This window comes from Telopea speciosissima, chromosome 3 (genome assembly GCF_018873765.1).
Source record: "Telopea speciosissima isolate NSW1024214 ecotype Mountain lineage chromosome 3, Tspe_v1, whole genome shotgun sequence".
NCBI lineage: Eukaryota > Viridiplantae > Streptophyta > Magnoliopsida > Proteales > Proteaceae > Telopea > Telopea speciosissima.
In genome coordinates this window covers 37,348,472-37,492,650 of record NC_057918.1, presented here as the reverse complement: position 1 = coordinate 37,492,650, position 144,179 = coordinate 37,348,472, and the positions used below count along the sequence as shown (strand labels likewise).

The following is a 144,179-nucleotide window of genomic DNA, read 5'->3' as shown; positions in this document are numbered from 1 at the left end:
CTAGTGGCATCAACATCCTTTAGAGCCTCAGAGTATGTCATCGGATCATCATCCGATTCAACCGATACCATGTGGAACTCTTCCACAGTTTCCTCTTCGGTTAGAAGAGTAAGCTTGGTGGGTGGTCTAATAGTCCTTCCACTGCATCGAGGTTCTTCAGGTGTTTGTATTTCATAAGGTATGCCAATTGGTCTCACTTTAGGAAGTGACATTTCTGAGCTATCTGATAGCTTTTTAATGACTACTGGTTCGGACCTCTGGGTCATCATTTCTTCCTCCAAAAATGTGACGTGTTTACATACAATGACCTTTTGGTCAACTGGGTCATAGAAATAATAGCCTATCATGCCTTTGGGGTAGCCTATGAAATGGCATCTTGAAGTCTGAGATTCTAACTTGTCTGTCAGTTGCTTTCGCACATGTGCTATGCAACCCCATACCCTAAGGTGTTGAATACTGGGCTTACGCCCTTTCCACAATTTAAAGGGTGTCTTGGCTACAGACTTGGATGGAACCCTATTCAAGATGTAAATTGCCATTTTTAAAGCATACCCCTAGAAAGAGAGAGGCAGCTCACTATAAGTGAGCATCATCCGGACCATATCCAATAGGGTCCTATTGCGTCGTTTGGATACACCATTTTGTTGTGGTGTGCCTGGATTAGTTAGCTGACTAACTATCCCTTGGGATATGAGATGATCTTTAAACTCATCCGATAGATACTCTCCTCCACGATCTGATCGTAAGGACTTGATGCGTTTATCGAGCTATCTTTCGACCTCGGCTTGGAATTCTTTGAATTTATCAAAGGCTTCCGATTTCCTACGAATCAAGTATATGTAACAATATCTAGAGTAATCATTGGTGAATGTGATAAAGTACTCATACCCATATCTCACTTGTATGTTTATGGGTCCACACACATCAGTGTGTATTAACACTAACAGATCTGTGGCTCTAGTACCTTTATTGCTAAAGGGTTTCTTGGTCATTTTGCCCTGAAGGCATGACTCACAGGTTGGGAATGGTTCCACCCTCAGACTCTCTAAGGGTCCATCCCTCACCAACCTACTGATTCGGTCCACATTAATGTGACCTAATCTTAGATGCCATAGATATGTTGAGTTCACTGGAGCTACTTTCCGTTTCAAATCAACATTTGAAACAACATTCATTCTAATAGGGCAATCTAGAAAATACAAACCACTTTGCATATATCCGGATGCCATAAAGGAATTATTAAAATAAATAATTAACTTAGAATTAAAGAAAAAACTATATCCGTCCAAAACAAGTTTTGAAACTGAAATTATCTTTCTCTTGAAAGAAGGTACATAATAGCAATCCTTTAAAACTAAACAAGCAGAACTAAAATTTAAAATAAAAGTTCCCACAGCCATCGCCATGGTCTCAGCTCTAGTGCCCATCCGAAGACGCACCTCATTTCTTTCCAGGTTCCTTGTCTCCTTGAACCCCTGCAAATCATTGCAAATGTGAACAGTAGAACCACTATCCACCAACCAATAATTGGTCGGTTCAAAAGACAAATTAGACTCATAAAGAGTGTGAACATCACATGTACCTTCTTTAGTAGCCTCTGTTTCATCCGGCTTCTTGTCTTTCATAGTATCCAGGTAAGCACGATAGTTTCTTTTCCAGTGACCCTCCTTCTTGCAATAGAAGCACTTGCCTTTGCCTTTATTGCCAGACTTCCCACCCTTGGGTTTCAGGGTCTTACCCTTACTTCCCTTTTTCTTCTTCTTTCCACTTGAAGAAGGCTTTGCCTCAGTTGCATTGACCTCAGCCTTATCCTTTTTCAAGGACGCTTCAGCCTCTACCAGTGCATTAGCAAGCTCGGTGAGCTCCATCTCCTTATTGGACATCTTATAGGACATCTTAAAGGGTGCATAGGCAAAAGTGAGTGACACTAAGATCACATCGATCTTGTATCACATGTTGAAATCAGTCTCCATGGATTCCAATTTTTCAAACAGATTGATCATTTTCATTATATGATTCATCACTGGAGTCCCCTGGGACATCTTGGTGTTGTGGATTTGACTCTCCACATCAGAATGGGCGTGTGTCAACTGCCTGTTGAACAATTCAGCAAGCTTATCCATCTTACCACCAGCAGTGCGTATATCCTTGACCGAGTCTAGAACTAACTTTTCCAACGATCCTAGGATATAAAGTGATGCCTTGGAATCCCTCATGAGGAACTTCTGCATCTCTTCATTTGCCTCAAAATCGTTCGGGTCGGGTTGAGGAGGAACTTGTTCATCAAGAACTGTGTATAGTCCTTCAGCAGTCAGGAGCAATTTAATGCTCCGGTACCAATCGACATAGTTTGTATCGTTAAGTTTGTATTCACTAATGAGTGCTAACAGGTTGGAATTAACGACAGTCATTGTATAATTATCTACACATGCACAAGTGAATAACCACATGCTAATTAATAATCATTGAAAATAATAAATTGAGCACACACACATCAATGGTCTTTCATTATTTGGGTTTCTCTCATAGCCCAAAAGATGAATTGGATACCTACAACCCTTGCATGAATAACTTATCCTATCGGGAGTCATTATACACACCGTGGTAGTGTGGACTAGGCTGTCCGCCTCATGGGCTTCCAATATTTTCGGCCACCTGGGTGCCATGTCCAGATCCTATCGGCTGACATACACCTAAGTCATGTACTTACCTATTGCATTAGTTAGAATCATGGAATCATGAAAAATGGCCCACTGTCGTAGTGCCCTCTCACTATCCATACCCTAACGTATCTAGATAGAGGTAAATATAGATAAGTATGTGACAGTGGTCCTGGCAATTTCCTGTCGGCGTATGCAGGGCATATCACACAATCTCTACATTTATCTTCAATAGGAGGCCATGGTCATGTCTACCGATTAAGACTAGTCCATATCATACATGTATCATGATTAAAGAGGGATTAAGCAACTCTCACATAAATGGATAGATTTAAATAACATAATTAATCAACATTAATTAAAAGTGATTATGGGATGACGACATTTTTATCAGGAGCAATTAAATAACCCTCCCAATAAAAATAAAACTAATAACTTTGGGTGCATTTATCATGCCATAGATGCCACGCCTCGATCATCTCCTCCGCCCGATCACGTCTTCAAAGTAGGTGACTTACATCTCCATAAGCTTTGAGTGCCACATGTGGATCACCATCTACATACCCTGGGAGTCCTAACTCCTCTAAAATTACAATGAAAACCTAGGAAAAATTCTATACACTTTCCTTTCCATAATAATAAAGAAACCGCGCATGGAGAAACCAACCCACCATTTGGGCTGCCCATGGGGTGGAGTACATTTGTTTATAAAAAGATAGGGGGAGAGAGAGAAAGAGAGAGAAGCATCACATCCACCCATAACCTCATGTATCACATACATAAATAATCCATCCATTTATTAGAATGTCATTCCCATAATCACATCATAATATAATTTTATGCATGAGCATTAAAGCAAGTAAACTAATAAAAATTACATGGATTCCTTCAATCATTGAACCACCACATCACATGTGATAACATGTATCCAAGCCCATAAAATTAAAATCTTAATTTTACTATTAAGTGGGTGGAGGGAAGGATCCCTTCACCCATCTTCTTCCTCCCAAAAACAAAACAAATTTAAAAAAATTCTGTTTTTTTTTTAATGTTAAACTGGAGGGAAAACAAGGGGGGTGCATGCAGCCCATTTACGCAGGCTGCAGGCACTCCCTACGCAGCCCATAGGCACTAGGCCCACGGACAGCAGCCTTGGGCTGCAGGCTGTAGACCTGCTGCCCATAGGCTAAAGCCCACGGATAGCAGCATGCAGGCCCGTAGCCCGCAAGCTTACTGCCCGCAGGCAGCAGCCCGCAAGGGGATGCGCACAAGGGTAGGTTCATGGGGGAGGACGTGCGTAGAGGCTTGACAGCATGCGCTCCCCCCCCCCCACATATAGAACATGATTAAAAAATTTTAAAATAAAAAATTAGTAATCACAACCTAATTGGATACATGCTTCAATAATTGGAATAAATAAAACAAACCAAATCCATCATCACATGGGTAGGTTGTTACACTAACAACCTTGTAACTACCCATATGCACATGGGAAGGTTGTTACAACAACCATAATTTTAACCACCCATGTGCAACTTGCATCCCACTCATGACAATCATATTAATCCATTAATTATTCAATATTCATGGGTGGGAAAGGTGGCTCTAATACCACACTATAGCCAAACTACGGTCCAGGGATCAAGCCATGGTTCCTTAGGGAAACCAATATACTACAAAATTAGGGTTTTGCATGCCCTGGGTTATCCCATGGTGTCCCATGGGTGCCCCATTAAATTTTAGGGTTTCCCATGGTCGCCCATGGGAACCCTGGTGCATCCCTATTAGGGTTTCTCCTTCCCTATTGCGTCCCATAAAATTAATTATCACAATAGGGACGGAGAAATTCATCTCTAGTCCATCACATGGCAAGAGGGATCCATCCCATACTCGAATGCGCAGTGGAATTAAATCGATTCAAGTTTCTTTCGCATCCCATAAATATTAATAATCAATAAACTAAAGGAATTAATAAAGAACTGCTAACCTGGTGAGCCTCAAGTGTTGCTCTTCCAATAGACAGTGGTTCTTCCTCTAGTGAACGCTCCAAGCAAACAGATCTAAACCTCCAATAGTGCTACCAAGGTTCTTCAAGCCAATCCCAGATGCTCTCAAATTCTTCAGCACAGATCTAGGGTTTCACAAACCCTAACTCTCAAACACAGATGAGAGAAACTAGAAGAAGAAGAAGAGATCTCAAAGAGAGAGAGAGAGACCAAAACGTAGAAGAGGGGGCTAGGCAAAAACGTGGAGCACTGCCCCCCTCCTGCATTTTCTGATCCTTTTATAGATCTAGGGTTTTAATTAAACCCTGGATGGATTACTTTAATCCCAGTGAGAGTCTCTCTCTCTCTCTCTCTCTCTCTCTCTCTCTCTCACAGTTTGGCAGTTCTGTTTAAACTCAAAGTGCTTCTAAAAGGGGAAGAAGCAGAATCTAATAGGGAAAGTATTAATTAGCTACTTTATTTAATTATTAATGGATAATTACAATTAGCACCAATTCCATTAATTAAATAAAGAGCCAATTAAATTAGTAAATTCTAAATAACTCCCTATATGATAACTATTATCATATACAATCCCCCACTAATCAACACCATCATTATGGCATCTAGGGCACGTACACATGTACTGCCAAACCCCAATCCATAGTACAAGTCCATATATGAGCGCTTGTGCATCTGATCGAGTCTCGCAAAACTCGACAAAATACTTTGTTCAAATAATTATAAATAATGTATCATTTTGTGTAAAATAGATTTTTGCAAAACCATTTCCAAAAAGGCACTGGATCCAGATTCTGACCCGACCATGCACAGACAGTCTCTATCTTGGTGTTCCCCAATCGAGCAGTGGTGACCGTGTTGGATAACTCCTTCACTCACAAAGTGTTCACGTATTCCCAGAACACCGGCTTTGACTTGCTTGAGTCTCAGTCATTGATGAACCAAAGAATGCGATCACACTTTGCGTGACAGGGTTCCCTCAGTATGTGAGGTGTCGGTGACACATATCTATCCCTTCCTACATCCGGCAGTATACATGAGGGAATCAACAAAGTAGATTCTTCGCCAATGCACACATCAAACATGTGAGCACTCGCATTCGTACCCTGACATCACATGTCTAGGCATACCCAATGCGAAGACCATATAATAAGGGTGCCTAGCCCACACCCTAGTCGCGACTACCATTTTAAGTATAATTTACGGACACATAATGCTCAAAAAGTTTATATCGCATGTGACAATATTAAACAAAAATGTATAAATAATCAATACAAAGGTGAACTGGGTTGAACCGGACCGAGCCAAGTTTGATGGACACACACTTGTCCAACAGGGATGTGGAAGGGAGAGGGGCTGGGGAGAGCTGATAGAGATCGACTAGTAGTCGTGTGCGAGGAGGGGGAGTGGGGAGGCCGATTGGGAGGAGGGCTATGGTGAGAGAGGAAGGGTAAGCGAAGACACTCATTTTTTTATAAAAAAAACTGTAATCAGGAGGGTGTTGATGAACTAGTTGGTAGGGGGAGAGATTGTGAGGGACACATGAGAGGGCATCCAGTTAATAAAGTACACGAGTCTCTAAAGCAAAGTGTCAGTAGTGTTGGGCACATAACTATAAGCAAGGAGGGAGAGCCAGTTTTGACAATGTGTCTGTTGTGGCGCTCAATAGAGCCCTGTTGCTCATGGGTGTGAGGACCACATAGGTGGTGGGAGATGCCAAGTTTGGTGAAGAAGGGGTTAAGGGAGCAATACTCCCCACCCCAGCCAGTCTGATTGACTTAAGTTGGTAGGAGAATTGTCATTCAACAAGTGATTTAAATTAGATGAAAATATTAAAAACATCATATTTATTTTTAAGCGGGTAGTAACACAAAAATTTAGTAAAGTCATCAAGAAAGACAACAAAGTATCTATAACCATTAATAGGAGAAAACAGGGGCTGGACCCCAAACGTTACTAAAAACTAAATCTAAGGGAAAAACAAGGCCTGGACCCCAAACGTTACAAAGAGAACTCAATTTAAAAGAAGAATGGTGCAAGGCCTGCTGATGAAGAATCTGATGGCGAACGAGTGCATGGGGATGTTCCAAATGATGATATCAATTATTAGTGGTAGTGCATTCAACCAGGGAGACAGATAGAGCAGATGGTGGACAAGCAAGAAGATTGTAGAAACTATTGCTACTCGGCCTGGACATAAGTGTTTTCTTAGTTGTCAGATCCTTAACAAGAAAAAAAGATGGACAAAACTCAAAAAACACATTATTATCAAAAGCAAAATTTTGAACAGAGAGTAACGATTTAGAAATAGATGGAACATGTAATATAATAATGATGAAAATTAGAGGAAGGAGAACACGGAGTAGAAGAGAAAATGTGGGTGATAAGGAGACCCTTACCACTACCAATGTGAAGTTGACCATCACTTGTGTAGGGCATATACTGAGAGAAGGAGGAAAGACCTGGTGTAACGTGGTGGGCGGCACCCGTATCCAAGAACCAAGTATTGTAGGGGTAAGTGGGAGTAGTGGGAGAAGTGTTGGTTTGGAATTGAGATGGGGAAGGAGAGGGAATGTTGAAGTGAGTATCTGGGGGGTAAGATGGTTGATATAAGGTAGGGAGAAGGGGAGGTTGGGGAGATTGGTTAGGTTGGTGGTAATAGCATTGAGCAACAATATGGTTCATGCAGTGACAAATAGAATACCATACGCCTATCTGTGAAGAGGATCGACCTCCATGTTTTGAGCCAAAAGACCCACGACCACGAGGGTCGTAACCACGTGAGTTGCCGCTAGCAAGACCTGGTGGGCACAGATGCTGAGGCATCTGTAGCATTGAGATTGATATGTGAGAGAGTATTTCCTGTTATCTATGTGTTGAGCAACATATTTGCAACACATGTATTGTAATTGGTGTCAACATTACATTGCCAAAATGTTTGCATTAAACTGGTACATTAAATTGAGGACCAAATGTATTGGTTCAATTTGGTTCAATTTCTAAGTGGCTCAGTTCGAACCAAACCAGTACTGTCTTTGGTTCAAGGACATTTTATATGCTTGAGTAGATTTATGATGTCAGCCCACTACCATGTTCTCTTATGAAACATAATTTCAAAAACTTAGTGGATTGGTGATAGGCAGCCCATATCTCCTTTGGTCTCGGTCAAGTAGAGGAGTTAAGTTTTATAAGGCCTCTTGACACATGGTGGACAGCATGGGATCATGACATTAGCAAGGTAATGGGGTCTTCAAATAGGTTCAAGAAAGTTTTACTTAATTAGCAAAGGTGGCAGGCTTATAAATATAGTGGCTGCTGCCTCTTGGATGTCGATGCAAGGTAAAATAAGTTTTGGACAGCAACTCCTTGAATATTCGTGATATGGCTTTATTTGTGTGCAGTCAAAATCTGAGATTCTATTTTAGAAGGCAGCCGAGTAGAAGATCTTTGTTACATGTGATCACTGCCTTAATAGGAATCCAAATCAGATTCGAAAAGGCCCAATATGAAGCTTCTATATGTGAACGATGGGTTGATGTATTTTTAGAAAGTGAATTTCAGTCAACCACATTCGTTTGAAATAAGGAAAGCTTAAGTTATAAGAAATTCCTTTTAGGAATTCTCTCCCTTGAATATGGATTGCTTGCTGCCGACCTTCCTTGATAAAAAAAAGGGGACCTCTCTATTGACATAGCATGGAACTTTCTACAGTTGTAGAATTAAGAATCAAGAGAAAAAAGTGAGAGAATCTGTGGTGCTTGGTGTTTTGACTGTAGAACCGTGTGGAGAAAAGAAGAGAAACAGAGAAGAGAGAGAGTAAGAAAATATCATTCTGATATGGTGTATTGAAGAAGAAGGATGTTTCCCAGTTGCTTGTTGATTTGATTGGTGGAATATGAAGGCAACGTGCAGGCAGAATATGAGCTCTCTTAATTGCAGCAGATTTATGAGTTGAAAGGCTCTTTATTTGAGTATCTGAAAAGTAAGAGAGAATGAGTTCGGAACCATAGGTATGATGAATTTCTGATATGCTCTTATGTTGCTGTTGTGGTTATGAAAGCACTCTTATGATTTAAAGTTACCTGGATTCAAATGCTTGCTTGTCACATCCATTTGTTGCTGATCTAAGCTTCAAGTAGTGCTACTGCTATCATGATTTGCTTATAAAAATCAAATACTGCTGCAATGGTGTTGATCTAATACTGCTACTCGAGCATGTGCCATAACTATTAATGTTGGAGTCATACAAAGGTATTGGCTGATCATTTCTGTCTCTGCATCACTTGTCTGAGTTTCCTATAACTGCTACTATATAGGATGGTGTTGTGCACATGATCTGAAACCGTGGATTGATATTCACATTATACAATGTGTTATTAATATGATCATGCTGCTATTCTGAAAGACACTACTGGTTATTTAGTGTTAATCACGGGCATGATTTTGTTGCTACTGTTATGAGCTATTGGGGTTGCCTCATTCAAGTTTAAGGGCTCTTTATTTGTTGATGTTGGTGCTGCCCATATCTGAAGTTATGATCATGATGGTTATAATCTTGTTATATGCTGCTATCTATTGAAGTTGTGATTACTCTACTGCTGCCATATTGCTCCGGTTATTTTCACACCTTGTCTGTGAAAGTGGTGGTTGGCTGAAGACATAAAAATCAGAGAGGGTGCCATATTATTGTAATTCTGATTTTTATCTTTCTACATGTATGTTTACTTTGGGCCTTGAGTAGACATCATGTATAAGGGGTTTTCATTGTAAACCTTTATTTATTGGTGATTGGTTGTAAATACTATTACGTGGGTGCGTAACTAGTGTCTTTGGGGTTGTAACTCCAAACATAGTGGGTGCTCCTCACTGGTGGGTGCTAGTGGAATTATTCTGTATCGTGCTTGTACATATAGGCCATTTTTTGAGTCAGTGCTCGAGTGGTCATTGCACCGTGGACATAGCCTTCGGGTGAACCACATAATTCTCTATGTGCCTTGTGGATTGTGTTTGTGCTTTCAGGTATTTGTTGACAAGAGTGGCACGTGAGAAAATGTTTTTAGACATCACTGATTCACCCCCCTCTCAGTGATCCATTGGGTATAACATTTCCAATCAAAAGCTCATGAATCAATAGCAGCCCAAGTAGTTCAAAATAGGGAAGAGGGTCAGGGTAAGCCGAGAAGAGGTATGATTGACTGAAAATCCTTGTGAAAACCACAGAAAGTATGAATATTAAAATCTTCCATAGAGAGAGGGCGGGCGGTAACAGTGAGTTCATTTGTAATAGTCTTGGCACGTTTCTGAGAAGTGGAAATTGATTCATCAGTGTAGACGCTGATTTTTGTCACCCCCTAATTGGCGATGATGACAACGGAACATGGACGATGGATGACGCACCCCCCTCTTTTCAGACCCAAAGATACCTGGCTCATAAGACCAAGAACCATGCTGAGCACAAAATGGCCCATTTTAGGCCCAAAAACAAGGAAAAATGGCACTGCGCGCCCACGGCGCCGTGGACGCCTTCCCACGGCACTGTGGGGAGGTGTACCAGATTTCCACGGTGCCATGAGGGGGTGTGACATCAGCCTGCTGACGTCACCCACGACGCCGTGGAAAAGTCCCCCACAGCGCCGTGGACATCTCCACGGTGCTATGGAGGACTTTTTTGGCCAGGAGAGACAAAAGGTCCCTCCCTATAAATAGGAGGGTCCCCTCCCACATTTCCCAAGGAATTTTGGGTAGAGAGACCCTCCCCAAGTGATTCCTAGTATCTTTGTCTCCCTTTTCACCTTCATTTCTCCTCCTTCTCTCATGAGTATGTGAGTATTTGAAGTTTTCTTGAGGTGGACAGATCCTTCGATTGTCCCTCTGAGTATAGAGCGCTTTGGCTCCTTAGCTTTGGTATCCCGTCTGCGCACGGATAACCATCGAAACTCCCTTGTTACAGACGTTATTCTGTCTGTTTACTCTTTTCCAAATCACTCAAAAGAGCCGTTACTCTGCCAAGAAAGAAGTAGCGTCGGCCCATTTGTCCATCTCCCCTGAGCCAGGGGCATACAACCATACAGGTATAATTATTGCATTTTTGTTGATTCAATGTAGTCCTTTCATATTTTACCGTTTTAGTCCGCATTTTTCACATATATAATGTAGTTTATTATACTTTAGTTCAATTCATAGCATCTGAATGTAGTTCATAATATCCCCCATCCCCGTAATAAGAGAGAAACAACATTCGTCCTTATGTAGCATCTAACACAGAGAGACCGGCTTCGGCTGGGCGAGGTGGGTGCCTAACACCTTCCCACAATCATAACCTGACCCCTTACCTGAACCTTTGGTCAGACCATATGGAGTCACGTAGCCCGATTCCGCTCACCACGGGTAGGGCTACACTTGATGGGTCCTAGGCCCTATCCCTAGGTGGCAACTTCTCATTATGTTAACATTTTTAATGCATGATCCCAATCCCCTATTCATCATACATTGACAATGATATACATATCCATACACACACACACATGTATCTCCCAAAACCCTATGTCACTAATACACCTACAAAAAGGGCTGAGGAAACCTTCGTCCCGAAGGACCGCGGTACTTACAGTGGCGACTTCACTGGGGAGATGGTGGACAAATGTCCACCCGAGGTCAAACTCTCTAAATAGGTGCTATCAATAAATGACAGAATGTTCTCTCTAAACTTTTATAAACAAAAAATAATAATAATAAAAGAATATAAAAAAAAATATACAAAACAAAATACAAAAAAAAAATAAATAAACAAATACGATAATATATTTGTCTGGCTAACCCTTGTGTGTACTCCACATGTCGTGCCTTTACCCTCGGGGAGGTGAGGCACGTCATGCTAAGTACTCTGAGATCGGATGATAGCCGCTTCCTGTACCACTTTCTTGCACACATACACTGCATGGAAACTCATCTTACCCCCGTAGTTAGTCGTTGGACCCCCTGAGTAGTCATGGGTAATTCGCGGCGAAGCTACAACCCTTGATATTTACTGTACGAGTTTAGAATCACCAGCGAGGGTATTCACTAGTGTGCTGTGGAGTGCTCTGCCGCTCAAAAAAGGCACTAGCTCGATTACTCTGAGTTTGTGTGACCTATTCTCCAGGTATGTCAAAAGAACCATGTGCCTACAATTCGCGACCATGAGTGATAGGTATATCGGTTCTGTCAAGGGTGACATTGTTCTGTCCTATGGAAGCCTACCCATTACATGCATCATGTAGGAAAATAGACCACATATGATTAGGGTACGACACAAACTAACATTTGTTAGCTGTAAGAAAGACCGAGTTTAGGGTCATTTGACGATTAACCTGGTTTTGATATGAGATACTATCAAAGATATGGAATTCCATAGTCCCACAATAGTCCCTCAAAGAAAAATGGAAGTCTACTTCCATATAATGGAACCTTACATGTCCCTCGAAAAAAAAAAAGAGAAGGCGTCTCATCTTGACTCCAGACATAATCATCAATGACCCGGTAACTAGGATCTTTCTTTTGTTTATTTTTTGTTGTTGTGTTCGCAAATGCTTGGGCAATGACGGCATTCGAAGTCTGGCCTCAGAAGGAGTCTGCTGAAACTCTGATGATCACTCCGATTACTTGAGTCGAATAAAATAATAAAATGAAACAAATGTTATAAAATACCAAAAAAAAATCAAAAAAAAAAACTCAAAAGGAAAAAAAAAAATAGATAAATAAAATAAAATTCTTCTTTAGCCTTCTTAGGGTCTAAACTAGGTATTCTTCTCTCTTTCGTAGAAGCACGATTCCGTCCTTATCCATCTGGGTCTGATGCGACGGAAGGTTGATTCGAGCCAACCCACCATTCTCCTCAAGATCCCTGATTCCTTCTCAGTCTTCTAGTTCATCTTCTGAGATATCACTTGTGAGTAACATTAATCCTCCGGAGGATCACTTGTCTGAAAGTCACGTCGAAGATCGAGTGGATAGGTTACAAGTAGACATGGCCAAAATGCGCCAACTCATGGCACAACTAGTTCAGTCAGTCAATGAACTATCTAGGGGCGGATCCATAGCTGGACCAGCAGAGCAAGAAGTCTGAAAAACTAACCTCGCAACCCTCAAGACTCCAATCATCATACCAATAGAAGAAGGGGAAGATAGCCACCCTATGGACCCTCCTGAGACTGAAAGGGAGAAGAAAATGAGAGAAAAAGTAGCCGAGTTGGGAGTGGTTGTCAAGGGCAAAGTCAAAGAAAAAGATGAAGAAGACCTGGTGTTCTTTCCCGAAGGGAAAATCCCCGAAGATTTCAAATGGAAATTGGATAAGTTCGACGGATTGGGAGATCCTAGGGCTCATCTCAAGATTTTTGCCACCATTGCCAGATCATGGGGACTTTCCGAAAACCAAATGGGACAGGCATTCTTATATTCTTTGACCGGATCTGCTCTGAGGTGGTTAACCTAGCTTGATCACACCCAAACCCAGTCATGGGCCTCTGTGGTTAAAGCCTTCACTAAGCAATATTCATACAACACTGAGATGGATATTACTCGAAGAGAATTGAAAACCTTGAGGCAAGAACCAAGTGAAGAGTTCTCAAACTACATCATGCGGTTCAGGGAGAAGGCCGCAAAAATGTGGAACTGCCCTATTGAGGAGGAGCAGGTCGAGATATTGTTAGAAAATCTGTATGGGGAGTACCGTGAGAAGATATACTACCAGCACATCAAAACATTTGATGCTCTTATGACAATCGGGAAGAAGATTGAAGATAAGATCTTTAAAGAAAGGCGAATCGGGTATGACCCGTGAAGCATCGGAAGCTATTCGGCAAGGAAAAGCCCAAGAGCCAAAGGAGGAAATGTGTAGGGACAAGCAGCCAGGCGGAAGTCCGTGGTAGCCACAGGATCCACCCCTCTCGTGATCCAAACTGAATCTGAAGCACCCAGGAGGAATTTCAACTTTAAAGGAATGATGCCCTTGTTGTTATTCACCAAGCTCAAGAAACAGGGAATGATAAATTCCGTTCCTCCTAAGCCTGTGGATTTGAACAATCCACCTACCTGGTATAAGCCCAATCTGTACTGTCATTACCACGACCAACAAGGCCATCATACGGATAGATGCCTAGCTCTTAAGCATGGGATCCAGGACTTGATTGACGAGGGTAAAATTGAACTTCAGAAGAAGCAGCCGCCAAATGTCACCACAAATCCTCTACCTAACCATGGAGTAAATACGCTTTAAGAGGATGCCGAGCAAGTAGATCCTACCACCTTAATTCATCCAGTCAGGAAGAGGAAGCTAATGAAGGCACACATCTATATAGCAATGTTGACCAAGAAACTTAAGGAGGAAAAAGAACCACAGATTCGACAAGAGGTGTCTCTGGAAGTGGATCGGCCCGATTCCCCTTTCTATCATCCAAAGTCAGAAGGTGCCACGTGGGTAGAATACCAGATATCTGCATGGAAAATCTCACAACCACTGGTAAAGGGGACCTATTCCCCAGAGTCGTCTACAGGATCAGTGAACATGCTGCAGGAAGAGACACCATTCCAAGATCCTACCACATTGATCCAGCCCATCCCGTGGTATTCAGGAAGAGATGAGCAGTCACGGCAAGCACGGGCAGAAAGGATGCAGATTTGCGTTTATTGGGCCCGAACCAACTGTGACGGGAATATCCGAACAGGCGGGCAACCATGTGACCAAGGTAGAGGTATAGCATCCATCAACCGGCTTCGAAAGATGGATTTCTTGGAGTATGGATTAGAGGGTCTCGAGATAATGACACCATTGTGCAAGTATGGTTTCTCATCATTCGAAATATCTCACCTGGTTCCTAAAGAAGAAGGAGGGACTGAAATCACTAGAGTCACACCTCAGCTCCTTAAAGCAGTCTCAGCACTAGCTATTGGACAAGCTCTGACCAAAGAAGTCTCTCTTGCCCATGAAAGGGGAGATATTGACAACAGCTCAGATGAGGAAGATGATCAAGATATCCACGAGGGATGGATAGAGTATGCTGAGCAAAGTCCAACGATGGAGGACGAAGGAGTGGAAGCGATGGATTGGGTAAATAACATCGGAAGCGATGATAATAATGACCCTACCAGCCTTATTCAACCCATATCATTAGATGAGTATAAAAGTAGAGATGATGAGGAGATATCATCTCCAGAGGTTCCCAGAGGCAATTGGACGGTGTCCAAAGAAGATTTTGAGCGTTGGAACATGAGCGCCTTCTATCAAGTCGCAGATATACTCGATGTTTCCACCCATACTCAAGAGATCCTGTACAAGGCTACTTCTCTATTTCCAGATGTGGTGTGTAGTAACTTCGCAGCACGTTGTGAGAGCTTGGTGATGCCAAATGAGAGCGATGAACTCACTCGAACCCTCCATGAGCTGAAAAATATGACTTGGTTAGTCAATGCTTTGGCCTGTGATCTGTTCGGAACTCCTCCAGAAGACCTGGTCTTGTATTCAGATTCATTCTCCTATCCAGATCCACCCCGAAGAAGTGAAACCTGGGACGCATGGATCAATGATATCAGCCTCAGGGAATTTCAGATTGACCCCACCAGAGGTATCTTTCCTATGGACATCGATGATGAAGGGGAAGAGCCGTTGGAAGAAGAACAATCATCTGAAGAAGATGAAAGTGAGCAAGAATCTGCATCAGAGGAATCCAATGATGAAGTGTCCGAAGGGGAAGAAGAAACAGAGGATAAGGAACCTTGGCAACCAAGGACACGTCTGGAGAAGTATGAGAACATTTGTGGACCCGCACCATGGGAATTATCATTTCGGGTGAACAAGATCCACCGGGATATAGATAAAATCCAGGAAACACTCATGAAGACGGTGATCTTGGATGATAAGTACCAGGAGGAGCTTCAACAGCTGGAATCTGTTAAAGAACAGTGGGCACTCCCTCAAGCAATTCGTCATTTGGAAAACTCTGTAAAGTTAACTTTGGCCTTGACACAAGACCTATGTGGGACTCCTCCCCCGTCTCCGTATCAGGGTGACAGAGAATACCGCGCATGGGCAAGAGCACATGATGATTTCTATATGTGTCATGTCAATGAGGGAGAAACGGTAAATGACCCAACAGGGAATATCCACCCAGTTATTTCAACCCCAGAAAAGAGGTCCAAAATTTCAGTTTCCCAAGGAGAAAAGAAGGATCACAGCTTCTATAAGTCATTGGCAGAAGCAAGGAAGATGTACCAAGCGGCTTCGGAAGCTTTTCATGCCATTGGCCAATTGATACCAGAAGAACCCCATACAGTCCAACAGGTTGCTAAAAAGCAAGAAACCCTGTCAGGAATCCTAAATTAAGCCCGGAAGTCTATCGTGGCCTTGTCTGATGAAGGAGGTAAAACCCGAATTTGTCCCAAGGGTCCTCTTATCATCACTGATAGTGACGAAGAAGATGGGGACTTTTGCCCAGTCTGGTTGATCGTTAAAGAAAGAGAGTCAGAGGTGGCAGAAACCAGGAGTGGCCAAAACTTCAAGAATAAAGAGTTGACAGTGGAAAAATATCGGTCTAGCCAATCCACGGCAGTTGTTGAGCCAGAAAACCGAGTACTAGACCAATTGAAGAAAGCCCAAGCCAACATCTCAATCTGGGGTTTATTAATGGCATCACCAACCCACCAAGAAGCTGTTCTGAAAGCTCTTACCAAGGTTCAAGTGCCCATAGAAATGGGGCCTGAGGAATTATCTCACATAGTGGGGGCCACTTATGCCATTCAGTCACTCTTTTTCTCAGAAGAGGATTTACCCCCAGGAGGAAAGAATCACAACTGGGCACTTTACATTACGGTGGAATGTAACAAGAATCAGGTCCCCCAGGTTCTGATAGACAATGGGTCCGCCCTCAATGTGATGCCCCTCAAAGCAGCCAGATGCATGGGTTTATCTCTAGACAAAATGAAGTCGTCTAGTCAAACCATCAGGGCATACGACAATTCCAGAAGGGAGGTGATTGGGATTCTTACCACCAGTGTCAAGATTGGACCAGCCTGCTTTACCATAGACTTCCAAGTCATCGACATTCAAGCATCCTTCAATATGTTGCTTGGAAGACCATGGTTACATTCAACGGGAGCCCTAGCATCAAGTCTTCATCAAAAGCTGAAGTTCATATATGATCAGAAAGTGATTACCATTTTTGGAGACCCGAAAATGGTACACACTTTGGCCAACATTGAAGTAGGCGGTTCACCCTCGCAAGAAGTGCAACTGGGTGGGTTTGAAATCGGCCACATTTGTACTACCTCTACAAGTGAAGAAGACAAGAGTCTAGGGAAATTCCTGACAATGTGGAGCGAAGCCTCTGTAAAGATTATGAGAAAGATGAAATATTTTCCTGGATTAGGATTGGGTAAAAACCAACAGGGGGTACCGACGTTCCCGGAGATACCAGCCAATGCCAACCGTTGTGGATTAGGGTTTAACCTGAAGAACCCAAGGAAGAAAGTCACAGGACAGACGAATAGTATGGCAAATGGTGAGCCATATTTCAAGACCCTGAACAGGTACTTCGTGAAAGAGGGAGAAGACTTCCCTTACTGTGGAAATCCAGAACCATGGTTCGATCAAGAACAGGGCGAACGTCTACCAGGACTTGAAATATTCTTTAAGAACAAAGTAGACTGGATAGCCATGGAATTGGATCAAGCCAGCAAGAAGGAAGTCACAGGGGATCAAGGGATCGGCAAACTGTTCGAAGTAGCAGTGATCATTGAAGAAGAAGAAGGAGGACCGGCACCACATCTTCTCATACAACCTCTCCAAGGATCCATAGCGAATTGGGCAAGAATGATGGAAGATTTCCATATTAATGAATCTAAAGTTGTAACCAGCTCTAGTATAATCCTGTCTAAGTCCGTCTCTGAGTCTATATCTGAGTCCGGTGGAAATGTCCAGTCCATTGGGTCTGTCTGTACTCTTCCCCTTATCATGAATTAAATTACTGATTCCGAGTATGTTTCTTCTTCTTCTTCCTATTCTTCTGATGATGATAATGTCTTAGAACATCGTAATCTGTTAGAACAATTGGAGCAAAGAAGAGCTCAACCCGTCCGAGAGGATACGTACCCCGTAAATATAGGGACCGATCAATGCCCTCGAATAATCAAAATTGGTGATTCTCTCAATAATAACGAAACATCCCAAATGATCTCTCTCCTCAAGGAATTTGAGGAAGTCTTCGCCTGGTCCTACAAGGATATGCTCGGCATCGATCCAAAGATTGTGCAACATGAATTACCAACACATCCGGAGGCTCGCCCAGTCAAGCAGAAGTTAAGAAGGATGCGGCCGAAATGGAGTGAGAAGATCAGGAAAGAAGTAATCAAGCAATGGAATGCAGGATTTCTTTAAGTAACTCAGTACCCTCAATGGTTGTCCAATATTGTCCCAGTCCCTAAGAAAGATGGGAAGGTCAGAATGTGTGTGGATTTTCGTGACCTAAACAGGGTCAGCCCGAAGGATGATTTTTCGTTACCCCACATTGACATTTTGGTAGACAACATTGCAGGCCATGCTCTACTGTCCTTCATGGATGGTTTCTCAGGATATAACCAAATTAGTATGTGCCCAGAGGACAGGGAGAAAACTGCCTTCACCACAACCTGGGGCACGTTTTGTTACAAAGTAATGCCTTTTGGGTTAAAAAATGCTGGGGCAACATATCAAAGAGCGGCCACGGCTATCCTACACGACATGATACACAAAGAAGTAGAGGTATATGTCAATGATATGATAGTCAAATCTATTGACCGACAAGGCCATGTTGCAGCTCTCAGAAAGTTCTTTGAAAGAATCAAAGAATACAAGCTAAGGCTGAATCCTCAGAAGTGTGTGTTTGGGGCCAAAGCAGAAAAATTACTGGGATTTCTTGTCAGCGAAAGAGGGATAGAAGTGGACCCTGACAAGATAAAAGCCATCACGGAAATGCCACCACCCTGGACAGAAAAAGAGGTACGAGGATTTTTGGGCCGCATCCAGTACATCAGCAGATTCATATCTCGGTTGACACCCACTTGTGAACCTATCTTCAAACTCCTAAGGAAGAAAGAGCCGAAAGAATGGAACGAGAAATGTCAAGATGCCTTTATGAAAATCAAAGAGTATCTACTTTCTCCTCCTATACTTGTCCCTCCAGGTGTTCGGTGAACCTTTGCTCCTATATTTGTCGAGTAGGAGAAACAATGGTCGGATCAATAATGGCCCAAGTTGGCAAGGCGGATGGAGAAGAGCATGCAATCTACTATGTGAGCAGAAAATTCATCGAGTATGAAACTCGATATGCCCCAGTAGAAAAGACATGTACATCTCTGGTTTGGGTAACTAAGCGCATGAGGCACTACATGGTGTCACATCCCATCAGGTTGATCTCTCGTATGGATCTAATTAAGTACCTCTTCGAGAAACCAGCATTGACAGGAAGGATGGCTAGGTGGTTGTTGCTATTATCAGAATTCGACATAACTTATGTCAGTCAAAAGTCTGTGAAAGGGCGAGCAATCTCTGACCATCTAGCAGCATTTCCCTCAGAGCATGATTCCCGAGCAACAGATGACCTCTTCCCAGATGAAGATTTGTACTCCGTAGAAGCCAGACCAACAAGGGGGTGGCAACTGTACTTTGATGGAGCCGCCAATCAAAAAGGATTTGGCGCAGGAGTGTTATTGATAACCCCAGAAGACTTTTACTTGCCGATGGCCTTCAGATTGGAATTTAGTTGTACCAATAACATAGCAGAATATGAAGCTTGTGCTATTGGGTTAGAAATGGCTCTGTCTGTAGGAGTTGACAAAATTAAAGTTTACAGGGATTCCTCTGTGGTAATCTGTCAAACACAAGGAAAGTGGAAGACTAAGGATGAGAAGTTGAAGCCCTACCAAATCTATCTGGAACAACTGATGCAATGCTTCAAGGAAGTTTCTTTTGAGTATCTGCCCAGGGATAGCAATCGGTTCGCCGATGCTTTAGCCACTTTGGCGTCCATGGTAGAATGTGATACTCGAGACAAGATCCAGCCCTTCCTAATAGAAAGAAGGACTTGCCCAGCATATGGAGAACCACTCAATGCGCTCACCAAGGATGTAAGACCTTGGTATGCTCCAGTGGTCGACTACATCAAGAAAAGGAGATATCCTGAAGAGTTTTCAGAAAGAGAGAAGAGGCATTTACGAAAATATGCCACTCAGTTCCTCCTCCAAGGAAACTTGTTGTATAAGAGGTCTTATGATGGTATCCAACTATTATGTGTGGATGAGGATCAGGCTCAAATCATTATGGAAGAAATCCATCAAGGAATATGTGGACCACACATGAATGCAAGGATGCTGGCCAAGAAAATTCTCAGGATGGAATACTATTGGGCCACTATGGAAGCTGAATGTGCTAACTTCGTAAGGCGATGTCATAAATGCCAGATATTTGCCAACATCATTCATATTCCTCCGACAGAGTTGCACTCATTAAATGCCCCTTGGCCATTTTCTACTTGGGGAATTGATGTGGTTGGAAAAATAACTCCAAAGGCTTCAAATGGACATCAATTCGTGTTAGTCGCCATCGACTATTTCACAAAATGGGTAGAGGCTCAATCTTATGCAGTCCTAACTTCCGCCAAGGTGGCAAAGTTCATAAAAGAGAATCTCAACTGCAGATACGGGGTGCCGCAACAGTTGATTTCAGATCAAGGTCTGCATTTCGGGGGGAAAGTGGAAGAACTCTGTAACCAATTTGGCATTAAGAGGCATAAGTCTACTACTTACCGACCACAGACTAATGGAGCAGTAGAAGCAGCCAACAAGAATATGAAGGTCATATTGCAAACGATGGCAGATACACACAATGACTGGGCAGAGAAACTTCCACTAGCTTTATGGGCATATCGGACATCTATCCGAACCTCTACCGGAGCTACCCTGTATTCTCTGGTATATGGGATGGAAGCCGTATTACCGGTAGAAATTCAGGTCCCTTCTCTTTGAGTCTTACTCGATAGTCAATTGCCAGAAGGAGAATGGGTAAGGGCCAGGTACGAAGAGCTCAATCTCCTGGATGAGAAAAGGATGAAGGCCATGGATAATCTCAAGAAATATCAGCAAAGAATGGCTAGGGCATTCAATAAAGGTGTCCGCACTCGGAGCATTGAGGAAGGAGATTTGGTCCTTAGAGAGCAGCGAGCTCCAATCCACGACCCAAGAGGAAAATTCCGACCCAATTGGAGTGGACCCTACAAAGTCAAGACCATATTGCTAGGACAGGCGGTCCAACTCTCTGTTCTTGACGGAGAAGATCTTCGGGGTCTGGTCAATATGGACCAACTAAAGAAGTATTTTGTTTGAGACATGTGAAGCAATTTGAACTACGTTCGACCTGATTCCTCCAAAGGGATACGTAGGCAACTCGATGTATTCGGGTACGGTCTCAAAAAAAAAAAAAGAAAAAAAAAAAAGAAAAAAGAAGAAGGTATTGTATCGGTTTCCTCCCATAAATTCCGCCAGTCGGCGTCCCTTGTACATATGGGTAAATCTCGCCATTTGGCCTTCCATCCTTGACCTAGCTTAGAAGTAAAAGTCATCTAGAGCTGGTTATTAACAAAGGTTTTATTCATTCTGTGTCGCAAAATGCTAACCCAATCCTTGATACAGGTAGCATGAGAGGACCAAAGAAAGAAGGACTCGACGAGCAGTTGCGTCAGTGGACTCTCCGGATGAATGTGGACGAGCCTACACTCCTAGAGGATCACCATCTGATAGTATTGGGAAGGATCGGTTGCTTCAAGCTCCATCATGATTTACTAAGGGAAGTGTCGAAGTGCTGGAACCCCCAATTGCATGCGTTCCACTTCGGAAAAGTCTGGCTGGCTCCGACCATTGAAGAATTCCGGACTTGCATGATGTCACCCCCTCAAGGAAAGTCGTTCCTCCCAACTATGAAGAAAGAACAGCTCTTCAAAAATTTGGGAGATTTCTTTGCCATGAATAAGAAGGAGTTAAAGCAAGTTCTCAATTATGACAAGGTGGATGCGTTGAAAGTTGTGAAGATCTTCAACAACAATGGATTTGAAGAAGAAAGACAGATCCGACGCAAAAGGTGGGCATACTTATTCTGTATGATTGGGAGGTACTTATTAGCATCTCCAGGAAAAGGCATGTCCCCAATAATTACGGAAGTGGTGAGGCAAATTGAAGAAGGATGCGACATCGCTCCTACCGTTTTAGCAGAAACGTTCAAAGGGTTTGATACCATGAGTCAGTCTCAGAAATATGGTACAGATTTCCTTCATGGATCTCCGACGGTATTCCAAATGTGGTTGATGGAAAAACTAAAACTGGTCACACCAATTCCGTGTCCTCACCTCCGGCCTATGCATTATCAAATACAAAGGGAAAAGTCAGAATTCCACAAGGTCCAAGACTGGAAGAAATATTTGGAGGAGAGAGATGTCCAAGAAATCCAATAGAACAGCCCTTGGATGAAGGCCGAGAGAGAAAAATCAAAAACATCAGGGAACAATTATGTGAGATTCATGGGTTTAACTCACATCAGTTTTTATATCACTTCCTTAGTATCTCCGAGGCAGGAACAACCTAAGATGGAAAATTTCAGAACCTCAGAGATGTGATACAAGAAGTGGTGATGCTATTATCCGAAAAATGTTACAAATAAGTGATATCAATTGGATGTTCCTATCTTTACTTGTTTGTCTTTCTTTTCTCAATTTCTCTGTCCTTGCTCATGTAATGGAACCATTTACCAATGGAATTTGTGCTTCTAAGGAAAGGGATGGAGTCTCATGTGCATTTCAAAGAAAGAAATATCCAATGAATTCATAGACAATTCGTTTGTGTACCAAAAAAAAAAGAGAAGAAAAGTGTACATAAAAATTGCACTAGTATCCATACCAAAGTGTATAAACAAAAAAGAGAAGGGAAGGAAAATAAATGCACATAAGTGTAACGATATTTCCAAATAAAAAAAATATATAAAAAAAAAAAAGAGGAGCGGTCATGACTCAGGGGAGTAATCGTCAACATCCAAGCCTCCCCCCTCTCCGCTTTGGGACACTATCAAGGCATCCCTCTCGACCTCAGCCCGCGTAAGGTTGAACTGCAGCTGATCATTTGCAAGCCTGAGTCTCTCAATCTCTCTCCGACAATGGTCGAGCTCAACCCTATAAAAAAGGAGAGAGAAAGAGAGAGAGAGGAAAATCAAAAGATAAGCAAGAAATAACAATAATAAAAATTGAAATAAAAAAAAAAGAAGAAAAAAAAAGAAAGAAGAAGAAAGGGGGGGGGGGAAGAGACAAAGTATTACCATACTATGGCCCGCGTCCACACGCGAGATGATCATCTCATCCATGCTCGCCATCATGCGCCTCATATCGGTGTATCGGCTCGCATCCACCTAAACATGATAACCACCCAAGATGTCAAGAGTTTGAAAAATAATGGATGAAGTTAGGAAAGTCGGATGTGCTTACCCCGTCATAAGGAAGAGGGAGGCCTAGGTCCGTATCCGCAGCCCGAGGGGGTGGTAAGATGACCTCAACCATCCCAGGCTCGTGGTGGCGAATGAACCACGAACGATACCCTGGGATGTGGTCGTCTGGACCAGCAATCCGCAGGGCTGGAACCTCTCCAGAAGGCCCAACACCTGACTCCACCTCCCCTACTCGGGAGGCGCGAGAAGAACTCCCACCACCATAGACCCCTGGAATCATGGGGCGACCTGGAAACTGTCAAGAGGAGAAACACATCAAAATAAAAGCTAGATTAACAATCTGAGGAGAAGAGGGGAAAATGGAGAAGATCTTACCTGAGGACCCTCGCGGGTGAGGGGGACGCAGACTATCTCTCGGAGAAGGAAGTCGGTGTAGTCCGTCTCGGCTAGCACCAACCCAATCGCGGGCTCACCAACCCTCCAGTGCCTGATCTCATCCCGATCCATCAAGGCTGGCTGATGGACCCGAGCAGGAGGAGGGCAGGGCACCAAGCGAGCCTCAGACCACTGCAAGGACACTCACTCTCCCAAGTAAAAAGCAAACCCCCATGGGCCCTCAAAAAGGACCCTGCGAGTGGAGAGAGCTGAGGCCCTGTCAAACATGTCCGGCTCTAAAATCACCTCCCCCAAATAAGGACGGAGAGAAGCCTGTCAAGAGAGACACCAGATCAATGCAAAAATAAAAAGGAAGAGGAGAAAAGAGAAAATAAGAAAAAAAATCACTTTAAATTTACCTCGGTCGGCTGCAGCTCGTTCAGGAGGCCACAAATGGACCCAAGGTCCTTATGGCGACCACTCCTGAGCAAGTGGGACTTACACCATCGCGTAGTCCGAGGAAAGGTGGTTTTGGGGTCATCCCTAGGTCTGAAAGTGGGGACCCGAAACCGAAGGATCTCATAGCTCCACGTCTGCAATAGGCAATCATAAATGAGCTCAAAAAAGTAAGAATAAAATAAAAACAAAAAAAAAAAGAGGGAAAAGAGAAAAAGGCAAAGTTGAGAGAACTCACCCATAAGACATAGCAGCATCCGATCAGGTTCGGTGACCCCACAACCAGATAATCTAACATATCCAGGAAGTAAGCGTACGCCGAGCCCCCCAATCGTAGCCCGCGGCCACGTCAAAATGCTCAAAAAAGCGAACATATGCGGCGTCGGCTGTCACTGTACCCGTCATATCGCTGAAGATCACCTCCGCCAGCAAGAATAGGAGGAAGCATCGAGCTTGCGATCTGAAGGACGGACGGCGCCGGTGCCGTAACAACCCTCTCATCCCGGCTACCCCTCGGGATGACGCGGATTTCTCTCCCTGTAACGGCAATCCCAACTGCTGCCTGTAGTACTCCAGGCGCTCTGATGGCTATGCCGAGGCTATAATCCTCTCCTCCAGAGTCAGTGTCACGGGTAATCCACCAAAGGGGAGTCTCGTGATCATGTAGAAATCTAAGGGGGTGACCGTCGCCTCACCAAAGGGAAGGTGAAATGTATGGGTGCTCGGCCACCACCTCTCTATCAGAGCCCTCACAGTCGGACTGTCCAACTAGCGAGCCAGGGATGAGGCGATGTGCCCCAGCCCGGTCCGAACAACCCGCGACTGTACCGCTGGGCAAAGTGTGCGGTACCACTCTGAAACTGCCTCCAACCCACAATATTTCTTGGGCGAAGGAAGGGAGCTGCCCTGCAAAGAAAAATAAGGCAAATGGTTAGCCGAGATAGTGAGGACAACAATTAAACAATTAAATAAAATAAAATTTAAAAAAAAAAAAAAAAAAGAGAGAGAAAGAGGGAGAGGTTGTAAAAGGGGGCGTCACCCAGATTTACGTACCAAAGGACACTTAGGGTAGTGTCTGATGGCCTCACTTTAATTTGCGTGCCACTGAGTGCCTAAGAGGGTATCTAGAGGCGTTACCTAGATTTGCGCGATAAAGGACACTTAAGGTGGTGTCTGATGGCCTCACTTTGATTTGCGTGCCACTAGGTGCTTAGGAGGGTATCTAGAGGTGTTACCTTGATTTGCATGCCAAAGGACACTTAAGGTGGTGTCTGATGGCCTTGCTTTGATTTGCGTGCCATTGGGTGCCTAAGAGGGTATCTAGAGGCGTTATCTTGATTTGCATGCCAAAGGACACTTAGGGTAGTGTCTGATGGCCTCTCTTTGATTTGCGTGCCACTGGGTACCTAGGAGAGTATCTAGAGGCATTACCTTGATTTGCGTGCCAAAGGACCCTTAGGGTAGTGTCTGACGGCCTCGCTGTGATTTGTGTGCTACTAGGTGCCTAGGATGATATCTAGGGGCATTACTTGGATTTGCGCGCCATTAGGAGCTTGGGGCAGAGTCTAGGGACCTTACCTCTAATCTATGAGGTAAGGTATGAAGCTAATATAAATGAATGCGTAAATTGAAAGGAAAAGAGTAAGAATACTGACCTGGCCCCATATGGAGCGGTAACCATGGCGGGCCGTGTCGGCCAGGGTGACCCCTGAAAGATACCATGCAGCCCGTGCATCGCGAGCAGTGGTACCAAGTAGTGGCTCCCGGTGAGACTGGCGTCCTCCTCAGCTGAAAGACATGGTGTGAGCAAATAAAAAGGGTTTGAAGTCAAAAATCAAAAACAGCAGAGCTTCGCAGCAGAAATGGGAGTGAAGGAATGAGGGAGGGAACCCTTTATTTATAAATTCTCTATCGCGCCCACAGCGCCGTGGAATTCTCCACGGTCCAGTGGAACAGCGGCCCACGGCGCAGTGGAGGATGGCCCACGGAGCCATGAAGTCTGGCACGGAGCCGTGCACACGGGGCCGTGCAAGCACGGTGCTGCTCATACACGGGGCCGTGCGGACCCGCACACGGTGCCGTGGACCATAAAAAAAAATAAATAAATAAAAAATAAATAATAAATAATAAATAATAAATAAATAAATAATATATATATATATATATATATATATATAAGATCTCCCCAGTGAAATCTCTCAATACTAACTTTCGGTCGAGTGGAACCTTATAAACCATCCAAGTTTGACTTTTGGTTGAGTGGTGCCTTATCACCCTTAAATTGGATCTTCGGGCCGAGTGGTGCCTTATCTAGATCTTCGGTCAAGTGGTGCCTTGTCACCCTCCAAACTTGATGGTTTCGGTCGAGTGGAACCTTATAAACCATCCAAGTTTGACTTTTGGTCGAGTGGTGCCTTATCACCCTCAAATTGGATCTTCGGTCGAGTGGTGCCTTGTCACCCTCCAAACTTGATGGTTTCGATCGAGTGGAACCTTATAAACCATTCAAGTTTGACTTTTGGTCGAGTGGTGCCTTATCACCCTCAAATTGGATCTTCGGGCTGAGTGATGCCATATCTAGATCTTCGGTCTAGTGGTACCTTATCACCCTCCAAACTTGATGGTTTCGATCGAGTGGAACCTTATAACCATCCAAGTTTGACTTTTGGTCGAGTGGTGCCTTATCACCCTCAAATTGGATCTTCGGGCCGAGTGGTGCCTTATCTAGATCTTCGGTCGAGTGGAGCCTTATCACCCTCCAAACTTGATGGTTTCGGTCGAGTGGAACCTTGTAGCCATCCAAGTTTGACTTTTGGTCGAGTGGTGCCTTATCACCCTCAAAAATTGTTTGAGCAATGCTCACAAGATAAAGATTTGGTTCTTCCGAGTTTTTCTTTTGAGGATTATCGAAAGATTTCATCGCGATTAACCGCCTGTTTTTAGCAACTTTGCCGCCTTTGAGCAAAGCGTCAGCAATACATGCTCTTGGTGACAAAATTAGTTGGTCTTTTGTCTTTACCCTTTGGCTGTTGGCACAGGCCTCGGCCAAAGAGGGGCAAACTATAGACGCTGATTTTTGTCACCCCCTAATTAGCGATGATGACAACGGGACATGGACGATGGATGACGCACCCCCCCTCTTTTCAGACCCAAAGATACCTGGCCCATAAGACCAAGAACCATGCTGAGCACAAAATGGCCCATTTTAGGCCCAAAAACAAGGAAAAATGGCACTGCGCGCCCACGGCGCCGTGGACGCCTTCCCACGGCACCGTGGGTACCTTCCCACGGCACTGTGGGGAGGTGTACCAGATTTCCACGGTGCCATGAGGGGGTGTGACATCAGCCTGCTGACGTCACCCATGACGCCGTGGAAAAGTCCCCCACGGCGCCGTGGACATCTCCACGGCACTGTGGAGGACTTTTTTGGCCAGGAGAGAGAAAAGGTCCCTCCCTATAAATAGGAGGGTCCCCTCCCACATTTCCCAAGGAATTTTGGGTAGAGAGACCCTCCCCAAGTGATTCCTAGTATCTTTGTCTCCCTTTTCACCCTCATTTCTCCTCCTTCTCTCATGAGTATGTGAGTATTTGAAGTTTTCTTGAGGTGGACAGATCCTTCGATTGTCCCTCTGAGTATAGAGCGCTTTGGCTCCTTAGCTTTGGTATCCCGTCTGCGCACGAATAACCATCGAAACTCCATTGTTACAGACGTTATTCTGTCTGTTTACTCTTTTCCAAATCACTCAAAAGAGCCGTTACTCTGCCAAGAAAGAAGTAGCGTTGGCCCATTTGTCCATCTCCCCTGAGCCAGGGGCATACAACCATACAGGTATAATTATTGCATTTTTGTTGATTCAATGTAGTCCTTTCATATTTTACCGTTTTAGTCTGCATTTTTCACATATATAATGTAGTTTATTATACTTTAGTTCAATTCATAGCATCTGGATGTAGTTCATAATAACCCCCATCCCCGTAATAAGAGAGAAACAACATTCGTCCTTATGTAGCATCTAACACAGAGAGACCGGCTTCGGCCGGGCGAGGTGGGTGCCTAACACCTTCCCACACTCGTAACTTGACCCCTTACCCCTTACCCGAACCTTTGGTCAGACCATATGGAGTCACGTAGCCCGATTCCGCTCACCACGGGTAGGGCTACACTTAATGGGTCCTAGGCCCTAACCCTAGGTGGTGACTTCTCATTATGTTAATATTTTTAATGCATGATCCCAATCCCCTATTCATCATACATTGACAATGATATACACATCCATACACACACACATGTATCTCCCAAAACCCTATGTCACTAATACACCTACAAAAAGGGCTGAGGAAACCTTCATCCCGAAGGACCGCGGTACTTACAATCAGATTTCTGAGACAAGGCTTGAAGATCCATAAGGAGAGACATAATGCGAGTCATGGAGGGAGAAGCAAAGGCGGATTTGAGAGAATCCCAGACAACCTTGCTTGTTGTCTTGCCAATTGCTGTAGGAATCACATCTTTAGAGAGGGAATTAATAAAGAGACTCTTGATCATGGAATCTTATTGCTTCCAGAGATGGGCAACATCAACCTTGGTAGGGCAAGGAGTAGTAGCATCAACATAGCCGAAGAGGTTGAGACCTTCAAGGAACGGAGCAACTTGTGTTTTCGAGAGAACAAGTTCTTCTGGGTAAGTTTAATAGAGTTATAGTGGATAGAATGAGAGAGTGATGGGGAGAAAGAAGATGAAGCCCCAATGGTTGTAGCGGAGGAGGGGATAAAGGGATTGACCATTGGAGAAAGCTCGTTAGAGCAGAAAAAAATATCAGAGAGAAAGGGGAGAGGCGGTGAACCTTATGTCTCTAGATACCATAAAGGATTAATTGGTGTTAAGGCCCGAGAGGAGCGTTGCATCCATGTGATATTGTCCGCTTTGGGCTGAGGCCCGTACAGTTTTAAAACGCATCTACATGGAAAGGTTTGGCCCCTACTTTTAAGCCACAAGTTCTCTCGATACCCAAACGATGTGGGACTATCTTTTAGTCATCCCCTCCTTATTTCTACCACAGCATAGGTCCCCTGTCAAGGGAGCTTGTTGTGTACGGCCTGGGGTTCCCACAGACGGTGTCAATGTTAAGGCTAGAGAGGAGCGTTACATCCATGTGATATTGTCCGCTTTGGACTGAGGCCCACATGGTTTTAAAATGTGACTACATGGATGGGTTTGGACCCTACTCATAAGCCACAAGCTCTCTTGATACCCAAACGATGTGGGACTATCTTTTAGTCGTTCCTTCCTTATTTCTACTATAACAATTGGAAAACCATATTCATTATCATATGTGAGAGAGTATATACAGGGACTAGAGTCTAGTTTAAATAGAATGAAAATAAGACAAGAGATCATGGAGTGTCCACGGTTTATGTGAGATGATAAAGGAGAAGTTGAGATAACTTAGAAGAGAAGTAGAGATAACAGAGAAGAGAGAAAATAGGATTCGTTCCTTTTTGTACAGTAGATAAGAGATAAGGTAAGATAGAGATAATGCATAATCGGTGAAGAGAAATCATAATCCATACGTAAATAACATGGGACATGAACATAAAGGAACGAAACTATGAAAGTGATGTATGCAATTCTTTTGCATTCTCGAAGAAAGATTAGGCTATGGTCAGTTTTTGTTGGGATTCTAGTAGATTTCACTCTTAAAATCTAGTCGTTAAAAAGATGGTGCACAAGTCCTTATAAGCCCTTGTTGGTTTTAAATATATTTAAAAGAGGAGATGGTTCTCTGCTTGACAGCATGGTCCCTGCACCAATGAAGGGGCCAATCACAGCATTCACGTGAGCATCAACAGGGTTAAGATTTTAGTATTTCACGAGGGGTGCAACGATCATTTTGCCCTAGGCAGGCACACTGTCGAGCAATGTTCTATTTCCCAATTAAAATAAAATAAAATTTAAAATACCTATCTTTTCTTTTTAAAAAAATGTTTTGGTTCTCTCGTGACTTTGAACCCATGACTTCTCCGAAGTTGCTTTTAAGCAAACCGTGTAGGAGAACTTTAGTCCCACATTGAAAATGGAAGAAAAAGAAGTGAGGTTTATATATTAAAATTAGAACTACAAGGGTAGGATTTCATAAAAGGAAGACTCACTATGCTCTCTTGTCTTAGAGGGAGGAGGGTTTAAGGTTTATTTTCACACACACGTAGATCAAGTTGAGTCGGGTTGTGGTGAGGCCTAGTGTGTGTGATTTCTTTTTGTTGGAGGCCGGACAAGACTTGTATCCGGATTTTTTTTTCTTCTAACGTTGGTTGTCATTTTGACGACGTCGGTTGGACAATTTCTTGTAAATCGGTTAAACAAACTTGTGGAATAGACTCCACCATGGAAGTTGAATTTGTGGCATTGGAAAAAGTTGGATCCGAAGTCGAATGACTAAGGAATTTAGTAGTGGATATACCGTAATGGCCTAAGCTAGTATCTTCTATATATTTATATTGTGATAGCCAAAGAGCAATTACATAGGCTAAGAGCCAGGTGTATAAAGGTAAGAAGACGCACATATACTTTAGAAATAACTTGATGAAGGAATATGGATAGATGTTAAACCTGTGATTCATGAGTCGAATTCATGGATACCCAACCTATATGATAGGAGATCCTTGGCATTGGGTTCAAAGGGTAAAACGAAATCATTTATCATGTTGGGCCTATTCTGATTAGATGGGAAGACTCACCGCAATGAAAGGAGAATGAGTTACAAACTCTTAATTAGCCATGGTTCATACTAGATATGGGTATGTTAACTACGGTGCATACTAGTTGGCTAACCTAAGTGAATCTAGGGGGTGAGGCTGCCTCCGATGAGAGTTTCATGGGTGAATTCTCTAAACATTGTCCAAGAGGAGGACAAGGCTAAAATGTCCAAACATACTCAAAGGATTTTCTACAAGGTTGGATAATAGGATATAGGTAGTGAGTCTGTCGGCTATACCAATGAGGAAAAATTCAAAAAGTCTAACTTCACCTGTACTTTATAGAATGGCTTATCAGTCCTAGTGTAGATTCAAGTCTGGAAGACATCTACAACTATGTGTCCTACCATTTTTGTGTGCTCAACTTATTTTGTTTTGTCAATGGTTTGTTGTAATATATTGAAAAATTATTGGTTTTAAATGCATTTAAAAGAAATAAAGTTTTAAAATATCTTTCTTTTCTCTTTGAAAAAAAAGGGTTTTGGTTGCTATGTCTCTCATAAGGCTTGAGCCCATGACCTCTCCAAAATTGCTTTTAATCAAAGCATGTGTGGGAGAATTTTAGTTCCACATTGGAAATAAAAGAGAAAGAAATGAAGTTTATATATTGAAATGGGAACTACAAGGGTAGGGTTCTATGAAAGGAAAGCTTACACATGCATATAGGCCAAGTTGTGGCAGGCTATGTATGTATGATTTCTTTTTGCTGGCAGTCAGACAGGACTTGTATCCAAATTTCTTTTTTTTGGTGTCGGATAAGGTTTTTTCTAACTTCGCTTGTTGTTTTTCAAATGCTAGATTTTGATCATTAAATGTCGGACTAAATGCATTTTTATTCGGAGTTTGTCAGAGACATTTCTAAGATATATTTTCTTTGTCCAAGGTTGAATGAGGTCTTACCAACATTAGATGAGCGTCTTTTGACGTGTTGCCGGCGTCAGTGATCTTACGTTTCTCACGGTCCAAAATGTTTTGGATGCCATCAACGGCTAGTTTTCTGTGTCTTCTCTCTTAGAGAGACACATCCTTCGAGATTTTGGAAAGGTGTTTCCAAGGGGCATTTTTCCTCTATAAATAGAAGGCATCCCTAAAACTCTAAATTATTATTCTGTGTCATTCTCCCTCTCTCTTGTATGTTTCTACATCCAAAGAAAACACACCTTTGTTTTACTGACTATTCTTTGAAGGTTTTCTTTGAGTCTAAGCACAACTTTGTAGAACTCGAAGGGGCGTAATAGGAGAGTGCACTATTACTCACGGATTTCTTGTATGTGGCGAGGTGAGGCCTTGTATGTGTGATTTCTTTTTGTTGGCGGCCGGACAGGGCTTGAATCCGGATTTCTTTTTTTTGGCGTCAGATAAGGTTTTTTCTAACTTCACTTGTTGTTTTCCCAACATCAGATTTTGATCATTAAATGTCAGACTAAATGCATTTTTAGTCGGAGTTTGACTAAATGCATTTTTAGTCAGAGTTTGTCAGGGACATTTCTAAGATATATTTTTCTTTGTCTGACATTGAATGAGGTCTTACCAACATTGGATGAGCATCATACGTGTCGCCGGCGTCAGTGATCTTACGTTTCTCACGGTCCAAAATGATTTGGATGCCATCAACGGCTAGTTTTCTATGTCTTTTCTCTTAGAGAGACACATCCTTCTGGATATTTTGGAAAGGTGTTTCCAAGGGGCATTTTTCCTCTATAAATAGAAGGCATCCCTAAAACTCTAGATTATTATTCTAAGTGTCATTCTCCCTTTCTCTTGTATGTTTCTACATCCAAAGAAAAAACACATTTGTTTTACTGACTATTCTTTGAAGGTTTTCTTTGAGTCTAAGCACAACTTTGTAGGACTCGAAGGGCGTAATAGGAGAGTGCACTACTACTTGCGGATTTCTTGTATGTGGTGAGGTGAGGCCTTGTATTTGTGATTTCTTTTGCTGGCGGTTGGACAGGACTTGTATCCGGATTTCTTTTTTTTGGCGTCGGATGAGGTTTTTTCTAACTTCACTTGTTGTTTTCCAAACGTTAGATTTTGATCATTAAATGTCAGACTAAATGCATTTTTAGTCGGAGTTTGTCAGGGACATTTCTAAGATACATTTTTCTGTGTCCGACGTTGAATGAGGTCTTACCAACATTGGATGAGCGTCTTCTAACGTGTCACCGACGTCAGTGATCTTACGTTTCTCATGGCCCAAAATGTTTTGGATCCCATCAACGGCTAGTTTTCTGTGTCTTCTCTCTTAGAGAGATACATCCTTTAGGATCTTTTGGAAAGGTGTTTCCAAGAGGCATTTTTCCTCTATAAATAGAAGGCATCCCTAGAACTCTAGATTATTATTCTAAGTGTCATTCTCCCTCTCTCTTGTATGTTTCTACATCCAAAGAACAGACACCTTTGTTTTACTGACTATTCTTTGAAGGTCTTCTTTGAGTCTAAGCACAAGTTTGTAGAATTCGAAGGGGCGTAATAGGAGAGTGCACTACTACTCGCGAAATCCAATGATTGTTTTATTTTGGAGACCAATTCACACATCTTCGATTGCACTATTGGGGGTGTCTATGGTCTATAAGAAAACATCGTGACATGACTCAGCTCACATCCATAATTGACTGATAAACATATACTACACCATCAAGTTCACAGTTACATGACTGCTACTAAGCCTGGGAGTGTTTGTTTGGAATACATTTCAGATAAGTTATCGATTCTCTCTTTAATTATTATCATCATTATTTACAATAGCCTTCACATTGGGTTATTGACATCCAATATGTTGCTTTCCCGTGGAACCTGACAATCTCTCCTTCTATCAAGGAGTACACGTGTGAACTAAGATCTTTCCCGAGAGATTTTCTCCATCCTCAAAAATACACTAGAATTGTTATATCCTGACTATGATTCCACTTACTGGGACTTGGGTAGAACTCACCTTTAAACACTAGCCATTAAGGAAAATTTAATCCCACGTGGGAGAATAGTTTCATTTTTCATTTTTATTAGTTCCTAAAATTTGCGATATCACATAATAATGCAACTTCCCAACTGCTTTGCCACGCAAACAAACATTAGGGGTGAACTTATAATTGCTGATCTGTAGGATGTTGTACTTGTTAATTAGGAACTTTATTTGCAATCCATCTTGTCAAAAAGGATAAAAAGACAAAGTTAGGAAAGGATTAAGGAAGCTACACTAGATTGTAATACCAACAAAAGGAACTAGTGGCTTAATCAATTGGTCCAAGGAAAGCCACTAGTGTTTCTATGTTGCAATTATGGGGGATATTTATTTCTTAAAAATGTATTTAGTCTTCAATCTTTGCCAACTTATCTTTTATTTTGTTAATGCACTCGGTCTTAGTCCATAGCATTCCTACTTAGTCATTTTCTGTCAATCTTTATCTTAATAGAATGGTATTTTTATTAAGAAAATAAGTTTAGGACTCATTCCATTAGGAATAAAAGGGGTAAAAACCAAAAAGAATGGAGTTTTACTTCGTTAAAAGTAAATACAAAATTATGTAAGAATTAGGAAAAAAATATCATGATTGTATAACCTACTAAAATCTATTAGCGTGGTCTAGTGGGAGAGATCACCTCTGTGTCTCCTATAGAAAGTTTTTCTTCAAATCTTTGTTTCCTTCTATTATCACATACGATAATAGAAACCAAATCAATGTAATCTTCCTATTATCACATGTGATAATATAAAGCAGTTTAGAATCCTTTATTTCCTCTTTTGTAATCGTGCTATTTAAGTAGCACTTCTCTTGTAATTCAATCAAGCTATTGAAATCATTCAATTCCAAATTTAACAGGTCCTGCCTTCTGAGAGGAGGGTTTAGTGGAACATTTCCTTCTTCATTCAGAAGCCACTTAATGATGGCATCATCGTGGCGGGACATCGAATTGAACAGTGCTGATTTGATATTTCGTATCTCCCGGTCGAGTCCATCGAACTTGTCCTTCACATACAAGAACTGCTCTTGCATACGGTTGGCAAGGTTGTTTACGTAGTAGATAATATATTGCATTCCGACCAGGATAAATGCGTTTTGGAAAGCCAATGTGTTAGGGATTAGGTTTACTTGTTGGGAGACTCCCCTCAAGTACAGAGATAGTAAATCGAAGTCTGTGAAAGGCCCTGGTGGAGGAGGTGGAGGAGGAGGAGGCGAACCAGGAGGCACACGAGGAGGCGAACCAGGAGGCCGACGAGAAGGCGAACTAGGAGGAGGCAAACCAAGAGGAGGAGGCAAACCAGGAGGCCCACGAGGAGGCCAACCATAAGAAGGAGGAGGTCAAAGAGGAGGCCAAAAAGGAGGCCAAAGAGGAGGCAAACCATAATGAAGAGGAGGAGGCGGCCAACGAAGAGGACTACGAGGAGGAGGCCAACGAAGAGGCCAACCACAAGGACGAGGATGAGGAGGCCAACCACGAGGAGAAGGAGGAGGAGGATCATCGCGAGGATCCATAGCCCAAGCTTAATTCGTAGATAAAAAAAAAATTAAAATGAGTACTTGTGGAAGGAACCGAAACACAGGTAAAAACGTACAACTCCTGCAAGCATCGATGCTTGAACCGATGCCCTGAGCCTATGTGATGCACAGAACGGCGATGGTGGAGCGGGGTTCTGTAGGAGAGAAAATAGTCTTGGAAAAAGTGAGAGAAAAGAGGGATTTGTTTGTCTAAAAACTTTTCATGTATCTTCCAAGTTGCAACTGGCAGACATTTTCACAAAGGTTCTTGGGCGTGATCAGTTCCTTTTTCTCCTTTCCAAGTTGGGCGTTCGTAACCTACACGCTCCACCTTGAGGGGGAGTATTAGCGTGATCTAGTGGGAGAGATCACCTCTGTCTCCTATAGAAAGTTTTTCTTCAAATCTTTGTTTCCTTCTATTATCACATGCGATAATAGAAACCAAATCAATGTAATCTTCCTATTTCCTCTAGTGGGATAGTATCACATGTGATAATAGAAAGCATTCTAGAATCCTTTATTTCCTCTTTTGTAATCGTGCTATTTAAGTTGCACTTCTCTTATAATTCAATCAAGCTATTGAAATCATTCAATTCCAAATTTAACAAAATCTTATCATATTTGACAATTATATTTTTTAAATGTAATACTTACTTCTCTTTTTTTTCTTCAAACCAAAAGGTTGATTGCAAAGTTAAATAAAATTTAATGATCATATTTGAAATGTTTTGGAATTAATTACTCAATCATCTTAATTAATGATTATAAAAAATTTCCTTATTAAAATTGATTTGATTTCACTTCCCTCCCCTTTATTTCCCTTGCAACGAGAACCAATATTTATAATATCTACCATCTTTGACTATGGAGATAAATTATTAAATCAGAGCATAAACTAAAACTAAGACAGTGTTTGGTATGCATTCTTGGAATGTTCTAAGTCAATCTAAGACAGTGTTTGGTATGCATTCTTGGAATGTTCTAAGTCAATTTTGCATTCTCCAATGACAAAAGTAGTTGTTTTTAGGAAAAATTACATACCCCTTCCCTGTACTTTGGCCTAATTATACCTTCCTTCCCTATATTTTCCCCAATTACCCTAGACCCCCTTTGGCTGACGGTGTTAACCTGCTGTTAATTATAGTTTGGAAAAGACTGTTTTACCCTTGTTCTAAAACACCACAAATGGAATTACAATGATACCATTTTCATCATTTTCAACCTAAAACACCTATTTCTTTCCTCCACCGCCAGCATCAGCACCACCGCTACTACCTCTGTTCTGTATGTTTATAATGTTGTTCAAACGAAAATCAGAGGAGATCAGAGAGACATTACAGAGAACAAATAAGAAGAGGTCAGAGGAGAAAGAAGGGGATCGATTGGTTTTAGATCTTGTGCAACTGTGCTGCCAGTTTCAGTCTCTGATGCAGGCAATGGAACTGTCCCTCCCTCGCGCAATAAGTTTCAGATGGGTCTTCTCCTTTCACTCCAACTACTGCATGCTTTAGCAAGTATGGGATATAATTTATGCGGGGAACTCCAAAGGGGAAATAATCATAATTGACTACAAGAACATCCAAATACATGGAATTGTTCCCATTTCTGGAACAGCTATGATTAAAAAAAGTGTATTCAGTAGGAATGGGGGCTGTATCTTCTAACAAATTCAAATGATCGCACAATCAGGGTCTATGAGAACCGTTTGCCCTTGAAAGATGGAGCTAGTGTTGTTGATGACATGTGCAAGAGCATGGATGATGAGCTGCAGGGTATTGAAAAGTTGAAGGCAGTTGGGTCAGAGTGCTTAGTACTTTTCCGAGAGTTTCAGGATTAAATCACTAGGATTCAATGGAAAGCACCCTGCTTCAGTGGTGACGGTGAGTGGGTGGTTGGTGCTTCTGGTCGCAAAGGAGAGCAAAAGATCTGTATATGGGATAGAGCTGGGCATCTGGTAAAGATCCTTGAAGGTCCTAAAGAAGCCTCGACAGATCTGGCATCGCATCCTGTGCATCCCGTTGTGGTCTCAGTTTCCTTTTCCGGCTTGGTTTATATTTGGGCTAAAGATTTTACTGAGAACTGGAGTGCATTTGCTCCAGATTTCAAGGAGCTGGAAGAAATGAAGAATATATTGAAAGAGAAGATGAAATTGATTTTATGCCAGAATCTGAAAAAGTAAAAGAATCGGATGTTAATGAAGATGACGAAGTTGATATCATGACAGTGGAGAAGGATTCAGCATTCAGTGATTCAGATTTGTCACAGGAGGAACTCTGTTTCTTGCCAGCAGATCCATGTGCAGATGCTGAGCAACAAGACAAGTGCGTTGGAAGTTCATCAAAGTTGGTGGATAACAATCATTGTGGATCCCCTCCTTCGGAAAGGGCAGGACAGAATGGTCAAGCAATGCAGCCTGTATCAAGTCCAGCAGAAGCCATTGATAATTCTGTTGCAGAGGGTACAGGTGTGGCACATATGAAAAGAAAGCGTAGACCTTCAGAGAAGGGGTTGGAGTTGCAGGCCAAAAAGGGCAGAAAGGCCCTTACAAAGATCAAAGCTTCTAGTAAGTCATCAAAAGTTAAGAATAAGAAGAAGAAGAAGAAGAAGGGTTGGGGTGGAGTTGCAGGAAAGGGGTTGGAGGAGGAAGAAGAAGAAGAAGGGTAAAAGGGTCTATTTACATGGACCCAGGGTTAGTTTGGAGATTATGAAAAATCCTACTATGCCATGTCAGCACTTAACAGATGGACGTTAACTGCAGGGGTGTAATAGTAATTGTTTTTAAAGCAGACAGGAGGGATATGTAATTAGGGAAAATATAGGGGAGAAAGATGTAATTAGGCCAAAGTACAGGGAGGCATATGTAATTTTTGCTTGTTTTTATCGCCCGAGAATGCGAAATCGACCTAGAATGCATACCAAACACAGCCTAAGATTCTGAACTTCTCTGCTTATGTGATACTTTGGAGAGGGAAGAGGCCTAAAGGTTAGAATTTTACGTGCAAGGAGGAAAACCTGTTATTTTTCATCCTCAGATTAAACTGTTAAACATGGATAAGAGCATATATGAGCAGCATACATACAATAATAATTCCCTTTAGTAATTGTGAAGCATTATTTTAATATTATTTTCTGCACTGAGAATGTTTATTAAAAAAAAAAATCATATAATTTCACTGTTGGAGTACAACATATTCAGGATAATTTTCCAAATACTGTGCAGGACTCCAGTTTGAGAACTCCTCTGAAGTTGGGGTATTCTCCAAGTTGAGCAATGCATACTGTTTGGTTTCAATTGGATGATTGGTGACATTCTTTGAGGTTTTAAATTTGATTCCTATCTCTCCATTCTATCGAGAAAAGAAGTTTTCTAAATCTTCTGTAGTACATTTGAAGCTGAACTAGCAGATGTTGGTACGGGTAGTTCTGAGGTACTTTAGGAATCAGGCTAAGAATGAAGAAGATTCTGACCAATTTCCTTTATATTATTTTGTCTTAACATTATTGCTTGCTTTTCATGGCAGGAAATAAGAATGGCCTTCTCTTACCATATACTACCACAGAGCAAGGTACATATGGGATTGGTTAATCTTGTTGCAGTTGGATTTATTCTGTAATTTACTCTTAATTATCTAGGAATGTGAATGATGGAGGGTTATGTTAAAATAGACTGCTTCCACATTGGAGAATCTCTTGTTGGTTTCATTACAGGTGGCCAGTCTGAATTTCCAGGAAGGAGGAGGTGGTCCCAAAGGTCCTTATACATGCCTTAATTTCTCCATGGATGAGATGATGTAATGGACATTTGGTATCAGTGATTTATTGTATTAAGCTTTCTCTATGGAAGTGGATCAGTTGGACAAGGAACTAACTGCAGGTGAGCCCCAAAGACATAGCAGATAATGGATTGTTTTGTTCACGAGGTCTTCACTAATGTAGTTTTAGAAGCATTAGTTTGCAGGCATAAACATTTCCTAACCCTAATGGTTTGTGGGAAGTCAAATGTTTGTGAATGTTTTGGTGTCTCATAAGTAAAATCTTATTTTCCTGACTTAAATTTGGCTATTATGATTTGATTAATAGCAAGGTAAAGTATATAAGATTAGTCTGTCCTGTAACTTTTGGACTAGTATAACTTTAGCCATCTATTGATACATGTATCTCATCTAATGTAAAATTGTTGATTGTTTTCATTTTCATTCTAGAGCTTCAGCACTTGAGAAACACTTACCTGATCAAGTTGTTGTTCAACCCATTAAAGAGGGGCTATCTGCTCTAGGGAGTTGCATTGCTTGCAACGACCATGTTGTTCTTGCTCATACTGATCTTGATAGGATAAATTTTTTTTGGTGGCTACATAAGGTAAACATTTACATAATTTATTTAAGTTTGAAGCTTCCATTGCATGATTTGGTTTATACATGTTTGTATTTAGATTTATCTTTTAAATGTCCAGGAAATGTTTGCAGAAGAAAGAAATAAAAAAAATAAAAAAAAAACAATTATTGCCTGTTCCAACTGAAACTGTACTGCATATTAAAGTTTTCAGCATTAGTTGGCTCTTCAGGATAGGATGAAGGTTATACTTGGGCTCAGTTGTTCCATAGATTTACTTAAAACTTTTGGCAATACCGAAGCTCTTGTTAGGGCATTGGAACTTTTCCCACATGTAGTTCAGATTAAGTTGCCTCTTAAACATCCAATTTAATGTCTAAAATTGTTGGGGAGGGCAATAATCCAAAACTTTGAAACAGAATTCAAGTTGAAGCATCAGAACACACACACACACACACACAACATACACACAATTTGGCAACTTGAAACATGAATTATAGATTAAAATTTTAGTCTACATGTTTACATGTTCATGAATAAAAATGCTATTGATCAAAAGAATAAATAATTATATTTCATACAAAATAAATATTGGATATTCAATTTTTAGTAATGCTATATATTAGTACTAGCTTATAATATGATATATGAATTTTGTTCTCCAATGGTTCTATACTTCTACCCATGTTCTACTCTTTGAATCTACTCCACTAAATGATCTGATTGCTGCAGGTTTATGTTACTTCAATAGGATGGGCATCATCTGTATATGACACATTATGGATTCCAACTCTGACTTCCATGATAAAGGAGGGACACAGAAAGGGAAAGAGAGTACTGCATAAAAAGTTCAGTTACAGTGCAGAACCTCTCACAATGACATGAGTTATCTGTGCACATACACATATAAAATTACTTGATCTCTTTAATAACACTTATAGGATTATTAGTATCATGTATAATAATTTTGAAATATTTAAAATTTTAATATAAAAAAAAACATTAACAAATTTGAAAAATACTGCATACTACCTGAGTCCAAAAATCCTAATTTTTGGGTTTTTCTGAGTCCAACACTTTGTGTGCCAGATTCTATCAACTACACCCTATCCATGTAAGTTTAGGGCAGAGGTAGGGTGTGTGGTTTCCTATCTTACTTCCGTTCCAATGCAAATACCTCTCAGATAAGATATAACTTCATCCAACATGTTCATACTGGAGTCATTTATCATTCAATTTTTGTAAGGAAACGAAGTAGATAATTTCAGATGTTCTTGGAGTGGAAGTCTTCAGGCAGGCAATTTCCTTCTCTAACAAAGGTAGATAGGTAGGAAGCTGAGCATTTTTGTTTATACGAGTTCCTCCATCCCCCACCCCCCCACCCCCAAATGGAAGGGTACGAATCCTTTTCATTCAATAAAACCAGCACGGTTTTGGTGGTCTGGTTCTAACCTCTTCTTTGATGCAAGTTTGCCACCATTTTTAGAAACAAGACTTCTGAGGTTCGCTATCCAGAAGAAATGAAAACATTTTGATGCTGCAGAATAGTAGACGTGTAAAGAAACTTTGCAAAACAAATTTTGAATTTTGACAGATAGAAAGGAATTGCAAATGAAGAACCTGACAAAAATCATGGAGTCTTAAAAACTCATGAATGCCAAAAACTCAACTGAGTAGCATCTCAAGGAATGTGAAGCACAATCAGCATATCTTGAAGATGATTAGCATATCCACTTATCAGCACTCGAGAATGTTAACTGGTAGATGTATTGGATACAGGATGGTGCATCTTATGCAACTGTAAGGTTCGGAGGTTCAGACCTATTAGCGTTCTATTTGGCCATTGGAGAATGCAAAAACTGATTTTATTTCATGACAGGGTCATGTAAGAATTTAAGGATTTTGAGCCACCTATCCGACTAGAAAGCAATAGTTATTATTACGAAAATTAACCCTTGACAGAAGACAAGATTTTTTTTGATGCTCGGAAACCAAGGTTTAACAACTTGGAATCGGTTATTAGATTTGACATCCATCAATTTTGATTTGGATTGGATCGGAATTGGTTAGGATTCGAACAGAATCTGCCAAAATCCTAGAATATGGAAGTGGGGAGAAAAGACAGGTTTTGTACATATCTTTGGTTTTTGGAGTTTTTTATTCAGAAGACTTCTAGATCTAACTACAAAAGGGTGTTTCATTGATCTTCTATAATTTTAGTAACTAAAAGAAGGAGAAAATGGACCTAAATAGAGACCACTGTGCATCCATGCCTGATCCAAAATAAAGTTTTAAGAATCAGGCAGTCTCCGATCCAATTTTTTTAAACCATGTTGGAAACTTGATCTGAGCACTGAAGAATCTTAGGAAGGAGAACACCTAGTTTCTCTAGAACCTTAATAAAACTTGATTGAGAAAAATAATAGAAAGCATGAACAATCAGATCATGATTGGGTTAAATCAGAACTTTGACAGTATGACATCTTCCTAGATGAACCTAATTGGAGTCTTCCTGGGAAGTCAGATTATTACCACAGCTAGCTACATAGAACTGTGAGGGAGATACAGAAAAACAGCCATTGTATATCAGGTATTATATGAGGAGAAAAGTTATGCCTTGTAAACGACCATTGGACTACGTTCTTGAAATGAGGAAGAAAAATTCAATGTAATAAGTGTGTAAACTACCAAAAGTTCTTAGTCGGGTAAAAAAAAGTTTTCAAAATAATTTGATAATTACCATATGTCATTTTCAAGAGCCCTCATTCTCTCACACTCAATACAATTGTGAAGTGAAAATTTTACTCTAAATAAAAAAAGAAGTGTGTTAAACTAAGAGAGAAAAAAAAATAAGATGACATTTTTTTACACGTTAAGGGGTGTCAATACGAAAATCCCAAAGTGAATTATCTAAAGCAACTATTACAAGACTACAGTAAAGGTTGAAAATGAAGAAGATAATAAGGCTGAAGGCAGCAGAAACCAGGCTGGATGCACTTACAGACAAACACAACACTGCTCATCACTTGTGACAAATTCCAACCCACAACACTGCCCATCACTTGTGAGAAATTCCAACCCACTCAATCAATAACGCTTTCCAAGTTCTTGGTACAGAGAATTGGCCGTGGATTGGAAAAAGAGAACTTGATGCGGTATGACAGGCAGGATAATATCATGGGGTTCCTAATCAATAATATTCTCCTGAAATACAAGCATGCATCAGTAGTGAGAAAACTCACCTCACAGAATCGATAATGCTTTTCATTTTCTGATGACAAAACTGTTGTGGAGTAGAAACAGAGAACTGCACCATTGTGTACCTAATCAGTAATCTTCTCTTAGAAGTCATGGGACAAGGATCATGCAATTGAACACCATATCCAAATACAGATATTTTCGAAGAGTAAAAATGAATATTCAAATCAATGAAGGGTGCCTAGACAGTGGTGGTGGTCAATCAGTTAACAGGTGGAGCAGCAGCCTCAAAAGGCCTCGTTAGCTTGCAGTGTCCAATTGCTTGGACTGAATAAATTGAAGAACAAGTGCTCAACAACCCATGACGGCACAGTTATAGACGAACACTCCAACATGCTCCTTCACACCGAGCACCTTCCACTCCAAGGTCCCATCTTTGACCCTGGACTTTGGACACCAAGAGTTCAACACTATACCCTCACCTTCAGGGCCTCTCTGCCCACCTACAACTAGCAGTTCCTTCCCACATGCCTTGAAAGCCAAGCCCCAACCATTCGAAGAATCAGCTCTGACAGGGAGCCTTCCCAAGACGGACCAGGTGTTCTTCTCCTTATCGTACTTCTTCACCATGTTGGTTGAATGCTCAACGGCATAGAGCTGGTTATCCACTACTGCCACAAGGGGGGGTGCCTGAGCCACCTTATTAACATTTGGGTACATTCCTTCAATTTTCGTCCATTTCCTCGTCTTAAGATTATATTCCTCCCCACAAGTTAATGAGACCATAGGACTTGACATCCCGCCTATCACATAGAACTTCCCATCCATGAAAAAACCAGAGCACAACTTCCGTGGGGAGTGCATATTAGGTAACAGTTCCCATCTTCCTGTCTCCGAATTGTAGAGCTCAGCAGATTCCAATATCTTCCCATTCTTATCACTACCTCCCGCGACAATGGCAATTGAACCAAAGCTACTCGAACCGAACAGGCAGCGAGGGAGGTTTATCCCCTGACACTTGATCCAATTCCGACTAACCAAACTGTACTTCCAGGTGGCGAAATCCAATAACTCCCGACCAAAGACCAGTAATTCACTACCCACAGCTAAGGACTCCTTGTCTGCATGATTGAAGCATTCATCACAAGGGATCTTGGGTAGTGTCATCCATTTCTGTCTCATGAGGTCGAAAGCTTCCCACCCGCGAGGGTCACATACCAAGTAGACCCAGTGCTCGGCAATGCCCATCTGCTTCCGCAATCCATAGAGAAAGCCGCTCGCTATCAAAGAATTGAATTTCCTGTTGACGCAAGCGAGCGACGCATAATCTGATCGAGGTGCCCAGGCAAGGCAGGTCAGAGCAATGTCATCATGTAGACCAGGAAGAAGAGAATCGCATGACTCGGCAGCACCACGGCGATGTTGGCAGCGACCACCATCATAATCTGCTACCTCAGATCCCATCTCCAAAACTATGTCTTTTGCTATCTCCGACAAAATCAGAGCAAAATTTGTCCGGCGTCAAGCACGGAAGATTAAGATCCAATAGTCTCTTCGACTCATCAGCTCCAAGAAGCATATCGGCAAATCCGCAGGGTCCTGGCAGCGAACATCTGGCAAGACTTTCGGATGCATAGCTGATCAATGACACGGTAGCTATTGGCTCCTATTGATGCTGAGAACCATAAATTAAAGCCCGAGTTGCAAGGCACCATAATTCAGCATCTGTGAATATTCAATCTCTCCGCCATCACACTTCTGCGTCAGATCGAAAGGATTGATTTCCTCATGTCAAACGATCACTTGTGACCAAAATCAATCAGATCTCCCATGAGAGTTAATACCAGATTTCAGCTCTTTTAGCAGAACATCCAGATCTTCTGCCGAAATGGGGCTTGTTCTCCAAAGGTGCTGTCGACTGGACTATCCAGAGAAACCAAATACATGGATCCATCGGAAAGAATTACAAAACTGATATAAATAAAATGATTCCAAACAGGAAGCCATCGAATTCCCGATCAAAACTGCAGAATTTTCCCACGAAATCAGGTCAGGGGTCGATTAAAAGATAATGAAAAAACGAATCCAAATCGGACAATAGAAAACAGGATCACTGATTCTCCGATCAAATCTGGCCAGAAAACTATGATTCGAATAGAAACGGAGAAATTAAATAAATAAATAAATAAATAAAACAAAGAAATCTCGAACAGGAATAGAGATATACATACCGAACGAAGGTGCCGTCAGCTTGAAATCAGACACCTTCGGATCGCGAACAGCAGATGACGCCTTTGCCGGAGAAAAATTACCGCCGGTTCACGAACAACAGAAGAGAGAATTGAATTGATAAGATAAGGAAGAGATGAAGGGAAAGAAATTAAAAAAACAAAAAAAAAATTTAGGAGTAACAATCAAGAAATCCAGAGAGACAAGATGAAAGAAAATCTATAGGGAAAGGGAGAGAGAGAGAGAAAGACATTTTCGTTTACTTATTCGCACCCTGGAGCTTAATAGCTCTCCTTCTCTCTCTTCCATTTTTCCTTTTCCTTTTATCTTCCACCATTTTTTTAATCTGTTGACCGTGTTACGAGGACCTGGTGCTTAGTGCTTAGATAACAAAAACCAAACGGTACTCTATAAGTCTGGATCCGAGTCCATGAAGGCGTGCAGCACCAGGGTTTATAAACATGAATCGGGTCTGGACGATTCCGGTCCACTTGGAGCTTAACAGAAAATCTTAATCGGATCTGTTAAAACGGCCGATTCTAATCCTAATTGTTCGATTCAAGTTAGGGTTTTCCCTTAACCGTCGATTTTAACGAGGATGAAGAAATTGTCAAATTTGGAGAAACAAAAGAAGTCTCCATTGGGTGGGTCCGGGTTTGGGGCACCGCCGCACCGGTAATAGTAGGGAAGGGATAGAAGAATCGCATTTACTGAGTCAAAGAGTCAACTGTTTTCGAGAGAGTCAACTGTTAAACTGTTAAGCCGGCGGTTGTTAAATTCCTTTGTTCTACTTTTAAGTCTACTACTTTCCTACCTGGGGACTTGGGTCGTTGATTGTTATTTTATTATAGTTTCAACTAGGTGTAGGATTGGAATCCAATGTGTTGCATCAAGAAATCGTCGAGCAGTCCTGCGAGTGTCGTCACCTGCAAAAGAATCAGGGGGTTATCAGAGAGAACCGATGTGGTTCCGGCCTAGAACTCTTCGATGCCAAAGTGAGATCTCTTGAGCAAACAGATGAATAGAAATTATTTAAGATGGGTTGAGGGTGTGAGATACCTCCTCTTTTATAGCGGTACATGGTGGAGTAGAGAGTCCCTAGTTGATGTGGAGTCTTCTTCGTAGATGGAAGAGTGAACCACGGAATGGATAGAGTCCCTGAGTAGCAGGGCTCCTCCCTGGTTGGTTGTCTTCCCGTGAGACTTAGTGTCCCAGTAGGGTTGTCCTTCTTGACGGATAGATCCTTCTACGTGGTAGATAGGGTCCCTGGTGTTTGAGTCCATCTAGGTTACGCAAGTGGTAGGTGAGGGCCCGGAGCCTTCGTGGTGGTGTATATCTTGTTGGCGACGTGGTGGTCATGTAGTCCAGCTCGTACTTGTACCCTGTCGAGGTCCCAACTCTTCAGTGGATAAGGCTTGAGGGGGAAGGATGTACAAGTCAACATTGGCCCAAGGGGGATGACGCCCAAGTGTGGGTGACCCCCCAGTGGATCTCATGCTGTCGGTGTCCGGGTGATCTCCCGCTGTTCCAGGACACGTGATATCTTCTGATAGGTTGGGATGATTTGTGGTTCATCACAATGCTTTAAAAGAAAACTTGGGCCCGAAAGAGATGTCTACTTGGTCACATGGTCTCTACCTACACAAGTGTTTGGGTCAATGGGTGAGCATGTCTGAGTATCTACCTAGGGGGCAGAGGCGTCATCTCATAGTGTCCTATGAGAGGGCATAGGAAATTCCATTCAGTGGAGATCTTTTTCCTATAAAATATATATATACTTTTTTTCAGATCGCTATTTGGGTCTCTAGAGCCTGCACACGTGCGCTAGCTAATGGGAGTGTACATACAAGCATCACCCTAAGCGGGATTTTTGCTTTTCCATAGGGGTAGCATGGTACTTTCGTGTGTTTTCGCATCCAAGCGCAAGAGCCATATGGATCATGCGACCAAGTGGTGTTCTTTTCCCCATTATTTTTTCAAATGCCATGAGGCATGCATATTCTAAACTGGTTGTGTCCATTCTCACCGTTGGATAGAGATAGGTAAGGCATGGTCTATATAGTCATGTTAAATTTTGAGTCTAATTCAATCAAGGGTGGATCATTGTCAAGCTGCATGACCCTTGTATGAGCATGAGGGCCAATAGCATGTGGAAGCATCCAACAGGGGTGGGATTTTTAAATTGACAAGAGGGGCGGTGGTCATGTTTTTTACTTCCTATGTTGGGGGCATGCACTACATAGCGTGCATCCCATGTATGTTCAAACATTTATACCAGTACTATAGACAATATTGTGCACTCTCTTGATCCAGAGCACACCGAGCAGGGACATATAATATAGGTATACAATCGTAAAATTGGATGTGGAGAGTGTAGGCCAAAACTATAAACCATGGGATCAGGACGGTTCACCTAGGCAAACCGATTATAAACCAGTTAGGGTTTTACACTCATGGAAAATCAATATACTGAAAATTAGGGTTTTGCACCCTGGGGCTAATCCATGGGAAGCCATGGGTGCCCCTATTTAAATTTTTAGGGTTTTACATGGTTGCCCATGAAACCCTGGTGCATCCTAAATTCATTATTTCATATTCCCCATAATTATGGGATCCGAACAAAAATAAAACAAACATCTCTGTTCCATCACATGGAGGGAGGGATCCATCCCATGCCCGAATGCGCAGCGAAAATAAATTGATTCGGGTTTCTTTCGCATCCCATTAATATTAAAAATTAATAACAATCAAAAGAAATTAACAGAATATTGCTAACCTAGTAAGCCTCAAGTGTTGCTCCTCCAATAGACAGTGGTTCTTCCTCCAAGACGCACTCCAAGCAAGCAGATCTGAACCTCCAGTGGTGCTACCAAGGTTCTTCAAGCCAATCCAAATGTATCTCCAACCAAACCTGGGTTTCTAAAACCCTAGCTCTCAAAACTAGAGAGCAAGAAGAAGAGATCACAAGAGAGAGAGAGGGAGAGCCAAAAACGTGGGAGGGGGTGGCAATGAAAAATGTGGAAGCCTGCCCCCCCTCCTGCGTTTTGGCTTCTATTTATAGATGGGTTTCCAAAACCCTGATGGGAAGAATCCCTGTGAAAGTCTGACACTTTCTCTCCTGATTGGCTTTATCTGTTTATTTGAGATAGGCTTTATCTGTTTATCTCAAAGTCCTTTACTTGGTGAAGAAGCAGAATCTAATAGGGAAAGTATTAATTAGTTACTTTATTTAATATTTATGAATAATTACAATTAGCATCATATCCAATAATTAAATAAAGAAACAATTAAAATAGCAAATTCCAAATAACTCCCTATATGATAACAATTTATCATATACAACCCCCCACTAATCAACACCATCATTATGGAATCTAGGGCATGTACATATGTACTGCCAAACCCCAATCCATAGTACATGTCTATATAAGAGCGTCTATGCATCTGATCGGGTCCCACAAAACTCGATAAAACACTTTCTTCAAATAATTATAAATAATCTATTATTTTATGTAAAATAGATTTTTGCAAAACCATTTCCAAAACGGCACTGGATCCAAATTCCGATCCAACCATACACAGACAATCTCTATCTTGGTGTTCCCCAATCGGGCAGTGGTAACCATGTTGAGTAACTCCTTCACTCACAAAGTGTTCACGCATTCCCAGAACACTGGCTTTGACTCGCTTGAGTCTCAGTCATAGATGAACTAAAGAATGCGGTCACACTTTGCAGTGACAGGGTTCCCTCAGGCAAAAGGGTGTTGGTGACACATGTCTATCCCTTCCTACATCTGGCAGTGATACATGAGGGAATCGACAAAGCAGATTCTTCACCAATACACACATCAATATGTGAGTACTCGCATTCGTACCCTGACATCACATGTCTAGGCATACCCAATGCGACGACCATATGATAAGGGTGCCCAGCCCAAACCCTAGTCGTGACTACCATTTTAAGTATAACTTACGGACACATAATGCTCAAAAGTTTATATCGCATGTGATGATATTAAACTAAAATGTATAAAAGTTCAATACAAAGGTAAATCGGGTTGAACCGAACCGAACCGAACCGGGTTTGATGGACACACATATCCAACAGAGAGAGGGTGCCTTATGGCACAAGTGTGAAACAAGAGAGTCAATTAGAAACTCTACTAGCAAGTCACCGACCAACTGAACAAGCATGGACATAGCTTATCCTACATCTATAGCTAAACCATCGATATGTTGCATCAGGTCCACTTTTTATTCTTATTAAAAACTGGTATTAGACTACCTGTCACAAACTCATGGCTACTTTCGGGGGGTGTCAATCGGACGCTTCAGTCTAGCTTCAATTGGGCTGATTCGGTTTCAGTCTAGTTACTAGGCCAAGCCGAAGCCAAACCAGTAAGGTAAAGTTTGGTTTCAATTTCAGGCTCCGATTCCCAGTCATCGATGTTCCCCCTCCTTTAAATGTCCACTTTTTATTCTTATTAAAAACTGGTATTAGACTACCTGTCACAAACTCATGGCTACTTTCGGGGGGTGTCAATCGGACGCTTCAGTCTAGCTTCAATTGGGCTGATTCGGTTTCAGTCTAGTTACTAGGCCAAGCCGAAGCCAAACCAGTAAGGTAAAGTTTGGTTTCAATTTCAGGCTCCGATTCCCAGTCATCGATGTTCCCCCTCCTTTAAATGACTAAGGTTGTCCCTATGATGGTTATTGAGATCAAATATTTCAACCATCTACGTTGCCAATTGATGATGTATGCTCGTAGATTTACTTTACTCCACCCAAGTCCTTATTGGATTTGTGCCCTAGGTGATCGTAGACCATTGGTGCATGTTAGTGATCTATAATGAAACTTTTGTTGTTGTTGATCTATGACCACTCTCTCCTGGTGATCGAACTGATTTACAACCACCCTTAAGAGTTAGTTTGATTGGTGGCTTTGAAATTCACCTTGAGGTGGAAAAAAGGATTGGTGGATCGCCTCTTAGAAAGGGAGGGACACAAGGTCACCATGCGAGAGAGACGAAGGAACTTAGTAGGGAAGCCGGGAGAGAGAAGAACTTGAGAAAAATAGAATTAGAAATGAAATTCCAAGTTGAAGTTCCAACTGTTGTCCAATCTCCATATAGTATCATATATACCATTTATAATTTTAATGAAAATTTTATTCTAAGATGAGATAAGATAATGATTTAAACTCAAAAACTATATCATCTAATGATATTGTGTGACAAATATAATAGTAGTAGTACTATCATATTCTTAATGATATTTGTTATAGTCAATCACTTGATAATTTTATTTTATTATATCATTTTTTAATCTATTGAGCACTGAATTATGTATGTAATCCACATTAGTCAGGATTTGATGGCTATAATTATCTTACAACTTCTAGCATTTGGAGTATCTAAAGTTTCAATCTAAAAATATTCAAACATGCGGCACAAAAGAATTTCATTTAAAAAAAGGTATAAAAAAAAAGTTCAACAATGATTTTGATGCTAATAAATAATAATATTACCCTCAAGTAGTCAATGCATATAGTGTTCAAAACTTCAAATGACTAAGTTAGGCTATGAAATTTGATATATGATTAATCTAATTTATTCAAAGATTGAAATTAGTAATATCGAAAATGGTGTCATCACTCTTGTTTTTGTGAACCTTTTATCATCCCACAACTTATGAGATAGATGGATCGGTGATTTGTAGTCTTGGTCAAGTTATTGATCATATTGTCGATCTGGTAGTTTATTTCAACCATATGGTTTTCAACTTATATAATAAATATGAGGTAAACAAATTGAGATGTGGCAACCATACTAGATGTGATGGAGTGATCTCGGATACGGGAGTGATGGCCAAAAAAAAAATCTTCTCCAAATCATGTAACTGGATGGGTACACGTACAATGATAGAAGATAGTTGGATAAGCACTTAGTCTAGCATTTGTTTTTTAATTTTTGTGGACAAGTAAATCTCAAGATCACTCACATGTAAAGTTTTAAATCAAATGAAATTAACCACGTGGTCAAACAATGCATAAAAACCCAATATTATGGAGAAGGTGAGAGTTGTATGGTGCCAATGGCATAGTGTGTGTGAACAACCGCTAGCTCAGTTGGTTGGAGACTTGCCGATTGAAGTGCTTGCCTCTCAGGAGGTCATGGGTTCAACTCTCCTGTTCACATTTATGCCTTATTAATGCACCATTTCTCTTCCCCCTCTCCCTTGGTAGTTGTAAATCTGTTGGTTTGTCTTAGCCTTCCCTCCCCTCTTAGCTGGAGTTGGGCCCTTAATTAGGATAGTCCCAAAAAAAAAAAAATGGCATATAGCGTGCTCTACCATAAAACTATGTGGAGCTACAGGTGGGAATGGGGCAGGTTAGAGTGGATATTGCCCTATTCCACCCCTAACAGATAAAGATTGGATATGGTATAGCCCTTAATTTGTTTAGGGTCCATTATGGAATTTGAAAACCAAAGGGTACCCGCCCCTCACGCAGTGTCTCACCCCTTTTACCTTGTATTTTATTTAGGGAATCTCATGCATGTTTTGCCGAAGAACAACAAATGTAAGTTTGTAATACTAAAAAGTTTTCCTTTACCGTGGATGAAGGAAATCAATGGTCAAATAAGTCGGTCCTCTTATTGTGCAAGTTGTTGGTATTCTGGAGAGTTTGATTCAACGACAATTAAGATAGGAATCCCTTCACCATGGGTGAAAGGAAACTGGATCCTTTTACAATATTTTAAGCATATGCAAATATGGTATTAGTGAAGCCGATAAAAAATTGGCTCCATTGCCATTCCTAGGGGAAACCCCCAAAATATCATCATCACAATGACTTATGAAATGTTTTATATTTAATTATAATTTTAGAATTACTACACCATAATATCATTTTGCCACCATCATTATTGAACTATGTTTATTATTATTAGCCTTTTGTTTTCATGCACGATTGTGTGTGTGCACTCCATTAAATGCGGTCAGATTCGCATAAATAACCATCTGAAATGATACAAAAATCCCTACACCCCTTGTTTGATGGAGCTAATGGGAGAATCTTCCATATACGAATACCTTCCCCTAGGCCTTTTATTGTCATTTTATTTATTATGTTTTTTTGTTTTTTTTGTTTTTTTTCTGATAGCGTCTATTTCTAAACTACAATATATAGAATATTACTATATAAGGACATTATTGTTCATGTTGCTATCAATGTTATGATTGGTGAGAATTTTCTCTCTCTATTTTTTTTTTATTCATAATAATAACAATTAAAATAATCCTGTCTTAGGTTCCTTAGCTGTTAAGTCTAGTATCACCTCCAAGTATTCTACTATATATTACCAAAAAAATAAAGAGTTTTAAATAAAGGAACAATTTGATGTCTTCAAAATGGTGAATTAATAAGTTAAAACTTCTTTTGATTCTCCATTGTCTTATTTCAAAAGTTATTTAATGAGGTAAAAAAATTTCAAAAAGTTGAAAGTCATTTAATATAACACTTAATGCAGATTTTTATGTGAAATGACAGATTTTCTCTTATTGGAAGGAAAAGTGTGTCGTACTAAAAGGACAAAAAAATAAAGTTACAATCTCATTGTAACTAACCTAACGAAGACGACAAGATTTTTCCTTTAAATTATGTTTTGTTTTGGAGGAGATGGCCAAAGAAGTTCCTTTTCCTTTTTCGAGAATGAGGGAATAGGAAATATTGGAATTAGGGAGAAAGGGGAATGGGTAACTTAGGCCGATGAAGATGGGATTTCAGAGCAAAGTTTTTAGTTATCAGTATCAGTCTCAGCTGATACCAAGACATATCATTGAACCATTCCATATCGGTTCGATAAATAATTGATCTAAACCACTCTTTGGGATTAACCACAAGCCGAAAAATAATAATAACTATAAAAAATGAAGAAACAAAAGTCCAGAAATTTTTATAAATAAAAAAAATGATTATTGACTGATATGTTCAATACGATATTGATACGATGACCGATATAATCAACCGTTACTCCGACAAAGCTATATTCTATACTCCAAAATCATCCAAAGAAGAATATTTTTTAGAAATTGAAGAAGCTAACAGAGTTGTTGATGATCAAGTGAAAGAGGAATGGAAAAATAAAATAGTTCAGGCTTTCTATGGAAGCTTAGATCGAATTATAGGTATCAATTAGGTATCAGTATTGACTACGGATACTTAAATTCATGCTTTGAGGGGTAACAAAATGAATTTTACCGGAAAGGAGTGAGTTGGCAAGGGATAGGGTTCTTCACTTCTCCATTAATAAAGCATCTCCTCAACTTGTAGATCTTAATATTTATCATGAATGTACGTGATATAGACTAGAGAATGAGAATCCCCCAAGTGGCAAAACTGAGGGAAAATGGAGTTTAAAACCTCTCAACAAAGTGATGAACCATGGTTGAAGGTATCAGTATCAGATTGATTGTATCGACCGATATGTATCACAATATTGTCAATACATGATAGATATCTTTCCGAGATCATGGTTGGAAATTTTGACCGAAATGTTGACATCTCAACTACATATTTCAGTTTTGATCCTTGTCATATGAAATCATATGAGAATTGAAGACTTTTCAATATTGGTATCTCCTTTCTATCTTCTACACCAAACCGAAACCCAACCAATTGACACCCTTAGACTCTATTGCTCTATCCACCAACCGGCTACGTGAGCAGCTGTCCTTGGAACCCAACATGATTTGATCCTTTGAGATAGCTGAACCACATTTACAAAAAACATTAAAAACAAAACCTCCTGATTACCAGGTGATTAATCGGACTAGATGAAGATTGAGAAGCAAATAATGATGAAAACCATCACGCAAGCATCCTGTGGTTTCACCAAGATCCTACTCGATCTTGCCTATTGTGAGTTGGATTAAACTACCTTACCCATTGTTCCAAGTATCGATATCCGATAAGGATTGACCAATACAACTAAAATTTAATCAAAAATTGAATTTTTGATCTCGAATCGAAGTACCGATACTGTTACCTTTAAACTAAAACCATGATCCAACCCTTCCAGAATCCAGACAAGCATGAAGAAGGCACCTTATCAAATACGTGCTAACGAACAAGAGGGATCTGAAATGACCGTTTAATTGGATATTTGTGGCTTTGTCATTTTTTTAAGGCACAGCGAACATCGGAAGCCTGGGACCATTTACCAAATTCCCTGTACCTTCCTCTCTTTAGAGAAGACCTATCATCATAACTCCGTGTCAGCAATATTAACGGACGGAGAAATCTGCCTCAAATTCAGAGAATCTAACCTTCTCGTGTTAAGGGCAGATGCAACCCCCCACTGCTCCATATTTATCTCTTGTAGTAGAAAACCTTTTTTTATCAGATGTAAGAAACCTACAGGAAAAAAGAGATTGTAGGTGGGAAATTATAGATATCTTAGACAACAAACAGATTCACTACTGTTACACAAATATGACCACAAGGACATCCCAAATCCCAGGAAGAAAGGAAGATGGGGGTGGGGGAGCATAAAAAGGGCACTGAACTAAGCAGGGTAAATTTTACACCAATGAAGAAGAATAAGAAGAATAACAACAACAACAACAACGGCAACAAAAAAAAAATATGGAAAGAACGGAAAATGAAAACCGTTTGCATTGAGGGGACACTTCTTTTTTGTAACTCAAAGTCGGACAATCTTTTACTCTTGTTCGTTTCTCAGTAAATGTGTAGCTGAACTCTCAATCGTTCCCCCCTTCCAATTACAGTAATTCCCGAAGTAAATATCCTCGCCTTACTGTACAAAAAAACACCTCACTACTATAACACTTCAGTCAGTGCTGATCATATATATTCATTGTCTACCCCACCACCAGATTCTTCCTGTTGAGAGCTCTCACGCCTGCACCAGCAAGGGTAGTGAGGGATAGGGCCTTCATCGCCAACTACCCAAGAATGTCTTGCAACAGCATCCAAAGTAAGCCTCTGTTTTGGATCTGTAGTAAGAGATGTTTTAGAAGCAATAATAGCAAAAGCAATAACTAAAATGGAACCAGTTTATCTCCACCCATGGTGAAGAGAGACTCTCTTCATCTACCCCATCTGAGCCTCTGATCGAACTAGAGAAAGGCATTTTGGACCATTAAAAATAGGGGGTGGGAGTTAATGATGAACTCAGAGTTCAATCATAGCATCACAACACCATTGGTGAAGAGATTCACTTTTCATCCTGGGTGAAGGAAAACTTAATCCAATGGGAAATGGCAAATGTTTCTCATCTGGAAGAGAAGTTTTTCAGTCCAACGGCCATTTTCTGCCGAGGGGAGGAAGGACTGGTAGTTCTAATAGCTGAATAGACGAGAGTATCCTCTGGCTTTGCCACATCAGTTTTAGTGGTCCATTCCCAACCATACAGACAACCATGTACCGGACATTACCATCATATTTTTGCTTCTTTTTTTGTCAGACAAAAGGAAAATCAATTGCAGAAACTTCTCTGATAGGGAATCGATCCAACATGGGTCAGGAGTCTGCTGCTACATGCAGTCCATGGCACTGACTTCTCATGTAGCAGAACTGAACATAATAATCAAGGACGAGTCAAACATTGTGCTGCCAGGTAAGCGACCCAGCAAAGATATACAAGTGACCAAGGAATCTTCCAGCATGCTTGGTGACCAAAATGGAAAATATCGTTCATCACGGGGCAACACAAGGCCCTGTTTAGGGCATCCTTTTTAAAATTTTAAATTTCAAGGTGGTTGTAACAGGTTTACCCAATGAATGGTGAACCAAATAGCACAATAACAAAAATTGACATTATGCCCAATTCAAAGGGTGACCCATCTGAAAGATGGCTTGGATCAGGCCCATCACCTGCCGCAGGACTAAATTGAGCTTTGCCTAGTTAAGAAACCCAAGTGAATTGTGTAGCAACACCTTTGTGTTAATTATGGTGATGGTCATGATGAGTGCAGCAGACAGAACATAACAGATAAGACCATTAGAATAAACGAAATAAAATAAGAGAATTAACTAACCTTTGCAGAGAAGTCCTTCCAGTAAGTTCCTTAGCTGTGGGTTGATGCCCTCCGAGATCATTAAAGGTTTATTAACAATCTGGAGGAGACAGTAGCAGTGTCTGTTAAAATGTATTACCACTTCAACGGTAGTATTATGGAAGGAGAGAGGATTAATTAAATGAAAGGAAGATAATATCACAAAAGCAGTGAAGCAGACAATAGCATACCTTGTCATATGTATCCTGCAGTGTCTCTCCTAGAAAGGGGTATCGACCCAGAACCATACAGTACAAAGTAACACCCACGGCCCATGTATCCGCCGCTTTACCATGATGGTAGGTTAGACCTGTTCATCATATGTGAAGTATATATAAAAAAATTTATCACCACAACACCTCCTGCATGTCCATGATTTTTCTGAGCAATTTTAAGATTTCTCACCTAAACAGCACTCAGGTGCAGTGAACACGGGAGTCCCAGGAGACCGTCGGAGCTCATCATTATCATCCTGCAGAAAAACAGTTCTACAAACCATGATTTCCATTCGATGTCCTTCCAAGCACAATTTAACAAAAACCAACCAAGCAAATGATACCATATCTGCATGATCTAGACAAAACAACACGTTTTCCAGCAAGTGGCTAATGAAACAAAACCTTCAGGCTCTTAGCCCATGCCATTCACAATTTCTTTCCATAACTAATTCATGACCCTGAAGCACAATACTTGTTCTTCAATTTCAAGATCCTAACAATTCAGCTAATCTCCCAACCACACAACCAGGAGACCTATTCTATTGCCTTTAATACATAAATTGTAACATCATCCACCAATGGAATTAAGGGGGTAGTCGCTCAATATGATATAAAAACCTCAAGCTGTCAGCGCGAAGCAGTGCATTTGAGTCTTGAGAGCGTACTTTGTCCAAAAATGTCAAATGTTAGGACCATATCCAGCCCTCCCGTGACCCGTGAAAGCAGGACTAACATGGGATTCCAAGCCTTTATCAACCAATAGACTAAAAAATTTATGCACTCTTGCTTAATCAAATATGTCAGAACTTAGACTTAAAAGGGATGGTTATATAACTCAATTTCTGATGATTTTTTTTATCCACAACAAGCATTGTGAGTTTGTGACCATAGAATAACTCTCGACCAGACTGGCTGGTCGATTGAATTAAAATCCCTATCAGACTCCAGCTTTCTAGTTAGGTTCCCCATTTTTAGTGAAAACAGGTGGTTAAACTAGAAAGATGGAATCAGACTCCTTTGCAGTCAACAGCCAGCCTAGATTTATAAATTATAACTATATAATTAAAAAAAAGTTATGCCTTTATTTTATTCTTAATTCCCAAGGAAAATTTTAAGGGAGAGAATTTACCTGGTCGCCTGCAGCTCACGGCCCCTGCGCCCAGACACAGGACCGCGCTAAATGATCGCCGAGCCCCCATTGAAAGGAGGAAATCCCTGAGGGCGCGACAGTCATTTTGTGCGGCCCTGTGTCTGCCCACAGGAGCGATGCACTGCACGCATAGTGTTCTCTTTCCCAAATTTTAATTTTACTCATTTCCAGATATGACCATTCAGTCCAATTCAATTCAAACAACTTTGACGAGGTCATACATAGTTACCAGAACTGACTTGACAGTCAACATGGAATGGGACCTGGGAGAGTTCAATTTGATCTAGTTTGATGACAACATACATATTAAAACATCATCTTCAAAAAATTTTACCCCTTTGCTCTAAACCAACTGGTTCAACTACCATCCATCAATGACTGGTTCCGATGGAAATTCAATTCCCACGCTAACTGACACGCAGGTGGCTCATTTCCTATTTTTCCCATTACACCATATGGCTTTAAACCACGAAGTCAAGTGTCCCACTGATGCACGAAAGCGAGGTTAGGCATTAAAAGACCTATGATGCCCCCTCATAAAAGGCTGGGTTTCATTAATAATTAATACGGGCTTCAAAATAGAAGATTAAGCCTTCTTAGGAAGCCCTTTAATGGTTACATGGACCTTGGGTTCTTCATTGCTGGTTTATGATTGCATTAGCTGAGAATAAGAATTTGTTTTTAAGTTTTTGATAAAGTCCTTGATGCAGTTAAATCACCTAAATAGGCTTATTTTACTGGAAATAAGCTTTGGTTTGGGTTATGTATGTGTTGGGCCTTTGATCCTGTGACAAAACCTCAAACTACCAACTAGAATCTGAAGAAGAAGAGAACCAAGAGAGAGAGAGAGAGAGTGCTAGAACACGATGGGATGATTCCCCTATCATGGGCTAGTCTTATATATATAACGCCAAGTCAAAATAGCTCTTAGTAGGGAATCCTACCAAGACACTGAGTCTGATTACAACAACAAGAACAACAAACTCAGCCTTATCCCAACTTAATGGGGTCGGCGACATTGATCCAAACAAAACAAAATAGATAAAACCAGAGTCATACTAAAAAACAAAAGGTGAAGAAAAGATAGGAGAATAGGGATGGGGAAAGAGATGAGAAATGACGAAGGAAAAGGACAAATGGAAGATGGGAAATAAAAGAAAGATGAAAGGTAGTAAGAGGAAAAAGGCACAACCCAACACGCAGGATAATCTCAGCTAAATGGGGTCTGCGACATGGATCCTTGACCTCCAATAGGTTCTGTTTGAGGTCATACTTGGGACCAGACCTAGACTATGCATGTCCTTCCTCACCACTTTTCCTATGGTCATTTTAGGTCTGCCCCTAGCTCTTTTAGCTCCTTCAATCGGAATCATATCACTCCTTACAGGAGCGTCCCTAGGTCTCCGTTGAATATGGTCATACCACCTTAAACGACTCTCTCGGAGCTTGTCATTGATCAGGGCAATTCCCAAGTCCGCTCTTGCATCTTCATTATGTACTTTATCCGTCCTTGTTTTTCCACACATCCATCTTAACATCCTCATCTTTGCTACACAAAGCTTATCAATATGACACTTCTTAACTGCCCAACATTCTGCCCCATACATCATGGTTGGGCGAACAACAGTCCTATAGAACTTTCATTTAAGCTTTAGAGGAATACATCGGTCATACAACATTCCGGACGCACCTCTCCACTTCATCCATTCCACTTTAATCCTCTGTAACACATCATCCTCTATGTCACCGTCTTTATTTATGATTGACCCCAAATATCTAAAATAGTCACTTTGTGGTATCTCTCTTTCATCAATTCGCACCATATCAGTATCCATCAAAGTGTGACTAAACTTACACAATATATACTCCGTCTTCGTTCTACTAATCTTAAATCCTCGTGTTTCCAAGGTTGACCTCCAAAGCTCTTACTTAGAGTTAATCCCTTCTTTTTTCTCATCCACCAAAACGATATCATCGGCGAAGAGCATACACCAAGGGATCTCGTCTTGAATGCTCTTGGTTATATCGTCCATGATATGCGCAAAAAGTTAAGGACTTAAGGCTGAACCTTAATATAATTCAATCGTGATTGGGAATTCTTTATCCTGACCTCCCACAGATCTCACACAAGTCGCCATGCCCTCATACATATCTTTAATAACGTCCACATATTTACTTGACACCCCCCTCTTCACTAGAACATTTTGGACTAGATCTCTAGGGACTTGGTCATACGCTTTTTCTAGGTCGATAAAGACCATATGGAGATCCTTCTTGCTATCTCTATATCTTTCCATAAGCCTCCTCAATAAGTAGATAGCTTCTGTCATGGATCTACCTGGCATAAAGCCAAATTGGTTCATCAAGTTATGAGTCTCTCTTCTCAAACGGGCTCCAATAACCTTCTCTCAAAGTTTCATTGTGTGACTCATTAGCTTTATGCTTCTGTAGTTAGTGTAGCTTTGGATATCACCTTTATTTTTGTAGACCGGGACAACAATGCTTCTCCTCTATTCATCTGGCATCTTCCTTGTGTTCATAATCTTGTTAAACAGTTTGGTTAGCCAATCAACCCCACAGCCTCCTAAGGTTTTCCACACTTCCATTGGGATCTCATCTGGGCCTGGAGTCTTGTCTGCTTTGCTTTCATCTTTCTTAGGGCTTCTTTAACTTCTGCCACATTAACCTTTCTTATATATCAATGATGTGGTATCATGTTGGGTAGAGTACTCATCTGAGTCAATTCTACTTGACCTATCTCCATTTAGTAGGTCACACACATACTCGTCCCATCTCTTCACAATGTCCTCATCCCTTACTAGCATTCTTCCATCTTCACCCTTGATACACTGAAACTGATTGCAAGGAGTTATAAATATAAAAGGAAAACAACAACTAACAAGCTAACTTAGAGCTAATCTAGTTCTAACTAAAATACTATCCCACGATACAACATACACCATACCACGGTACACCACACTACCCACGATACACTAACACTGATATATTCAAAAAAATCCAGCTTGAAACAAGAATTGATATTAAAAGTAGCACCAATCTTGAACAAAAATAACAGTCATAGATGTCAATAAGCACAGAAAACTTCATTTTGGTAACAATACCAATCATCAACATCAAAAGTGGAGAAAAAAATGTGTGTCAAATAAATCTAGCCAGCACCGAATAAAATATTTGGTGGAGAACACTAATCCGCAATACACGATGGCATATCAGCAACAACAACAACATCATAAGCTCTTCCCAAGGAAGGCAAGTAATAAGTAGTAATTTGTACAAAGAAAAGATATAGAAAAAGAAATGTAGCATTGGTTTCTGTGAAGCACTGGTAAAAACGCAGTATAGGTTACTACAAAACAATGATAAAAATGCAGTATAGGTTATTGCGAACCAAGTAACAACATCAGGTTGCTAGAGTCCAAGTAGTAGAAACATGTTGCTGACTTGCTGGAGATCAAATAACTCAGCATCAGTTTGTTGGGAACCAAACAACTTAAGGTTGTTATGAACCAAACAGTATAAGGTTGTTGTGGACCATTGATAAATTGCATTGTTGCTGAATACCATAAATAACTATCTTTGTAATCTCCGAAAATCATAGAAGGAGAAAAGAGAGAAGAGTAGCAACTGTAAAATAATGAATTAATTAATGAAGAGAAGAACAGAGTACAGTATATAGGATTTAGGTAAAAGGAGAAAAGACCAAAAGGACCTCACGGTGGAGCTGGAAGAGATCTCGTGATAAGCGCCATGAGCTAATCACAAGACTCTGTTTGAGCCCCACGATATGCATTCTAACACTCCCCCTCAAGCTGGAGCATATATATCAATCATGCCCAACTTGTTACAAATATATTCTATCCTCCCATTACCCAAAGACTTAGTAAGCACATCTGCAAGTAGTTCTCCAGTTCTAACATGACATGGAAGAATCAATCCACTTTGCATTTTTTCTCGAACAAAATGGCAATCAATTTCAATGTGCTTCGTCCTCTCACGAAACAGAAGATTAGAAGAATATGAATTGACGCCTGATTGTCACACCATAATCGTATGGGAACTGAAGCCTTGAAGCCCAACTCAAACAATAGTTGATGTATCCACATCAATTCACACGTCATTTGTGCCATAGCTCTATATTCTGACTCAACACTGGAATGAGCTACAACACTCTGCTTCTTGCTCTTCCATGAAACAAGATATCCTCCAACAAACGTGCAGTATCCAATAGTTGACCTCCTGTCAATTGGAGATCATGCCCAATCAGCATTTGAAAACCCTTCAATTTTGTTATATCCATGATCTCGATACACAGTTCCTCTAATGAAGCCCTTTTAAGATACCATAGAATATGAACAATTGCATCCCAATGAGAGGTCCGAGGAGAGGAAAGGAATTGGCTCACCACACTAACTGGAAAGGCAATGTCGGGCCGAGTAACTGTTAGGTAGTTCAGCTTACCCACTAGTCTTCTAGATCTCTCTAGGTCATCAAGAGCATCTCCTCCTTCAACAAGAAGTTTCACACTTTGGTCCATGGGTGAGTCAGTAGGCTTAGCCCCAAGCATACCTGTCTCAGTGAGTAAATCCAATACATACTTTCGTTGTGACAGAAAAACTCCCTTCTGAGATTGAGGCACTTCAATTCCCAAAAAATATTTCAACTTCCCTAAATCCTTAGTCTGAAACTTCTGTTGAAGATATGATTTCAACTCAGCTATACCAACTGAATCATCACCGGTAATGATAATATCATCAACGTACACAATCAGAAAAATTCTCCCTGCACCTGACTGTCTATAAAAGGAGTGATCACTTCCATACTTGGACAGGCCAAAAGCAAGAATAACCTCAGTGAATCTGCCAAACCACGCACGGGGGGACTATTTCAGCCTATACAAGGACTTCTTCAATCTATACACCATTCCAAACTCCCCCCTAAGCAACAAACCCTAGAGGTTGCTCCATATAGACCTCCTCTTGCAGAGTACCATGTAGTAATGCATTCTTGACATCAAGCTGAAATAAAGGCCAGTAGTACGTTGCTGCAAGAGAGATCAGAATATGAACAGAGGAAAGTTTGGCAACAGGTGAAAAGATATCTAAATAGTTCACACCATACACCTATGCATAACCCTTTGCTACAAGTCTAGCTTTCACATGGGCAAGAGAACCGTCAGGATTCACTTTCACTGCATACACCCATCAACATCCAATGGCAGTTTTCCTTGGGGCACCGGGTACAATATCCTAAGTATCATTCACCTTTAACACCGTTAATTCTTCTTCCATAGCTGTCCTCCAGCCAGGACTAGACAATGCCTCTGTCACAAACTAAGGAAGGGGATGGGCCTCAACAGTAGATAAAAAGGAACGAAATGAAGGGGACAAAGATGAGTAAGAAACAAAGTTAGAAATAGAATGCCGAGTACAACTACGGATACCTTTTCGTTTAGCAATAGAAATGTCAAGATCATAAACAACAGGATCAACAGGAGGAATATCCGTAGTAAGATCTGCAGCAAAAGAAGCCGTGACAGAGTCCGTGAGAGCAGGTGGGGCAGCAACTACTTGTGGGTGCCTGACATAAACCTGGATTGGCGGTCGTCCCTGTGCAGGAGCTGGTTATGTAGATGCAGGAGATTGAATAATATACACAGAGAAATCATCATCTAATTCAGAAGCATTGACAGGAGCAACATGGTATGGCGTGGATTCAAAGGACACATCAGCCGTAATAAAATATTTGCGTAAAGACGGAGAATAACAGCGGTACCCCTTTTGGGTAAGAGAATACCCAAGAAACATACACTTAATGGCTTTTGGATCCAATTTTACAAACCAGGCCGATGGTCACGAATAAAACACACATCCAAAAATACGAGGTGGTAAAGCAAACAATGGTTCAGTTGGAAATAATAAGGAATGAGGAATTCCTCCTCGAAGACGGAAGAAGGCATACGATTAATAAGATAACATGTAGTCATTACAGCATCAGCCCAGAAACTTTTGGGAACCTTCATCTCAAACAACATGGAATGAGTAACCTCCATTAGATGTCGATTTTCCTTTCTGCCACACCGTTTTGTTTGGTGTGTCAAATAGGAAGATTGGTGAACCATACCATGCTGAACCATAAATGCAGAAAAAGGAGTAGAAAACTACACTTTGGCATTATCACTACGTAGGACTTTCACATTCACACCAAATTGAGTTCAAATTTCAAAAATAAAAGCACAAAATATAGATAATAATTCAGACCGATTTTTCATTAAATATAACCAAGTCGTCCTTGAATGTTCATCAACAAAAGTAACAAATTATTTAAAACCAAGTTTGATACGACAGGATACAGACCCCAAACATCAGAGTGAACCAAAGAAAAAGAAGCAGAACGATTATTGACTCTAGGGGGATAACTCACACGGTGGAGTTTCCCAAACTGACAGGACTCACACTCAAGACTAGAAAGAAAATTAAAACTAGAATCTAATTTCTTAAGACTTTCCAAGGAAGGATGACCAAGCCGACAATGAATCTGATGTTGAGAAGCAACACTGGAGCAAGCAACAGACTGAGGGCCGTCAAGTAGATACAGCCCCCCTACTCACTTCCTCTACCAATTGACTTCTTCATAGCAAGATCTTGAAAAACACAAGAACCGGGATAAAATGTCACTGAACAATTAAAAGTATTAGTTAATTTACTTACAGACATAAGATTAAATGGAAAATTCGGCAGGTAGAAAACTGAGGACAGGGACAACGAAGAATTAGGATGAACAGTAACAGTGCTCTTAATCTTTGCTAAAGATCCATCAGCTAAGGTAACACTGGATGATGATGGAGACAAAGAAGAAAAGATACTTGACATTCCTGACATGTGATCCGATGCCCCTGAATCAATGATCTAGGGATGGGAAGCAGCGGAAAGGCATGCAATGGCATTACCTGTCTTAACCAATGTAGCAGTGGAAGAAGTAGGCAGTGAAATCTGGAACTGGTTGTACCGTGCATACTCTTCGTCAGACATAACAATCACCTTACCCTCAGAAGGTTGAGACTGAGGGGCTGAATCACTACTAGGAGCGGAATTTGCAAACTGCTTTTGTCCAGGCTTCCCATGAAGCTTCCAGCAAAATCTCTGAATGTGGCTAGGTTGACCACAATGATGACAAGTCCAGACAGCACCCGATCCATCAGAATAGGCATTAGACTGCCCATAACTTTGGTTGTTACCTTACTGAGTTGGCCCTCTCCCTGTACCACGGCCAGCCCCACGTCCACGACTTCCCCCACAGTAACCACCATCTCCATGGCCATCACCACCAGCGCCAGTTTGTGAAACCAGAGCTGAACTGTCGATTGGTGTGGAATCATGAGAACTCTCATGAGATACGTGAAGAACACAGGCAAACATATCTGTGAGAGAGGCAATATTCTCACCACCAAGAATTCTTGCATCAAAAATTTCCCACGTTGCATCATCCATTGGTGTGGGGCTTGTCAAGTGTAACTGCTGATTCCGACCGGTCAAAACAAGTTTCACAATTTTCCGCCATTGCTGAAAATTGTAACACCTTCAAGTTTCTTCTCTGTGATCGATTGGAAGACGAGGACACCACCTCAGTAACCATTGCACTGCTTTTATCTTCATCACCCATGCTGACCCTTCGAAAAGAGGATCCAAAACTTGACAAATAACACCAATTGAGTTACCAATCAAATCAGCACACACCAACCACGGCTTCAAGGAAAATCGATGGGACTGATACCACCATGGAAGAACCACCCGAAAACATCAGACCTGCAATATGGCACTTGATTGCCAATCAAACAACCACAAACATCACCACGAACAAATAAAAAAATCTGCTTTTAATCGAGGAAGAGCAGATTTACATCATGTACACCCAATCCGCAATCAATAAACACCAGTAAAACCACAGGGGTGAAAAATCACTCCCTTCTTTAGGGTAGAAAATCACAGAAGAGAAAAGGAAAAGGAAGAAACAAGAAAAGGGACTTGCGCATATATGTACCAAGCCTAGAAACTTAGCTCTGATAACATGTAACCTGCGAAAATCAGAGGAGGAGAAAGGAGAGAAGAGTTGCAGCCATAAAATAATGAATTAATTAGAGAAGAGATGAACAGAGTACAATATATAGGATTTAGGTAAGAGAAGAAAAGACCAAAAAGGGCCTCACGGTGGAGCTGGAAGAGATTTCGTGATTAGCGCCAGGTGCTAATCATGAGACTCTTTTGAGCCCCAGGATATGCATTCTAACAATCTTCATAGATAAAATTATTATTGAGGACACGAGCATATAACACCGAAAAAATAATAATAATCTTCAGCTGGCTTGAGCAAATAATAACAATCTTCAAATATTTGATAAGAACTCCAATTTCCCCTTCACTTGTAGCATTACACGTGGACAAATAATGCAAAGGATGCAATAATGAATATTCTACCCACATGTGGCAACAATAACCAGCATCACGAAGGATGAGTATCACACAAATCCCATAATCAAGTAGCCACAAATAAGATCCCAATAAAATAATATCCAATATCCCCCGCACGGTAGAAAATAAAATACCAGATAAGCCTGAATTAAACAAATCTGAGTGGATAATCTCCATCAATAACAACCATCACGCCATGCAAGTACCAATCTTCAAAAAATTGCAAACCCAAACAAATGGGATCTGGGGTCCACCAAAGAAATAAAATTGCAAACATACGATTAATGATAATTCTGTAAATTCTAGCCATACTTATGAGACCACCCAAAGATTATGGTGATCAAACCGTACATGAGTCCGGTAGTGATCGAATGCAACAGTGAATTAGATGGTCAAACTGTACATGGGTGCAGTAGTGATATACCAAATAATGCAATCCGGGGTTCCAAAACCCAACTCGGATTGCTTATGGATCCACTAAACTGTCAATACTCCAAGTATTAAAAGGCAATGGTAGTTTGGTAAATTACCAATAATTCAAAAGGGGTTATTAGTAAATAAAGAAGCAATAGGACATGAAGGGAATTAGAATTTGTTTCAGGATAGACTAGGCAATAACCTAAGATATGGATATGAGCTGAATTAAGCATAAAGACAAGGGTGTTTATGGAAAGTGATAAATTATGGGATTTAAAAAAAAGGTAACGAGAAGGACACGGGACAGCGGCCATGGGAAATGGAACATTGGTGACATGGGTGACCTGGGATAATTATGAGATTAATAAAATATAAAGATAAAGTCACCATGTAACCTCCCTTTCCCTTTCCCATTATGAGATTAATAAAAAAAAATGTTAACATGACTGTCTTCTTCTCCTTGACAGTCACGTAACAGCAAACCCATCGACTTCTTCAACCTTGCAACCAATAACCCAGGAAAGGAGGTGCAGTAACCACAGAGGAGGGTATAATGTTCTTCGATTGCAGTAGCAGTGGGTCTTCATTAACCGAAGAACACAGCAAGGTGGCAGTAGCAAAGCAAGATCAGTAACATGAACTGACGAAGCAGAAACCATAGAAAATCATATTCTCAATAATAGCAGGAATAACCATCACAGGGACTGCCATAGAAGGAGTCTTATCAGTATAAATCATTGAAAGAGAATCCACCAAAGCTTCATGAACCGAAGAAAGAGAAACCCGTAGTTCTCAGATCAATCAAAGCAGAAAATGGCAACAGAAACAGAATAGAACCAGAAAAGGCGGTATCTGAAATCAAGTTCCAAGGGACAGTGGCAAAAGAGACAGAGACAACCATATTCCACAAGTAAATCTTTTATCAAACCAATTTTTTTTCTTCTTCATCGAAACAAGAAGCAGCAGAACTATATCACAACAGTAACAATAAGGTACCATTGAAACAGAAGAAACCCTAGTTCTTCAACTAGGGTTTTATATAATTTTTTTCTTCTTCTTCCTCTTCATGGCTCTAATACCATGTGACAAAATCTCAAACGACCAACCAGAATCTGAAGAATATGAGACCTGAGAGAGGGAAAAGAAATGGAGAAGAGGGAGAGTGCTAGAACACGATGGGATGATTCCCCTATCATGGAGTTGTCTTATATATATAATGCCAAGTCAAAACAGCTCTTAGTAGGGAATCCTACTAAGACACTGAGTCTGATTACAAGGAGTTATAAATATAAAAGGAAAATAACAACTAACGAACTAACTTGGAGCTAATCTACTTCTAACTAAAATCACACTACCCACAATACACTTGAATAGAACCCATGTATTTTCATTGTAATGGGCCACTTTAATGGGCCTATAATATGGGTAGAAGTTAGGCATACGTGATTAGTTAGCTAAGTGTCTTAATTTTAAGTTGTTAGATATTTCTTTAGAGTAAAGGCTGATCACGCTGGCGCTATGCCCAGCCTGAGTCTCTCTCCCACCCCCTGTGGAATGACCCCTCTAGCCTCCCCTTCCCACCCTCTCCATTGGGCACAACCGCTAGCTCCAGGATAGCCAGCGGCGTGCCCAACCCTCTCACATTTCTTTATTGTTTTAAGTCTTTTATTTTGGGTCCACAACTCTTTAAAGTTCAAGTAGGCTTTAATGTAGTACCATAATTGAAGACTCAAAACACTACCAAAACAGAATCTTTTCTCAGTGAAATAGATATCAGATTAAGGAAAAACTACATAAGACAAAATTCAATAACCAGATGGACCTGAAATTAGGGTCGAGTTCTGTTCTTAGGGTTAAGAACACTTTCTGAAAGTTTGGGTTCGATCCAATGGTTGGATCTGAATTCATAAAGCAATCCTAGTGGTACTAGAAGAGGGGTATAACAGTAAATTCACAAATCAGATTAAAAATTAGAAAACAGAGATATATTAGCCAATGGATTCTGATAATAAGACATAAATAACATCATTAAGAGATCAATAGAAACAGTAACTCGATTGAAAATTACATAGATGATATCAAATCTGGAAAACAGGGACAAAATAGGAATTATTAAATAAATGCAGATCAGCAGGTCTGATTAGAGATAACTTCTGGTCAAAGGTCTCCTTAGGGATGAAGAACAGTTCTTCGAAAATTGAAGATGACCTGATGGCCAGATTCCCTCAATTGAATTTCGAGTCAAAAAAGACTTGCATATGAAATCTCAGATCAGATTATGAGTTGCAGAAAATTTAGAGGAGAACTTACTTGATTAATGGAGGGGAAGTAGCAAGAAGAATAAGAGTAAGGAAGAACACCCAGGCTTCTCACTGCAAAGTGGTGAGAATGATCAAACACCAACCAGCCTTGATCACACACAAGGATCCTTGATCAAACACAAGGAAGAGAACAGCAGCAGCAGCTTTCTTAGTTATTAAAATCATAGGCTAAAAATGAACCTCACGGTTTGCTTTTATTGACAATAGAAGAGAAAGAGTTGGAGTTGGTTTGGGAAACCACCTAGCCGACTCTAATTACAACTCACAACTTCTTATAAGAGCCTACTTGGACTTTAAAGGGCTGTGGACCCAAAATAAAAGACTTAAAAATATAGAAATATGTAACAACTTAAAATAAAGACACTTAACTAACTAATCCTGTATGCCTAGCCTCTTCCCACATTATAGGCCCATTAAAGTGGCCCATTACAATGAAAACACATGGAATCAAAGGCCCAACACATACATAACCCAAATACAGCTTATTTCCAATAAAATAAGCCCATTAAGGTGATTTAACTGCATTAGTCCTGGTACCATTAGGAATTCTAAATTTAGTCTAGTATAGATTCTCTTTAACTGTTATAATTTTCTGTATTGAGTCATGTCAGTTGATTCAACCTCATGATGCTTGAGTTATTGAATGAAGAACTCTGGTTGCTAGTTCAGCAATTCAAGCAGAGTTTGTGGTGTTTTTGTGAGTATTTTACCAGGATCCCATGTTGCTGGTTTCTGCTCCTCTGTTCTTTGGTAATTGATCTTACAATTTCAGTTTCGTTATAATTTTCTGATCAGTTTGATAGTCCTCTTTCTTAGACTATGATACCCTATTTTGCTCCAACTTTTGGCTCAATCAATTCTTCTGCTGTCTCTGTTCTACTACCGGTTTGACCTGAAATTTAATCCATTAGATTTTGGTATTGTTTTCTTCTAGTTCTGGTCAGTATCATACAGTTTTATAATCTCTATTGGATGTTGTTCAGACTATGCTCTGTTTCCAATAGTTGCCAGAACCTGTCCATTGCACCTTTAAATCTTAGGAAATTTCTGAGATATTTTGCAGATTGGTTGGACTAATCCTAGGCCAGTTGACCAGAGTTTGAGCTCAACCAGACGAATCCTTGTTGAGTAATAAGATTTCTCCAAAAACCCTGTTTTTCTTGCCCTTATCGAATTACCTATTTCCTATATATTTAAAATCTATTTTACAAATTCCTTAGCAACAAAAGTACCTGCCTTATGTAGAAGTAGTTCAACTAAGAACCACTCTACAGTAGGATCGAACGAATGTACTCACACTTGCAGTTGAACAATCACACACAGATTGTTTGGAAAATTTAAAATAAATACATAAATACATTAAATTAGAAGAAGATATGGATAGAAGAAAGGGGAATAGGGAAGGGTCTCTCACCCACGCCTCTCACCGTGTTTTGGTCTCTCACCAATGGCCTCTCACCACACTCTCTCCCAGAGCAACTGTCTCTCACAGCAACATGGTTGTAAAACAACTCTTTTTCTTTTCATTAAATCGTGTGAAGGCCTCTAAGTGCCATTACATTATATAGACTCAATTATAGAGTCCAAAATAGAAACAATGAAAATAGAAAGTGTTTGCTACCAAGTAGCTTACAACCAAAATAGGAACTTCCTATAAAATCTAGTTGCCATACATCAAAATAAAAAACAAACTGAAATTAAAAACTAATAAGGTTTATAGAATCCAGCCTTCTAAACACATATGGATACTAAAAAAGAAATAATCAAAATTAGAAACTACTAGATAGCTAGACTTAATAACTAAGAAACTATTACAAAAATAGAAACTAAATCAATAGCAGCTTCTAATAGAATATTCCACCAACATCCAGCATCTAATCTTCTTACTAGCTGTCCATATGAGCCCACAACACTGTTCACGTGACAGTAAACCTTGTTAACAAAAACTTGTGGTACCTGCCACATCATCAGACCAAGCCACTGCCTCCTCCAGCAGTTGAATTCCACAACTACACTGGACTGGTTTTGGGGCCTTGTTCATGCGGCTACACATGGACCTGTGATCTACATCACTGCTGGTACTCCCATTCTGGCCCTTTATTTAAATTCTTAGCTTTCTACAAATCTTTTTTTTCTTTACCTTCATTTTTGTTGAGCATTCAATATTAAAACTGGTGACATGTTGAGTTGGGTGAACACATCCCAATTTGAAAATGCGGAGTACTGTTTGCTTTAGACCAAAAACGAGGGAGGGAGAGTTTTTGCACCCTGACCCAATTTCCTTTTCAGCACACCCTTTTTTTGCCATGTGGAAGAGTGATGTGGCAATCGTGGCTATTTGATGTCTAAGGAAAGATGTGGATTGGGCACATGTAAAATTTCAGAATTCAGACCGATACTCAATATACCCTCTCACCGTCTCACATACAGGCAAACCTCCCATGTATGTCCATGCATTCCCCATGGTTGTCCGGTGCAACCTTTTGGTAGTCCAGGATTTGTCAATACCTTGTTTTGCCACTTGGTGAACTCAGATTGGGATGAAACTTGGCATGTGAGCAGAGGACCTTGGTTTCTACCTATCCAAAGAATTTTAGCCCCAATCTGAACACAGTTATTAAGCACGTGCCAAGTCCCCCCCCCCCCCCCCAAAAAAAATATAGAAATAAATTGTGCCAGCTGCTCACTTCTCGACAAAGTGTTGCATATTGAGTTTTGATGCAGGAAGGACAACACTGAGTAGAAAGATAAGTCCAGTCGTATTCTGCTACATCACTGCAGGCTTTAGTGATAGGTTTTTACACTGGAGTGTTGACGTGGCAAATCAAGATCATCTATCCAAAAGAAGATTCTCTAGAATAGCCAAGTCTCCTTGCCCATGTCATTCCAACCCTGCAGTTTATGGCACGTTTCATCATGAATAATAGGGCTTGAATTTTTATTGTTTATTCTGAAGCAAAAATGGTTCAACAAAGGCCCAACACGTATATAACCCAACCCTAGACTTATTCTTAATAAAACAAGCTTATTTTGGTGATGAATCTGCAACAATTCTCCCCAGCTTGAAAAAATTCTTCCTCGAATTTTCCAGTGATGAGGGGGAAACAACACGTGGGTTGCAGATTTGACCGTTCCCAAACGGAATTCTAGTTGCTTGTAGACTTTATGAATGTAGTCTCCAAGGCGTGGAGCTTTTTCTTCAAAGAACCATGGTGGCAGAACAAACTCTGTGTGATCGACCTCTAAATCAATATCAACCGTGAATGCTGTACTCATAGAGTCTTCAAGAACAACATCTTGGATGTTGATGATTTCTTGTGGAGTGTTCTCAACCACCTCTTCATCTTCTGCTGTTTCAACTTTGTCTACTTTGATTTCTTCGACATTGACCTCTCCAATAGAATCTTTTACATGTTGACTTTCCGTCTTTGAAGCTATAAGCTCTACCTCTTCAAGAACAACATCTTGGATGTCAATGAGTTCTTGTGGAGTATTCACAACCACCTCTTCATCTTTTGCTGTTTCAGTTTGGTTTACTTTGATCTCTTCCTTTTCATCACAATTCATTGTGATCACTTCAGCTTTATCTTCAACTTGTGCTCTCTCAATTTCCTTTGTCAATGTAAATTTGTATACAGCCGCTGATTTAACACTGGTGATGTCAGATTTCCAACAATCTTCAACTTGCAAACTAAATGTCGTTGATGGAGGCTTCAAGTTGTCATCAGATTTGAAGGCCTTTTGGTGGCTGTTGTTGAAGGGAATTTATTTGAGCTTGTCGTTGAGCTCTGAATGCCCGTGGTAAGTATTTTTTACTCAAGTCTTCGTTCATCTCTGCACAATTAATAGGAGCTTTGCCTTCATACTGAAGATTTCTCTTAGTAGTTCTCCACCACTCAAGGGTTGGCCCCACTAGATTAGTACGAGCTAATCTCATCTTCCTAGGCTCAGATAAATCATTCCAATCAAAATAATCATCTAAAATAGCTAACCAATCACAAAATACCTGTGGATTTGGTTTGCCATCATAGTCCCTCAACTCGAACGCCTTTGGAGATCTAGGACGTTCCCTATAGTCTCTGAATTCTCTGTTCCTTCTATTTGGGCGATCAACTTGGGATTGTCCTTGATATCTGTCTTCTTCGAGTGGTAGTTTACTATCCCTTACTGGAGTGGTTTGGTGTTGCTCAATTTGCTGAAAGCTTTCTTTCAAAGCTCTTTGATCAGTTACTAGCGGCTGAAGCATCTCGATAACCTTTGCCATAGGATCGGGTGTTGCTGGCAGCACTGGTCTATCATATTCATCCATACTCTGATACCAATTAATGTAGTCCTAGATTGGTAGAAGACCAACTAGGAGCCAGCAAACCAGAGTCTGTTATGAACAGGTGAATCGGCTAGGTCAAAATAGGGTTTTTGGTGAAATTACGGTTAGGGTTTGATGTTAGGGTTATGTCAAGTCAAGGTAGGGGAGTCTATCAGTGAAGGTCTTGAGATGTTTTGATGGATGGAAGTGTGTAAATTTGAATGGGCAGCAACTTAGGTTTAGGGTTTTAAATAAGAGTAAAATAGGGGGAAAGATAGGGTTTAGGATGGGAATTTGGGGCTAGAGTTTGGATCGATTATTCCTAGTATAGGGAATGAAATTCGATTGAGCTATGGTGTGTTTATGATGGCTGGATGGGTCTGTGAAGAATTCGGGTAATGGGAAAACAGCTTGGTTCGAGTATTCCAATTGGGCAGGAGAATACTCGATCCAATTATGTGAAGGTGTTGTTAGCAGAATGGTTTGTTAAGAATTTTGGGAGATAGGATGGTTTCAAGAGATGGGTGGGAAAATTAGGGTTTTGGGTGGTTTGGAGGATTAGGAGAAGAATTGAGTATTGATTGGATGATTCAAACTTACTGTTGTTGCAAGGGCAGCTTAGTTGGTCAGAGGATCTTGAATAAATCTTGAATCTTGATCTTGAACTTGAAGGAAATCTTTAAAGAATTGAAAGAAAGCTTCAAAGAACCACCCGGGTGAGATTGGATCAAACACCAATCTCACCAATGAACCACTGGGCTTCCCACTGCAATGTGTCAACCGGATCAAACACCAATCCCACCAGCCTCGATCAAACACAAGACAAAAATCTTCAATGGAGAAGAAGAGCAGCAAAAAGCTTTCATTAACATCAAAATTCGAGTTCAATGCTTGCCTCCCTTACAACCTTATATAAAATAATCAAAAATAGACTCCTACACTAAAAAGGAAAAGCCTAACTCAATCCTTAACCTATTAGGTAAATTAAACTGACTAGGAAACTGAAAGAGACTCAAAACGGAGTCCTAATCCAGCCCCCACTAAACACTTAAAAGAAAACTACTAAAATCACTCAAATTGAACCATTGGTTAAACCGGTTCAATTTATGAACAAAAACACCAAAATAAAACTAAGTACGGAACTAAAACAACTAATTCCGTATGCAACCCTATTACCCATACATTAGGCCCATAAAGTGACCTATTACATAGAAAACCCATGGGATCAAAGGCCCAACATGTAGATAAACCAACCCTAGACTTATACCTAAGCAAAGAAGCCCATTATGGTAATAAATCTGCATCACCATGTCATCCCAGCCCTGCAGTTTATGGCACGTTTCATCATGAATAATAGGGCTTGAATTTTTATTGTTTATTCTGAAGCAAAAATAGTTGAAAAACCTATTCTACCATTTCACACAGGGCTGTTGAATTCAAACTCGACTGGAACCAGAGTACCTTGGAGTAATGCATCGACCCATTAAGCAGCTGCCACAACTAAAATCTTATATGAACAAGACTCTAACCTTTGTTCTTTAAGCAGCATACATGGCTGCTAAAAAGGGTCAATGGGAGCTGTAGTTCAAAAACTTGTCTCGACTCGGTGTCTCTACTAGGTTGAGACAACAGAAATCTCGAGATTTCGCCAAGATCTTGGCGAGACAGTGCTCTCTTTTTTTCGATTTGATGTTTCGGTGGGCAAATGGCCATAGTTGGCTCCAAAACTATAGGCGAAGCTTGTTTTAGGCTTAATAAACATATTTAAATCTTCAAATTGTAAAAAAAGACACCTAATTTGGTGTTTTGGATTTGCACCCTTGGTTGGCAATAAATGTCGAACCCTTATGTAATATTTTCTATTCTACACATTGTTTGAGTGCTATGAGACATAATTGGCAAATAAAACAAGTAAATTATGCAATAATGGATGAAGACACATAATATTGAATAAATTATTTAAGAAATAGTTAAGGATTTAGAGTAGAAACTACAAAGTACAGTGAACAATACATATGTCATAGACACTCTAGTCGAGATATCAGAAAACTCGATCGAAACAATGCAGGTTTGATATTTCCTATGCAGTTTTGTCTCGACCAGGTCTCGAGGAGTTTTTGAACTATGGTGGGAGCATGACCCATTTCTCAATTAGCACCTATTGCTTTTGACTACAAATGGGCATGCAAAACATTAAAACCTATATAAAGGATATTACAGAACTTATTCTGTTCTTGATCCTAGTGTGCTACCGATTCATGCGTCAGGAACAAACACAAAAGCAATACAATTGTACCTCAAATACTTGGCTGACACCAAAGTCTCCTATCTTCACTGTTCCAGTACTTGTCACCAAGAGATTATCAGGCTTGATGTCTCCATGAACAATATTCTGTTAGTTTAAAAGGGAAAACAAATTAACATCTGACAAACATAATGAGCAAAAATATCACCAACAAATTCAAAATGAAGGGGATAATAACAGTGTATCCATAAGAGCAGCTAATCCAAATAAAACCTTAAAAGAGAAAATCTGTAGAATTAGCTTCCAGGTGTTTTTTAATATGGATAACTCCTTTCATGGTTACAACTTACAAATGGGTTGCATTAGTACCAAGATTAAGTTGGGATAAGGTTGAGTTTGTTGTTGTTTGTTGTAGTACCAAGATTATAAGATTTTTTAATAAGAATCTAAACTAATAGACTTCTCCAGAAACTCATGCTGAATACAAATCTTCAACTGGGATTTCGACCCTGGTTGAAACCGAAATATACCACTGAAATGGCACTGAAGTCCTTTTCGGTATGTTGAGAATTAGGGGTATTCTGGTTATAAATTGAGGGGTTTGGGTTATTATGTTATTTTTTTATTTTCTTACCAAAAAAAAAAATATCTTACCTATTTTTAAAATTTATATTATTATTATATATTGGGGTAAGGGAGCCATGATAGAACATAACAATTCTATCGCAGGCTGCCCTTCCCAAACCTCACAGCAGTTTGGTTCTCTTCTCTTTTCTTCTTCTTCTTTCTCTCTTCTCTCTATTCTTCTACTGGTTAGGTAATTCCTGGTCTGTAACATGGCATCAGAGCTCTCCTAATCAGTATAAGGGTTTTCTTCTCCTATCAACTTCTGCTGAATTCCCTTCTCGGTTTCTGGATTACCTGTGGTGTGCAGCCACCTTTTGCTGCTACTGGTTGTGATGGATTAAAGCCTCCTTTAATATGAATGGAGCGCTAATTTGGTGGTGTTTTTTGGCTTGCTGATCTGAAGAAGTTTCTTTTAAGTTTTGACTGAAGAATTCTGGTGAAATCGATGGTGGTTTTCACCTCTTCTTGTGGATGATGCTGATCTGCCCCCTGGTAAGGATCTTGTTAAGTGTCGCTGGATGTACACTATCAAATACCTTCCTGATGGATCTATTGAGCGGCTCAAAGCCCGTCTGGTTGCCAAAGGGTATACACAGACTTATGGTGTTGCTTATTTCGAGACCTTCTCTCCTGTTGTTCGCCTGAACTCTGTTTGTTTACTTATCTCTCTGGTTGTTAACTTTGCTTGGCCGTTGTTTCAATTGGATATTAAAAATGCTTTTTTATATCGTGATCTTCATGAGGAGGTTTATATGGAGCAACCTCCCGGAGTCCCAGGTATGTTGCTCAAGGGGAGAACAGTTCTCGGGTGTGCAAATTGCGCAAGGCAATCTATGGTCTCAAACAATCGCCCAGAGCATGGTTTGAGAAGTTTAGTACTATGGTGGTTTCATGTGGATTCTCACAGTGCTACTCTGATCACTCTGTGTTTGTCCATTGTCGTGATAGCAAGCTGGTTGTCTTGGTTGTTTATGTTGATGACATTATTGTATCAGATGATGATGTGGCAGGTATTACAGAAATAAAAGCAAATTTACAGCAGCACTTTCAGACCAAGGATCTAGGAGACCTCCACTATTTCCCTGGCATTGAGGTTGTGAGAAGCAAGAAAGGGATCCGAGAGAAAATATGTTTTAAACCTTTAGTTTGACACTGGTATGCTTGGATCAAAACCAGTGGATGTCCCTATGGATACCCATAAAAAGTTTGGGGTACATGATGTGGTCCTCTCAAGGATGTGCATCAATACCGGAGTTTGATTGGGAAGCTGATATACCTTACCATCCCCAGACCAGACATTTCTTTTGTTATTGGGGTCCTTAGTCAGTTCATGAGCACATTGAGGTTGACTGTCACTTTGTTCGTGATGCTGTCATGAAGAAGCTTGTTGAGACCCCTTTTGTGTCATCTTCGGATCAGCTAGCAGATGTGTTCACAAAATCATTGTTTGCTCCTAGTTTTTGCACCTATTGTAACAAGCTGAGCATGGGTGACCTATATGCTCCAGCGTGAGGGGGAGTTTTGAGAATTAGGGGTATTCTGGTCATAAATTGTGGGGTTTGGGTTTTTATGTTATGTTATTTTCCTCTTGGTGTTAGATTGTAATTTGTAAGGAGTTAGGGGTAAATAGTAAAATCCCTAACTATCTTACTTATTTTGAAATTTATATTATTATAATATATTGGGGCAAGGGAGTCACGATAGAACATAACAATTCTATCGCAGGCTGCCCTTCCCAAACCTCTCGGCAGTTTGGTTCTTTTCTCCTTTCTTCTTCTTTCTCTCTTCTTCTCTCTTCTCCCTACTCTACTGGTTATGTGATTCCTGGTCTGTAACACAGTGGAAAAACCGAAACATTGAAGACCCCTCAATTCACATGCAATATCGTTTCGACCAATGTCCAAACAAGGCAATCCACTTTTTCATGTCCCCCCTTCTCTCCCCAACTAAATCTCTCTCCCTCTTGAATCACTCTCCGATTTTATTTCAATCCCACTTTGGCAGTTGACACCAACACTGAATCCCAAATCCTGGAATCAAATTGGAGTAAAAGCACTAATAAGATATCTCCAATTCGAACCCAAACCCTAAATCCAGACCTGCCACAGTGGTTCAATCAAATCCTTGACAAACCCGTGAGATCAGAAATCCCAGAAGAACAATTTCATTTGGAAGTACCAGGGATTTATCTGAAGCTTTTACAAATTTTAAATTTTGATTCCTCTCTGCCACTTTGAAAGATGAGAGGAGATTCCCGTTCAATCCCTGACTATAAACCCCGAAGATGTGACAATTGACAAAATAGGAAAACTGTACAGGCACAATGGGCCAGAACAGTTTTTTTTCAGTGGATTGGAAGAGGCAATTCAACTCATGGAAATGAAGCGAGTTAAAATGGGTACACCTGCCCTTGACCTCGACCCAGGGGACCCCCCTGGTTACCTTCTAAAATTAAGGAGTCCCATCTCTCAATGAATGTTTCGCAGGGGCAGGTTTGCTCTGGTTTTGCTTTCGCAATATGTTAACGAGGGTCAAGTACAGTCTTCATGATACCTGTACTGAACCTGCACCATTGCCATTCCTGGTGATGGTTCAACCATCCCGTATGGGTCTTAAATCATCTTATAACAATTCAAACAGCTAACGAATGCATCAACAGTTTGCTAGAATGCATCTACCTAGTAGCCACAAACCAAAGGCACAGAACAATTACTGCAGGGATGCTTATAATGGGAGCGGCTGGATGAACTCAGCCACATTATTCCTTCTATGAGGTTTGAGTAGATTCCTAGCAATTTAGGATGACAAAAGCTACAGGTGGAGTGAAATTGATGTAGATCAAAGTTCCATGTGTAGATGCAGGAACAAGGCCCCAAAACCAGCCCAGTATTGTTGTGAGATTCAACTGCTGTGGGAGGCAGCCTGGTCTGATAATGTGGCAGGTTTTTGTTGGTTCGATGTAGCATCACATAAGGCAGCCCCAGGCCAGATTGCGTGGAGATAATTCAGACTATATTTGCAACCTTGCATATGAGTTGATGTAGATCAAAACATGAAGAAGAAAAGACCAAAATATTGTTCATGTGAACAGTGTCAGCCCCATATTAGCCTTGTTTGGGAATGGTTTTAGTAGATCTGGTGGGCCCCATGGCCAGCTGTATGGAGGATGGTTCGAAGGCTAGTTGCATGGAGATTTGTATCCCAAGAGATAGAGCTGTCAAGAGATGATTTAGGAACTCAGTTTGTCTTTCCATGGGGGACTTAGTATTCAGCTTTAGTTTCTATTTCTGGATTAGATTACTTTTTAAATTCTAGGACTCTTTATTTTGCCAACTAATGGGTTTATTTGTAATTAATTTCTAATCATGACAAAATCTAGGGGGGTTTTTTTCCACGCAAGAAAGGGTTTTTTTTTTATGTAATGGGTAGTTTCTATTTTTAGGATTCTTTATTTGTTAGTTAATTAAATAGATTTCTATTAGGATTTTATTTTATCTCTAGAAAAACTTTGATGTAAGTGATTTGACGTTTATGAATAAAGATAAAAGGGCTGAAACAGCCAAGTTGAGTTTGAGAAAAAGAATGAGCTCGAGTTAAAGCCATTAATAGCTGTGAGAGACGGCTCCTGTAAGAGACAGGTACGGTGAGAGGCTGTGGGTGAACAGAGTGGGATACTCGATCCAATCCTATCCTTCTTTTCTATTTTCTATTTTCTTCTTTGTTTCTATTTCAATAAATCTCATTGTGTGATCTGCTACAAGTTCTTCAATTGTTGCCTAGTATTTTGAAGACCAAATTAGCAATAAACTTTATTCAAGAAGATCCTGCCTGGGGCTAGGTCCTTCGTGATCCAGCTCTACATTAGAAATCCACCAACTACACAGCATATCAGCTTGAATAAAACCTACTACTCTACCAGACATGGCAAAGTTAAGGCTAAGGCTTTGAATGTATCCTAGAAGGTGCTGTGATAGAAAATTGGGGGAGAAAAGTGGCCATGAGGCTTGAATGATGTGGGAGATCTGTCCCTACAACTCTCAACCAGGATAGACGAGTGTCTCAATTTCTCAAGAAATTAAGCTAGGGACACCAAAGAAGAGATGGAAAAATCATACGGTAGTTCTAGTATCATTTACAACTATAGCTAAAAACCATATAACCATCATCGGGCTTCAAAATGATCAAGGCCGCAAGTCTGACCCTGGCAATGGATGTTTAGGTGTTAATATTAAAGTTCTTGACTTGTCGAAAAAAAAAATATAAGAATCAAGAAGGTCAAAAAAAAAATGGAGAAGGAAAAAATAAACGTTGTTACTCTTCTACATATCAACCTACTACGCAACATAAAAATTAGTAGGGAATCCACACTCATCTTTAAATTATAGGAAATTTTTGCAATAATAATAAACAAAAAAGGAGTGAAGAAGAAAGTCAGATATACAAACAAAATAGCCAACCAAAGAAATATGCAGAATTTTCATAAAGCACACTAGATTCTATATCATACATGATCGTGCAGATACATGAGCCCAGCAACTACATCCCGCAAGTACTTTCGAGCAGTACTTTCCCCTAAGGTGCAACTCTCCCACTCCCACTTGCCTTCCACGTATTCAAGAACTGAAGAAAAGAAGACAAATGTAGTTAAGAAGATTATATATATATATGGCTAACACACAGGCCATTTAAAATGGGATTCTAAGACATATCTTTAAGATTGCATGATTCAGAAAAGAGAAATTGAAAATCCCATTGAAGAAAGTGTCAATGAATACCCATGTAGAAGTGATCTGTGTTTGGGTCATCAATCACCTCAATAAGATTGACTATATTGGGATGATTCAACATTTTCATGATTGAAACCTGTAAGAGAGGAGAAAATGAATGGTCAAAGGTGAACTGAATAAATGACTAACAAACAGGAAAAAAATATATTTATTTATTTAGATAGGAAAAAGATAAGGCAATTGAACTTAATAAAGAAGGAATGAATGTAGAGCTCACCTCCCGAAGAACATCGGTCATTGCAGTTTCTGATGGTGCTACCCGGAGCTTTGACAAATGAGACTTGTGAAAAGCCTGCAAGTTTTTTTATTGGAACAGAGAATTCCACACAGATAGCTGACATCAGCCAGCATTCAAAACAATATTATGTTTCATGCATCTTAGTTTACTCTTTTTTAATGCAAGTAGTTTTGTAAAAAAAATTAGCTGATATACTGATGTAGATCAAAACATGAAGAAGAGGCCAAAACACTGTTCACATTTGACATTACTGTTCACGTGAACAGTGTCACAGCTCCTTATTTTGGTTTGGTGAGAATATTACTAGAAGATCGCGGGGGCAGAATAGTCTTTTATGTACTAGTGATTCAAGTCTTTAAGTGTGGGGTATAATTGTCTCTTTGGACCTAAGTATTGCTAGAATTGTTGAACCATATTGAGAGCTGGGGACCACCAATGAAGAGAATGGGTAGCAATATTTTGATCACATAAAAAGTGGGGTCCACAAGAGAAGGAGCCGGCTGGAAGTATTAGAAGATCCCTTGAAGATTTGAAGACCTTATCTAGTCGCTATTTTTGAGTCAATCCTTGTTACTATTTTCTTAGTTTCTATTTCCAAGTTTAGTTTCTAATTCTTTGTTACTTGAGGTGCAAGTATGGCCCTCTATATATTGTAAAGTCTTTTAGAAGCCTCCCAACGATTTGACTAGTTGAATGAAAATTTGCTTTGAAGCATGAAGATTCTCTTGTCCATTGCTAGGAGCCTGGCTGAGAGCCAAATCATCTATAATCCCTACCTTCTATTTTCTTCTTCTCCTCTAAGCTCTCTCCCTCACACTCAAACCCTTTTTGTGCTGGTTTCCTTGAGGCTGCTACAACCACTGTGAAGAACACTCAAAGGTTACTACCACTCTCCATCATGGTTCAAGATCTCGGCGAGATCTCGCTGAAATCTCGGTTTCGTAGAAACTCGAGACAAGATGCCTTGCGATACGTAAATAATACAAGATCTCGCTCGAGATCTCGGTATCTCGCCGAGATCTCGAGCTATTTCTCAATTTCGACCTTATTAAAGCTTATAAAATACCATAACTCGACAAGATCTCGCCTGTCTCGTCTCTGTGAAGGGGAAACTCCATCTTTGGGTGATTTTTTCATTTCTTTTGGTAAATCACACCTCCAACCATAGTTGTCACGGCGTCACGGCGATCCAAGTCGGTGGAGGGGTGTCACGTCGATATATCGACATGTGTCGCCCCATGGCGTTGCCATGGCCAGCATGTCGACCATGTTTTATTTTTATTTTCTCTATTTTTAATGTGTTAATAGATGTATACTCAAGCCATGTTTTATTTTTTCTCTATTGTTTCTCAAGTTTTAAGAAGAAAATTCAGAAATCGAAGAAGAAATCGAAGAGGGAAAGAAGAAATCGAAAGAAATCGAAGAGGGAAAGAAGACAGAAGAAGAAATCGAAAGAAATTGAAGAGGGAAAGAAGAAATCGAAGAGGGAAGAAGAAATCGAAGACAGGAAGAAGAAATCGAAGAGGGAAAGAGAGTCGGAAGAAGAAATCAAAGAGGGTCGCCATGGCGTAGGTCGCCATGCAGCCCTCTCCGGCCAGGAAGCCATGGCGTCGCCATGGCGACGCCATGACAACTATGCCTCCAACACCTAATCAAAGCTTGATTCATTGAAGATTGAAGCTGCTAATCTCCTCCAAGCTGCATCTCAAGAACCTAAGGTAACTATTCATCTCAACAAATATTTGTCATAGAAACATGAACTAACCTTGTTTGTGTGGAATAGCCTAGGGTAGACCTCACGCACGCCGTAGACTACCAACTTAGGGTCCGTAGTCAAAGTACCATTTTAGGTTTGAATTTGTAAAAACTAATGGTTCCACTGTGTTTAGAAGGCCTAAAATAGGCGGACTGTCAAGTTTCAACCCCTATCTTGGCCAAACAACCACCGAAACCAAGCATCGAGTTCAAAAAAAAAAATACATCATCTCGGCAAGATCTCGGTTTCACGGGCTGGCGAAACCAGTACCAAAACCGAGATCTAAAACCTTGCTCTCCATCCAACATCAAGGCTGCTACTGCTGCATCTATTCGAATGAGGTGCTGCTGTTCCTGAGACTTGGTTCTTGCTACAACTTCAAGGTTGTGTATCTCCATTGCCCTTCATCAAAACCTGTAGAGTTTTTAAGCATCACTTCACACCATCACCCCCTCCATTCGATCCCCATTCAAGTATGGATGTAAACGGATCGGATTCGGCTTGGATAGTGCTATATCCGCATCCGCATCCGATTAGCTTTCGGACGGATTTGGATAGTGCTAAACAGATACGAACACAGATACGGATCGGATATTTTATCCGTTTCCATGTAAATATAGCTTTTTGGATAGCTATCGTGATGCAGAATGATCAACAAATAGGGCTTATTTCTTTAGAAATAGGCCTAGGGTTGGGTTATATACATGTTGGGCCTTTGTTCCCAAGGGTTTTTTATGTATTAGGCCACTTTAATGAGCCTAAACTAGGGGTATATAGGTTGCATACGGGATTAACCCAATACTTAGTTTATTTTCCTGTTTTTAGATTGAACCAGTTTAGAATTGGTTGCACCCAATTGGTCCAATTTAAGTGAAGTGTTCCTATTGGTTAATAGGCCCTTATATCCTATTGGCTAATATGGAATCTTCTTTTAAATTAGTTATTTTAAGTTAGATATCTTTTAACTTAAGTTAATAGGGTTAAATAGGTCTTTTACTGTTTTAAATTAGTTAAGTTAGATTAAATCTCTTCCTTCCACGATTTTTGAAGGAAAAAGACTTTAAATTGTACTAGGACTTGGCATAAAGCCATCTTATTAATATAGTAAATCGTGGAGGGCTCCCCCACATTGAAATTTGAAAAAAAATACTGTTTCTGCTGCTGGCCGACTACTGTTGCTGTTCTGCTCCTTGGAGTATGCATCCTTGTGGATTTCAAGGTGGAAAGGGTGGGTGGATTCCTGCGACTCCTTACGCCTTTACGGCTGGGAGGATCTCTCTCTCTGAAGATGGTTTCATCCTTCATCCTTCAAGCTGCTGCCGGTGGATTCCAGTGGTGAGTTTGAGTTTAAAATTCTGTTTTTTCATCCATTCTTCTTCCCCCATTCCATCCCCCTTTAATTTTCTGTTTTACTTTCATAAATCCTAGACTGCTGAATTCTGTCCAGATCTGTTTCTCCATCAGAAATCAACCAAACTTAGGCCATAGCCTCCCCACACCATTGTCTCCACTCGACCTAGCCTGTTGCCCCATCTTCAATAGCTAAACCCTAATTCCCCTTCATCTCCACTAAACCCTAAATAATCAAAAACCTGTTCAGACCTAATTAGCCATCCAATTCAGCCCAAATTACTATCGAGTCTCCCCCTTACTGTTTAGTACACTCGATCCCAAGCCCAGCCCTCACAGCTCACTCAAAACCCTAGTTTTGGTAGTTTTCCTAAGTTCTAAAACCCAAAACCCTAACCCTAAATCTGCAGAATTATAAAACCTAATCAAATCCTAATATTTTTATATCAAAATAACCCCCTAGACCTGCTGATCATTACCATATATTACTTTCATCCATAACCCTAGCCTAAACCCTAGATTTGCCCTAAACAGCCCCAAACTGCCTAGCCTAACCAGCAGCTGTATTTAGATCCTGTTGCTTGGCCTCTAATAAGATCCTTATCCTATTGTGAGCTACATTATATAGCCTATCCGTATCCATATGCGTTTAGCTTTCGGACGGATTCGGATAGTGCTAAACGGATACGGAAACGGATTTCGGCTATTCATTTACACCCCTACATTCAAGCCTGTTCTACTGTCTGGATTGTCCCATAGCTATAACCTTTTATTTTCAATTCCCCCTTATAACTCCACACCTGTCCATCAGAATTACACCAAACTTGCTGCAGAGTTTTCACTCCACAAGGCCTACACTCGATTCAAACTTGAGTCCCAACTAGTGGCTGGTTTGACCTACAGGGCTTAACCTTCGAATTTGGTGTTGCTTCCATATCTCCCAAATCCTCAATCAGAATTGATTGAAACTTTCAGCAATGTTTCTCTACCATACAAGCAGCATCCAATCCAAGTTTGGTTGCTTTCTCATGGCCATGGTTCAAGAACTCGCGAGATCTCGCTGAGTTTCTCGATTTTTCGAAATCCCGAGACGAGATCGGGGTCGAGTCACAAAAGTACAATATCTCCCCAAGATCTCGAATCTCGGTCAAGATCTCGGTTTGACATAGGAAAATGCCCATCTAGGTCCTTTATATGAGTGTCAGATCTCGAGATCTTGCTGGAAAATCTTGGTATACAGACACTTATCTATGCCAGGAACCAAGACAGACAAGATAGACACTTATTTATGCCTAATATTCATTTACTTAAGATATTATTCATAAATAAGCAAATACCCCCCTATTTGAATCCAATAAAAATAGTTAACAAATAAAATTTCAAAAGGAAAAAAAGTCAAACCCCCAGTTCAAGAACAAAAACTAGATTTTTGGCGGTAGATGCAATTTTCAACTTTCTAATGCTGGGGTTTGACCGGTACATAACTCCTTCAATATAAATCAGATTTAAGCAATCTTGGACTTGTTGGAAAGCTTTCTTGAAAATCCAGCATTAGAATGTCGAAAATTGTACCTACCGCCGAAAATCCAGTTTTTGTTCTTGAATTGGGGGGTTGATTTTTTTTTCTTTTGGAATTTGATTTTTTAACTATTTTTATTGGATTCAAATAGGGGGTATTTGCTTATTTATGAATAATATCTTAAGTAAATGAAATATATTTCATTTACTTAAATGATATTAGGCATAAATAAGTGTGTGTGTCCTGTGTCTGCATAAGTAGGTGTCTGTCCTGCTTTCCCACTAAGTGAAACTCCTATTTGGACTTTGTTTTTACAAAATCTGATAGTGCCATTGTGTTTAAATGGCCTAAAATAGGTTGAATATCAAGTTTCAGACCCAAACTAGGTCTAAAACCCACTTAGATGAGGCTTCGAGTCGAGAAAAAAAAAAGTGCACCAACTCGGCGAGATCTCGACTCTACTCGGTTTTTCAAGGGTCCAAGTTGGCACCGAGACCCGAGTTTTCGAACCTTGCTCATGGCTGGTTTGGTTTGAAACCCTAATTTTCTAATTCTGTCCTTTGTTACTATTTTGGTTGTGTGGATTATTTGGAACTAGTATTCTATTCTTACATTATATACCTTATCAGTTGCAAATGGATAAAAGTTCAGTTGACACATAATACCATTATGATTTGGTTTTATAGAAGTACATGTAGATTTAAGTTATAAAGATCCTTTTCAGTAAAATAATGAACACAACTACCTGATAAATTCCCAACCGCCCATTTAAAATTTTAGTAATTCAACCAAGAAAAAAACTACATTAACAGATGCAATAACAAATACAGAAGCAGTAGTTGCAACAAACAACTGCCTGCTGTAAGAATAAAACTTGCTTTGCAATAAGGTCCCTTAATTTCTAATCCTCATAACAACAACAACTCAGCCTTATCCCAACTAAATGGGGTCGGCTATATGGATCCTTACCCTCCAATCAGCTCTATTCGAAGTCATACTTGATACAATGTCTAAACTATGCATATCTTTACTCACTACTTCTCCTAGGTTATGCAGATTTATCACCAAACTGGGCTTCTTTTATTAGGAATAAGTCTAGGGTTGGATTATAAACATGTTGGGCCTTTGATCCCATGGGTTTTTATGTAATAGGCCACTTTTATGGGCCTAAAGTTGGGGTACATGAGTTGCATACGGGATTAGCCTCATACTTTGTTTATTTTCATGTTTTTAATGTTTTAAATTGAACCAATCCAAAGCTGGATTGAACTAGTGGTTCAATTTAAGTGATTTTATTAGTTTTTCTTTTAGTTGTTTAGTTGGGCTGGATTAGGACTCTATTTTGAGTCTATTTCAATTTCCTAGTCAGTTTAAGTTACCTAATAAGTTAGAGATTGGGTTAGGCCTTTCCTTTTTAGTGTAGGAGTCTAATTTTGAGTCTTTTATATAAGGTTGTAAGGGGGCCAAGTATTAATCATGAATTTGATTAATAAAAAGGCTTTTGTTTGCTGCCATAGCTGCTCCTGTGCTCCTTGTGAGTGCATCTTTGTGGTTCTATCAAGGTGGAAAGGGATTGGTGGAATCTGATCGACTCCTTACGCCGTGACGGCTGGGAGGATCCTCTACAATTGGAAGGTGGTTCTATCCTTCTATCACAGAGCTGCCGCATCCATTAGGGGTGTCAATAAAGCCCGGCTGGCCCGAACCCGCCCTGAGCCCGGCCCGGGTATATATATATTATATACTTAATATAAGTATTTTCTTGACAAAAAAAAACAGAAGAGAATTGTACAGAGATAACTACTAGCTTTGTCATCATCATGAAGTGGGAACCCTAAAAAGAGTAGATCATCTACTATTTTGATCAGGACCATAAAAAGAGTCAACGACATGATTGTTATTTAGTTGTAGCCCCTATAAGCTTCCGGCCTATTGAGGGGACACGATTACTCAAGAGAGAGTTTATACACACGCCATTTTTTCAACATATTTATTAGTTGTCCCATAGGTTGAGATCCTATGTTACAAAAACATGGTCTAATGAGACACGTGGACGGTGCCATAAATCAGACAACCGACCTAACGACCGGGTCGGCCGGTCGTGGTTAAGGCCTCAGTGGTCGGGTCAGGGCAGCCTGGGGGGGGGGGGGGGGGGGGGGGGGGGGGGGGGGGGGGGGGGGGGGGGGGGGGGGGGGGGGGGGGGGGGGGGGGGGGGGGGGGGGGGGGGGGGGGCCGAGGGGGGGGGGGGGGGGGGGGGGGGGGGGGGGGGGGGGGGGGGGGGGGGGGGGGACACCCCTAGCATCCATTGAAGACCTGCTACAACTAAGAAATTCTGCAACTATTCTTCTTCCTTCTAGAAGGTCACATACAAGGTGATTTTTAAGATCTACCAAACCAGCCATCCGATTGAACTCAGATTTTCACCATACCTCCATTGACCTGAATTTGGGAAGTGATTCAAATTTGACATAATTCATGTGGCCTGATTTCAATATATTCTCATATTTCCCATTCTGCCCTTACCTCCATTAAAGCACAGTTTCAGACCTTCAACCATAATCGATTCTGATTTCATGCTCAGAATAAGTAGTTGATTTCATGACATATTAATTCTGAAATTAGTAACCTAATCATATATCTTAACCCTAGTTCTAGTACCCTATTTACCATAATACCCTCACTCCTACCCTAACTAGAATTCTACCATAACTTCAAATATGTCCATCAGTTTCAGACCAAACTTTCAACATACATCCCTTACATCATTATTGACACTCAATCCAAGTTTCATCAAACCCCCACCACCCTAAACCCTAGAATCCCCTTCTCCTACCTCCATTAGGAATTATCTCAAATAACCTTAACTTGCTGCCCAACTCACCTAACGTACTTCCTATACCATTAGACTTCCCTACACCTGCCTATCATTACCATATAAGACAACCCTAACCTAAACCTAACTTTAACCCTAATTTTGACCTAAAACTCAAGTTTGACCCATTCGGATGACCTGTTAAGATCAGATCCTGGTTGAACTGGCTCCTAGTAAGTCTCCTACCTATTTAGGACTACATTAAATTGGTATCAGAGCCATGGATGAACATGGCAATCCAGTGCTGAATCCAACAATACCACCCCCACCTGATCCTATGGCTGCTATAATGGAGATGCTTCAGAAGTTAAATGAAAAGGTGACTCGATTAGGAGGACAGAGGAATACTCCACTTAGGGATAGCAATGATCCCCTTGAAGAAGACAGAATCCAAGTCAATTCTGAAGTACATGGAACTCTGGGAAGGAATGAATATCACAGAGATCATTCCAGAAGTCATAGGGACCACAGAGATCATTCCAGACACCACAGAGATCAATCCAGAGTTCACAGAGATCACTTCAGAGATCACAAAGACACCACAGAGATCAATCCAAAGTTCCCAGAGATCACAAAGATCAATCCAGAGTTCACAGAGATTACTCCAGAGATCATTCCAGAGATCATAGAGATCACAGGGACAGGCGCAAGTATGACAGAGAATATAGAGACTACAAAGAACGGCCTAGACCTCCAGAGGCGTTCGAGCTGAGGGACTATGATGGCAGACCAGATCCACAAGTATGTTGTGATTAGTTAACTGTTTTAGATGATTATTTTGATTGGTATGATTTGCTTGAGCATAGGAAAATGAGACTAGCACATACCAAGCTAGCGGGACCAACACATAATTGGTGGAGAACCCAGATGGATTACCCTAACTACCGTGGTAGAGAACCTGTCACATGGGTAGAGATGAAAGAAAATCTGAGTAAGAAATATTTCCCACGGACATTCAGAGCTCTACAACAAGGTAACTTAAATTCCCATCGGCTACATCACCACCAAAAGGCCTTCAAATCTGAGGACAACTTGAAGCCTCCATCAATGAGATTCAGTTTGCATGTTGAAGAGTGTTGGAAATCTGACATCACCAGTGCTAAATCAACGGCTGAATACAAATTTACATTGCCAAAGGAAATTGAGAAAGCACAAGTTGAAGATAAAGTTGAAGTGCTCACAGTGAGTTGTGATGCTAAGGAAGAGATAGTGGTTGAAGATTCAAAAATGGAAGGTCAACATGTGGAAGATTCTACTGAAGAGGTCTACGTTGAAGAAGTCAAAGTAGACAAAGCTGAAACAGCAGAAGATGAAGAGGTGGTTGAGAATATTCCACAAGAGATCAATGATATTCAAGATGCTGTTCTTGAAGAGGTGGAGTGATGCAAATCCAAGCATCCGCAAATAAAACAGCCCTAAGATTAGGCCTTAGTTATTTTTAATCTTAGTTTATTTTCTGTTTTCCATACTTAGTTTTTCAGCTAAGTGTTTTTTTTTTTTTTTTTTTTTTTTTAATGTTTTAAGTTGAACCAAACTAGTTCAACCTTTGGTTCAGTTTAAGTAATGTTTTCTATTTTTATTGGTCCTTAGAGGATCTTGTATTGCTATTGGTCCTTAGAGGATCCACTTAGCTTGTATTAGGGTTTGGGCCTTTGGCCATCTTATTAATAGCTAAGAGAATCATGGGAGGCTGCCCACTTTTTGATTTGTTAAAAAATTGAATCAGTTTTTGCTGTTGTGGCTGCTGCCATGCTCCCTTTGTGAGTGTTCCTTGAGAGTTACTTCAAAAAGGCCTTGTGGATCTCAAGGTGTAGGAATCGGTGAACTCCGATTGACTCTTTGCATCTGTTCAGATCGGGAGATCTTGTTCAAGCTCATCTTCAAGCTGTTGTCTTGCACTCTTTGCAAATCAGCAAGTGTTTACAGTTTTTCTGCAATTTCTTTCTTAAGATTCAACTTCTGTCCATCACTTCCAGCCATCAGAATCCTTTCATCTCTCAACCACACCTCCTTCATATCAACCCTTCCACTTAATCCTAAGTTCTGTCCCATTTCCTTCCCCAAAATCACTACCTTCTCCTTCCCAAAACTCACCACCTTCTCCTTCCCCAAATTCACCACCTTCTCCTTCCCCAAAATCACCACCTTCTCCAACCCCAAAACCCTAGATTTTCACTCAGCCATTTCCAACCACCCAAACATCACCCAACCTTGGCCGAGTGCTGTTCTCAGCTTTTGGGAAACTCGATCCAAGCCTTGCATCAAACCCTCCATTAAAAGCCCTAAATCTTCATGTTCTTCCTCAAAACCTAAAATCCAAAACCCTAATTTTCTGATTTTTATTTTCTTATCCAAATCATTCCAAATCTGGTTTATTAGCCTCCCCTACACCTGCCCTGCTTTACAACATAAAAATCAATCCCCAACTCCCCAATCCTAACCCTAGTCTTGACAAATTTCCCCAAATCAGCCCCTCCAAACTAGTAGCTTAGCAGATCCTGTTTTACATGGCTCCTAGTAGACCCCTTGTCTATCTAGGACTATGTTAATTGAAGAAATTGCAGAAAAACTGTAAACACTTACTGATTTGCAAAGAGTGCAAGATTGCAGCTTGAAGATGAGCTTGAACAAGACCACCCGATCTGAACAGATGTAAAGAGTCAATCGCAGCCCACCGATTCCTTCACCGTGAGATCCACAAGGCCTTCTTGAAGTAACTCTCAATGAACACTCACAAAGGGAGCATGGCAACAGCCACAACAGCAAAAGCTGATTTAGTTTTTTAACAAATCAAAAAGTAGGCAGCCTCCCATGATTCTCTTAGCTATTAATAAGATGGCCAAAGGCCCAAACCCTAATAAAAGCTAAGTAGATCCTCTAAGGACCAATAGCAATACAAGATCCTCTAAGGACCAATAAAAATGGAAAACATAACTTAAACTGAACCAAAGCTGAACCAAAGGTTGAACCAGTTTGGTTCAACTTAAAACATTAAAAAAAAAACACTTAGCTAAAAAACTAAGTATGGAAAACAGATAATAAACTAAGATTACAAATAACTAAGGCCTAATCTTAGGGCTGTTTTATTTGCGGATGCTTGGATCTCCATCATGGAGCTTGTGTCTCAAGTATTAGATGAGAAGGTTGCTAACACTGAAGACTCTATGGATAGGGCATTCAAAGTTGGTGCTGATTCAGAGGTAGAGCACTTAGAGTTTGTTATGCCACCATGGTTCTTCGAAGAGAAAGCTCCACGCCTAGAAGACTATATTCCTTATGTTCCTGCCCCACCAAAGTTTTGTTTGGGAATGGTCAAAGTTGGCTACTTACACGTTGTTTCCCTTATCACTACAAAATTCGAGGACGAATTTTTTCAAACTGGGGAGAGTTGATGTAGATTTATCACCAAACTAGGCTTCTTTTATTAGGAATAAGTCTAGGGTTGGGTTATATACATGTTAGGCCTTTGACCCCATGGGTTTTCTATGTAATAGGCCACTTTTATGGGCCTAAAGTTGGGGTACATGAGTTGCATACGGGATTAGCCCCATACTTTGTTTATTTTCATGTTTATAATGTTTAAATTGAACTGGTCTAAAGCTTGTTTGAACCAGTGGTTCAATTTAAGTGATTTGATTAGTTTTTCTTTTAGTTGTTTTGTTGGGCTAGATTAGGACCCTATTTTGAGTCTATTTTAGTTTCCTAATCAGTTTAAGTTACCTAATAGGTTAGGGATTGGGTTAGACCTTTCCTTTTTAGTGTAGAAGTCTAATTTTGAGTCTTTTATATAAGGTTGTAAGGGGGCCAAGTATTGACCATGAATTTGATTAATAAAAAAGCTTTTGTTTGCTGCCATAGCTCCTTCTTTGCTCCTTGTGAGTGTGCATCCTTGTGGTTCTATCAAGGTGGAAAGGGATTGGTGGAATCCGATCGACTCCTTATGCCGTGACGGCTAGAAGGTGGTTCTATCTTTTTATCACAGAGCTGCTGCCTCCATTGAAGACCTGCAACAAGTAAGAAATTCTGCAACTATTCTTCGACCTTCTAGAAGGTCACATACAAGGTGATTTTTGAAATCTACCAAACCAGCCATCTGATTGAACTCAGATTTTCACCATACCTCCATTGACCCTAATTTGGGAAGTGATTCAAATTTGACCTAATTCATGTGGCGTGATTTCAATATATTCTCATATTTCCCATTCTGCCCCTACCTCCATTAAAGCACAGTTTTATCGATTCTGATTTCATGCTCAGAATAAGTAGTTGATTTCATGACATTAATTCTGAAATTAGTAACCTAGTCATATCTCTTAACCCTAGTTCCAGTGCCCTATTTACCATAATACCCTCACTCCTACCCTAACTAGAATTCCTCCATAACTTCAAATCTGTCCATCAGTTTCAAACCAAACTTTCAGCATACATCCCTTACATCATTATTGACATTCAATCCAAGTTTCATCAGACCCCCACCACCCTAAACCCTAGAATCCCCTTCTCCTACCTCCATTAGGAATTGTCTCAAATAACCTTATCTTGCTGCCCAACTTACCCAACCTACTTCCATTCACTCAAACATCATAAAACCTATACCATTAGACTTCCCTACACCTGCCTATCATTACCATATAAGACAACCTAACCTAAACCTAACTTTAACCCTAATTTTGACCTAAAACTCAAGTTTGACCCATTCGGATGACCTGTTCAAATCAGATCCTGGTTGAAATGGCTCCTAGTAGGTCTCCTACCTATCTACGACTACATTACTAGGGCCATTTTAGGTTTGCCCCTGGCTCTTTAATTCCTTCAATCTGAATCAAATCACACCTCTGTACAAGAACATCCAAAGGCCTCTGTTGGACATGACAATGCCACCTCAAATGACTTTCTAGTAGCTTATCATCTATCAGAGCTACTCCCAAATCAGCTCTAATATGATCATTCCTTACTTTATCCTTCTGAGGTTTGCCATAAAGCCAACTCAACATCCTCATCTCCGCTACACAGTTTATCTACATAATGCTTCTTAACTGCCCGACATCCGCACCATACATCATACCCGGACGTATGACTATCTTATAAAATTTTCCTTATTTTTAGAGGAATACGTCAATCACACAACACTCCGAACGCACATCTCCACTTCATCCATCCTATTTTAGTTCTCAGTGAAACATCATCCTCTATATCACCTTCTTTATTTATAATTGAGCCATTTGAGCCTATATAACTAAAATACTCACTTTGCGGAATCTTAGTCTCATCAATCTTCACCATCTCATTATCCGTCCTAGTGTAACTAAAGTTACACACCATATACTCCATTTTCGTTCTACTTATCTTAAAATCTTTTAATTCCAAAGTTGATCTCCATAACAAGTTAATAACAACTCAACAACTAAAACAATTTCCCATGGTGCACTGTTCCATGGAGCACCCATGGACCTATCCCATGATACACACTTTAAAAACTCTTTTAGATTCTTTGCTAACAATCCTCCCTCATGAGGCTGCTAAAAATGAAATAGTGCATCATAGACCATTCAAACACCATAATCACATCAAAATAGACAACCACAGACCATCACCAAGGAGAGCCACAGGAAAGAGATCAAAACAACTCTTCTTAGATATTCTGCTAACATGTACTAATTTCAATAATGCCACCAATTATATATATATATATAATCAAATCTCTAAGCAAAGCCATTGTGGTAACCAATAATTCTAACATTGCCAAGTTGCCAATATCAGTAGTAGAAAGGATAGTTGGGATGCACTGGCATCACTTTGGAATCAAAACGCCAAATGCTACATGCTATACAACATTCATTGTGAATAGATAAGAAAATCAGGAAAATTTTGCATTAAAGCAGTCTTTTATGCCTTTGATTGTTAAGCAATGCATCTTCGACCTCCCTCTCCAATCATAATGCGAAACTCTTACAAAGAGATGAAGTAAAATGCTTATTATTATTATTCTTTTTAAACAGATAAATCAAATTATAAAAGATCAACTAAAGATAGATGTTGAAATAAAAGAATGACTTGTGTCTAATGGGACACAGGCCAGCTTTATTTATAATACGGAGGAGAACATTCCAGAATATGAGTACAAGACATAAATACCCCTATGACATAGATATGACATAAATACCCTTGTACCCCATTTTACAACAATAGAACATAAGATCCAAACTCAATTGGACCTCCTAGATGCTGAATTACTTTGAACAAAAAGATTAGGTATAAATAACAAACAACATCAACCAAGCCAGGTTACAGGCAACATGAGACATGTTATGCATGATTTTGCATTAGAAAAGAAAATTTACCTTAATAGCATAACTCTTACCATCAACATTGCTATGATATAAAACCTGTCGCATTGCAAGGGCAGAGTTTGAGAGATTTATTCTGTTACAGAAAGTAAGTGTATAAAATTTTCTTCACACTATGCTTACCACTTTCCCATAGCTTCCAGAACCAATCTTACATACGCGGACATACTCATTAATCATCCTATTCCCATTCTCATCCTGACAATGCATTCAGCAATCAGTAGAAGTTACAGAACATTCTCCACAAACAAGGCTTTGGATTTAGAATCTGTATGTATGCATAACTGATAAATAAGGGAATTGTAGCATCCAGGTTTCTTCAGTAAATAAATAAGGTAGTGAGCATGTACTTATCAAAGAATAATAAATAAGGGTAGTAAACATGTGCCTGGGATGGTATACCTTAGATACTTTGAAGGTCAACATGCTTCTTTTAGAGGCCTTGTCGAAGTCAACATACCATGACATGGAATCGTAGACTCGTAGTAACAATTATTGAAATTACAAAAGGTCCTGGTAATGTTCACAAGAGTTAGTGAACTTTGTAAAGACCAACGCTTAACCCATATCACAAAGTCAAACATGGAGTGGGACCATGTTAAAGGACACACGTTTTCACCAGATTTGTTGCCTAGGTTGAACATGCAACTAAAAGGTCATAGCTATGTAAATGTCAAACACTGAGTGGGACTATATTAAAAGACACCCCATGATGTAGATAAGTCACTTCGAGGGCTTATTTAGTGGATTTTAGTGAAAATAAGCCTTGGGTTGGGTTATATATGTGTTGGGCACTTGAGCTTTTGATCCCATGGGTTTATTTTGTAATTGGTCAATTTAATAAGCCTAAAATATAGGTAGAAAGTAGGGAAACGGGATTTACTTCATTAGTTTAGTTAGAGTCCTATTTTGAGTATGTTTTCTTTATTATTTCACTTTCCTAGTCAATTTAGGATACCTTATTAGTTAAGGATTGGGTTAGGCCTTTACTTTTTAGTGTCTAAGTCTATTTTTGAGTCTTCTATAGTTCTATATAAGTTTGTGAGGGAGGCCAACATTGTACACGAATTTGAATGAATAGAAAAGTTGCTTAATGTTGAAATCTTGAGATAGGATAGGTGAGAGGCCTAGGATGAGATGTCCATCCATTCCCCATCCCCTTCCATTGGTTCTTGAATCCCAACCCTAATTTTGTTCAAATCGATCTCAAGAGTGCTACAAGCTACTGGGATTTCTTTCAATTGATTGTCACATCGATTTCTTGAAGATTACCACATCAAGATCATTTATGCTTCCACAGGTTACAAATTTGTTGGGGGGGGGGTTATTTGTTACTTCAACCAAGGAAATTGTTCCCTTATTAGAATTTCCATTATTCTCTTGTTTACTAGAGGGTTTTCTATTTGATCCTGCCTGGGATTAGACCTATTCTAGTTCTAGTCTTACATTACTATGGCCTCCAACGTACGTCACCGGTGGTGGAGGAGAGCAACGTGAAGAATGATGAAAAGGAAAAAACACTTTCTAGGGTCTTGGGATCTGATACCAAGTTCGGAATCAGAGGTTGAGGAATGATGTGACTTGTCATCAATGACAGAGGTCCTCTTTATTTATAATGTAGTCACAACCCAAAAGGTCTAAAAAGGTTTTTTTTTTTTTTTAAAAAAGAAAAATAATAAAACCCTAAAGCAAGGTGTTAATAACCTAACCACACGGTTCTCAATAGAAAATTTAATAACATTTCAATAATTTGGTAACACTTTGAACTATAAATTGTTACGATCCATATCAGTCCTATGGGGGGCTGATCCCACATCGGTTACAAAAGGGATTTGGTGTGGGTTGATATGGTCTTGGGTTCCCTCACCTTATAAGCCAGTTTATGGGGTTGAGTTCTCCCAAGGTTCGTATCATTGGTATCAAAGCAGAAGATCCTCGATCCCAACCCTCGCACGGAAGGGGCGGCCTGGTGCCAAAGTGAAGTTGCTAGGAAAAGGGTCTCTGCCTGACGAGAGTGGAGCAACTTAGAAATGGCTACCTGATCTAGAGGGGGCTGCCGTAAACGTCAATTCGGAAGCGTGGCAGTATGTTACGATCCCATATCAGTCATATGAGGGCTGATCCCACATCGGTTACAAAAGGGATTTGATGTGGATTGATAAGAACTTGGGTTCCCTCACCTTATAAGCCAGTTTATGGGGTTAAGCTCTCCCAAGGTGCATATCATATTTTGAACCCTATTACACACTAATATTGGACTGAAAGTAATGCACAAATCAAATCCTAACCCTAAATTAGGATTTTGGAATAGATTCTACTAGGAGTATGGACTGATGAAAAGGTGAAGCGGATCTGTACGATATGTGTCAATAGAAAGTAGAAACCGGACGTTATGTTTTAACATATTAACAGAAAACAGTCAATTTTTTTTGTCCAATAGCTGCTGTGATTGATAGCAGAGAAAATAAAAACAAGGAATAAGTTGAAAAGTAGAAGGATAGTAAATTTGACTCAGAATGGGTGAAAGACTCTCTATAACATGGACCCCTTACGTTTACCATTACCTACCATGTAGCAACTATTAAATTTTAAAAAATTCACCAACCTTTCTGAAATCTGAACGTTATATTATCCACTACAAAATGATCAAACTTGTAATTCACAGTATAATCCTTCACAAGAGAAGTAACAACCTCTAGTTCACATCACTTAGTACAATGGGTTGGCAACTTCATTTTGTAAGGAAAACGAAGTTGAGGATGACCATTTCTCAGGGGGGGGGGGAGATAATAAACATAACGAAAAACCAATTCTTATCTGAACTACTTATTCAGCCAACCACCAACTTTTCCATTTGGATAGAAATTGCTTCCATCTAAGCCAATCAGTAAAGCCTTAGTGGTGGAGGGCCGGTAGGGAGTGGGAAGAAATCTGAGATAAAATTCAAAATTGCAGGGAGGAAGGGGAAATCGCATAAGAAGAGGGGGGGGAGAAGAGTGCACTCGCACACAGCCCGTAGGCTACTCAAACCATAACTCAATTATTCCATTCTATTTAATCTGTCTAATACATTAGTTACAAGCATATAAATAATAAAAAAACTGACTTCAATAAGAAAACAACTACACTAGAACTCTTAACTATTTAAAACTTGCTAAAACTATTCCTACGTTTCCTACCCAATAATATCCCAATAAAATAAATAATAAAATCCTAAATATCTACCAGAATAAATCTCATATTTGGACCCAATTTTTGGTCTGGGTTCCCAAACAGGTTTGGGCCGTTCCAAGGCAATGCATCTACATCAATTCTCCCGATGTTGAGAAAAACTCGACCTCAAGTTTTGTAAAACGGGAGAATCAACACCACTCAATTGGCATCCATAAACATCGGTTTTAATGGGGCAATGATCCAACGCATCTCATGATCAACCGTCACAATCTACTGATGGTCATTAGCAAATGACATCTCTTCCATGGGAATCTGATCGTGAGGTTTCACAACTGAAATCGGACCGTTGATCAATTCTTCAACTGCAACCTTGATCTGTCAATGTCGTTTTTTACATTTTCTTCCACCTTTAACCCGTCTTCTAAAGATATTATCATGCTTAACACCTTATCATAGAAGTGATTATTATTGACAAGCTCCTGACAACCTGTCTTCAAATCAAGAAGCCCTGTATGGAGATTACAAAGTTCTGTTTGCAATTTACGGAAACCATCTCTAATCGAAAGGACTAAGGAGTAAATCATATCAATCAACCTCCATGATGTAGTGGGTTTATGATAACAATGATAGAATTGTAATCTACTGGACTGCAAACTAAAGAGACGAAAAGAAATATGGTATAACGCATGGGTAGAGAAGGGTAAACTTGGAAGTGAATAAAAAAAAGGGCAAATTAGAATATGGATAGAAGGGAAGGGTAATTCTGGAAAAGAAAAATTATCACTTAAAAACAAAATAAGACGTAAAGACGGCGGATTAATATGGGGAAGGGGGTTTAGAAGGGGCAAGAAAGACTTATCGTGATTCCAGTTGAGTTTGGAACGGTCTTTGGAGGTGAGAATGGCGGAGATAGTGTTCGAACTCAAGAAGGAGCTTAATTGTGACGATGAAAACCAAGCCGAAGATGGAGTTCGACTTCAATAATGAGCCACACAAGAATCCTGATGGACTGAGGAGTTCAGTTCACACAAGAGATTATGTCCGCCGCCAAAGGAGGTTCAAACTAGCAGCGTTGGGGTTTTTTGAAGCCAGGTATGTGTGTGTCTCTTTCTGTTTCTCGCACTCTCCTCTTCACTCTTTTTTTTTTTTGTTTTTCTACTCACTGGAACCCTAGAAGAGTGATGAAGGGGAACAGTGGGGAAGAGTTGGTGCCGGAGATCGAAGTGAGAGTGCGGTTGGGCGGTAGGAATGGAAGGGATGTGGTACTAGGAGCACCGATGAGGGTTTTAGGTTTCTGGTTTGGAGAGGGATGTTGGTTGGGTTTTCACTAAGTGAAATCGAAGGATTTTTTTTTTTTTGGTGGGAATCGAACGGATGGGTGGTACACAGCGAGAAGGGGTGGGGGAATGGAGGGCTGGAGAAAGGGGCTGGAGGATGCAGTGGAATCGATGGGATTTTTTTTTTCACTGTAACGCAGAACAATAATGGGAAAGAGAGAATAGGGAAGAAAAGGAAGGAAGAAGAATAGAATGGGGAAGAGAGATCACAAGGGAAGGAGGAAGATGGGATCCTTCAGCTCTGATACCAAATTCGTGGAGGGCCGGTAGGGAGTGGGAAGAAATCTGAGATGAAACTCAAAATTGCAGGGAGGAAGGGGAAATCGCATAAGAAGAGGTGGGGGCAGAAGAGTGCACTCGCACACAGCCTGCAGGCTACTCAAACCATAACTCAACTATTCCATTCTATTTAATCTGTCTAATACGTTGGTTACAAACATATAATTAACAAAAGAAACTGACTTCAATAAGGAAACAACTATACTAGGACTCTTAACAGTTTAAAACTTGCTAAAACTATTCCTACGTATCCTACCCAAATTAAAGATCTCCTTACATAATTATCCCAATAAAAGAAATAATAAAATCCTAAATATCTACCAGGATAAATCCCATATTTGGACCGAGTTCTTGGTCAAGGTTCCCAAACGGATTTGGGTCAGTCCAAGGTAGTGCATCTACATCACTTAGTGTGTGGCTAGATGATTAAAGTTCCAAAATGGTAGGTTACTCATTGCCTCTGAAAACCATTGAAAGAACTAATGCAAAATTTAGCTGATGAAGTAGTGGAAGTTTTGCAAAAATAAAAGTTATTCACATATTTTTTCTTTTTTTCCCTTTTCCTTTACCTCTGTGCGTACAAGATGATGAGTTTCCTTTACGGGAAACTCCCTGCATATCTTTCCACTTTGGAGTCTTAACAAGAGAATCTCTTCGGAACGCTTACTATGACAGGGCAATTCATCCTCACCTCCATGTGACAGGTATGTTGATTCACCATTGAACATATAACCATTAGCATAACCATCTTCCAGATTTCCGTCCAGCAAAAACTGTTGAGAGAAACGAATGCCTGAGCAAGCGGGAGGCCTCAGTGATCTTCCAGGCTTCCTAATGAATCCAAAACAACTACAACATCCCATTTCTGAGGCCTTGTCAATATAATAACTCTTCCAAAACATTAAGAATTTCAACAGCTTTTGAGATAATAAGAACAAAAGATGAATCCCTGAACCATGAAAACCAAAAAACAAAAAAAAAATCTCAATCAGTGCTTTTTGAATTCCAAATGCAAATTAAAGAGGAATTACTTTGTCTGGGGGAAGACGAAAAGCATAAAATAGAGAACAGATTGTTAAAAATCGGAATTCCATAGGATTAGTTTAGGCACACCACCCCACCCCCACCCCCACCCAAAAAAAAAAAAGTGAAGTAACTGAATGGCAGAAACCATGGTGAACTAAAACGGTACTCAGAATTGGTTTAATGGTGCTTACAACTGAAGAAATTAACATTTGGAATCAGTGAAAAAATGCTCCCTTTCTAGAGCGTAAAGGTGTGGTGTCGTGGAAAAAAATTACCTGCTTTGGAATAGGAGGCAAGGGCATCAAGCCCCAACCACTTTGGTTATTCTAAAGGATGCCATTCGCACAACGGAAAAAAGCAGTTGATGAAATTGATGCCGCTGCGATTGAACACTAACATCTCGAAAGCTCCAGTTTATAGAAATTCAGGTAGGACCAATCGTTGCCTTCCCGATAATGCCATCAACAGTTTAACAGTACCTTGACCTTCCCCCCATCAAATAGGAGATTTCAGGATATTAAAATCATCAAAATCCTAATCCGTTGAATAACAAAAAACGGACAAAATTGATCCAGATCTACGAAATAGAATACCAAAACCTTTTTCAAGCCTACCTGTGCCACAGCATTGCAGATGGGAAAAGGTTTCTATCTCATATTGCACAAACTTGAGGTTCAGAATTCAATTTGCAGTAATCGGTTCAAGAGAAAGAGAGAGAAAGAGAACGAGAGAGAAAAAGAACCTACCCGTCAATCAAACCAGCGAGCGACTGAGTATTGCAGCAGCATAAGAGAGACCAAATAATTCTAAGGAACATGAAAAGGAATACGAGCGAGTATTATTATACTCGATTCTTGCATAATTTGTGGGACAAGTGACAGCGACTTCAAACAGACACGCAAGACAGAGAGAGAGAGAGAGAGAGAGGAGGGAAAGGGGGAGACAATTGCCCGTAACGAATCACGCATGGGCCCTTCAGAGTTCAGGCCTTGACTGGAAGCTTTGGGTTAGATGCTGTCATGTTGCACGGCACCAGTACGCGTGGTGGTCCGGTCTAAATTAGTTGATCGAACCACGCTAAATCGAAACTTAACCCCACGACAACCGCGTTACACAAAAATCAAATCAGGGGAAAGATTAACCGGAAACCTTCCGGTTCATCATCTCGATAAGAACTCGGCAGCAGAGGTTAGATCCGGGAGCTGGTTTCCATTTTCGTACAAGAATGGATGTGAGCCGCCCAGATAACAACCACCATGTGGAATCCACTCATGGTGGATGCCATCTAAATACGAGAATGGAATCCTGCTTTTAGATCTGGCTCCTTTGTAGCATCAAAGCTCGTCATGTGAACAAGCTTCTATCTGAATGACACGGATCTAATTGAAACAGTTGAGCATGGTGCACATGCAATGGGCACAAGGATTTCTTAATTTTACAATTCTAATTTTCAGCTCGATTCATATCATTCAAATGGAAACTCGTTCACGTGGTGAGCTTTGGTGCTGCGCTACAATCTGTTGCGCACCCCGAGCTACAGGAGAGCCAAGACCAGGAGTTGCGATTTATCTTTTTCATAGTCCGTGGTAGATGGTACTGAACTACTGATAGAGGGTCCCACATTGATGAAATGGCATCTGACAGCGATAGATCACAATAAGAATATAATAAGATGATGATGTTTTGTTCTGGATGCGTTGTAGAGTGTAGATTGCTTTTTAGCCTTTAGTCAAAGTTAACGAGTGCGTTGTGGGCCATCACGGATTTTTTTTTTGTTTTTTTGTTTTTTTGTTTTTTTTGTTTAATTGTCGTACATGGCCCCCACATCATGCACGAACCGAGAGTTTCTGGACCATAATCAGCCATGGGCGGGTGGCCCCAGTAGCGAAGTTTTGATCATGAGACGTCACTTCCTGAGACGGAATTTCATGTCCCCTCCAAACCAGCTACGCTAACCCCTTGAGGTTCCATCACGGATCTTTGTATGACAGGAATCGGCTGGAATCAAGGTCGGCCGAACAACTGATTTAATCTCCACTCTTGAAAAATTAGATAAGAAAATTAATTATATTATAAATAAATTTGACTTTACTGTACACTTAGTTTTATCTTGTAAATTAACCTTTCGTTTTGTAATTATTTTTCTCATCTCGTGCATCTAAGAATTTACCCCGTTAAATATCTAAGCTTATATATACATTAACTAATGTAAAAGTAAAACGGGTATTCATGGTTTTATTTTAAGGGTTCCAAAGCTTTCATAAACAACCATACAACTGGGGATGCGCTTGCCAAGCCGCTAGCCAATAGGGTCTTGCATAAGTACAGTTTAGATTGCGTGTTCGACCCTCTACCCCCCCCCCCCCCCCACCATATCTAGTAATATTAATAATAGTGAAATAATTTGTTGCCCCTTGTGGGTCTTTGTCTGGCCCTGTGTGGGTCTTGCATCCAAAAATAATAATAACCATCCAAAAATAATAATAATAATATAACAGCTATACAACTTGCAACCCACAGAAGCAGTTTATAATTTTGATAGGTTGTTGGAGCATTCATGTTGTTCAAATTCATTTTTTAGAATAATGCAAAAAGGAGAATACTTTAAGTTTATTTTTTTTTATATTAAAATTAAGGTCAAATTTAGTAAATAAAACTCTCAATGAATAAGTGTATATGTAGCAACCACCTGGGTTCATTAACCCCTCTCATCCTTCTTATGTGTGTCGTCTCAATTAAGCCATTTGTGGTCTTCGTCAAGCACCATGTGTCTGGTTTCATCATCGGTTTAGCTCTTTTCTCTTATATACCGACTTTCATCACAGATTGGTTGACACATCCATGTTTGCTATGCATTCGTCTGAGTACTCTTGTGCTTCTTTTTTACGTCGATGACATCATTTTTGGGGGGAAATTGGATTTGGATTCATTCAGGAATTAATCATTTACGTTTGAAGAGAACAAAAAAAAAATTATATTTTTTCTTGAATTTTTATTAAAAGTTTTGTAGATATTGTCAAAATTGTATCTATTTTTTCTTATTTTTATTGAAAATTTGTAATATTTCAAAAAATTTGCAAATTGAATGATTTGTGACAATACTCTGAAAGACCATAATTTTTCGGGCCAAATTATCCATTTTCTAAATGATTCACCGAACTCTGGAGAGGAAAAAAAATCACGATTTTTATTGAATTTTTTAAATCAATTTGGATTTGGTCTGAATTTTTGCTTATTATTAAAAAGTTATTTAGGAATTTGCATAAGTATGGGCATCTCTCACTAGGATTTGGTTTTAGTTTTAGTAGCTAGCAATCTCTTTTCCTTGCTTTCAAGTTACTATGACTTTGGGGGTGGGTGATGTAACAAGAGCATGACTATGTGGAATTGTGGATCACTTGCATGTTGTCACAACAGTACTAACTACAAACCTAATTGTTTACCCCCCGAAAAAAAAAAACTACAAAAGCAATTGAGAGGAAATTTTGGGTTGTATATGTATTTGGATTCCTTTGTATTTATTTATGGGAAAAATATTTCTACTTGATGGTGTTTCCTACGCTCTCCAATGGGTGAGTACATCTGGGTATCTACCCAGGGGACAGAGGCATCATCTCACGGTGCCCTGTGAGAGGGCATAGGTGTTATAGCTTGGCTTTTTTTGACCCGAACCCTAACCCGAATCCGATGGTAGGTCCAGAATCCGAAGTTACAGCCTTGTATACATTTTAGAGTATTGATTAGATGTTCGAACGGGTAAAAGATGAAGAAAGAATCCTGGTGGAAAAATGTCGTTTACCGGCAAAACGACGCGTACCTCCCCCATATAATTTCAAAATTTTCAGTCTAATGTATGAATCATGGAAAGCGACCTTGACCATGTTTTGGGTATTTAGGGCATGAAAACATTGTTGGAAATGTGTTTATACGCGAAACCACCAAAGCTCGAGGTGTTCCGACACTTGAATAGCATATAAAGCATACTCTGGTGGATCACTCTGGTCGACCACTTATATCAACCAGAGCTACTATTACTGTAGATTTTTGTCTCGGGAGTGCAGGACCCAGTGCCTCGAGTCGGGGATCTTGCCGCCGCATCCCATTTATGTAATTGGAATGTTTCCCTAATAACGTTGGTATGTGGGACCCGCTTAACTAACCCACGTACACTAAATCGGCCAATTAATTGTTTTGAAAATTAAATGGGTTATGACTAAACTGCCCATCTAACTCACTATCTATATAAACTAAAACCCATCATTATTCACTCCTCTTCAACCCTAAACGATAGAAGCTGAAAGAAGAAGAAGAAGAGAAGAGGAAAGCTTTGGAAACCAAATTTTGGATTTGGTTAGAGATCCATCATCCATTCCTCCCTCCATCTCATCCTAACTATTCCTTCAATCTTTTCCTCTCTGTAATCTATTTATAAATTCTGTTCAGCTTCTATATACATGATTGAAGAGGAAAATCCATCCAATTATCTCTAAGCAACAATTACTGTAAGGTAACTTCTACCCCTTTCCATGAATCCTTCCTTGATTCTCCTTCCTTACCATGATCCTTGTGCCAAAGCCATCTCTGATTTGGGAATCTAAACACCCAGCCTCATGTGTGTGGATTTACTTGGAAGGTTGCTTAATTTGGTCAAGTCTTCTCCATGCATGTTTAAATTCTATTAGGAGGCTTCACTTTGGTCATAGTTTGAAGGTATTACTATCAGTTAGCATCCTGTTAGGCTTAACCATACTTTATAAATTAATTTCCAGTCATGCTTAGTTAGTTTGATTAATGTAAAACTCAGATTTTTTCATGCATAATTGAACCATGGCCACTAACCTAACCCCAATTCTGTTTTGGTTATAATTGATGACTGATTGTCATCCTTTATACCAAATTAAACCATTTGAAAGCTTGATTCTACCATGCATGATTGAAACCATGAAGTTGGAACCCAAACTCATTGCATGCACCCAATCCCAACCCCGATTCACCAAATTGCCCATCTCCCTAGCCCATATTGAGTTTCAAGAACTCAATCCCATATGTGAGAATCATCCCTGATGTCAATTGGAGAAAACCAACTCAAAACCCCCTTCTAAACTCTGTTTTCCTTTTTAATTTCGTTTACTGTTTGTCTTTGGTGGAAGTCACTGGTCAACCAGAGACACAGACCAGTGTTGCTGTCAGGTGTTTTCTTAACTCTAAACCTATTCTAAATTAACCCTAACATATCTTGGGATTTCAGTAACATTACGATACCTCCTAGCATATATGTTTGATAGATAAATGTTAGGACATCTCTTGGGTCATCGAGCCTACCGGCAATCGACTCGAGAACCAATCCGGCTTCGCAAATTCAATCATAACAAAGTAAGTGGGGATAGACTTGATTTATTTTGGGAATGTTTATTTCATTTGGATTGTTTGTTAGGGATCACACGCATGAATGAATGCTGTCTTTATTTGGAAATGATCTACTGGTTGATTGTTTATAGCTTATGGATACGAAACTGTGGATTAATATTGAAGTGATGTGGAATGGTTTGAAATTTGAATATGATGTTAGAATAGATGTCATAGTCGGCTTGGAAATGAGTAGTATGGTGAGCCGTAATATGGGATGCGGGAACACTGTACACCTCATACTATATCATTTAGTCTGCATATGGGTAGGAATGTCATTCCTTGGTGCTACAACCCTTACCAGTAGGGGTTCAGGTGTTGGGTGATCATAGCTCCCTGTCACTGAGGAGTGAACCGTACGTCGGGATGGGGTTCAGGCTATGATTATCGAAGTCTACCCACAGGAAGGTAAAAAAAAAAAAGAATAAACCAATACCAACAACCGATGTGGGCTCCATGTAACAATTGAGGTTACAACTTGGGTTGAGTTGATGGACCCAAGTATGTTTTCCCGAGTTATTGGGTAGCACAGACTTAGTGACCTAGGCATTGTTTGTTAGGTGAAAATTAATATTAAAATTGAATCCATGCATATAGGATTTTTCTTTGTATGTGAATATACTTGTGTATGGTCGATCCTTTACTTGCTGGGCTCAGTGGAGCTCACCCCTGTGGAATATTTTTTTTTAGATAATCTTGCAGGTGGATATGATGGTGGCGAAGGGGATTATTTGGAGGACAGGGACTAATGACATAGTCTTTTCATTTGTTTTCATTTGTTGAAACTCTACTCTTTTTGGCAGATGTATTTCCACTGTAAATATTTTAGTATAGCTTGTTTTTGCCCCGATGAATGAAATTATGTAAATCCAGGCTGTCTGGGAAAAAAGGGATCTGAATGTAAAAAATATATATATAAACTTGTGAATTGTACTTTTCGTGCACTCTGATCAATGAAATATTTTTTATCTTGATATGGTGTTGTGCTTGTGACGTGTATATACTGCATCAGGATCCTGGAGATCTTCGAATATTTCAGGTATTCGGGTCACCAGCCAAATCCTCCCAGGGGGTGGTTTGCGGGTGTGACAGTAGGAAACACCACCAAGTAGAGATCTCTTGTTAGGCTTCGCTTGCTATGAATTTTAAGAATGCTTTATAAGCTGATAACACGTTCTGAGATGACAGAAGTATAAATTGGTATGCATTCTCATTGGATTAAAATCTTCTACATTTCCTTCATCTTGCGGTGCCTTGTAGTTCGAGCCTAGGAGCTTGACATGTGGAAAATGCTTCATCCAACGGTGCAAGCTCGACACCGTTGGATGTTGCATCTTCCACGTGTCGAGCTCTCAGGTTCGAACTGCAAGGCATCGCAAGATTAAAGCACTATAGAAGATTTTTTTTCCCATTCTCATTCTTAGATTTGAGAATGAGTCAAAGAATGCAGCCCATTCTGCATTCTCATTCAGGAACCTTGGGTCTCACACAACCAGGGTATTAAAACCAGGAATCTATGACGGAATCGGTCCTTATCGATTCTAATTTAGAGCGGATAAAAAATTGTCTGAAATCAATTCCAATAACACTAGAATCGGCCATAACTCATTGATTTAGAGGATTTTTGGATAAATATACTGATCTAAAACTACAGATATCAATTGGTCTCGGCTGATTCCAATACGAATCACCCAATTCTTGATCCGATTCACCAATTTTTTGAAACCTTGCACATGGCGGCTTCAAGCATTTAGCCGATCTTTAACCCTCTCTTCCCATTCTATGCTCGGCTTGCAAAGGAGGCGCAAATAAACGATACAAACAATCGGTTGTTGAAGAATCTCTTAAGAACTCACAAAGTTGTAGCTTATTATACTGATGCTGTGCTAGATGAGTTAAGCTCTGAAGTCCTTAAAGCAATGACTGAAATATTACATAGTGTAGGGGGAAGTAGCCAAGTAGGTGTGTTCACTTTTTTCTAATCCTCTCCAAGTACCTAAATTGTTCGTCCTGTAAATGTTGCGGGTTTGCTAAATGGAGTCAAGGCTGAATTGGTTCTCAATTAAAAGAAACTGGATCTATATTACATGAAAGCATCACCTAACCAACCAATACATGGTTTGGTATTCACAATCATCTGTTCTGATTCATGCAAACTTTGGTTGTGTACTTCGATTCTGGATATTTTGAAGTCTAATCCGACAGAATGCAACGATCCCCTGTGATTCTTTAGCTTTGGAGTGTGTAATTTTTTTTCCTAAAACGCATGTTGACGAGATTAATCTTCTGTTTCTTGCATCAAGCATTCTGAAAGTGTTACAATCACGATGCGAGCAAATATATGAGAGAGAGAGAGAGAGAGAGAGAGAGAGAGAGAGAGAGAAAGAGAGAGATGGTAAGGTTGGACAATCTGAGCCATCCTTGGGTTGATGTTGTCGTCGCTTACCAATGGAGGCCAACATGAAAACCACTCAACTTCATCAGTTTCTTATACTATTTCAATGTTATGGACAAGTGTAGAAGTTCTATATGGTTAGAAATGCATCAGAACAAATGGTGGTTTACACTTGAGCAAATTCTTTCACCTACAAGTTGTTCAATGAAATCTTGACATGCATTCTAAAATCAAGAATGTACTTTAGTTAACTTTGAGGGATCAGAAGCGTAGAATGTTGGGGCTGGCTCAAGACTATACTACATTGACAAAGTGCTAGACAGATTTAGAATGAAAGATTCTAAGAAGGAAATTTTCCTTTTGGGTATTGCATTACACTTTCTAAGTTTCAATGTCCACGGGCACCCGAGGATGTCGAAACTATGAAAGGGATTCCCTATGCATCTACAGTGGAAAGTTTAATGTATGCAATGTTCTATACTAGACCAGGCATTTATCATGCAGTTGGGATGGTTAGTAGGTTCCAACCCAATTTTGGGTAGGAACACTAAATTTTAGTAAAGTGCATCATTAAGTACTTAAGAAGAACAAAGGATTATTGCCTTGTTTATGGTGTAAATGACTTGTCAGTGATTGGATATACTGAATTCGTACTTTTAGTCAGTTAAGGATGATAAGAAGTTTACATTAGGGATGTTGTTTATGATGGGAGGAAGGATGGTCATATGTTAAAGTGTAAAGTAGAAGTCAACTACAGATTCAATGATGAGGATGAGTACTTGGCAGCTTGTGGGGCTGTGTGTGGTTAAGAAAATTTTGACCGATTTAGAGGTTGTACCACACCTTATGAGTCATCCTATTTGTCTATTATGTGATAACAGTGGAGCCATTGCTTAAGCTAAGGAACCTAGAGCAATCAGAAGAACAAGCACGAGAAGTGTAAATATCATCTCATTCGGGAGATCATACGGTGCGGTGAAATATCTCTTGACAAGGTTTACACAGTAGACAATATGTCTAATCTTATGACAAAGGGAATTACACTAGTAGTATTCAACAAACATGTAGAGAACATGGGTGTAAAGTTAGTGAATAGTTGGATTTGATGAACAAGTGGGATCGAGACTGTTGGATTAATTGCATTTGATGTATGTATCCATCAAGCCTAATTTAATGTGATTAAATTAATTGGTATAGTTTCATATTCATGTGCTTGTTATGATTATTTTATTAATGTGCAAATGCCCAATTTTATCGTTATTAGTTCACAACTATGAACATATTTGGGTACTCTGTTCTAGGTTTGCCACATTGTATATTTTTCTAATGGGGATTAGTATGGAAATATAAATGTGGGCACTTAATTGTGTTGAATATTGATCCATTGGAATTTCCAATTTGGTTTGCCGCCATTGTATCCACAAGGAAAATTTAGGTAGTCATTTTTTATCATGTACTTGAGGGGCACTTATTTGTTGTGTTATATTTCATGCAATTATGGTGATCCAATGGTTGATGTCTACTGATAGGACTGACTACACATTAGACACTCGTTCTATGGTATATATGCGTGAATGGGGGTATTCATTAATAAGGTTTCACACTTCGATAGGTAAAACATCCAAATATGTGAGTGATTGGATAATGATCGATCAGAATCCATGCCATCGATAATATTAGTCTGATATTATTAATATGAAAGGAGTTTCAAATAATTTTGGTTGATCATTTGTCCTAATATTCACAGTTAGTTATACAGTGCACTTGCAATTTTGGTAGATCATTTGATTCCATACTTGTGAGGGTGGATTGTGGATGTTGATATTGTGGGAAGAAAGTGTTAAGAAAATATCTAGCATAGGGGTTTTCAGGTATCGTCTGTTGTAGAGATGTCTTTTTGTGCAATTAAGAAAAAATTAAAGTATAGAGATTTCCTTGTGTGCAATTAAGGATAACTTAAATGGCTACCCTATAGGATCACAACACATCATATGATCTTGATCATTGAATTATAATCTCCTAATTAAGGCTTTCTTATTTAAAGAGAGTCTTGCTTCAATCCCTAGTTGTTACACTACAATTATTCTCAACAATTGAGAGAGAGTTTTTTAAAGAGAAAAAGAGAGACTTCTTCCTCAGCTAGAGTTTCTGGCATTGCTGTAGGAGAAAATTTTCAGAGATTGTGTTTTTGTGTTGCATTCCTTTAGAGGAAAGTGCCATTAGTGCGTTCTAGGTAGCCTTCTCTTCCTAGTGGTTAGATTCGTTATCACATGTGTTCATTGAGATCCTTCTTAATAATTTTTGTTATGTATTTGGTATCATACCATATCAGCTGCCACCAACATGATATGGGCAAGAGATCTCAGAATTCCCAAATTTTGGATAGAGCGTGACTCAAACCCTATTTTTATTCTTCTCTCCAAAGGTTTGGTGCCATGGTTTGTGCGGCAAGAATGGTTATCCTTGCAGTCTTTCCTTTGTTCTATAGACTGGAGATTTTTGCATTTTTATAGGGAAGCCAACCCTATTGTGGACTTCCTAGCCCAGTCAAATGCTAGATCTGAGCTATCCTCTATGATGATTGATTTCCCTAGGTCAATTGTTCATGAGCTCCAGATGGCTGCCAAAGTAAGGTCTCGATTATGAGTTTCTTGATTCCTCCAGTTGATGGCATTGTCGAAAGTGGGATGAGCTGACTTTGCTCTTTGTGTTTTGAGTTTCAGGTGACTAGCCTGGTTTTGTTTGTATTTCTTTTCATTCTTTTAATACAAATGATCCAATAGCAAAAAAAAAAAAAACAAAAAAGTTAAGTTTGTTGTGGTTTGTATATTATTCCGTATTATTTTATTTAAGTGGAATTAGGTGATTGGATAAATAGTAAGGAAGGTATTATTATGGTTTAATGGTTTGAACCTACCTTTTGGTCTAATTTGAAAAGAGATTGGTTTATCATGGGTTCATTTTAAGTGATGGGTTCAAACCATGGGTTGATTCATAGTTGGGTTCGATTGGTTTAATTTTTTTGTTTGAGTCATGGTCTTAGTCCACCCTAGATTGGGTTAGTCCAATTAGTGAGACTGAATTGCAAGGTAAATATGGTTAGATAGGAAAGGCAAGAATGGAATGAAAAGAGTTTGGTGAGTAATGCATGAATCTCCATTGGGTGAAAAGTTAGTATAATAGAGAATTTATGGAAGACTCTTTAAGAAGATTACCTTGAACAAAAAAAATTACAATTGTGCCGTTGATTCCTTGTATGGGATAGAAGGGAGTTTCATTCCTCATTTCACTAAGTCTTTGCTAGAAAATCTAAGAGAGTTTAAGAGGAAAGGGAAGAGATAGTGATTTAGAAGAATTGCTCCAAGATTTGGTACATTTTTTTATTCAAGGCTGGATTTTTGTCTAGAATTGGCATTGGAATTGTGAACAAAAAGTTGAGAGTGTTTGCTATTGCAAAATTTGAGAAGCGATTTGGAGACTTGAAACTTGGGTATTCTTAGGTAAGGTTCCAGTGTGAGATTTAGATGATTTCTTTGTTGATTTCAAGTTTCATTTAACCTGTGAGGTTGTGCAAACACTGACTTGCAGGAAATTTATTGTAATCTCACTTGCAAACATATTTGGGTGGAATCCAATATATGACGGGGTTGCCTGATATTTTAATCATCGTGTATGTTAAAGGATTCAAGTTAGGAAGACTTATTGAAGGGGTTTAAGCCTTGGAGGTGGTTTCCTATAGAACCATAGTGAAATAATCAATGTTATGAGGAATTTGGATCCTCTACTGCCGAGCTGCCCTGCAGGACCATGCTGCTGAGACACAGCGAAGCGGTGAATGATCGCCTTACCCTTGCTCGGACAAGGCGCTCGGGCAGAGGTAAGGCGGTCCTTCCCCGTTGTGTCTCGGCAGTAACATCCTGCCAGGCAGCTCGGCAGTAGAGGATCTATATTTGAGTAGAGATTGATTGAAAACCCCTACATTTTTTTTTTTTAATGAACTGCTCGTACAAGCAATGGTATGCACGGCGAGCCGGATATAACCGGCCTGACCAGATTAGCAACCGGCCTATGCCTTTTGCTCCCAAGAAGAAATCCAGCGAGCCAGATCTCAGGAAATCAGATCCTGTTGTTACTGTATGACTGATTTATAGTTGTTTTTGTGAAATTTAGGGATTTTTACTTCCCGAATGCGGTCGTAAAATTATTTTGAGGCTTAATTGTAGATAAAGTGGGACCTACTCAGCCAATGGATATGACTTTAAGATATATATGTATATTGGAATGTTTTTCTTGATGTCTCACTTGTTGAGTAGGCCCTACGTTGGTGAAAGTGTTATGTATGTTCATGTATGAATGTATGCATAAAGAAATAAATGGATATGAATTACTATACTCATCATATGAATGATGTTACCTTATGAATGATTATGCTTTTATGATATGAATGAGGAGTACCTTGACATTGAAAGAAAATGAACGATGATAATGGAACATTTTACGTTCATAAGAAAGGAAAAAAGGAAAGTAAGAGATAAATGTTGACGTGCATGACGCCAATATATGACTCAACACTAATGGTGCTTCGGCACAAAAGGGTACTTCGTTACTAATGGTGCTTCGTCACAAAGAGTGGTACTTCGGTATCAAAACAAGTGCTTTGCATGGGATTGAGGCTATAAAGAAAAATGGAACGTAATTAATGTAACATCTGAATGATGATATACACCCTAAGTCTTTTCTTGGGATAAATAAAGAAAAGATACTATGAACTGATTTGATGCAAGTTAGTCAGTTTATCCTACTCCTTTTAAAAGAATCAAGGCAAACAAAGTGATGATCCATTTTTCGCAAAAGTAATGAAGGAGGTTCAAGTAGGGAAACAGACAGATTTCAGCATTGCTGCGGATGTGTCGTTAAGGTTTAGGATCAGGTTATATGTACCTGCCAAGGAAGAGCTAAAACAAATGTTGTTGAAAGAAGCGCATTATAGCCCGTATACTGATCATCCAAGCCGTACTAAAATGTACCAAGATTTGAAAGAAGTGTATTGTGGGTGATACACCACACTTTACCTATCCAATCCGGGCATGACACGTGGAATAATTCGGCTTATAAGTGACCGAGCCACAACAAGAATAGGGCAGACCACTAACGGAATGGTTGAACTGGTCTAGACACGTCAACAAGATCAGTTGAGAACTTCCTAGTGGATGAAGGCCAATAACCGTAATTCACGTGTGAGAAGATGCCGGATCCCGAGATCTGAGGAGGGGATCCCTCTGTTTGGAAGGGTTTCCTAATCTGAGCACAGGGGGACCACCTTACAGGGAAGGAAAGCCCTCGGGCGAATCCCAAGGAGGATCAGAGCGAAAGGGCAAGGGAGAAACTTGTATAAATAAGGGTGTTTGCACCCATGTAAAGACATTTTTGATCAATAGAGAAATCAAGAAACCCTAAAGAGTAATCTTCGTTTTCCATAATCTTTTTCTAGCCCAGTCTCGCTTGAACGTTGCAGTGTTTGAAGATTTCCTCGAGCATCATTCTTTGTACAACATTCTTTGGCGCCGTCTGTGGGAACGAAGAAAAAAAACCTGCGAGGATTCCGTCATGACAAACACCCGGAATCAATCGAAGATTTCTAGGGCTGCTGCCTCCACTGCGGCGGCCGCTGCTCTTGCCGTAGCTCCGGGAGGAGCTCTAGGCGGACCGGCAGGCTCTCACCCTGAAGTAGATGATCCAATCCTAGAGGTGAACGAATCCCAACAAGAGGAGTCTTTGGAGACCCGCCGCAGTACGTAACAGTGGAACAATTCGATGTGATGCAGGCTCGGTGGCAGGACAAGATGGATCAGATGGTAGAGCTGCAACGCAATTTCCTATAAGGAATCCCGATACCACCACGTCCACCGCAGGCAAGGGAAAGAACCCCTTCCCTTGAGCTTAGCGAGAACCACAACAACGCAAATAATGCTCGATGGAAGGATAAAGAAGTCCAAGGGAACAACAAGCGCCAAGGTTCCAAGATGACCAAGGTCGAACAAGATTTAAACGACAAAGTGTTGGAGCTACAGGATAAAATTTAGGAGGTCATGAGAGGAAAGAACCTAGCCCTAAATCACGACTTCCACTTCACTACCGATCTGGCCTTCACTAACAAAATCCGAACGGAACCTCTGCTGAAAGGATTCAAGATGCTTGCGATCGAGCAGTATGCGGGCACGGCAGATCTAGAAGATCACCTGAAAACTTTTAAGTCATTGATGTTCTTTCAGGGTGCGTCTGATGCCATAATGTGTAGGGTGTTCCCCTCTACCTTAAAGGGGGTGGGGAGACAATGGTTCTCGCGCCTTCGGCCACGCTCCCTGACCAACTGCGTGGAGCTAGGGCGTGCTTTTCTTGCCCACTTCGTGAGTAGTAGAGTCCATAAGAAGACAACCGCCAATCTTTTGGCTATAAAGGACCGCCACCCTGATGAGTCTATTAGAGACTTTCTCATGAGATTCAACAAGGAGGCACTGGAGGTGCGAAACTTAGACCAGATCGTGAAGTTACAGGCTCTGCGCAGGGACATCAGGGATGTCGAGTTAAAGAGGTCCCTGATCATGGATGAGCCGACGGACATGTATGAACTATTCTCAAGCTGCAAAAAGCACATCAACCTGGCTGAAGTTCTTGCAGCTGAACAAGAAAAAGAAGGCAAACCCGAGAAAAAAAGTCAAGAAAAGAAAGATGCCCAGGTTGGGAAGAACGGCCAGAAGCACGGCAGAGACTAGAAAGAGGGGAAGACAAAGAGAGACGACAAGGCCTGGGTTACAAAGAATGATTCAGGCCCAGAGCTGGTTTACACGGCCCTTACACACAGCCTGGCATATATCTTGAATGAGATAAAGGGCTAGGTGACCTTACATTGGCCTACCAAGATGATCAAACCCGCGCACGAACATAACAAAAGCAAATACTATAGATTTCATCAAGACCATGGTCACAATACCGAGGACTATAGGCAGTTGAAGGACGAGATCGAAGCCCTCATTCAGAGGGGCCATTTGAGCCGATTTGTCAAGAAAGATGGTGGTGAAAGGAGGCAGGAATATCGTTATGGGGAGTCCAAGGAGAAGGCCAAATCACCTGCTCGATTGGATAAGGAAGACCGGGCAAGGGGAAATGACATACCAAGAATGCCCCACTCAGGGAAATTGCCACAATATACGAGGGCCCAGGGCTTGGAGGTGAGTCTTCCAACTCTAGGAAGAATCATGCTCGGTGCGTGTTCCAAACGGAAGTGCCAGACAAGAGGAGAAGGACCAAGCATCAGATCACGTTCTCGGATGAAGATTTATCTGATATACAATCTCCCCATGATGATGCCTTTGTAATCAAAATGACTATTGCCAACTATACTGTGGCCAGGGTCCTTGTGGATAACGGAAGCTCGGTTGACATCCAGTACTATGACGCATTTGACAAAATGCACCTGAAACCCGAGATACTGAAGAGAGTTGAATCTCCTTTGTATGGATTCAATGGAGCCCCTGTGCACGTAGAGGGGTCAATTGAATTGTTGGTAACGGTAGGGATGGAACCCAATCTCTCTACGGTAATGATGAACTTTTTGGTGGTGAAGGTGAACTCTACCCACAATGGGATACTAGGACGACCAGGACTCAACACTCTACAGGCCGTTGTCTCCACCCCCACCTAGTGATGAAGTTTCCTACCAATCAGGGAATTGGGGAATGTTAGGGCAGCTAGATAACCTCTCAAAAATGCTACGAGGGTTACTTGAGGGCCAAGGGGAAGGAACCTCAAATGCTCCTAATTAACCTTGAGGATGGTCGGGACAACCCCGTACATGAAAGAACGGAACCAACGGAGGATTTGATCCCCATAGAACGTGCAGTTTGGAGCAGGCTTAAGCGGCGAGCAGAGGAACAGCCTTGTGGATTTCTTAAGGACCAATGCTGATATATTCGCATGGTCAGCATCAAACATGCCCGGAGTAGATCGAGAGTTGGCCGAACACAGGCTCAGTGTATATTCGACCTCCAAGCCAGTTTTCTAGAAGAAGAGGACCTTTGCCCTAGAACGACTAGAGAAGGTGATTGAAGGGGTGATCAAGCTATTAGAAGCAGAGTTCATAGAAGAAGCCATCTACCCAGCATGGCTTTCCAATGTTGTAATGGTGCCCAAGCCTAATGGAAAACGGTGGATGTGTATTGATTTCACCAATTTGAATAAAGCATGCCCTAAAGACTACTACCCTTTGCCTTGTATTGATTTACTAACAGATGCGACTGTCGGCCATGAAATGTTAAGTTTCATGGACGCCTATTCCAGATATAATCATATTAGAATTTATGAACCAGATATCTTGAAGACTTCCTGCATCGTCAGAAGGGATACATACTGCTACACCCGTATGGCCTTTGGGTTGAAAAACGCAGGAGCCACCTATCAACGCTTGGTGAATCACATCTTTAAAGGTCAAATATGGCGTAATATGGAAGTCTATGTAGATGATATGTTGGTAAAAAGCTTGAAGGCATCAAACCATGTCACCGACCTGGAGGAGGCATTCCAAGTCTTGAGGGAAAGCACAAGGAAGTTGAACCTGGCCAAGTGTGCCTTTGGGGTTGCCTCAGGAAAATTCCTTGGTTTTATGGTTTTGAGAAGGGGAATAGAGGCTAATCCAGTCAAAATCAAAGCCATACTAGAAATGCGGCCACCGGACAGAGTCAAGGACCTACAAGAGCTAACAGGGAGAGTGGCGAAACTCGGGAGGTTTATCTCAGCTTCTGGAGATTGTTGCCTCCCTTTCTTTAAGGCATCGAAAAATAGAGCCTAGGAGAGGGAACTAGGCTAACTTTCGAATGGACGAAAGAATGTCAAACAACGTTCGTAAAATTGAAAAAGTATTTGACCAACCCGCCACTCTCGACCAAGCCGAACCCAGGGGACACTTTTTAGCTCTATGTAGCCATTATCGCGGTCGCGGTAAGTGCGGTATTAATCAGAGGACATGGTCGGGTGCAAAGGCCAATCTACTATGTCAGTAAGGTGCTCTTAGATGTAGAAACCAGATATAGCAATATCGAGAAGCATGCTTATGCTCTGGTAATGGCCGCACGAAAGCTAAGACCCTACTTTCAAGCCTATACCATAGAGGTAATAACAAACTAGCCTTTGAAGAAAATTCTGGCCAAACACGACCATTCCGGACGACTGATGGCATGGTCGGTAGAACTTGGACAATTTGACATCCAATATAAGCCCCGTACCGCCATCAAGGCTCAGCCACTCGCAGACTTCTTCGTGGAGTGCACTTGGCCAGACAATAAGGTAGCACTAGATGAGGGTGCTATGGAGTTAGCGAAATCCTGGCCTTTGTATGTGGATGGCTCATCCAGCAGCAACGGATGTGTCTTAGGCCTAATATTGACAAGTTCAGGAGGGTTCTTAATGCAGTATGCGCTAAGATTTGAATTCCAAACCACGAATAATGGAGCCGAGTATGAAGCCCTAATTGCTGGTTTGAATCTGGCAGAGAGTCTGATGATAAAGAACATCACCATGCACAACGATTCTCAGTTAGTGGTTAATCAAGTGAATGGAGAATATAAAGCGAAGGAACCGCGCATGATGCAATATTTAGGGAAGGTACACAACCTAATTGATGGGTTTTCTTACTTTCAAATATTACAGGTGCCCCGAGCACAGAACGCCTCTGCCGATGCGCTGTCTAGGCTAGCCACCTTGGAGTTTTAAGACCTAAGTCGAATGGTGTACATAGATGTTCTCGGCGCACCAAGTATAGAAGAAACCAAGGACATACTCCCCATTGAAGTTGAGCCTTGCTGGATGGACCCCCTCATAGCCTATCTCCAATGGGGCACATTCCCAACAAACAAAGAAGAAGCCAAAAAGACAAGGATGAGAGCAGCACGGTACACAATGATCGAGGGAGTACTATACAAGTAGGCTTACGCCATGCCCTATTTGAAATGCCTCAGGCCATCCGAAGCAGAGTATGTTCTTAGGGAAATCCATACATGCATTTGCAGACAACACTTGGGGGGCATAGCATTGGCTCACAAGGTCATCAGACAGGGGTACTTTTGGCCATATTTACGAAAGGAAGCAATGAGTTTTGTATGCAAATGCATCAAATGCCAAACCTTCGCACCGATCATACGTCAGCCGACAACGGAGCTCACTTCTATCTCTAGTCCGTTACCTTTCGTACAATGGGAGATGGACATTCTAGGTCCATTCCCAAAGGCGTTAGGAGGTAGACAATTTGTGGTAGTGATAGTAGATTACTTAACCAAATGGGTTGAGGCAGAGGCATTGGCATTAATCTCAGCTATGAAGGTGTGGAGGTTCTTCCTTTATTCTGTCATATACAAATATGGCATTCTGAGAACCCTTATCATAGATAAGAAAAGCAATTTGAGCAAAAGTGTAAGGAATTTAGTAATCAGTATGAGATTCAGCTATGTAAGACGTTGGTGGCACATCCCCAATCTAATGGCTTGGCAGAAGTCATGAACAAAATCCTGCTAGATGGGATCAAAAGGAAGATGGAAACAACCAAAGGGTTGTGGGTTGAGGAGTTGTCGAGCATTTTATGGGCATACCGAACCACCACCAGACTCGCAACAGGAGAAACACCATTTATGTTGACATATAGAACCGAGGCAGTGATCCTTGTGGAAATAGGAGAGACTCCACTAAGGGTTCAACTCTATGATCAAGAAACTAACGCGGAAGAAGAACAAAGAGTAAATTTAGACCTGTTGGAGGAAATCCGAGAAACAACACGTGTAAGGAATGCCGCACACCAACAATAGACAACACACCATTATAATGCAAAGGTGAAACCAAGAATGTTTCACCAAGGAGACCTGGTGCTTCACAAAGTAGAAGCCTCTGATCCAAGAGCCATGGAAAAGCTAGCACCCAATTGGGAAGGACCATACAGAATCTCAAAACAAGTGGCTCCAGGAGCTTACTATTTGGAGACTTTGGAGGGGATACCCATACCACAATCTTGGAACTCAAAAAATTTAAGAAAATTCTATCAGTAAAAGTCAGTCCTCGTTTGTTTTAAATCAACTTTGGACTGTTTCAAATGCTCATATTACTACGTTTAATAAAGGCATCAATATTTGCTCTTCATTTTTGTGAACAATGATTCATTTTTATAAGAAAGTTTCGCATGTTATTATTGATGTGCAAATCAACAAAAATAATTAATGTTCATCCGACCATAATGGTGAGTTGCACCATAGTGACGTTCAACAAAAATAATCAATGGTCATCCGACCATAATGGTGAGTTACACCATAGTGGCGTTCTACAAAAATAATTAGTGGTCATCTGACCATAATGGTGAGTTGCACCATAGTGGTGTTCCACAAAAATAATCAATGGTCATCCCACCATAATGGTGAGTTGCACAATAGTGGCGTTCCACAAAAATAATTAACGGTTATTTGACCATAATGGTGAGTTGCACCATAGTGGCGTTCCACAAAAATAATCAATGGTCATCCCACCATAATGGTGAGTTGCATCATAGTGGCGTTCCACAAAAATAATTAACGGTCATTCGACCATAATGGTGAGTTGCACCATAGTGGCATTCCCAAAAAATAATCAATGGTCATCCAACCATAATGGTGAGTTGCACCATAGTGGCGTTCTATAAAAATAATCAATGGTCATCCGACCATAATGGTGAGTTGCACCATAGTGGCGTTCCACAAAAATAATCAATGATCATCCGATCATAATAGTGAGTTGCACCATAATGGCGTTCCAAAAAAATAATCAACGATCATCCGACCATAATGGTGAGTTGCACCATAGTGTCATTCCACAAAAATAATCAACGGTCATCCGACCATAATGGTGAGTTGAACCATAGTGGCGTTCCACAAAAATAATCAATGGTCATCCGACCATAATGGTGAGTTGCATCATAGTGACGTTCCACAAAAATAATCAATGGTCATTTAACCATAATGGTGAGTTGCACCATAGTGGCGTTCCACAAAAATAATCGATGGTTATCCGACCATAATGGTGAGTTGCACCATAATAGCATTCCATAATTAACGGTTTACCGACCATGAGATTGAGAGTCCCACTAGTAGGGGTTGCATGATCAGCCGACCATGCCGAGAAGTTACGCCAAGTGAAATAAGGAACCAAAAGTAGAAGAAAAACAGAAGGGATAAGTCAAGTAGCAGAAAGTTCTTTATTGACAAATACCGAAGTGTACAACAAATAAATGATCATTTTTACAAATGTTAGGATAAGAACTAAAAGCGGTACAAAAATTTGGAAAAGAAATATCGAGCGTGCTCGGCTCTAGGTAAACGCTTCTCCCATACAACAAAACTTAGACAAGAGTGAGGTGCGCCTAAACCACGAGCATGCAAGACGTCGCCTTGACTCGCCAAAGAGAAGGTCCGAGGGATGAGGGAAGCAGGGGGCAAATATGTGAGATAGGAGTAACCATAAAAAGGATGTCGTGTGGGTTATGATCAACCCAGACATTCATGATGCACCACCCTGTGGCCCAACGCGACCCCGAGAAGCCTTAGGAGGTTGCTTTGCCAAATGGGAATCACCATACCAACGTATTTGAGCTCCTCTGAAGATGGAATGGATCCCACGGGCGGCCTCCTACCCCTGCCAAAGACAAGGAGGTTAAAGATGACAAGGAAGGCACCGGCTTTGGTCCTCCAGCACACTGTTTGTGCAAAATCTCCCATCCTCGAACTTTGAGGAGGTTAGGGAAGGCAGGAAACAACCCCCTCAAGTTTTCCCTCCTCTCCGTGATGACATGACTGTTAGTGGCGGTGGAAGCGATGGGATTCTCATGTAATCATAAAATTTTATGAGCATGAAAGGATCTCAATAAACACATTAATGTACTAACCTCAAGGCGAGAGCAAGGTCACCTAAAACACTCAAATGATGTGTTCCTCTAAAGGAATGCAACACTTGAAGAAGATCTCCCAAGCTTGCTTCACCTCCAATTGCCAATAGTGCTTGAGGAAGAAGAAGAACCTCTTTTTCTCTCTCTAAGCTCTCTCACAATTTTGTGCAAATTGTTCTAATGATTTTTTCTCTATCATCATCAATCATCTTTGGCCTTAGGTCTCTTTATATATATAAAGACCTAATTGAGGAGGTGGCAAATCTACGGTCTAGATCTAACCAAGTGGTGTGATCCTAACGGGTAGCCCATAAGATTATTCTAAATTACATATAAGGACAAAACTTATCCAAAATCACAATAAAAGATGATGCTACCAGGGTGTAACCTGAAAAATCCCTTGTGGTAGGTAATTTTATTAGATTTTCTCCCAACACTACTAACACATATAATGAACCATTGCAATCATGGAATAAATGTCACCACCACAATTCTGGTCCATTATAATTGATCACGAGAGTATGGAGGACTTTGATTGGCTATAAAACTCTTTAAAAACTGTTTTCCAAAATACATTTAATTTAATATTAATAACATAAAATAGTCTTTGCAAACACTTTCTAAAATACCAAGGCCTTAGATTTGGCACAATCAAATCCGTTCACTCTCTTTTTGGTGTTCTCCCTTTACAGGCAGTGGAAACTTTATTGAGCATCACATCCATAACTATTTACATTATGCACACCGAGCGGCCAATATATAGTCAGTCCTTTCGGTAGACATCAACCATTGACACACCACAAATATACAGAACATAAATAAAATGGCAAGTGTCTCTCAAGTACAGAGAAAATAACTACCGGAGATTCCCGTTGCAACTACAACTTGATGGTGAATAGTTCAGAAATTCCCGTGGATCATGTTCAACACGAAATGTGCCTATATTTACATTTTGGTCCAATTACTATTGTACGAATGTAAAATATAGCAACCATAGAACAGATTGCCCAAATCTATCTGTAGTTGTGAACAAAACGGTTTGAATTGGGCAGATGCAATATACAATTATGACAAGAACATAATTAAATAAAACTAAATTAATTAATTTAATCAAATTAAATTGGGTTTGATGGACACATAAACTTTACATCTAACAATCTCCCACTTGTCCATTAAATCCAATGTCCAATAGGTTTTATCCCCATGTTCTCAACATGTCTATTAAATACTACTAGAGTAAGTCCCTTGGTTAAGGGGTCAGACAAATTATCTGCAGAATCAACTTTGGCAATCGATACGTCTCCTCTTTGTATTATCTCTCGAATGAGATGATACTTGCGCTCCACGTGCTTGTTCTTCTGATTTGCTCTTGGTTCCTTAGCTTGAGCAATGGCTCATTTATTATCACATAACAAAGTCATGGGGTCTTTAACGAGGTCAAGTACTACCTCCATGTCGGTGAGAAATTTTCTCAGCCATATCTCTTCCTTAGCTGCTTTATAAGCTGCTAAGTATTCAGCCTCAATTGTGGAATTCGCCGTTGACTTCTGCTTTGCACTCTTCCATATGGCAGCTCCTCCTCCTAGCATAAATATCATGCCAGATGTTGATTTTCGGTCATCTTTATCCGAAGTGGAAATCTGAGTCTGTGTACCCTACTACTGATAAGTTATTTGCACCATAAACAACGAAATAATCCTTTGTTCTTCTTAAGTACTTCATGATGCACTTAACAGCTGTCCAATGTTCCTGTCCAGAGTTTGATTGGAATCGACTAACCATACCAACTACATGACAAATATCTGGTCTAGTACATAGCATTGCATACATGAGGCTTCCAACAGTCGAAGCATATGGAACCCCTTTCATAGTTTCTATGTCCTCAGGGGTCTGTGGACATTGTGACTTTGAAAGTGCTATGCCATGTCTGAAGGGAAAGTTTCCTCTTTTAGAATCTTTCATTCTAAACCTCTCCAAAACTTTGTCTATGTAATTACCTTGGGACAGACCTAAAATTTTGCGTTTCCTATCTCTGACTATCTTAATTCCTAGTATATACGTGACATCACCCAAGTCTTTCATCGAGAAGTTGGTGGAAAGCCATTTCTTAACAGAAGTGAGCATTCCAACATCATTCCCCAATGAGAAGTGAGTCATCTACATACAGGACAAGGAAACAGACTGAACTCCCACTGAATTTCTTATAGACACATGGCTCATCAACGTTCTGATCAAAACCAAACTCTTTGATCGTTTGATCAAACCTGATGTTCCAGCTTCTAGATGCTTGTTTAAGTCCATAGAATGACTTCAACAATTTACACACTTTGTTCTCTTCCCCATGGGAAATGAACCCCTCTGGCTGAGACATGTAAATGTCCTCATCAAGACGTCCATCAGGAAGGCTGTCTGGACATCCATCTGCCAGATCTCATAATTGAAGTGTGCCGCTATGGCAAGCAAAATCCGAATGGATGTTAACATTGCGACTGGCGAGAAGGTCTCCTCATAGTCTATGCCTTCTCTTTGGGTATAGCCCTTGGCTACCAGCCTTGCCTTATATCTCTCCACGCTTCCATCGACGCCTTTCTTCTTCTTGTAGATCCATTTGCATCCTATAGGCTTAATGCCTTCAGGTGGATCCACTAGAGTCCAAACGCCATTGGAGTACATGGAGTCCATTTTGGCTTTTATAGCATCTAACCATCGAGTCGCATCCACGTCTCCTATAGCCTCTTGGTAGGTGCAGGAATCCGTATCCAAAGTATCGGTGACCATGTAGAACTCTTCTACTTTGTTTGATTCCTCGCTAAAGAAAACCAAATGGTCAGGAGCCCTGATTGTTCTCCCACTGCACCTAGGCTCTATAGGATTCATCATCGGTGGTGAAGTTTCAACGAGTGGTGGTGTAGGGACCATCTGAGCATCCATGTTATCCAACTCTTGAATTACAACCGGCTCAGTTCTGGGTGCAATTTGGTCATCCTCGAGAAACATGGTGTGTTTACTTATAAACACCTTTTTCTCTGTTGGGTTATAGAAATAGTAACCCACAGTGCCTTTGGGGTAGCCTAGGAAATGGCATCTATCAATCCCGGGTTTAAGCTTGTCTGCGTGCTATCATTTCACATGTGAAACACAACCCCATACCTTAAAGTGTCATAGACTAGGCTTGCACCCTGTCCACAACTCATATGGTGTCTTGGGCACAAACTTACTTGGAACCCTATTTAGAATGTATATAGTAGTTTCTAATGCATATCCCCAAAATGACAAGTGCAACAGAGAATAGGTGAGCATGGATCGAACCATTTCTAACATAGTTCTATTTCTACGCTTTGACACACCGTTTTGTTGTGGTGTGCCTGGAGCCATCAGCTGTGATAAGATCCCCTTATCTCGTAAGTGGTCCCAGAATTCGTCGGATAAGTATTCACCTCCTCGATCAGATCTGAGGCATTTAATACGCCTATCTAATTGGTTCTCAACCTCGGCTTGGAACTCTTTAAACTTTTTAAAGGTTTCCGATTTACGATGCATTAGATAAACATAGCCATAACGTGAATAGTCATCGGTGAAAGTGATGAAGTACTGATATCCCTGCCTAGCAGTGATATTCAGTGGTCCACAAACGTCTGAGTGGATTAAATCTAACGTTCTGTTGGCTCTTCCTCCTTTCTTAGGAAAGGGTAACTTGGCCATTTTACCTTGTAGACATGATTTACAGGTTGGAAATGGCAGAACATCTAGAATTTCAAGAGGTCCATCCTTAACTAACATGTTTATCCTATCTATCCCTATATGGCCTAGTCTAAGATGCCATAAATACGTTTGATTATCTGGAGAGTACTTTTTTTTCATTACATTAACATTCATGCTGGAATCACCGGATTCATTCAAGACAGAATTGAGAAAGTAAAGGCCATTCAATTTAAAACCAGATGCAATAAACTTGCTCTGAAGAGTAATGATCATATCATTATCAAATGAAACCTTATAACCATCATCAATAAGTCTTGAAACTGAAATCAAATTCCTACTAAATTCAGGTACATAATAACAATTATTAAGTTTCAAATAACCAGCATTGCTAAAATAAATGAAAAAAAGTTCCTACAGCTACTACTTCAGCTTCATCTCCGGTTCCAACTTTGAGGGTGATCTTATTCCTTCTTGTCCTTCTACTCTCTTGAAACCCCTGCAACTTATTGCAAATGTGTGCGGTGGACCCAGAGTCCACACACCACATGTTAGTTGGTCCAACCAACATAAGAGATTCAGAAATAACAAAAGATTCAAAAATACCTGTCTCTGGCTTGTCCTTCTTCAAGGAAGCTAGGTACTCTTGGCAGTTTCTCTTCTAGTGTCCAGTCTTGCCACAATGGAAACACTTTCCTTTGTCAACTTTGGCCTTTTTCTTCTATACTCCTCCCTCTTTCACACCGGTTGACTTGCCTTTCTTGCTTTTCTTAGTCCTCTTCTTTTTCTTGTTCTTTGAACCCTGAGAACTCTTTTCAGTAACAAGAGAAATAAACTTATTTTTCTTAAGTGTACTTTCTACTTCTATAAGCATGTTAGTAAGCTCAGAGACGTTTTAACCACTACTTTATTCATGTGGAAGTTCATGATAAAGGAGCTATAGGTGTCAGGAAGTGAGGCAAAGATAATCTCTATCTTAAAGTCCAACTCAAATAGAGTACCCTTATTCTCCAATCCAGAGAAGAGCTTGGTAAGCTTCATCATATGATCCTGGATTGTGGTACTGTCATGCATCTTTGCAAAGAACATCGCTGAGGAGATTTTTTGGCGTGCAAGACGATCTTGCTTGCCAAAGTCTGCTCTAAGTGTTCCATCACATCCTTGCCCGATTCCTGGTCATCACATGAGCTCTGGAGGTTCTTATCAATGGAGCTAAGAATATAGGCGGTGGCCAGAGCATCCTTCTCTTTGAAGGTCTCCCAAGCCACATAGTCGTCACCTTCAATGGTGTGGGGTAAGGGAGGTCCATCAGTAGAAATGACATGGTGGATCTTCTTTGCCTTCAGAACGAGTACAAGCTTTTGCTTCCACTCGGGGTAATTAGTCCCAGTCAGTCTATTGTCATTAAGTAGGGAATTGAGGGTGGCATTGTTGGTAATATTGATGGCAATTAGGGTCTACAAATAACATACAATCAATTAATTAGCAACCATACCATCGAAATAATCAAGGAAACATGCATCAAATTCTATTGGTAACTCACAAAATCAACATCTCTCTCAGTCGAAAATGTGAATTGGAGTCTTCTAAGCCTTTAATATGCATAGCTTAGCCTTTCGGAGTTCACTATGTATATACTTTGCTGTCAATACCCTAATATAAGGGTTGACCTCCAATATACTTTGGCCACTTGAGTGACAGCTTAGCCTTTCGGAGTTCATTGCACACTCAAGTCAAGTAGGTACCTATCTCCTCAAAGCATATCATGGCTCTTAGGTAATGCTAACACTCAGGCTATACCTATTTACTATGATTGTTTTTATCACGCCGGAGATGGGAGGATGCTACTTATCCACTGATTACTAAGGTTAGCCTTTCGGAGTTCCCAAAGTGGTCTATGGATAGTCCATTCTCTCATCGCGATAGGAGACCATGGGATTCTAAATGTTAAAGATTCCCGCACTATTACTTGCTTTACTTAGTTGAGGGTAATAAGATAATTTTAACATTACTACGCATTAACCATGTTACTCCTAACCATCATACATCGCATGCATCTCGTAACGTGCACAAGCAAATATTACCCTATGTACTAACATGTAGCAAACCATATAAAGCAAATAAAGTAAGCAATAATATGGTATGGTCATGGGATTCTCGAAGGTCTTCAAATCCTTGAAACTTGAGAAGCTCCCACTCGAAACTTTGTCTTCCTTGAAGTCATGTTCCTCTTCTTTCATATCAAAGATCATCTCATGTCTTCAAGCGGTTACATCCATTGAACTTTAAAATTAAATTACATCTCATGAATTTAAAATAAAAATAAAAATTTTACAACCATTTAGAAAACCTTGGAAAACCAACCCTCCAATTATACTGCCCAAGGGGGATACAACCATTTAGAATTGGGTAAGAAGAGAGGGGGGGAAATTAAGAAGTGACATAAATATAAACCAACCATCACATACTTAATCCCATGACCATTCCATGCTACAAAGCAAATAGTTAGATCAATTGCTCAAAATCAAAGTGCTAGTACCACATGAATCTCATAATCCCACTTTTAACTCTTTAAAAATGATTCAAGTATCAACTTTAATACCCAACACTTGGATATGCAATCTATACATGATAAGTAGGCATGTACTCAAGAAAGCATTGCATTCTCTATATTATCTCATAATAAAATGCAATGAGGTCAAAATTATAATTTCACACATACTTGTTTAATTATAGAATTTCAAGAACTATTCTGAATTTCTTTAATTAAACGATGTTAGAATGAAAATGCATTTCGGTTCTCATAAAACTCGATGTCCAATCAATTCTCAATTAATCACACTAAGTGGAACGTTAAATTAAAAAATAAAATTTGCATATATTTCATTCAAAACATTTTTTTTTTGATTTACAATTCGGGTTGGCACATGGGTCGACCCAAGTGGTCCGATCCACATGGACCGGTCCATGGGTCAAACCTATGTGGGTCAGCCCAAGGCCAAACCGTGTGGGTCCCATGGGTCCAACCCATGTATTAATAAAGTGGGTCCCATTGGTCAATTTACAATTAAAAAGAATCCTATTTTAATTTGGACTTTCCTAATCAAGTTAGGATTCCTATTTAAAATCAATTTCCATTCATGAGAGAAAATAGTTAGCGTTTGATTCCAAATAGGAAATCAGAATCCCACTTCTTTTAAATTTTTATTATATTGTGAGTAAGTTAATTAGATTTAGATTCCTATCCAAAATAGAAAATTAATTCAAATACAAGTTTCCTAATCTAATTAGGCAATCTTGCTCACAAATCCAACTTTTCTAATCTAATTAGGGAACTTTGCTAAAAGTCCTATTGTGTTCAAAACACAATTAAAGCATTTTCAAGCAATCTCCATTAAAATAGCTTAAACAGAATTCCATTAATGGAGCTTACAAGATGGAATTTGACATGAAGAAGATGAACCTTTTTAAATCTACATCACATGCACACACAAAAAATTTCAAAAATCATCACCTTCCCAAACCCCCATGGACCTTTTTTTTTTTGTTTTTTTTTGTTTTTTGTTTTGAGATGCAAGGACCGCTGCCCACGCGGCGCACGACAGTAGGCCGCTGCCTGCACATGCGCTGGCGGTGGCCTGCAGTCGTGCGGCATGCAGGGCTGCACCTGCGCACGACCGCCTGCCCCACACCTGCTGACAAGCTGGCTAGCAGGCGTGGCTGCCGGCCGGCAGTTCCTGCTGGTGTGGCCTCTTCTCCTTCGTTTCATATATTGTTAACTTCGAATTTTGTGTATGATACTCAAAATTCAAAAAACTCAAAACACAATAATGGAGGAAGAAGAAGATTGCAAGTTGATTTTGACATGTGTTTAATGAAGAACCTACGCTCTTATGCCAATTGTTAGTGGCGGCAGAAGCGATGGGATTCTTATGTAATCACAAAATTTTATGAGCATGCAAGGATCTCAATAAACACAGTAATGTACTAACCTCAAAGGGAGAGCAAGGTCACCTAGAACACTCAAATGGTGTGTTCCTCCAAAGGAATGCAACACTTGAAGAAGATCTTCCAAGCTTGCTTCACCTCCAATGGCCAATATTACTTGAGGAAGAAGAAGACTCACTTTTTCTCTCTCTAAGCTCGCTCACAATTTTGTGCAAATTGTTCTAATGATATTTTCTCTATCATCATCAATCATTTTTAGCCTTAGGTCTCTTTATATATATAGAGACCTAATTGGGGAGGTGGCAAACCTACAGTCCAAATCCAACCAAGTGGTGTGATCCTAAAGGGTAGTCCATAAGATTATCCTAAATTACACATAAGGACAAAACTTATCCAAAATCACAGTAAAGGATAATCCTACTAGGGCGTAACCTAAAAAACCCCTTGCGGTGGGTAATTTTATTACATTTTCTCCCAACACTACTAACACATATAATGGACCATTACAACCATGGAATAAATGTCACCACCACAATTCCATTCCAATATAATTTATCACGAGAGTATGGAGGACTTTGATTGGCCATAAAACTCTTTGAAAACTCTTTTTCAAAATGCATTTAATTTAATATTAAAAAATAAAATACTCTTTGCAAACACTTTACAAAATACCAAGGCCTTGGATTTGGCACAATCAAATCCGTTCACTCTCTTTTTAGTGTTCTCCCTTTACGGGTAATGGAAATTTTATTGAGCATCACATCCATAACTATTTACATTGTGCACACTGAGCGGCCGATATATAGTCAGTCCTTTCGGTAGACATCAACCATTGACATACCACAAATGTACAGAACATAAATAAAATGGCAAGTGTCTCTCAAGTACAGAGAAAATCACTACTAGAGATTCCCGTTACAACTACAACTTGACGGTGAATAATTCGGGAATCCCCGTGGATCATGTTCAACACGAAATGTGCCTATATTTACATTTTGATCAAATTACTATTGTACGAATGTAAAATATAGCAACCATAGAATAGATTGCCCAAATCTATTCGTAGTTATGAACAAAACGGTTTGAATTGGGCAGATGCAATATACAATTATGACAAGTACATAATTAAATAAAACTAAATTAATTAATTTAATCAAATTAAATTGGGTTTGATGGACACATAAACGTTACATCCAACAATGACTGCTCCAAGCATTGACTCGGGCACACTACACGAAGAGGTAGCCCTCCAGCTTGGAACTACAAAAGACACTATGTGTCGATTGAAGATCGAAGCTGTAAGGGCAAATATCGATTAAAGATCGGAGCCAAAAACAACTTCACCAAGCAGAAGGTCAGCATCCAAAAATAGGCATCCGTTGTAGTCATAGAAGCAATGACAATCATAACACCAAAGAAATAAGAGGGCGTCAAGAGAAGTGTAGGGAAGATACCCACAGAGAAGGTCCTTAGCTTCACTCCAAAGGAAAGAAGCAGAGAATGGTAAGGAAGGAAGAGGGAAAAGCTACTATTTATGGGGGAACGGACGGTCCAGATCAAAGGAGAATCTCAAAAGGTGATATCCCGGATTTGAAAAGGGGCCACGCGGCAGGTCCCCATTGCTCCTACGCTTTTCAAAATCTGGGAAAAGATTCAAGAAGGGAGGCACACTTCAGCTTCAGTTTGAGTCCCATTAATGGTGCAATAAATGTAGCATTAAAAGGGGCTCAGATAGTAAATGTTCTGCATTGGAAATTACAAACAAGATCACCTAAAAGATCTCCTAACCATAAACGCGACTTCACCCCAAAAGGTGACAGGTACCGTAAGAAGAAATGATTTTCACCTAACCAAGTTAGAGAACCGAGTATTATGAGCCAGACAAGTACTGAGCATCAAAGGGATAAAAATTTCATAAATAAACTACGCTAGCTATTACCGCCTAGCCAAATACAATAAAGCAATTACAAGTACAGGCGCTTGGGGCACCAAGGATTGGGGGGCAGTGGTCCTGGAACGTTCTTGGGAAGAGGAAAGAAGGGCACCGAAATAGAAGATGGGTCCAACCTCACCTCTTGCACGAGAATTCTTGGATCAAACCCCAAATTGATCTTCCCCCACTTAAAGTGGGGGGCAACTTTCCTTACTTTATCATATATGCGCTGGACACCCTCTAAAGCCTTATCTTCGCAAAAGCGCTGGAAGACCACCAATCTTAAGAGATATTCGATGGTGAGGTTCGCCGTGGCATATTTCTCCACCCAGAGATAGTCAGCAACGTTGTCTACAATTTCCCGAGCGAAGTTCAACCTTTCCAGCAGATCCTTCTCCCAACTTTCAACTGACTTATAGTAGTCTAATTCATTCTCAAGATGAGAGTTGAGCCTCCGCAAGGTAGCGTTTGAATTTGCATACATCGTTATCCGAGCTTGTAATTATTTTTCTCGCTCCATAGCATCAGGTTGTATGATACCGAGCATGGAGGAATAACCCTATAGGCAAACCACGAAGGTCATGATCAGATAATGTAACTCTAAAGACGAGCATACAACAAAGAGGTCCAGAAAATAATTGTTTTTCATTAAGGACATGCGCGGTGAATTAAAAAATGCAAACTAACAAAAAACAACGCATGCCCAATACCAGAAAGAAAAAGGGAGAGGAGCTAAACTAAAGCAGAATCCTTAAGATCGCATCCGAAGTCATCATTGCCTCATCTACGGGTGATAGGGACGAGGTTCCATCTGTTGGGGCGATGCCCTGTTCAGTGCCTTACTCGAAATCCTTCCCAACTGTCTCAGCTTGCTCGACCACGGTCTCATTAGCCACCACCACAGAGGTGGACCCCCCAACCTTAGTGTTTACCACCTATGTAGTCATAGAAGGGGGACGCGGCACTAGAATCACCAGTTCTCCCCTATTTGATGTGGGGACATAGGCCCCCGACTTTAACCTGACGAGTATGTATTCCACCTCGGGTGTACTCTGAAAGTCAAAATCAGGCTGCTTCTCCTTTACCTGCGCCCAGATAGAGTGGGCCACCTGTAGAATAATCTTGGAAGCAGTCTTCAGATACTCCCTGGTATTAGCCTCCGAGCAAAGATAGGGTTCCACGGCTTTGGTACCAGCATCCCTGTCAAACCTGCCCCTGACTGACTGGAATTTGGAATGAAGGACAGGGACCTCTGACCATACATCTAAACACATTGTGGAGCATCACTCCAGTGGTTGAATTTAGTGGAGAACCCCCGAGGATGTCCTCCTATATACTTGTCAAAAGATGGATTGCAGACCCATGCAGCTGCATTGCCCACAACATGATGTACTGCATCAACTCTAGGTACTCTCTCTCCTATCCATATTTATGGGGCCCATACCTGTTCAAATGTGTGTCAGACCCTGGATGAGGTGTTGGTGCAATGCCTAAGGCCTATACAACAATGCTGCATTCTCTAGGTGATGCACTGGGTGATTGGCCCAAAGGCCCAGAGAATCGCCCAGAGTGGCTAAAATGAGTTTTTTGGGACTCCAGACATGTGAGGACCACCCATACAGACCATGAACACCCTCTAGGGGTAGATGGGAATTTTAGGAACCATTATCCACCCCTGAAACCATGTAGACCCCACCTATGCAGCCAGAATGGCCCAAAATGTGGTTAAAAATGCATTCTTGGAGAGGGGAGCCTAAGGCCAAACAGGCCTTAGTGGGACCAATTCTATAAATAGGAGGGGCAGCCCCTCATTTCGTTTTTGCTGCTGTTACTGAAAGAGAGAAAGAGAGAAAGAGAAGGAAAAGGAAGAAGAAGAGAAGGAAAGGAAGAGAGAAGAGGATGGAGGATCTGTGCTGCCATTCTGTGCACTGAATCAGCTACATATCACCTCTAGGTAATAATTCTTACCTCTATATGCTGTTGTTCTCTGTGTTAGTACCTTGATCTCTGCTCTGATGGTTGTATCCCAGACCTGTAATGCCCAGAACATCACTGGGATGGCTTGGGATGCATTAGATCTAACATGTAAAGTCATTGCATGTAAGATCTAATCATATTATAGCAAGTTTACTGCTGTTTTTACTGCTGAGACTGAAGTTAGTCTCTTTGCTTGTCTGCACAGCATAGTTGCACCCAGAATAGGCGGTCTGGGCATGGATCTTTGCATGCAAGCTGATCCTTGCTTACCTTGACATAGGATCAGTGTTCTACCATGAAAGTATACGTAAAAGAGGCCTTGCATGCAGCCCAAACCGAATCCTTGAGCCTGAGCACAGCCTAGACAGCTGTTCTCTGTGCCATCAGAATTGCTCCTAGCTTCCAAATGGGAAAACCAAACCCAAAACCATTATGACCAGTGGATTATACTCCAATTATGGCCCATAACCATCCCTCATGCATCCCTGATCGAAGCCATGGCAGCCCCTGCTACAAAATCCAAGAAAAACTGCTTAAACTCGTCTCAAACAGGCTTTGGGAGATGCATTGGGCGATTGGCCCAATCACCCAGTGAAACGCCTAGAGATATATTTTGGGCTCAATTTGTGTCCTGTCTTTTTGGACTTTCACCAGTGACCCATGGACTATGTTATGAGGTGCTAAATGACCAAAATACCCCTCTCTACCTATACTTGTTGTCCTCCATACCCTGGGTTCTCAAGTGGGCCCCACAAGGCCAGGTAACCATGTCCAAGATTGGTTTCAGCTGAACTGCTGACCTGGATACTGGTTTGTGTGACTATTTGGGTCATGTATTGGCTGACTATGCTGTTAGGTACCAAGTCAGATGAAATTCCACATCTCTGGATGATGCACCGGGAGATAGACCCAAAAGCCCAGTGCAAGACCCAGAGAATTCCAAGTAACATCAATATAAACACAAAGTCAGACCAGTAAGCCTAGACCAACACTAGGATATTAAACTAACTTTAAATATTAATTGACACACATTTATTATCCGATAAATTAGGTGTTGATCCCATGCTCGAGGTGCACAGCCAAATACCAACTGGACAAGAACTGGCAGTTGAACCAATAGGTCTAGAACAAGGTGAGTGAAATTATACCATGTGTGTAAATGTAACATGACTAATATGTTAAAATAAATTATAATATAATATTACTAAACTGTTGCTTATTTCATTAATTATGAATTCTGTTAACAAAGAAATGCTTGACTGATGAATACTGTGAATGGACAATGGATGTCAAACCCTGCTCCTGACTGGCTGGAATTTTGATTAAAGGACAGGAACCCCTGACCAGGCAACCAAGAACACTGTGGAGTATCACTCCACTGGTTTGGATTGATGAAGAAACCTTGTGTGGATCGTCCTACATGCCTGTCAGTAGGTGGATCACTGACCCTTGCGGTTGTACAGCTCATAGCATGATGTATGGCCTAGATTCCAGGTAATCTCTCTCCTCTCCATAAATGTGGGACCCACCCCTGGAAAAGTGTGTAAAAATCTCTATTTGGCATGTGGGGACAATGCCCTGACCAAGGGTCAAACCCCTGTGCAAGCCCCACTGAGATTCAGCTTTGCTGCAATCTCTGGGCGATGGCACTGGGTGATATCGCCCAGTGGGTAAAATAACATATTTTAATGGATTTAAATTATGGGGACCACTCATCTTGGACATGGGCACCCTCCAAAGATAGAGGGGAGTTTGAGGGACCACCTCATACCCTTGATTTACTGTGGACCCCACCAGTGTGCCCAAAATTACTCAGAATCAGTTTAAAAACTCATTTTCAAAAGGGGCCTTACCGGCCAAACAGACCTTAGTCAAGGCTGGGCTATATAGGAGTGCCTTGGGCTCATTTAGAACCCTTGGCTACTATTCATTTCATGGGAGAGAAGACAAGAAAGAAAAGAGAGAAAGAAGAGGAAAGAAGAAGAAGGAAGAAGAAGAAGGAAGGGAAGGAAGGTGCTGCCACCCATCTAAGGCTGGAACCGAGCCTCCAAACACCTGTGCAGGTATATAATCCCTGCTCACACCTGTTGGTTTCTTTGTTGATGCTTGTGTTGATGTGTTCTTGCCCTCTGGCAGCCCAGAATAGCTGGGAAATGCTATGGATGGCCTCAGATCTCCCATGCAAGTGTAAGACATGGAAGATCTGAGATTTTCATGTAAAAGTACAGGTCTGATATGCTATTCTTGGAGCCGAAACCTGGCTGTGCACAGCTGCACTGCCAGATGCTTAGTTATTTAGCTATTTGGAACCCTGGATGCAAGCCATGGTTGCATAGACTAAGCCCTAGGTGGAAGTAGCCCTAGAACACCATTTTGCATCTGTTTCCAGCTTAACATATGGCTGAAACTGAGTTTCATATCTGAAGAAAACCCTGTGACACTATTCACTGGGCTGTCTGGGCAGCCTCTGGCAGCCAAGTGGTGGACCCAGTGAAAAATCCACATGGACCATGATGTAGATCACCCCTAGGGGAACCTAGCACCCTAACATGCATGGGGTGATGATTTGAGCACTGCCTGAGAACCAACCTTGGGATCTTAGCCCTTTGTCGATTTGAAGACTCTGGGCGATGCACCCAATGCTCAGAGACATCGCCCAGTGAATGGAAGTTGGCAGAATTGCTGATTTGGCTTGGAGAACCTCACCCAATGGCCATGGTACTGTGTGGGAAGGTGGAAAATGACCTAAAAGCCCCTCCCCACATCTGTCCTTATGAAGGTGTGGCTTAGGAACCCAAGTGGGCCCCGCAGGTGATGGAAACCCTGCCTGTGCTTGGTCCTGCAGCACTGTCAAGTTGAGGACAACACAGTAAGCCTATTATATCCTAGGGTCAAGTACAATTACTAAGAATGACCATTTTACCCCTAGACCACCATCTTTGGATGATGCACCGGGACATAGGCCTAAGGCCCAGTGCAAGGCCCAGAGAATTCCAAGTGAGAACCAACTGAACACCGGGTCAACCCAGTGAGCTTAGGTTAACCCTAGGACTACTAGAGACAGATTGGAAACTTAATATGACAATTTCTGATTTACATCTAGGATTTGATCCCGCACTCGAGGTCTACAACCAGACTACTGTTGGAACTGAATTTACGACCGAGTTCCTAGAATCAAACCCAGGTGAGTGAAGTATTATCATATATGCATGTGTAACTGTATGTTGACAAATAAATTCCTAAATCTTAAATGTTGTGTTATTTAATTATGTTCAATTATTCAAGTTACTGTACAATGATTGTCTGTTGATCAACACTGTGAATATTATCTGATGATTGTGAATATTAGACTAAATGCCGTAGTCGGCTTCGAAATGAGGCCTGTGGTAGCCCATAGAATGGGATGCGGTTGACACCACCCGACTCATACGATGCCATATAGACATGGGGTTAGAGTTTCATCACCCGTTCTACGCACCCTTGCCAACAGGGGTTAAGGTGTTGGATGCCTGTGAGGGTGACCATATTGTGTGTATGAGAAAAGAAAAGAAATGAAATGAAAGGAAATGTGTTTACACCGGAATGGTGATTTTGGGCTATAAGCCAGAAATGAAAAGAAAAGAGAAATGTGATGGATTGCTCTACAGGTTAATCACAGAGGGCTGGTGGGGCTGACCTTGGTGAACGAATGCAGGAGCTGACTGGTCCTCTCCGACAACTCAATGGGTGTATCGCGGGAAGGGGTTAGAAGCCTGCACCAGGGATACATGTATTGGGGATTGTAGTAGCACTGACCTGACTTAGTTGTATTGCTATGTGGCTAATAATTAATTTGGACTTGCATATCATATAGGATCATGTGGATTGTGGTTGCATGTGCATGCATGATGATATGTTTTGCTCATGGGCTTAGTGGGAGCTCACACTCTGTTATATATGTTTTTCTTAGATGATTTTACAGGTCGATGCCGCTGTGGCATGGAGGCTCATCACGAGGAGGAGAGCCTTGGTTGTTATGATGATATTGGTGTGGACCCCGACGGAGGTCATGCCGATGATGCATGCATTCTCGGTGGTCATTGATGAAGACCATTGAAGAGTGCACCTGATGCTTTTTGTCTTTGTTAGGAGTTTATCCCCGTTCTATTTGTGGTTCTGCTGTAGTTTTCTTTCTTTTCTTTTTGGGGTTGAGTTATCTCACCCTGTACATATATGTATGTATATCTTTCTTTCTTGTAGTTTTGTCAGCTTAGTTTCTCATTGTGGGTTGTATTCGGAAGGGAATGCTTCAGAACACTTTATATATGTATATATCACTATCGTTCCCGTATTGATACGCTTTCTCTTTAATTATAATTGTAGATTATTTGCAGCACTCTGATCTTACCTGTACTACTGTAATGGATGTGAAACCGTGAATGTAATAACTACTTCTAGATCCGTGGGATTTGGCGGATTACCGTTATGCAATTCGGGTCACCTACCTAATCCTCATAGGGGGTGGTTTGGGGTGTGACAATGGATGCTGTATGTGAATTGCTAGACTAGATGCCGTAGCCGGCTTGGAAATGAGGCCTGTGGTAGCCCGTAGAATGGGATGCGGTTGACACCACCCGACTCATACGATGCCATATAGATGCATTGGACTAGAGTTTCATCACCCGTGCTACGCACCCTTGCCAACAGGGGTTAAGGTGTTGGATGCCTATGAGAGTGACCATATGAAAGAGAAAAGAAAAGAAAAGAAAAGAAAAGAGCAATGATATGGGCTATAAGCTAGAGAAAAGAAATGTGTTATGTGAAAGAAAAGATGGATGCTTCACAGGTTAATCCCAGAGGGCTGGTCGGGCTGACCTTGGTGACTGATGCGGGAGCTGATTGGTCCTCTCCGACAACTCAATGGGTGTATCACGGGAAGGGGTTAAAACTCCGCACCAGGGATACATGTATTGGGGATTGTAGTATCACTAACCCGCCTTAGTTGTGATGTTAGGTGGCTAATAAATAAAATGAACTGCACCTCATGTAGGACTCATATGGTTGTGATTGCATGTGCATGCATGGTGATATTTCATTCACGGGCTCGGTGGAGCTCACACTCTGTTATACATGTTTTTGTTAGATGATCCTGCAGGTGGATGTTCCTATGGCGGGGAGACTTATCTCCTGGAGGCGAGCTATGGTTGTTATGACGATATTGGTATAGACCCGGACGGAGGTCATACCGCTGGTACGAGTATTTTTGGTAGTAGCTAAGGATGATCCGTGAAGGGTACTGTTGACTCTATTTTGACCTTGGGACTCCTTTTATTTTTGTTGGAGATTCCATTTTTTGTACAACTTTGCTTTTGGGGCTCGGGTTACCTTGCCCTATTTATATTCTTTTGTATAAAGCTGTATCCGATAGAGTTAGGAGCTACTTGTGTTCTGGGAGTAAGAGAGAGAATGAACAAAACACTATAATGTATATACTTTCCCTTTTGTTGTTTTATTTTACCTTTTTAAATGTTTAATGTAAATATAGCTTTCTGCAACACTTTGAGTTTTACATTATGTGATATGGTGGATGTGTGTGTCTGTGAATGGATTAACTACTTCTTGACCCTTGGGATTTGGCGGATTGGTACAGTGCAATTTGGGTTACCTACCTAATCCACCCAGGGGGTGGTTTGGGGTGTGACAATCCCCTAACTTGGACTTCAAATCTGCAATTTCTTTTTTCAGTCTCTTCACCAGCTGGTTCTTCTTACTTAGCTCTCCCTCAGCTGTTTTATTGGAAAGGCTGAGAGCCTCAATGCATTTCTCAGCGGCAGCGAGACTTTTATCTGCCGCTGCATGGGCCTTCTCCGTGGCACTCTTTCCTTCCATCAGCAATTTCACCTCCGCAACTAGAGAATGGATCTGACCGTTCCGGTCAAGGCAGGATCGCTTCAGCTCCCTGCAATCCTTCTCCAGTTGGCTGTATACAGAGGCAATTTTTCTCTTCCGCTGTACCAACCCGGAAGCAAAGGCCAAAGCCTGGGATAAGGAAATGTCAGTAAAGATAAACTGAAATCATGAAATATCCAGTAGAAGAAAGCGTCACCTCGTAGGCCCGCACAAGGGCGGTATTCTCCAACGCATCATCCTCCATATCCGAGAGGACATCTTGGTCAGCTGGGGGAATGCAGATCAAAGCCAGATGCTTGGCAGCCTCCACATCCTCGATCACCTTCTGGTTAGTTCGCACCGACCACTTGGGGACAAACAAATCCGAGCTCACCTTTTCCTTACCCTTATCTTTCTCGGCACCTTCCAACAAGGGGGCACCGTAAAAACTATGAGAGAGCCCTCCTCCCATACAGTATGATCGGAGGAGGAGGGTGCCTTCTTTTTGCTCAGATGCTGACCCTGATTTTTATGACCCCCAGAGGCCGGGGGAGGGATGTTCTTCTTGGGCTTTTTTCTCGAAAGATCCTTTTTCTGTTCAGTTGGAACTTCCTTCCTTTTCTTCTTCTTATCCAAAGGGGAGAGGACGGTATCCCCGGTAACTTGGAGATTCTTCGTCTCCATAAAATTGGTGAGGGAACCCAAATCAAAATCCACTGCACCGAACAGAAAAAAGGGATTAGCACAAAGTGAAAATCGACGAGAAGAAGACAGTGAAAAGAGATGAAATCCAAGGGCGCTCACCCCTCTCCAACTCAGACATATCCAGAGCTTCAATAGCGTCCAGTTCCATAGGTCGCAGAGTATTCGCCATCATTTCCAAGATGGATAAATCCTCGACATCGAGAATTGGGACCTTTTTCTGAGCAGAGGTGGGCGGAAAACCCCTTGTATTGGGGAACCTGGGTCCCACATATGAAGCCCAAAAGAATCTTAGTTTCCAATCGTGGATAGAGGAGGGGATTCTTCCCATAATAGGAATGTCATGCTGACGGAAGTAATACCACCCAGGATGACCACTGTTCGAATTCAATGGGAAACATCTAATGAACAAAGCGGGAGAAGGACGTCTAACTAACAGGGTACATCTAATAACAAAGGCTCCGACACATCTGCAGTAATTCGGGACCAATTGGCTCAGGGCAACTCTGTAATGCTTAAGAAGACAAGAAATAAATACCTGAAGAGGGTAGCGGAGGCCGGCCTCAAAGACATCCAAGATGAGACCAACCTCATTAGGATGTGTTTGAGTTTAAAAATTACGGCAAACGTACGTAGCTACGGGTCGAACACGAGGAGAGATACGCCACTCTATTTAACTAACTTTAAAGTAATGCAAAGTGAACCAAATTAAAGTGTTAAATTAAACTAATTAAACTAATGAAAATTAATGCGTCCTAACTCATAAGCATCTATCCTATCAAACTAACGCAAATTGAAATGAATAAAACTGTAGCCACACTTCACAACCACATAAAAAAAAATTAAAAGAAAAAGAGGGAGAAGAAGAAGAAGAAGAGAGATGAGATAAAAGGAAGGGAGAATGAGTTTAAGAGTTAGATAGTAAAAACCTGGATGTGCTTGAACCAGACTGAAATTGCTTCTTCTTCTAAATCTCCAAGTCTTGTCATCAACTTGGAAACTTAGACTAGAAAGCTTGAAACTAAACTAGAATTATTATAACCATATTGAAGACATAAAATTAAAGCTTGAATCAAAAGCATCACAACCATGAAATTGAAAGCATAAAATCAAACTAGAACTGAGAAAGCCAAAAACTAGAAGAAGAGAAGAAGAAATTTCACTAATTAATTGAACTAAAAACTACACTAAAAACTGAATTAAAATTGAACTAGAAACTAACTAAAAACTAACTTTTTACAACCCAAAGGGCAAGGGGTATTTATAGGGGGGAGGGAGAAGAGAGAAGAGGGAAGTGGTAGGAGAAATATTCTCTAAGAAAAGAGAATATTCTCTTCTTCTTCCTCCTTTACATTGCCTTGAATCCCAAGAAAAAAGAAAAAAAAACAGAAAGAGGGAGAGAAAAGAATCCTAGATACATTAACCTTCTATTTATTAAAAAGTAACTTTCCAATTCTAACTTCTGCTTCCTTTTCTTTGTAAGTATCTTCTCCAAGCAATGAGATCAAGGCATCTTTGACTTTCCAACCTTCCATAGATGAGAGAATATTTTTCAAAAGAAATCTATCCCAAGTAGAATTCCAAAAGTGCCCTTGAAAAGTCGGAGGAGAGAGAGAGCAAGGGTGATGACTAGGATTCCACTCACAATTAATGAAATGTCAAATCTGTCCTTCAAAAAACGTGGAGCATGGGATGTTTATATGGGCTTCACTGTTGTATTCCTTACGAAAAATCACCCAAAATAGACCCAAATTTCGTCCAATTTGGAGTTCGGGAGCCCAAGATATCTCAAGTTGAAGTTGGACTGCTCTAGAGCCTTCCAAATGGAATCTTTCGGCTGACAGAAAGATAACTACTAATAATTCGCTAAGGCCCCTAGAATCCGAACTTCCGCTTTACCTTGTCCGCGGCCGACTGTCAATAATTACAAATAAATCTCTATCCACGGAAACGACCGTAACTTCTTCGTTTCAACTCGGAATCAAGTGTTGTTTGAACCGTTACGAAGCTGACTCGACGGGCTACGCATCCATACTATTAACACCTCAAAATTATGCTAAGGGGCCCACTGTAATCACATTAAAATTTGATTTATTGACGTAATTCTTTTAGTGCTCAATCCAAACTTGATTTTCTCGACTCCTGGGCGCTTCTGGCTATTCTTAGAATCTTTTGCTCCATTTTCACAAGAATTCACCTAAAACTTGAAAAGCACAAGAAAGCACCGAAGTAACTCTGTCCAATGTGGTAAAATGTATGCTTTATGCCCTAAGATTTCACACATAAATGTGCTCATCAGATTCCCCCACATTTGAACGTTACTTGTCCTCAAGTAAAGCAAAAGAAAAACTAATCTAGAATACAAAAAATCCTAACTCACTTTCGTAGGAATCATAGTTGCACTTAGCATGTGCCACAAGCCTTTGAACCCAAAGGTTACCCCTAGTGGACGAGTTTTGTCTCGTGGGTGTTTGCAGTGTATATACACCCAAAATTCATTTGTAAATGAATGCTGCAAATTTTAATCATGGCATAAGTAGGACAGTGCACACAATCCCAAAAAGTGCTCAACTAAAGATCAAGGAGCCAAAGGTTCCCCCACACTTGAATTTTATCACCCCACATCAATTCAAGTAACAAGCATGCATCAAGATTAAGGGATCTCCTCATATCTTCTGAACACTACTCACCTTCAGGTAAACCTCTCATAGCATCGATGGAACCAAAGACTTAGGCTTTGAGTATTTTTGACCATACTTTTTTTTTTTTTTTTTTTTTTTCAGGTAGTAAGGCAAAAGCTTTTTCTTTCTTTCTCAACCATAAACTCTATTTCTACTCCACTACTATTCTCTGAATGACATGGTGGAGTATAAACCAGACACCCAAGTACTTGGTAGCTTAGCTTTTTGCATATATCCATAAAGAGATTGAGACATTGATGCTAGAGTTATTTTTTTGTTTCCTTCCAAGGAATTTCGATCAAGGCACTTTGCTTCATGAGGCATAGTGCCCTGTCTAGTCCCAAGGAATTCCACTTTCTTTTCTGGTCCTAGTTTTTTTTTGTTTTTGTTTTTTTTCACTTTTTTTTTTACTTTCATGCCTTGCCTTGCCACAAACAAATTGGTCTCAACTACTAGCCAAAAGATCAAAGGGTCCATAAAACACAGAAAAATCTAGCCATCAAATAAAATAATGCTCATATTTTCAAACTCAATCCCTCTCACCGGATACAAACCAACTACCGTCCTTAAAAAGGGATTTTTTATTATTTCGCATGCTAGGGTACCTAATTATCTCTTTTTCTCGCTTCGTAATCAAAGAAACATATGCAAAAAACCAAAGTACCGCCACAATCAAAATTTACCAAATAAGCAAGCTCACACACCCCCCACACTTAGTTCATGCAATGTCCTCAATGCATGCATAAAAGAAAGAAAAAGGACAAGGGAGGTGATGAAGGGGCTTACCAGATATAATCAAAAAGAGGATCATGAAGAGTCATGAGCTCTACAAAAAGTGCTAGGAGCAGCAACAGAAATCTCAATCCATGGCTAGTAAAAGGAGAAATAGCTTCAGAACAAAAAAACACTCGACCATGAATTTTAGTAAAGCGAGAAATAATATAGAAGTTAAGCACAACTGAGAAATATCCAATAGAAGAATCTGTCTTCATGGGATAGTGGAAAATGAAGGCATTAAAGCTCATGCCATAAATCCTCCCCTTTTCTCCTGTTTGCAATGTAGAACACATGTCATGTTTAGAAAAACCAACAAAAAATGGATCACAGTAAGCATAAAAAGGATTAAGAATAACCTCATCAAAATAATCATAAAAAATGGGAGGTTTACTCAAATCAATCCTAGCAATACAACTATCCGTTCTTTGCATAACTTGGTTATCCAAATAAGGATCGTGATAACATGCTTGAAGAGTATCAGGACTAACATTGTCCTTCTCAATAAAATCATCAAACCTAGGAGGTTTCGACAAATCAATATGTGGGACAAAACAATCCTCAGTATGACAGTCAACTGGGTTTTCCAAAGAGAGAGAGGGAGATCGAATTTTCAGGGTTTCTATGCTATCATGAAAATCTGATTCTAAATTAATAGAAACACTAGGCGCACTAAAATAAAAAATTTCAGGCAAAAGTTGGACGCCCCTGGGTAGCTCATCAAACCTCGCTTTATTAACATCTTCAGGAGACTCAATCTCAACAAATAAATCATCTTGAAAATCATTGTGTTGGGAGTGACTCTCATTAACTTCAAACTAGGGTGGTGGACTTTCAAACTAGGGTGGTGTACTTTCAACATCATTAAACTGGGGATGGGGCGGTTCAGGCTGACTAGGTAGTGTACCCGTTTCCTCCTCTTGCACCATGGTTATCAGTTGAGAGAGTTGCTTCTCCATGGTATTTTGGCTTGTCGTGAGAAGGGCTATGTGTTTCTCAAGCTCACTCCATCTGGCCTCCTCACCCATGGTTTGAAACTTAGGGGGTTGGTGATATGGTTCAAGGAGAGGTGGCTCATTGAGATTCAGTGGAGGGTATCGGAAATTGGGTGGTCCAGCTTGGTTATTCCATTGATCCCACGAGAAATTGGGATGATCACTCCACCCCTGATTGTAAGTGCCAAAAGAATTGTATTGAAATAGAGGACTCACATGCCCATCACCATAGCTCCCCCCATAAAGATTAGGGCATCCGTCCATAACATGGATAGCTTGGGGATGAGACTAGTCAAAATTTTTTGAAAGCCCATAGTTGGGTTGGGGAACAAAATTGTACTGGG

General features: G+C 40.5%; 2 protein-coding genes and 2 pseudogenes across 4 annotated transcripts; 2 read left to right on the top strand and 2 right to left on the bottom strand.

The window, feature by feature from the left end:
- Positions 1-34,622: 34,622 nt before the first annotated feature.
- Positions 34,623-37,816, top strand: LOC122655139 (annotated as a pseudogene).
- A 140-nt stretch (positions 37,817-37,956) lies between these two features.
- On the top strand, positions 37,957-40,874 carry LOC122655138 (annotated as a pseudogene).
- Positions 40,875-42,773: 1,899 nt separating this feature from the next.
- LOC122656602 (F-box/kelch-repeat protein At5g60570-like) lies at positions 42,774-44,514 on the bottom strand. Its single transcript, XM_043851197.1, has one exon. The coding sequence runs from the start codon at positions 44,207-44,209 to the stop codon at positions 43,097-43,099; it is 1,113 nt and encodes a 370-aa protein (XP_043707132.1). The 5' UTR covers positions 44,210-44,514; the 3' UTR covers positions 42,774-43,096.
- Positions 44,515-54,626: 10,112 nt separating this feature from the next.
- On the bottom strand, positions 54,627-101,270 carry LOC122656223 (serine/threonine-protein kinase GRIK1-like). 3 transcript variants are annotated; one of them, XM_043850700.1, is made up of 13 exons: positions 101,255-101,270; positions 100,784-100,987; positions 100,052-100,431; positions 94,816-94,890; positions 94,687-94,731; positions 80,828-80,902; positions 80,599-80,686; positions 80,331-80,443; positions 75,248-75,343; positions 56,459-56,525; positions 56,245-56,363; positions 56,036-56,114; positions 54,627-54,991 (listed from the first exon to the last, which is right to left on the bottom strand). In XM_043850700.1, the coding sequence occupies exons 3-13, from the start codon at positions 100,382-100,384 to the stop codon at positions 54,840-54,842; spliced, it is 1,242 nt and encodes a 413-aa protein (XP_043706635.1). In that variant the 5' UTR covers positions 100,385-100,431; positions 100,784-100,987; positions 101,255-101,270; the 3' UTR covers positions 54,627-54,839. The 3 variants fall into 3 exon arrangements, with proteins under 3 accessions (XP_043706635.1, XP_043706634.1, XP_043706636.1); XM_043850699.1 differs by lacking the exon at positions 101,255-101,270 and having other exon boundaries at positions 100,784-100,992; XM_043850701.1 differs by lacking the exons at positions 56,036-56,114; positions 101,255-101,270 and having other exon boundaries at positions 100,784-100,992.
- Positions 101,271-144,179: the final 42,909 nt, after the last annotated feature.

What these genes read in the sequence shown, in the direction of transcription:
- LOC122656602 (XM_043851197.1), bottom strand. Translation starts at nt 44,209, where the DNA reads ATGGGATCTGAGGTAGCAGATTATGATGGTGGTCGCTGCCAACATCGC.
- LOC122656223 (XM_043850700.1), bottom strand. Translation starts at nt 100,384, where the DNA reads ATGTTTTGGAAGAGTTATTATATTGACAAGGCCTCAGAAATGGGATGT. An exon ending in CACAGATCACTTCTACATGG is followed by an intron (nt 80,444 to 80,598) that starts GTATTCATTGAC and finishes TCTTTTCTTCAG; the next exon opens with TTCTTGAATACGTGGAAGGC. An exon ending in GGAAGGACTTCTCTGCAAAG is followed by an intron (nt 54,992 to 56,035) that starts GTTAGTTAATTC and finishes CTCTTACTACAG; the next exon opens with ATCCAAAACAGAGGCTTACT.